General features: G+C 43.4%; 6 protein-coding genes and 1 long non-coding RNA gene across 13 annotated transcripts; 5 read left to right on the forward strand and 2 right to left on the reverse strand.

Annotated features, from left to right (window-relative positions):
* The first annotated feature begins 10313 nt into the window (after nucleotides 1-10313).
* LOC105920558 (rho GTPase-activating protein 15) lies at nucleotides 10314-43200 on the forward strand. Of its 5 annotated transcripts, none has more exons than XM_036148135.1 (22): nucleotides 10314-10438; nucleotides 16959-17078; nucleotides 18112-19103; nucleotides 31683-31886; nucleotides 32826-32963; nucleotides 33035-33190; nucleotides 33268-33333; nucleotides 33405-33485; nucleotides 33560-33637; nucleotides 33713-33790; nucleotides 34103-34168; nucleotides 35292-35362; nucleotides 35480-35567; nucleotides 36042-36143; nucleotides 36239-36394; nucleotides 37608-37674; nucleotides 37819-37935; nucleotides 38197-38295; nucleotides 39866-39943; nucleotides 40570-40704; nucleotides 40810-40915; nucleotides 40997-43200. In XM_036148135.1, exons 2-22 carry the CDS (start codon nucleotides 17048-17050, stop codon nucleotides 41172-41174), a joined length of 3087 nt encoding a protein of 1028 aa, XP_036004028.1. In that variant the 5' UTR covers nucleotides 10314-10438; nucleotides 16959-17047; the 3' UTR covers nucleotides 41175-43200. The 5 variants fall into 5 exon arrangements, with proteins under 5 accessions (XP_036004028.1, XP_036004031.1, XP_036004029.1 ...); XM_036148138.1 differs by having other exon boundaries at nucleotides 36239-36352; XM_036148136.1 differs by having other exon boundaries at nucleotides 33563-33637.
* Nucleotides 43201-44270: 1070 nt separating this feature from the next.
* ccdc103 (coiled-coil domain containing 103) lies at nucleotides 44271-47792 on the forward strand. Of its 2 annotated transcripts, none has more exons than XM_021312681.2 (3): nucleotides 44271-44495; nucleotides 45488-45635; nucleotides 47511-47792. In XM_021312681.2, exons 2-3 carry the CDS (start codon nucleotides 45496-45498, stop codon nucleotides 47611-47613), a joined length of 243 nt encoding a protein of 80 aa, XP_021168356.1. In that variant the 5' UTR covers nucleotides 44271-44495; nucleotides 45488-45495; the 3' UTR covers nucleotides 47614-47792. The 2 variants fall into 2 exon arrangements, with proteins under 2 accessions (XP_021168356.1, XP_012711620.1); XM_012856166.3 differs by having other exon boundaries at nucleotides 44278-44495; nucleotides 45408-45635; nucleotides 47511-47791.
* Nucleotides 47793-49671: 1879 nt separating this feature from the next.
* abi3a (ABI family, member 3a) lies at nucleotides 49672-60606 on the forward strand. 2 transcript variants are annotated; one of them, XM_021312670.2, is made up of 12 exons: nucleotides 49672-49777; nucleotides 50375-50521; nucleotides 52111-52281; nucleotides 53379-53555; nucleotides 56033-56091; nucleotides 56196-56249; nucleotides 56971-57347; nucleotides 58557-58673; nucleotides 59279-59413; nucleotides 59779-59919; nucleotides 60078-60206; nucleotides 60284-60606. In XM_021312670.2, the coding sequence occupies exons 2-12, from the start codon at nucleotides 50390-50392 to the stop codon at nucleotides 60445-60447; spliced, it is 1656 nt and encodes a 551-aa protein (XP_021168345.2). In that variant the 5' UTR covers nucleotides 49672-49777; nucleotides 50375-50389; the 3' UTR covers nucleotides 60448-60606. The 2 variants fall into 2 exon arrangements, with proteins under 2 accessions (XP_021168345.2, XP_021168346.2); XM_021312671.2 differs by lacking the exons at nucleotides 59279-59413; nucleotides 59779-59919 and having other exon boundaries at nucleotides 49673-49777.
* A 3173-nt stretch (nucleotides 60607-63779) lies between these two features.
* Nucleotides 63780-70298, forward strand: LOC105920557 (DELTA-stichotoxin-She4b). The gene is made up of 4 exons (XM_012856162.3): nucleotides 63780-64828; nucleotides 65662-65725; nucleotides 66560-66645; nucleotides 68496-70298. The coding sequence occupies exons 1-4, from the start codon at nucleotides 64761-64763 to the stop codon at nucleotides 68911-68913; spliced, it is 636 nt and encodes a 211-aa protein (XP_012711616.3). The 5' UTR covers nucleotides 63780-64760; the 3' UTR covers nucleotides 68914-70298.
* Nucleotides 70299-86820: 16522 nt separating this feature from the next.
* Nucleotides 86821-89521, reverse strand: LOC118566361. The gene is made up of 5 exons (XR_004932957.1): nucleotides 89189-89521; nucleotides 87810-87857; nucleotides 87571-87718; nucleotides 87440-87487; nucleotides 86821-87298 (listed from the first exon to the last, which is right to left on the reverse strand). It is a non-coding gene; the product is annotated as an uncharacterized LOC118566361 (long non-coding RNA).
* Nucleotides 89522-103130: 13609 nt separating this feature from the next.
* Nucleotides 103131-112289, forward strand: LOC105920556 (DELTA-sagatoxin-Srs1a-like). The gene is made up of 3 exons (XM_012856161.3): nucleotides 103131-103195; nucleotides 105381-105466; nucleotides 111169-112289. Exons 2-3 carry the CDS (start codon nucleotides 105390-105392, stop codon nucleotides 111584-111586), a joined length of 495 nt encoding a protein of 164 aa, XP_012711615.1. The 5' UTR covers nucleotides 103131-103195; nucleotides 105381-105389; the 3' UTR covers nucleotides 111587-112289.
* Nucleotides 112290-113181: 892 nt separating this feature from the next.
* On the reverse strand, nucleotides 113182-116643 carry ifnphi1 (interferon phi 1; the record flags this gene model as incomplete). The annotated part of the gene is given in 6 exon segments (XM_012856157.3): nucleotides 113182-113940; nucleotides 114490-114573; nucleotides 114661-114810; nucleotides 114948-115025; nucleotides 116456-116604; nucleotides 116607-116643. Coding segments are annotated over 6 exon segments (642 nt in total), but the record flags the coding sequence as incomplete, so codon positions are not given.
* Nucleotides 116644-118794: the final 2151 nt, after the last annotated feature.

Here is a 118794-nt window from a genome sequence, read left to right on the forward strand (position 1 = left end):
ATCTTCACCAAGTCAGCACCCAATAGTCATGGTCTGAATCGGACATTATTTCATCCACAGGCAGAAAGATGAACAATGGGTGTCAAAAATGTTGACTCCAGGAGGCCGCTACGTCAGAAAGGGCCACCAGAGAGCATGAGTGGTGGCACGGTGAGTGAAGCAGTGGTGTCACAGGCAGCTACCGGAGCGTCCAGCAGTCAGTCGGAGCAGCAGGTGAAGGTCAGTGAACACAGAGTCTGTCTCGCATGCTCCTTAGACTGCATCACCAGCACTTGATGGAGTTGGATAGGGTTTGTGTTGTAGGTTCATGTGAAGGTGGGTTGTAGAGATGCATTAACCTAGCTGATGGAGCATTCAGATGTCCTGGTGAACAATGATGGAACCAGACATCTGTAAGCCCCTCATGCTATGTATTTAGGCTGTTTGGGAGTTTTTCTGTTACCATTGGTGGATATGTGAGGTGTACAGATGATGATATTAACCCCACCACACACACACACACAAACACTATGGAGACTGGAACCTGGGCTGGACTATGGAGACTGGAACCTGGGCTGGACTATGGAGACTGGAACCTGGGCTGGACTATGGAGACTGGAACCTGGCCAGGACTATGGAGACTGGAACCAGGGCTGGACTATGGAGACTGGAATCTGGGCTGGACTATGAAGACTGGAACCTGGGCAGGACTATGAAGACTGGAATCTGGGCAGGACTATGGAGACTAGAACCTGGGCTGGACTATGGAGACTGGAATCTGGGCAGGACTATGGAGACTAGAACCTGGGCTGGACTATGGAGATTGGAACCTGGGCAGGACTATGAAGACTGGAATCTGGGCAGGACTATGGAGACTGGAACCTGGGCTGGACTATGGAGACTGGAATCTGGGCAGGACTATGGAGACTAGAACCTGGGCTGGACTATGGAGATTGGAACCTGGGCAGGACTATGAAGACTGGAATCTGGGCAGGACTATGGAGACTAGAACCTGGGCTGGACTATGGAGATTGGAACCTGGGCAGGACTATGAAGACTGGAATCTGGGCAGGACTATGGAGACTGGAACCTGGGCTGGACTATGGAGACTGGAATCTGGGCAGGACTATGGAGACTAGAACCTGGGCTGGACTATGGAGATTGGAACCTGGGCTAGACTATGGAGATTGGAACCTGGGCTGGACCATGAAGACTGGAACCTGGGCAGGACTATGGAGACTGGAACCTGGGCTAGACTATGGAGACTGGAACCTGGGCTAGACTATGGAGACTGGAACCTGGGCTAGACTATGGAGACTGGAACCTAGGCTGGACTATGGAGACTGGAACCTGGGCTGGACTATGAAGACTGGAACCTGGGCAGGACTATGAAGACTGGAACCTGGGCAGGACTATGGAGACTGGAACCTGGCCAGGACTATGGAGACTGGAACCAGGGCTGGACTATGGAGACTGGAATCTGGGCTGGACTATGAAGACTGGAACCTGGCCAGGACTATGGAGACTGGAACCAGGGCTGGACTATGGAGACTGGAATCTGGGCTGGACTATGAAGACTGGAACTTGGGCAGGACTATGAAGACTGGAATCTGGGCAGGACTATGGAGACTAGAACCTGGGCTGGACTATGGAGACTGGAATCTGGGCAGGACTATGGAGACTAGAACCTGGGCTGGACTATGGAGATTGGAACCTGGGCAGGACTATGAAGACTGGAATCTGGGCAGGACTATGGAGACTGGAACCTGGGCTGGACTATGGAGACTGGAATCTGGGCAGGACTATGGAGACTAGAACCTGGGCTGGACTATGGAGATTGGAACCTGGGCAAGACTATGAAGACTGGAATCTGGGCAGGACTATGGAGACTAGAACCTGGGCTGGACTATGGAGATTGGAACCTGGGCAGGACTATGAAGACTGGAATCTGGGCAGGACTATGGAGACTAGAACCTGGGCTGGACTATGGAGATTGGAACCTGGGCTGGACTATGGAGACTGGACCCTAGGCAGAACTATGGAGACTGCAACCTGGGCTGGACTATGGAGACTGGAACCTGGGCAGGACTATGAAGAATGGAATCTGGGACCAGAAGCTGGAACTTGTAGCTGGACTGTGGAGTACAGAATCCCAGGTTGGAGTGTGGAGCAGAGAGGAATTCTGGTCAACAGTGGCCGAACCGCTGGTACCCACGTGGTAGCTCTGGAGACCTGAGACCAAGGTGGAGCTCTGGAGAGCAATGTCGAGGCCTAATACATCACAGTTACCTCTCACTCTGCCCCATCTCCGTCCTGGTTGAATTTTCTTCAACATCTTGCCTTCAGATTGCCCGGTGCCTAGTCACTCATTGCTGATGTCAACTACTGCCCCCCTAAACCATGGACCTCATTTATTTCAGATTTCATAGATTTTGTCACACAGCTATCCTCTATCTCTCCATCTGTCCTGCTCCTTGCTGACTTTAACATCCACACCCCCCACAGCTATATTAACATGTGATTTCTTGGATACCTTAAACTATCTCCAGCTCACACAGCATGTCAATTCACCCACTCATACACATGGACACATATGGAACCTGGTTTGCTCAAGTCTCCATGTTGCCATTAATAATTTGTGACTTACTGATCATACAATTTCTGACCATCTGCCAATTACTTTGGACATTAGCAGCCACACTCGCCCCGCCAAACACACACAGACAATAACCTACCAGAACCTGAAGTCACTATCTCTCTCTGTGTCTGAAATGGATAGGTGGTGTCTATCCATCTCAGACACCACCAAACGTCTCGTAAACATGAAACTCAAGAAAGAGGTAGGTATGTCTGGAAGCAGAAGTTGGTGGCAGCTGTGTAGTTGCAATGTTCTTCCTTGCTGCTGAACGTTTGAGGGTGGACAGGCTGGCGATGGAGTACCTTGCACAGGGATTGTGATTACAGGTAATCACGGAGGAGGACAACAATGACCTGGAAGCGAGGATTGGAAGACAACAGTCGGGAGGGGGGGGGGGGATATTCCGTAGAGCCAAGGCTTGGATTTGCTATTTCTTGAGAGGAACCGCTCCTCTTTATCCAGTTTCTGATTGGCTCTCGACGAGTTGCATCTTTCAGCCTGCAGCACCTGTCACACCCTGCCTAAAGAGGGGAAACACACATACCCCACACACTGCATCTGAAGACACAACAGTCTGGGGTTTTGGGCTCTGAGGAGACAACGAGTGGACCCTGGAGTGACATTGAGCAGACTGACGTGACAATGAGGAGACTCTTTGGCGGTCAGGAGGGGACTCTGGGGTTGTGATGAGTTTAGTCTTGGGCTGTCAGGTGGTATGAAGTAGGGTCTTGGGCTCTCATGTAGTAGATCAATATGCTCTTATGGAAACCACAGAACAGAGCACAACATGGACAGCTTTGCTGCTATGGACATCCAGAAAGGAACCGTCCACCCCCTTGATTATCCTGAACGGGCTTGAAAGTCTTATGGCGTCGCTTCTTTTGAGATATGAGGATGAAGCAGCAGCAGGCAAACAGGAAGTGTCAGCTGGATCCCCGAAAGCAGAGACATTAGCCATACCCTTGGAAGCAGGGATAAAAGACCTGGACAAATTCTTGGCTGTGGGAACAAAAGCATCGCATTTCTCCACACAGCTCTTATAGTGTTTGCCACATCTAGTCTTTAAATGGTGAACTGGGGCCATTGAGGAGTCGCTCATACAGTAACTACCCATACTGATCTTAAACCTCTTGAAGCCCATGTCTACTTTATCCGAGTTTTGACTGGATTCTTATGTCATGATGCTGCTGCAAGGAGAACAGAACTTTTACAAAGGACCAGACAGAAACATGTGGAAACGGGTATTATTACAGTAGCATTGAGTGGGTAGTAAAACAAACTGCTACGCATATATAGTCTGAAGATATATGACAGGCAAACTGCAAGGGCTATTCAGTGAGAGAATGGAGAGCAGTCAGGTGAGATTTGAATTAGCTGAGACTTAAGCCAGCTTCACACTGACTATGTTCCTTGCGCGCTCCGTCTTTTCATTAAAACATGTGCCACACAGCACTCCAAACTAGATCCGTATCTACTTACTCCCTACCTGGTTGTGGTGCGCCTGAGTCGGTGAGGCACCTGGTCAAAGAGTGCAGTGCTGCCGTAGACCAGTGGGCGCAGCCTGGCTCCTTACAATTCCCGTACTTACCAGTAAGGGAGGTTGAGCTCTTAATGGAGTGAGCTGCAACACACAAGCAGCAAAGAATGATGTTGCCAATCATTAGCTCACCCTTGCACCCTTCAAAGACGCCATATAGGCCTCGAGGAACTTGCTGGTGAGGAAGCACAAGCAGATTCCCCCCGTGGTTGTGATCCAGATGGCAGAAGAAGAGCCTGCCAAAGCTGCAGGCTGCTGGCAGCAAAGAGAGGACACAGCCACAAAGAAGCATCGCCTCTGTGCCCATTCGGACGAAGGAGCCAGAGTCACACAGGGAAAGGTCAAAGCAGCAACGGTCTGGATCTTCAGGTGTGTCAGGTGGGAAGGAGCATCAGGGTGGGGATCCCCTCTGAGCATCAAGACTGTTTGGAAGAATGGAGAGGCTATTTTAAATTGTTAAGGATTCACCTCGCTCCATTACAAATTTTAAACATCCAGTGTCACTTTGAAAATTTTCTATTAAAACATCTAGATTATTTTACATGATCTGGGGTAGACATTTTGAGCAAAACGTGGGAAAAGCTTTGGTCCCAGCTCCTCCCTTCTATATCCCCCAGCATGCCAGTCAACAAGTCATGCTTTTAAACCATTTTTTTTTGTAATTTAATAGGGAGTTAGCAGTAGTCCTGTTTTCTGCTCTTTGAGTCCTACCAATTTAATTGGCAGGGAGATGGCCCAGATATAATCATCAGCTGGTTGGCTGGTCTGAGGCTTCTTCATTTAGTTTATTTTGGCCAAGGCTCCCAACTCTTTTTTTTATTGTTTCTTTAATACTAACTTCAACCACTGCTATTAGTCAGAACTTTAAATATTCTGTCTTGTGACACTCGTTAAAGTATGGAACAAAACAGATTGATTACAAAACCAAAATCCAGCCATAACCAATTACCTTCTTGCCTGAGGTCATTGAAAAAACAAAAAAACTAACACTCATGATTCCTAGAAAATGCTAATTACAGCTGTGGTGGACTGGTGACCTAACCAGCGTGTAAGCTAACCCATCACCTATTGAATACTGGATATTGACCCCTGCTCATGAAATCCTCTCAGACTGGAGGATTCTTTTACGTAGCCGCCCTATTCAGGGGTCAGTACAGCGAGCCAGTACAACTTTAATTTATACTTGACATATCTTACGTCATATGCCTTTCTTGACACATTTTAAGAATCACCAAACTGTTCCTCTGGAGACCCTTATGGTAGAAGTCCTCCTATATAATGCATAGTCAATCACCTCCCAGTGCACCCATCCAACCTTCTACCAATCCACAACTCCAACTTGGAAAAGATGGACAGAAGGAGACAATCACCAACTTCACCAAACACCAATCTTGTGCGGCCCTCAGCCTCTGTAGATATCATCGCCTCATCTGCAACAGTAAGACATCTTCACCACTCCTTTTACAACACATTCTCAAATCATTTCAGTTTCAGATACTAATCCCAGTACCTCTCCTCCAGGATACTGATAAGAATCATTCACTCCACCAATCTCCTGCCAACGTCATTCTCTAAGGATATCCTCCCCTCTTCTGCACCAGTAAGAAACCATCACCCCTTCTTGTACACCACATTCTCAACCCATTTCAGTTTCAGATACTAACCCACCTATGTCTCACCTTAAACAGGACCGGGTTTCCTGAGGGAGACTTAAGATTGTTCTACTCACACAAGTGGTAATCAAAATATCTTTTTCTGTGTAACTAAGATTCCTGGAGTTGTTACATTTCCATTTGCTGTATATCATTAATATAAATCTTTGTTTAGACATTGGACTCTAAAGTACTGTCGTCCATTCTTTGCGTTTGTTCTGAGAAATCTCCTTAAAAACCTCCACACCGCTTCTCTGACCACCCTCCTGCCTGTACATCCTCCATAGTTAGTTTCAGCAATCAAAAACTCAAGAAGGACAAAGGTAGACAATCACAAAGTTATAAAACACATTCTCCACCAATTTTACTTTCAGGTAGAAACTTACTTTCGTCTCCCATGAAATAGGACCAAGTTTCCGTAGGCAGATGCCAGATTGTTGTCCTCACACATGAGGTAATCAGGCTCTTTTCCTCTTTGTGTCTAAGATTCCTGGAGTCCTTACACTTATATTTGCACTCTCTCCTTACCAAAAATATGCTCCATTTGTCATTTTACAGTTATTGGACTCCAACTAATTGTTTCTTGTTTTCTTAGTCTGTTTGAAGAACTCTCCCTAAGACTCTCCACACCACTCCTCTGGCCACCCTCCTGGCACAAGGGCTAATCTGTAACTCATTGGTCACTCACCTCCTGGTGCACTCTCCATCGTCCCAACCTCCAACCTTGAAGAGAAGGACAGAAGGAGACAATAACTACTTCAACCAATCACCAATCTGCTGCCAATCTCAGCCTCTGCTGATAAGTTCACCACCTCTGCACCAGTAAGAAACCAACTCCATTCCTTTTACAACAAATTCTAGACCCATTTCAGTTTCAGACAGTAACACATTAACCTCTCCCCTAGTGCCGTCCTGGATTCTTGAACTAAAACAAGAAGAATCATCTCAGTGTGCAGATTTACCAATAAACCTTTCAAACTTTCCTTTGGTTTCCGTGATTATTACCTGCAGGAGATTTTAATTTTGTCAGAAACATGACATAAGCGGGTCGAGAAGATGGATGGATGGATGGCCTTTCTGAAATAATTAAACATAAAGTTAAAGTCAAGATAGCCAAAGAGCAGGCCAGATACAGAAAAATAAACCATTCAAATTCTGTTGCATTTTTAAAATTACAGAATAACAAAACATAGAAAAAATATTATAAACTTGTGTTTGACCTCTAAGAATAGTCTGTGATGCTCTGACCAGGTGAGGAGAGTCCTCTGGAGTCTCCTTCTGCCCTTTTTAATGGTGTAAAGTGCATCCGGGTCGGTCACTGCAGTGCAAAGCAGTGAGCTCAAACACATTTGATTTTCGAGGCCTTCGGTTTTCTCATGACTCCCTATTCAAAAGCATTGCTGGTGCTCATTAGGTACACTTTATGGCCTAATCAAATCAACCTTAGTCTCTAAGTCTTATTGTGGATTGGACCATCAGGACTTAGGTGGTCTTGTGTGACCGCCTGATCGGGCCCTTTCCGACAGTACCAAGCTTGTATAAAAAAAGGTTTCTTACGCTGAGCAAGACCCCCATACACACTCCTTTTCTGCCCACGTTCCCTTGTAATTACTATTATTACTAAATAGTGATTTTAAACTTTAAAATACCCCTTGGCCCCACAAGCAGCCAGAGACTCCAATTTCACAAGATACGATACTCTGGTAGACTAGAACATGAAATTCTTGGTAACTCTAGATTAAGTTGAATTTATTCAGATCTCATTTTTGCAGCAATGTGTCCAGTGGTGTCAAAATTAAATACAGCAATGTGGGGTTTTATTGTTTAGGATTCAACCTTTTATACAATACTCCAACAGAAACTGAAGAAGAAGAAACATTATTATCATTTTCAGGATTCAATTAAATTTCATTTTGCAGCTTCTTTTTTTGTTTGTGTCAACCCTATATAGTTAATGCATGTTGTTTGTTAAATAGTCTGTTTTAATGCAAGTTACAAAAAATAATTGTGCCATAGTTTGGTCATTTATTGGACTGGATGCGATAGCAGTAGGTATTAGTTTCCCAGTCATGGGTGAAAAGCTACGCTTATTGTGTTGGTGTGAGCTCGCATGACTCTGAGTCTGGCAGATTAACGGCTGCTGAATGGAGGCTCCTGGGTGGGTAAGGTCATCCCAGATCTTTGTGGTCTTTCAATGGAGATGGATCAAGCAGATCTCTAGGCGTGGGAGCCGAGGATCCACTGAGCAGTCTTGATGACCACTGCAGCTGTTTGTTCTTGGATGCAGTGCAGCTGGCGTACCACCCTGAACATCCACGGGTCAAGACGCTCTCTACTGTGCGGTGGTAAAAGTTTTGCAGCAGAGTTGGAGGAAGTTTGTTCCTCCTCAGCATTCTCTGGAAAAGAAAGACGCTTCTGGACCTTGTTGGGTAATAAAGTTTTTGTTGAGAACTGCAGAGAGGGTGTCTGGGACAACACTACCATCTAATATCAGTAATATCATCTTTATTGTCATTGAAACATGCAACGAAATGTGTTCACTGCTTTTAACCCATCACTCTTGGGGAGCAGTGGGCTGCCACTGTGCAGCGCCCGGGGAGCAATCTCGGGTTAAGGGTCTTGCTCAGGGACCCAGAGTGCTGGCACTGGGGATCGAACCGGGTACTTGCATCCTTCTCTGAGTGCAAGCGCACTGCTCTAACCACTCGGCCATTCACCATCTGTGAATGGAGGCTGAAGTAACAAGATGGCTAGCTGTATCGGGACGGCCTTCCTCCCACCCTGGATTTACCCTGGTCATCTGACACGAAGGAGACTTTGGACAAGGGGTGTTCAAACATTTTGGCTTGTAGGCCGAAATTCTCAAGTCAAAACCACTCGAGAATTTTATTTTTATTTTTTATGAAAAAAATTATTATTTTAAATAAATGATAATAAATAAATTCTTATCAGGTTTTACTGCACCAAAGTCTGCATTTTAGTAGAAGTCATTATATAGCTGAGGATCTATGTACTAGGTAATTAAAGAAAATTTAAAAAGTGTGGTTAATAAAAGAAACATGTTTTGTTTTTTACCTAACATTTATTTGTAAGATTTTAATTTAACTGCAATAATGTCACCCTAATTAAAGTTTCCATCTGCAAGAGCCACCAGAGCTGGTCGGCCAAATCTTTCTTAAAAAGCAGTTCAGGGGCCATACAAAGTCAGTAAAGGGACCGTAAATGGCCCCCGGGCCACACTTTGAACACACCTGCTTTAGACCATGAAAGGCAACAATAAACAGATCCATGGTCAGTTTTCTTCACCAGCAGTGAAATGTATATATATAATGAAACATTTGTTTGTATATTTACAACAGAATACAAGATTGTTATTTTTTTACCTTTAAATTCATAATCTTTTATGTTGAGTCCTCAGGCGCACGCAGTCCACTGGATTGGACATATCTGTAAATTTATCAAATAACGTTTTTTAAATAAAATAAAAAAGTTTAAATGTTTTTTTCATGTCCTAAGAAGAATAAAAACACTTGAGAAAAAAAAATCCTGACAAAGGCTTTCATAATTCATGCATCAGAGAGTTAATACAATTTTACTTTATATTTTTACTGAAACCTCTGTTACTTTGGTTTAGTTTATCTGAGCTGCACAGGCTTTCTGAAAGTTTTTTTTAACTTTATTCATATTCTAAAAGGTTGATACACTTTATAATGCAGAAAAAAAACTGGTGATGGAGCTAAAATCCTCTATTTTATGTTCCATCCTTATATTCTCTGAAACTATAGCAGCTGCTGTGATAGTTACACTTGTGAGGTAATCTCCTTATTTGACTATTTCTAAAACCAAAATTATTTAAATGGAGGTTGTAGTTGTTGAAAAAAATCTGATAAGAGTTAAGTCATTGTGTGATTTGGAGCAAACATTCAGAAACAAGACCTTGGAGGGCCTCTGGGTTTAATAGGTTATAGAACAACTTACTCACACGATCCAAACTTTAGAAGCATCAATAAAACAGATGAACTGATTAGCTCCATCTTCCTTTTTCAGGGTTTCTTTTAAAACATTTAAATAAAGGTCCGCGCCGTGTCTAACCTTAAAGCCAAACTGCTTTTCCTTTCAGTGGATCGAATCATTTATTCTAAATTTCCAAATTAGTTCTAGTACCTTTAACACAACGCTAACCTGTTTTTTCCAAATTACCCACTTTGCCTGCTTTATCCTTAATAACTGAAACCAGCAGGACAGTCAGCAGTGGAAGCAAATCATGGAGCGTGAAGCAGATAGATAGACTATCGACTATTGAGGTCTCCTCTGTAAAATGATCATTAAAGCTCCAGAGCAACTGCACCAAGCACCGACACACTCTGGGTCTGGTTCTGACGGTCAACAGTCAACGATGATGGCGCACTGCCCACTCGCTGCCAGAGGGTGGCGCCGTTGATCCATTCAGGCTGAGCTGCAGATCCATGTGTGGATTCCTTTGAAGAACAGGATGTCAAGTCAAGGAGGAGGAGGGCGTGCTGGGACAAGCAGGTCGGCCAGAGGTGGAGCCTCAGAGACAGGAACCTGTTTGAAGGTTTCAGAACCAGAGACAAACTGGATCAGGATGTTTGGATCTAACTTCTGCTGCAGGTAAAACCATCTCTCTCTCTCTGGGAATGAACTGTTTGATGATTCTGTGTGGCTGGATTGGCACCTGAAATATTAAGAAGTAGTTTTTTCCCCACATCAAACAGTTTAAAATAAAATAAGGTTCTGCTGAAGTGAGTCTGTGAAGGTCTGCTGTCTGGCCCGGTCCAACAGGGACTCAGCTGCTGAGCCTCAGGCTGGGTTCTGGTTTTCTGCGGGTGTGTTCAGCTCAGCGGGGGAAAAAAATGTCCCTGTACTGATTTCAGATCAGCTCTGAGCCTGAACATGTTCCAGTTTTCAGGACATAACCCTGGGTTCTCCAGAACCATGCTGGACTCAGATCAGGAGGGTTGTCTGTGTTCTGGAGGTGACATAAATGTTCTGGAGGTGTCGTTTACGTCTGAGTTCACCTGGGACACAGCGAGGAGAGAGACTGGGCAGAACACATTTTTCTGTTTCTAGTCCCACAAACACAGAAGGCAGCAGAACTTGAAATCAGGAGGTTCTGCTGTTCTGGGTTCAGACACGAGGAACTCGGACCAGTGACAATGACAGTTCTTACCGCAGACCTTAAAGCTCTCCTTTCCTTTTTAACCCGGACATTTTCACTGATTTTACCTGAGGAATGTTTCAGAACAGGACCTGGAGCTTGATCCAGAACCGTTCAGGTTAATGCAGCTGGTATCAGACAGAGGTTGGCTCTCTGATCCGGTCGTAGAGCACCTCCACCACAGCTGGTTCTTCTTGGCCCAGTAGAATCCCTGTAAAGCTGCTTGTTTTAACTGTGAGGACAAACAGCCCACTCTGGTACCAGATTAGACCAGGTTCTGCTGGTGGACCCAGTTCAGAGCCAGCTTAGCTTTGAAATTTTATAGAAGCTCTGTGACTGTCTACCACCACAGACCCACATTGTTAGGTTCTGGTTCCTCAGTGGAGAGACAGAACCTGACCATCTTCCTGCAAGCTGGTGAAACAAAAGCCCAGATTTCTACAACATGAGAAAAATTTGACAAATTTGTGTTTTCTTGTAAAATTTGGAACATTTGTTGAATTCTGTGGTATAACAAAAATGTGTTTTGGAACCAGCTATAGCCTTAAATAGGGAGGTTCTTATTATGCGATATTAGCAGAACTCCAACAATAGTCTTGACGAGGATTTAAGAAAACAGTAATTTTACCTGAATTTTATGGCTATGAACACATTTAATTCATAAATTTGAGGAAAGTATTGCATTTGATCCTGTTGGATCCAAACAGTCATCACTGCCACAGTTTCCTTCCTCCTAATGTGCTAGAAAAGTCAGACCTGGTCTGATTGTACCTGTTTGTGCTCCTGCGGCTTGGTTGAAGTTAAACTCTGGTTTAATGACAGCAGATCAACCTGTGAGCCGTTAACTACAGTCATCATGGTAACCGCTTGCTTTATTAGCCTCGAACTTTGGCCAACAGGCAGCTGATACACAACCAGCACTGCTCAGACTTAGTTATGTAAAGAGGAAAGTCTTCTTTAAGTTTCCTGGAGTGTTTGACGGGAGGTTTTTACTTCCCGCTAATGGGTGGTTTTTCTTTCCACTGTCGCTTCATGCTTGCTCAGTATGAGGGATTGCTGCAAAGCCATGTACAATGCAGATGACTCTCCCTGTGGCTCTACGCTTCTCCAGGAGTGAATGCTGCTTGGAGAGACTTTGAAGCAATCAACTGGTTTCCTTATATAGGAAATGTTTGACCAATCTGTATAATCTGACTGATTTTGACTTTTTAAAGTGCCTCGAGATGACATGTTTCATGAATTGGCGCTATATAAATAAAATTTAATTGAATTGAAATTGAATTGAACTGAATATAAATCTGACTAAATGGTCTTTGGTCAGATTCTCTGAGTTTTTTAGAAGATGGTTCAAACATCAGTCTATTGTCGTTTTACAACGTTCACGTTATACATCAATCATCACCCTTCACTTTTCCGGACAGTAGGTCTTAAAATATGTTGCACATTACCTTGTACTCAAAGTACAAGTCTTATGAGGCTGTTTCTGAGGTGGCTTGTCCTACTTTTTAAACTCTTTAACTTGTTTCAGAGCGCAGAAGGTCAAAAAGTCCCTGACCAGAGTGTAAGAGGTCAGACAGCATCTTCTTAGTCCTGTAGGGCAGCTGGTGACTTTCTGGGCTGTCTCTATCCCTCCCTGCAGGGTTTCTGGTGGTTAGGAGACTACAGCCACCTTCCACTGTCTTCTGTGTATCATAGAAGTACGAGGTCCAGGAGGGAAACCCAAACACCTCTTTCTTTACAGGAACTCTGCTGCTCTTTCTGGGAAAGCCTGAGCTATTCCCAGACCTGAAGCTCGGTAGATTAAAAAAAAAACAACTTAGTGTATTTTAAAATCTGGGCAACCTGGGAAATCTCCAAAGAGAGGTGCCATGGACTCATCCTGATTAGATGCCAGAACCATCTCCATCCTTTTGATACGGAGAAGCGTAACTCTGAGATCTTGCTGGATGATGGAGGTCCTCACCTCATCTCCAGAAGAAGCCTGGCTACCCTACAGAGGAAGTCCGTTTCAGCTCCTGGGATCCAGGATCTGGTTCCATCATTCCACAGTCCAGAAACACGACTGTTGGATTAACTTTGCTCTCTAAAAACATTTAGCATATGTTGTTTGTCCTGTGATAGACCAGGAGATGGATGATGGATGGATGGATAACAGATTTTTCACTAAGTAGATCATCGTCTTCTGCTTGGTGTGGAGGGTCAACAGGACGTTGTATAGAACAGGCTTAGTAGATGTTCAGCATCTTGGAGATGGAGCATCTGACCCAGGGTGGGAAAGGTTAAAGTACAGGCTGTAGATGTGGCTGAGCTTCTTAGGTAGTCCTGAAGTTTTGGATGTTCTTTGAAGTGGTTGATGCTCCACTGGATGCATAAGCAGGTCTTTGGAAGTACTTTGACTTCTTCAAAGGTGCTTCAACAGGTCTGTGGAGATCCAATAAGTCTCAGTGAAAGTGTTGATCCTGTTTCTAATTTTTAGCTTTTTGGTGAGATGTAGGAAGTCTGACATTTTGTTGTTTATTTAAAAAGTGTCAAAAAGAACTGAAGGACATCTTAAACAGAACTGTTCACGGTTCTGAAGTTCTAGCCATGGTGGAAACAACAAAGAAGGAGGTCTTGAGATTTTTTTAAAGCTTTTCTGAGTATGTTATGAAGGTCCTTACAGATGATTGTGTCACATAAGTCAGAACCACAAACAGGTTTTGGAGATAATTATACTTAACAGAGCCGAGGGTATTAAAAAATCTGAAAATTAAAAACAGAGAATACTGGAGGCCCTTCTGGGGCAACAATCTATGAAAAGGTCTTGAAAGATCTGCTGGTCGGTTCCAAATTCTAGGGGGTAGAAGAACTTTGGTTCCACTAAGAAAAGATTCTAAGCAAATTTCAGAGCTGAACAGGGGGACTGCCGTCTGACAGACACCTGAACAGCTCTGCCCAATGATCCACAGGGATTAACAGAGAAACCTTCATCTGTTTGTCTTTGAGCCGATGGTGTGTCAGATAGTAAACGTGTAACTCGGTGCCGCGTCAACGCCATGTGGCCGGACTTTCTCAACATTCCTGTTTGTTTTCCAGAGTTGTGTAGGAAGACTCAGCTGAAGGATTTATGAGTTCTACTCGGTTATTTCTGTGCTGAGCGGGACCACACCCACGCTCACCCACAGGGTAAAGGTTGGGTCTTCCTCAGATGTTCTCGGCTCTGATTGGCTGCTGGCCTCATGATGTCACATAACACACCGTCGGTCCGGATCCCACCATGTTGTTGGAGACGATACTCAGCAGGAATGTTTGCCCTGCTCTGATTGGTCGATGATCCAGCCACAAACCTCGACCTCGGTTTGATGATTGACAGCACAGATTGTTTTCAGCATGCAGAGTGTGTGTGTGTGTGTGTGTGGGGGGGGGGGGGGGGGGGGGGGGCAATTACACGGCAGTCTACGGAAGGGAGGGGCGAGTTACACAGTCAAACAGTGAGAGAGAAAGGAGGGAGGAGAGATAGCTGCATTCCAGCAAGGTGTCTGAAACACCTGACACGGTTCAGGTAGTCAGGAGGGTTCTGGTATATGTTAGTAATTCACCCCTGTATGGTTTAAAAGTGGTGAGTAAAAGATTCTAATCTTATGGATGGAGACATTATTCTTTACCATAATCTGCTGACTAGATAAAATCTGAGCAGATTCCTAAACTGAATCTTGGGGCCTGACATGCTGACTGTGGTCGGGTCTTATTACAGGCCCAGACTATAGAGAAGCACGGCCTCACTGCTGTAGCACCAACATGGCTCTGAGGCCCGCTTTCCTGAGCGCCGGTCATGAAAGTGGAGCGGATCAGGGTGTGATCGGATGTGAACGTAGTTTCAGGGACTACTGACTGAATCCGTCTTGTATTGTTGTTCCTCCACAAAGACAGGAAACACACACACGACGTGATGACCACAGAGCGATGTGGGCGGGGCTTAGAGCTGACGGGAAGAGCAGGACTTCCCTTTGTAAACAGAGCTGGCCTGGAATCAGCCTCCTGTCATTGTTCTGTGAGACAGAGTGCCTGGCTCGGAGGCTGCCGGGCAGGAAGACTCGGAGGGTAGCATTCCAGCAGTGGAGCCAGGGCTTCTCGCTTTTCTAACAGGATTCATGCCAAGCTTGGTCATCATGGTCAGCTGCTGCAGCTGTTCAGGGTCCTTCAGAGATCCAAACTTTGTCCAAAAAACGGAAGGATTGTTGGAAGCCAGGAGAGTCTGTCAGACAGAAAACAGCAGCTGGATTTTTATCTAAACATCCAGCAAAAGTTAAAAAGAATTGAATCTGTACAGATCAGAGCTGCACCTGCTGAGAGAGACGGACTGATTCTCCAGGATTCTTGTTTCTAACTCACCCTGAACTAAAAAGGAACCATCGATCGTGATTCCTGGTCAGGGAAATGGCCTTCAGCTGCAGGAAATCTGGACTTTAGATTTCTGGGAACATGCAAACTTCCTCAGAGTCTGTTGGATTTATTCCTTAAGGCACTTTTTAAGATAAAAGTCACAAAATGATTCATATTACAACACAAAAACTGAATAGTGTTAAAAGCAAGCATGAAACACATGTAAAATATGTAAAAATGTTTTAAGCTGCTTCCTAAGAAGGAATGATTGACTCCACAGATCTCCAGCCCAGGTGTGGAGAGTTCAGAGTCAGGGGATAAAAGCTGTCTTAGTTTATTATGATGAACATCCAGCAGACAACGATCACCGGACCTCAGCCGGACCTCAGCGACCCGTTTGAGTCCTGATGGTTCCTGGTGTTCACCAACATGATGCAGTTCAACCGTCTCGCCTGTCTGCACAACATTTAAGCTGCGCAGGCTCAGTTCCTGAGAACGTCACCACGTACCAGACCTCCTCAGCCCGTCCAACTGCAGCCGGGTCCGTGTTGGAGGCAGGCCGAGTCCGGTTCCCTCTCCGTCCGGAGCCGTTTGTCTGCAGCTGCTGTTGGGCTGGCACGGAGAGAGGTAGCAGGAAATACAGACAATATGCTTAACGACTCTACAAATGCCAACTAAAACAGGAATCACCTCTTAAGGGATTCATTTGATTCTCCGAACACGACAGTTCTAACAAGTTTGGTAATTCGACGGCAGCCGGAGAACCAGAACTCCCAGTTTGAGAGAGCCTAACTTCCAGCGAACCTCGGCTGAGCTGCGTGTCTGGAGTCACGTGGTGGTCGGCGTGTTCAGACGGGTTCTGACAAGAGGAACAGCTTATTGTTGTCATTCCTGACCGGTTCTGTGTGCAGCTGCTGTTACTCGAGGAATTCTGTGGAAAACAATCAACGTGGTTGTACATGTTCGGATTCTAGGATCTAATGTTCTGGTTCTGTTCCCCAGAGATCTGCTCTCAGAGGAACTGGGTGGATCAGGGTTCAAACTCTAATGTTGCCTGAAATGACACGATCCTTCCTTCTGGATCAGAAACTCGTCACTGAGTGAGCCCAAACATTGGTTCAGGGTCTGGGAATGTCTTAGAAGCAGCGGATCCACAGAGCACTGAAATCAAACCGATAAGAACACATTGAAACGGATTCAAAGCTGCGAGGAAATGACCCAGGCAAGGCAAGTTTGTTTTTAAAGCACTTTTCTGTAACAAAACGATTCAAAGTGCTGGCCTCAGACAGTTTAACACCTGTGATTTAAAGCAGAATATCTACCAATGGGAGGCCAGTTAGAGATGTTCTGGTTTGATCACGGGTCACAGTCTACAAAGAGGAAGATCAGAACCAAAACATCTAATGCTAAGTTTTCAGATAATGGTTTGCAGTTGAACTGAATCATTAGATTTCAGTTTTATTCATATTGTTTATCTTCAAGATCCCTGAACCTATTGACCTGCTAGGATAAGGGAACCTGAAGAATCGCAGTGCAAACAGGAAGTGAGAAAACCAATCTGGACCCGACCGAGAAAATGTTGTAACTGATTTCACGTTTTCTGTGTTTAAGGTCGCTGAGAATCAGGGGTGACCTTTGACCCCTCGTCATCAGAGTCATCTACCTGAGGGGGCGGGGCCAGAGGAGCTCGGGAGCTAAACATGGCAACCACTTCCTTGGTGCCAGGCAGGGGTAAGTTCTGCTTGTGTACAGAAACAAACTGGACCAGAAAGGCTCTGCTTCAGCAGGTTGAGTCTGGATCAATGAAGCACCATGTTCCAGGAACAGAACCTGGTTCTGATTCAGCAGGTTGAGTCTGGATCAATGAAGCACCATGTTCCAGGAACAGAACCTGGTTCTGATTTAGCAGGTTGAGTCTGGATCAATGAAGCACCATGTTCCAGGAACAGAACCTGGTTCTGATTCAGCAGGTTGAGTCTGGATCAATGAAGCACCATGTTCCAGGAACAGAACCTGGTTCTGATTCAGCAGGTTGAGTCTGGATAAATGAACCAACATGTTCCAGGAACAGAACCTGGTTCTGATTCAGCAGGTTGAATTTGGATCAATGAAGCACAATGTTTCAGGAACAGAACCTGGTTCTGCTTGAGAAGGTTGAGTCTGGATCAATGAAGCACCATGTTCCAGGAACAGAACCTGGTTCTGATTCAGCAGGTTGAGTCTGGATAAATGAACCAACATGTTCCAGGAACAGAACCTGGTTCTGATTCAGCAGGTTGAGTCTGGATAAATGAACCAACATGTTCCAGGAACAGAACCTGGTTCTGATTCAGCAGGTTGAGTCTGGATCAATGAAGCACCATGTTCCAGGAACAGAACCTGGTTCTGATTCAGCAGGTTGAGTCTGGATCAATGAAGCACCATGTTCCAGGAACAGAACCTGGTTCTGATTCAGCAGGTTGAGTCTGGATCAATGAAGCATCATGTTCCAGGAACAGAACCTGGTTCTGATTCAGCAGGTTGAGTCTGGATCAATGAAGCACCATGTTCCAGGAACAGAACCTGGTTCTGATTCAGCAGGTTGAGTCTGGATCACCTAGCCAACTTTCCGCTGTAAGAGCAGAACCTGAATCCGACTAGGCCAGTTGAATTTGAATTGATGAGCCAACCTGCTGCAGGAGCAGAACCTTTATCTGACCCAGTATCAGTGTGACGCTTTCTGTGATCACCTTGACCCGCTCAGTAATGCCCTGTGATTTTTCAGGTCTTGGTCTGGTCCTGGTGGAGTTCAAGTATGAGTATGAGGACCGGGATAGGGTCCTAGTCTCCATCAAACCCAATGAGCGCTACATCCTGTTGGCCAAGACCAACGACCACTGGTGGCACGTCCAGAAGGACAGCAGCTCCAGACCCTTCTACATCCCGGCCAAGTACGTCAAGGAGCTGCCCACAGAGCTACCGTCTCCACTGGACTTTGCTGACCCACCCGGGTCAGAGCCTGTCGCTCATCCGGTGGTGGCCCCTGTCCCTGTCCCTGTCCCGGTTCCTGTCCCTGTCCCGGTTCCTGTTCCTGTCCCGGTTCCTGTTCCAAAGAATCTGGAGGATCCCGGAGGGACGAGAACCAAACAAAATGATGAGGTGATGATCCGCCTCAGACCTGACTCTTCAAATCGGCACCACCGGAATGAGAACCGCATGTCCACATTCGGCGTACCCCTGGACTTACCCGACTCGACGCACGTGAAGTCATCACCCAGGGTCCACAGCAACCACCATCCTGACTCTGCTGAGACCAGAACCACGGCTTCCACTGAGACTACAAACATGGCTGACAATAAAAAGCAGCCCCACATTCAGAGTCTCCTGGATGACCAACTGAATTCTGGGAAAAACCGAGTTCCCAGCTTCAGTCCAGCAGACCCTCGGACCTCCAGCCGGCCCCAGAACCAGCCCATCCCGGTGGAGATGCCGGTGGTTCCCCCTCACAGCAAAACGTCTGAGGGTCACCATGACGGCAAGCAAGAGAAAGACGACCCGGAGGAGGAGGAAGAGGAGGAAGAGGAGGAGAAGGTCCCCGAGGAGGCGACAAGCTCAGAGAGCAGCGAGGAAGAGGAGGAGCCCCGAGGTCACCACATCTACGAGTCCATCCAGGACCTGAATCTGAACCTGGAGGCTCTGAGCAGAGAACCAAAGGGTCCATCAGCCGTGTCTGAGCCAGAACCAGAACCTCCAGCTGCAGCCCTGCCCTCCACACAGGTAAGATCCATCTTCAGCCCCCCCCCCAAACACTGTGATAGTGGTCCGTTAGTTTGGACTGGCTTGGTTTCAGGCTTTCATTCTGATCTGGTCAGGAAGGCGACACCTGAACATTTATTTCTTAGTCCATGTGTGAGGGACTAAGAAACACTTTAGATCTGCCTCCATGAACCTTCCTCACCAGCTGGACTTCTCGGTGGTGGAGGTTTGGGTTTTAAGCTCTGCAGCCGTAGACCTTCTCCAGGAGGAGCACTCAGAGGGAAGCGGTGTCAGTATTCAGACTCCAGGCAGCCGTAGCTTAGAAGTAAGATTTTACCTGCATGTTTGTGCTGATTGGACGTCAGATTGATGTTTTGTTGCAGCCCAGCCAGAGTCCTGATATGAATACGATAAAGAATCAGTGGTGCTAGCTAAAGGTTAGGGTGACAACGAGGAGGCATTCCAGCCTCGTCAAAGATAAATTGTTAAAATGCCAGAGGGAACGTGCAAAAAGCTGCTCAGCTTGCTTTCTGGGACACCAGATTTGTTTGATTACTAAGAATACTAGAAACAGTGTTCAAGATGGCATTTTAAACACAATTTAGATAAAGACACTAAACGTCTTTTTTAAAGTAGCTTCCTTTTCCATTTTGTTTTATTATCTTCTGAGTGATATTTGTCTTGTATGAATATTAACTAAATTATAATTAATCTCTTTGTATCAGATGCTCTCCTCAACGTCCAATCAGTGATAATTTTTCTTCTTCTTCCTCTTCTTCTTCTTCTTCTTATGTGTTTATTGTGACCTAAACTTTCAGGCTCTGGTCGTTTTAAATGCAGCAGCAAATTCTTAATTTCATATCTTCTGTTTATGTGAATTTACAAAAGTATTCTGGTACATATTTAAAAAATGGTAATAAATGAAATTTTGCAGCTATAAATGTATCAAAACAATGGAGAAGTTAATTTCTAACAAGCTTTTGGATCATGGCAGACTCGATGCTTTTGCTGCGTTCCATTGGTACTTGGAAGTGGAAATGTCCCACCTCCAAGTAGGACATTTCCACTGGAACATCCCCTAAAGTGGGAATTATGAGTTGGTGCAAAAGAACCACACTTGACTTCTACATTCAAGATGGCTACTACATTGAGTAAAACTTTACACTTTCACTGTTTTTAGCAGTTATCTATTATTTATATAATATTTAGTCAGTTGTACACGTGTAACCTTTCAGTTTTCATGAGACTGGATGTTTCAACTATGTTTATATGCAGAGAGTAAAGCTTAAAATAGTGTTATTGACATTATTTTAGCACTAGAGGCTGAATGAGCGATGCAGAATCGTCACCTATTGTGTAACGTTCATCCTGACTGGAAAAAAGACAAAGATTTATGAAATGTGACTTTAAATCACATTATGAGTCTCAGGTTGGCTGTATTTGTACATTTCAAATTGGCTTAGGTTTCCCTCAATATCAGACGAGCTGAAAACTGGAACGCCGTACTGTAAGTGACATAATCTCAGTTCCGATAAATGGAACGCACCATTAAGCTGTTTTATTGCACTCTTTGCAGTGTCTCCTCCAACCATGAGGTTGTGCTGTAGAGAAAAGTACAGAAAAAAAGGGTTTTACTACAAAACAAGCATGCAACCTGCAGCTCAGAGTAATGATGTGGATCCTCCGGTGCGCCATGTTACTGCCTAACCTTCACACGGGTGTTTATTGGCGTGTGAGCTGATGTCACATGACTCTGTCAGCCAATAGCTTTCTAAAATGTCTGTCTAGCTTTGATTGACTGTGTGGGAACACCGTGGCCCTTTTTTTTTTCTGCAGTGACCTACACTTGGTGTCGTACTTGAACACATCCTGCCGCAGATTGAGGTCCTTGAAAGCAACACACATGGCTAGTTTGAAGGTTTACTTCCTCTATGGGTTTCCTGCCTGGTCCGGACTTCCTGTTGGAGCGTGGAGGAAAAAATCCTCTGAACTCCTCAGCAGCAGCGATTAGAGGTGAAGTTCTGCAGGTTTGATCTGCTGCAGCATGAAGTTCAGTCCCAGTTCAGAGGCTGCTGCTCTGCCTACAAAATAAAAGCTCTGTGTAGCCGTGGCTGATTTCCTGCATCGTCGACACAGGAAGCCCGAATCACAAAAATCTGTTTCCTCTTTTTATTCTCCTCGGAGCAGAAACAAATGGCTGGACATTGGCAGTTTCACCCTAAACTGGTTTCATGTTGTTCTAGTTCTGCTGTGGATTTATGTAGCTGTTACCCGTCATCAGATTTAAGATGATCCATGTCCATAATGCCTGATGCTCAGTTTGTCTTCTATCTGTCCCTATTTATGGCTTCATGTCTGTTTTTTGTTCTCTGATCCAACCAGAACAGGATGTTATCAAAGTTAAGTTGAGGAGGTTTGGGATGATTGTGGTTCTGCTGCTGGCTCTGGACGAGTCCAGAGTCTCCATGGAGGACACCTGAGGTCAGAGCAGGATGTGATGAGGTCATGTGGAAGCAATGATGTCACAGCGGACAGGAAGAGGTCAGGGTCAGACAGGAAACTGTGAGGCGGTGCTGACGCTGCAGTGACACCTGCTGGGCAGAAGGGGAAAACTACTGTGTGTGTGTGTGTGTGTGGGGGGGGGGGGGTGACTGGTCTGACTGGTTTGTGACTGACTCTGAATCAGCTCTGAATCTTTTATGTCTGTGAGTATCTGTGTTAATCTGCAGCTTCACTGAGTGAAACTCTGACAGCAGCAGATCTGCTGCAGAGCCTGACGTCACGGCTTCATTCAGCCGCTCTCTCATTTTATCACTAAGCTGACTTTAATCGTGTTGCATTGTGGGAATACGCCCAGGAGGACGGGCCTCCATGTCCTTTAAAAGCAGCAGCGCTCCAACTGCAGGTTTCTCAGAGCGAGCCGCCAGAACTGACAATGACTCCTGGAAAAGTGTCAAAACGTTTTCAGAAAGAACTGAATGAAAGCCCGGTTAAGCCTGTTTGCTGTTGCATTGTGGGAAACTGAGTTAAAGGTGTCTCTGTGCTGCACACTTTATGAAATCAACCTGTGACGTCCAAGTCCAGTTTTCTTTTTATATCTAAAACCTTTACAGGAGTTCATAGCTCTGTAAATAAGAATGTGAGCTCAGCTTCATCACTGATTAACCACAGAGTGATACAGTAACCAGAAACCCAAAGGAAGTTATGTTATTTACCCTAAAATACCAAATACAATAGTTTAATGCAAAACATTGGATTTACAAATTACACATAATAAATGACACTGTTGTCATTAAGGAATTCTGCATCTTTATTTCTTGTCAAGCTGAGAAAAATATGAAGGAACCAGTCTGTAAAGAGCATTTTCTGAGTCAGAACTTAACGAGCTCATATTAACAAGCTGCTGTGACAGGAAATGCGACCCAGCCAGAGAGCTGTCAGCTGGAACCGTAGGAAATACCCGGCTGTTCCTGGACAGCTGGGTCCAAACATCCAGGATAACAACGAAGGTTCAGTGCAGAAAACCCAAAGAGACCTGGCTGAACACAGAAACCAGCGTAGCAAGAGGAGGAGAGCGATGGATGGAAACAGGAGTCAGTGTTTGGGAGCAGGCTGGGAGCTCAGCTGAAGGAGAAGAAGCCAGACTGGAACCGGAGCAGGACTCAGGAGCAGCCATGGATTATGGATGAACCCCGGAGATGATGTTGGACAATCCCAGTGAAGACCAGCAGCAGATTTGAGTCTGACGATCTTAAAGTGCAGCTCAGAGAGAGGAGCAGAGCGGGCGGAGGTCAGGACCTCTTCTTCTGATTGCATCAACACAAAGCAGCTTTTGGTGATGCTGAGAAACGTATTCAGCATGATGATGATGATGATGATGATGATGATGATGATGATGATGATGCACCTGTCCACAGAGCAAAGACAATTCAGACTTTTCAGGAAACCAACAGTCTGGATGTCAGTCCAACTGGGAACGAGCAGCAACAAAGTACTGACTGGGGAGGATTGTGAGTCCTTCACCTTCGCTCTGCTGGTTCTGGATGAAGATGGTTCATTCATCCATCCATGTGTTTTCTAGAGGTCAGGAGGTGAGAGGTCTGTTCACCACAGGCCAGCATAGCCACTGACACACATCCGCCTTAGTGAATTCTAAAGAAGCTGAGGAACGAGCATGCATGAGGTTTAGCTGTGGCTGAGGTTCTGCTAGTACCTGCTCAGCCGTCTGGTTCTGTTCCTTAGTTCCTGCTGGAGACGTGTAGCAACGCCCCCCCCCCCCCCCCCCCCCCACACACACACACACACACACACATGCAACCCTGCACAGACTAGCGTTTATAGACGTTGGTTGATGGATGGATGATCTTCTGTGATCTGAACCAACAGATTTAGGTTCTTCATCACATCTGCTGTTCTGGACTGCGAGGCGAAGAACAAAGTTCTGAGGCCTATCAGGGCACTGTAAGAAGATTCAGGCCAGCTTCAATAAAAACAGACATAATCTGACATAATCGGGTTCTAGTGTTGTTGATCAGAAGGAATACAGAATGAACTGTATCACTTTTGGATGGTCAGACTTTTATTTATTTGTTGCAGCTAAGATCAGAACATTCATACATAAAAACCCAGCAGGCCTTCTGTTTACCAGCACTGAACACCCGGTAGGCCCAAATTCTGTCCTGCAGCGCTGCAATCTGTCTCTGCTCCAACACATTAGTTCCCTCATCAGCAGTTATTCAGGCCTCGTCCCCACAAAGATGAACTTGGTAAGAGAAAAATGGCTTTTTTTCCTCTTACCAAGAAAAAAAGTCGGGCCACTGGTGGCTGCTAGTTCTGTCGGGTCTTTCCCAAACCTTTCTCCAAACTTCTTGCTCTTCCCTGAGGTAGAGCCAAAAGCATTTGTTTCCTGTACCATGAACACGCAAAAACAACAAAACTGGCTATTTACAATTTCTCCACTCTGGGACCCGGTTTCATCAACCATCAGATTTGGTCTCCCTAAACTGCAGATCCATGTGGACGCCTAAACAACAAAATAACTCTATGGTTACACCTGATCTCATCTCCATGGACGGGCCTCAGCTCTTTGGAGGCCTGGTGATGAGACTTTGAGGCGTGTTGGAGAAGTGATGCAGCTCTCCAGGACTGGACCTGGACTGCCCTGCTGCTCAGCGGTCCCTTCACGCTGACCTCATTGGAAAGAACACTTTTGCATCTCCTCCTCCTCCTCCTCCTCCTCCTCCTCCTCCTCCTCCTTGCGTGTTTCAGCTTTCTGCTCAGTCAAATCAGAAAGATAAGACGCTGAAAACTTCCAGACGATTATCAGTGAAGCATCTGAATGCTGCGAAAAAATGAAGCTGAAGGTTAAACACGACAGAGGAACATTTTAAACTCTGTCTGGTGACGTTCTGGTTCAGATAAAGACTTTGGTTCTCCAGCAGTTCTACTGGATTCTGAACCTGCATCATGTAGGCTGACCTCTGATTATCTCACTTCCTGTATTGATTATTGTGACGACCTCTGGACTCGGTCACTAGGTCACCTGAGTTCCTGCTCGTAGTTTTGTTCTCGGAGAACAGGCAGTAAATCAGGTGTTGCACAATAGATTCATCTAACAGCTCCACAAATCTTTAATTACCTTGACAGGTATATGTCGTCAACCATTCATGGATTTCCCTTCAGCAGCAGCAACAAACTCTTCCTGGTCAAAGGTCACGTCACTTCTGATTGGCTGATGCCCTGCTGCTCTTCCTGGTCAGCCTCTGCAGTATTCAGGTCAGAGAGGTTCAGATTGAGGATTGATTTGATCCGTTATTGTCCAGACCGGCTTTTGACTGGAACCAGCTAGTAACTGAAGCCACTAGTGACCGGAACCAGTTGTTGATTAAATACTTAATGGAACCATTGAAGTGACCTAGACTCACTGACTGGAGCAGTTATTGGGGGATGAGGATGGTACTTTGGATTAAGGTGATGGTGGTTCTGCTGGAAGGCTGAGATGAAGGTGAGTAAATGTTTCTGAACGTTGTCTGTCAGAAAACATTCAGGTGAAGAGTTTACAGACGGAAACACTGGATCATGGTCAGACGTTAGCTTCTCTGCAGCTTGTTCTGTGCGCTGGGTTGTAGGCCGATGGTGAAGAAAGATCTGCAGATCTTTACACAGTTTAATTCAGATTGTTGGTATATAAGGAAGATTGTATTTAGAGTGTGGTTGGATGTGAACAGATACAGAATTAAGTTATTTCTTTGTGTTTATTTAGTTTTTAGCCTGTCAAAGTGGATCAGTATCCTGATCTCTTTAGCTCTACCTGCAGTTTGATCTGTTGACTGTAGAGAAGTAATTCTGTTGGATCCTGAAGCTGTTTGTAGAAAAACTCAACGGCAGATTAAGAACAATCACTTGGAGAACCAGTGGAAGGAGTTTCTGGACCTCCTCTCCTATTTTTAGACCATTCTTAGCTAGATATGAACCAAATGATCGCGTATTTGGTTGAACCACATCCTGAGGGCTGTTTCACAAAACCAAGATAGCAGATTAAGCCGGTATATCCTGGCTGAATTAAACATCAACTCGGTTTTGTGGCAGCAGCATGTGATTCATGGTGATTTATTCTGTGCAGCTAGCCTGCTTCAGGCCAGGCTGACAGCCAGGCTGAGTTAATCCTGGTGCCTTTGTTCAGTCAGAAGTCACTCTGATCAGAAACCAATGAGCTTTATCAATGATTCTGTTTCCCTGTCTTTGAGTTTTGGTCATTTTCACCAGCCTGCATTAAAATACCACTGATGCATAAAGGCATTCAGTCAAACACCATTATTATTTTAAGATTATGAAGGAAGCCTAAACCATTATTATCTTTATGCCGGTATTGTTATGGTCCAGTTGTGTTTAATACACTAGTGCATGTTGAGGGGATTAGAGAAATGTCAACGGTCAATAAAGTCTGGCATAACACTGTTTTCCTTGACCTATCAGATCCTGTGACTCTAGGGGGCGCTGTTTCACTGACTCCTCCAGAACAAACATCGTGCCCCTCAAGTTCACAGACTCAATCTGCAACCTCATAGCCCCAAAAGGACAAACTATGCAAAGCATGAGGCTCAGTGACTTCTCAACTGCTAAGGGAAATAATGTTATTTGATGTATTTTATCATGAGCAGAAAATGTGGTTTCATATTTGGAATCCTAAATTATCTTATTTCTATTAATTAATGTTTCTAAACACAAGCAATCTTTGTATTAATCATTAATGTCACTATTAAAATCTGATATGAGGCGAACATTGTCTGCTGAAAAGGTTTCCTCCGCTGCTTTTCCTTCAGGAGTTATGTGTCCCATCAGGAAATGATCATCTGCTGGCACAACCAGTGACCTCACAGCCACTCCTTCTGCTCATTAACTGTGCAGATCAGGACCGATCTAAGATAAAAAGTTTCATCCCTCTACCGCTCTTCTGTCAGGGGTTATGGGGGGTCAGCAAAGCAGCGCCCTCCAGAGTCACAGAATCTGATGGGGCGTGGAGAATCTGGTAGCTAACACCTGTTTGCCGTATAAGTAGCTCCAAACACACCTGTCTTCCTTTAGCAGCAGTGTTTCCTCTCTAGAGTCTGATGTGCTTTGATTCCTCATAAGCCTCCATCAAAAGATGTGGCTCCTTTGGTTTAAAGTACGACGCAAGAGGCTCATCTGCTGTAGCATCAGTGGACCAGTCATTCATGGTCTCTAGAAGAAAGCTGCGCTTTTACCTGAGTTACTTAAGCCTGACTTGACATAGTCGGACCTCCTGAGCCTGGATTGGCCTTCAAGAAACGGGCAAAACCAGGATGTTCTGATGGTACTAGTTCAAGCCAGGTTTATCTCTGATCCTGGATTGCTAAGTTCTGCTTTTGTGAAACAGGCCTCTGCAGAGTTCCATGCAGACCTGCTGTTCTTCTCAGATGTAGCTGCTTGATTCTGTCTTTTAGACAACAGCAGGTGGCAGCAGGCTGAAGCTGAACCTCCACCAGAACATCAACCAGCGATATTCCAGCTGCTGTCATGTGTAAAAGCTCCAACAGTCAATAAGCAGCAGATTAGAGAGAGCAGCATCAGTGGGAACTTTCTGTACCCGTTGATGACTGATGACGACCGATGGAGGAACAGCAGAGGAATCCCCTCTGTGTGGATCTACAGCAGCGGGTTCTTCTCGTGTTTGTGGCGAGAGAGAGAGAGAGAGAGGCTTCCTGAAAGGAGTAAACACAAAGACCGCATCTCCCCGAGGAGCCGATCGGCGTGATACCACATGCTTGTGTTTATAAGATGATCCGATAGCTTCTACCATGAGATGGGAGGGAAACATGTCTTTAAATCAGGTCTGAAAACGTCTCTGACGCAACTCTGTGAAACCCTGAGAAGGAAAGGAGCGTTGTTGCATTTTTTTCACCATCATTCTCCGCCACTGTTCTCCCTCAGTTTTCAGATCCTCATGTTATTCATCTGCAAACATTACTGCCTCCACCCAGTCTAAGAGCCAGAGTATGGGTCTGGTTCTGCTGGCCAGCCTCAGCGGTCACCATCAGTGTTAGCAGCTCTATTACAGCAGCAGTTTTTTCAGGGCGCTGCCTCAGTTAGCAGGCTAATGGTCGCAGGTCATGACACTGAACCAGGACGGTTGAAGGGAAAATCTCTTTAAAATCAAGATGGCAGCAGGACTTGGGTTAGCAAAGCTGCGGGGACCATGTTCTTTACATAGATGAGACCAAAAAGCTCCATGTTGGGAGAACACCAGCACCGACACCTCCTACAGTCAAGCACGGCGGTAGAGAAATGATGATACGGGCTTATTTTGCAGATACAACACTGTAAATCCTACAGTTTTTAAGACTATGAATTCTTCTCTATATCAAAGTAATCCACAGAGCTAATACTGCTACCACACATTATATGTTGATAATTTTAGTCTGAATTTTTATCTTGATATGTTTTTCTTTTCATAAAGTGATTATAAAAAGGCATCTGTGGATTAAAGCTTTATCCCAAATGTCTCACAGGCACATTTTTCTAACAAAGAGCTGTAAATGAATATGAGAGACGGCTGAAAAATTACCTACTGGAAAACATAAGTATAATTATAACCAAACATGGACCATCTCTATATATAATTTCATTTTATAACTCTTTAAAAAAAATCTTGATATTTTTAAAATCTGGATATATTACCCAGCCCTACATGCATGCTTGGTATGAGGGATTGCTGCAAAGTCAACGACTCATTGCCAGCAACCGTCTGCTGTGGCTCTGCGTTCCTCCAGGAGGATTTAAAGCTGCAGGTCAACAACTGGATGCAACCTGCTGGGTTCCTTAGAGAGAAACTATGAACCAACATGTCTGAAGGATTTGATCAAATGTACTTTATAAAGTGAAGATGTGAAGTCATCTTTAGATGATGTTGGTAAATTTATAGACGTGTTGAATGAAATTAATCTGCTTTTAACAAAGCAGCTGACAGTTTGGAATGCCTTCTGTGTTTCTGTTCACTTAAGGTTTGATCTAAATGACCTTAAAACCCAGTAATAAGAAGATGATATCATAAACTGATGAGTAAAACCCTTGGATTTAAAGGAGGGTCTTTTCTTTTTCTTTTCACTATCCTGGAAACATCTACAGTTTCTTGAAGAGAAGCAGGAGTCGCTTATTAGCGTCTTCAGAAAGTTGTCTCCACCCACTTTTAAAAGCATCGTGTCCTCTGTGGCTGTTTACTGAAATGTTGAGGTTCTGCCAATGATTCGGACTGTGGATGGAACCTGTTGAGGAAGAGACACATCATTTTATGAGATATCTCCTTCCAAGGTTCCCTGAAGGTCCAAATCACCAAATGACCAAATATTTTAGCTTCTGTGATGTCAGCAGAGAAAGTGACACAGACGTCTGAAGATGTTCTGGTTCTCCAGAAGTTGTTTTATCCTCTGGAACGTTTTGGAGCAGTTTTCTGTTTCTATGAAGTTTATAAAGCAGATATGAGGATCCTGGAGGTTCTTGAAAACAATCCAGAATTTACCTTCCAGGAAGAGTTTGTACACTGCAATAAGGGAACTAAAAGTAAGTGAAATGCTCTTGAAATGAGTTTATATGTCCTTGATTTGAGCAGGTAAGTAAGATGATCTGCCAGTGGAATAAGATTTTTGCACTTAAAATAGTAACAACTAATTATCTTATTTTAGGGGTAAAAATACACATTCCATTGGCAGATCATCTTGTTTACCTGTCTACACTATATACTCTCATTCCAAGAGCATTTCACTTCCTTTTAGTTCCCTTGTTGCACAAGAGAGTCCAGTTCAGATAAATCCTGAAAATCTGAAGCCCCAAAAAAGTGAGCCAGGCAGCCAGTGAGGGGCGGGGCCAGTGGTCCTGGGGGCGGGGTCTAAGCCTGCGGGCAAACAAAGTGGGATGGGGGGGCAGCTGGTTCAGTCTGGCAGCAGGAACCAGCTCCACTCGGGATGAGATGTTTCCTAATGGAGGTAATGCAGCACAGACCTCAGCAACACTGAGACATGATGACGGGTGAGTCCACACGTCCTGCTGGACGCTCCACCTGCTGATGGTCTTCATGCTTCTGCTTTAATTCATCCTGTTTGATTCTGAGAGCCTTAAGCTGCAGCTGCAAACAAAACCTGCAGCACGTTTGGACTTTGGCCCTGTAGGATTTACTGTTAGTGCGTAAAAACTGAGAGAAACTGTGGTCACTTGTTGATGAGCTGCTCGTTGGTTTGCTTTATCCTCACATGACCCACAACAACAGTTCAGCAGCAGATCTCTGTAATGTCTATGGAGCCACTGGTGGAGACACTAATCGTCTCAGAAGGCCTTCAGCTGTCAGGGTTTGGGTTAGAGGTTCTGGTCAGGTTTGCATTAAAATGTGAAGTTCGGGTTCCTCGGAGTAAACCCTCACGGAGATGTTCAGCCAGCTCAGAGCAGGAATCATTCTCTGGTGAGTTTGTGTGTTTATACAACATGGGAGGAGCTCTTCCTGTTGGTCTGCAGCTCCGTCCACCCCGGCAGACCGATCCCTGTCAGAGCAGAGGCTTTCTGCAGCTCCATCAGCAGAACTTCCCTTTACACTAAGATTTTCTCTTCAAACATCCATAATATCATCCAGACTGAAACTACGCGATTAGAAGACGGTCCAACCAGAGACTCATGTTAGGCTCAGGAACAGCAGAACTCATTAGAAATCGACAAATTCACTCAATTTTCTGTTTGTGTAAATCTAGGAGATTAAATCTCAGCGTTTTAGAGCTAGAAGACCTTAAACCGACAGCCAGCACGTCACATTAACCAATATAACCCATTTAATCAGGTTCTGGTCCCAGACCTGGGAGCTTGGAGAGTCTCTGTGGAGCCAGTCAGGGTACATCAGTGGTGCTAGAGAGACCAGAGGAACCAGCATGGAGGGAACATGATTGAGAACAGACTGGACTCACCTGGCTTTGCAGGGATGGCAGAACCACCTGCACAAGGGACTGGACCCGGGTATCCACAGCCAGTGGCATAATAAACACGGTCTAACACCTTCTTGAGCTTCTTCAGGAGGTTCTGGAGGTGAACACTGGGAGAATGGGAAGGAAAGGGTGGACTCTGTCACTCTGTAGGGTAAAGTGAGTCTGGGGCGCAGACAGGACTGAGAGGCATGATGGGTGCAGAACTGATCATCAGTCCGGACGCTGGAGTTGACCTCGGAGCGATGAAGATATTTCTGTGGACATCATGGTTGGAGAATCATGGAGAGGTTCTGGAGAAAGTTTGGTTCCTTCACTGCTGTTTGAGGAATGTTCTGGTTCTGATGGGTTCAGCTAAGCAGATTAGGACAGACATCAAATCAATGACGAGTTTTAATTGAGTCTTTATGAGTAAGTCAGAGTTCAGGGTGCGGGAGGTCTTCATAAATTCCTAAAGCTGTTGGTTTGATTCCAGCTCCCTTCCCTCCATGCATCTATGTGCCCCTGGGCAAGGCATTTATAAGGCTCTGGTGCGAAGGTTCTCTGAGTGGTCAGTAGGACTTGGAAAGTTCTACAGAACTTCAGCCCATTTACAACTAAAACATTAAATTCAACCAAAGAGATTTCTTTACAACACACATGGTTTCACATTAATAACTGTGTAGACGAACGATAATTAAAACCTGCAGCAGCACAGTCGTTGTTAGATCCATGTTGTCCTCACAGAACCGGGAAGCTGCAGCTCTCCTGAACTGGGTTTCTCAGTGGGCTTTGTTGTTTGAGGGAGGCAGGTTCTTGTTAGGGTCCTCTAGAGAAAGCTGGTTCTGGTTGAGAGACCACACTACGGGTGAATAAAAAACCTTTAACATCTGATAGCCACACCTTCACGGATCAGACCCAGGTACCACCCAAGTTCACCAAATGAGACCAATAGACCCACCAGCTGTAGGGGACCGGTTGATTGGAGGACAGTTGGTGAAACTGAGACTTTTAGGTGCCTGTTTTTTTTTTTTTTTAAACAAAACACTTTCATGATGCATGTAGTAGGTCTCCTAAAACAGAATAAAGCGCACTGTGCCTTTAACTGAAAATATAAATGTTTTTTTCCCCTCTGTCTCTGTAGGACCAAAGCTCAACCAGCCCTAGCTCGCCCATATACGCCAACGTCTCTTCCCTGAAGAAAACGTCTCCTCCTCAGATCTCCATCTACTCCCCGCCCCCTGCAGACCCCGACCCATCAGAACCAGGACAAACACTCTTATCAACAAGCTCCTCCTCCAGCATGATGAGCCCCGCCTCCCCTGTCAGCCCACAGGACGAATGGCAGGTAAGGCTACCTCAGAATCCAGGTGTGTTTTCACTGTGTGATAAAGACAGATGTTTGAAGCTGAAGTGAACTAAACCATCAGCGCTCAATGCAACGGAATGATTCCAGAAATTAAACTCTGAGAATGAATGGAAATGCAGAAAAAATGATTGGAGGCTGTAATCGTGGGAGAATTTAAAGAGGAAATCTGATTGTTGTTCAAAGTTTTTAGGTCCGAACACACAGCTTGTGTTCAAAGTCTCCTCTGCTCCCAGTTCATGTTACCCAGGAGTAATTAAAGTTTGATCAGCTGTAACCTGACCTCCTCAGGATCAGGTGTTCCTGCAGGAACAGCTGAAGCTCTGCTGCTTGACACAAAGGCATCAAGCAATGACACCAGATCAGCGTCCTGGCTCTCCATCAATCTAAAGATCTGACCGACTGACATGAAACAGAGACAGGAGGGCTAAAATCACTTAGCATCGTCACTTAGCTTCCAAACCGCCTTAGATACGGGAACCTGCTGCTGAGAACATTACAGCTGAAAGAACAGTTGAGAGGTTCAGCTGCAGGGAATAAGCTCCAGGACTTCCAGGCGGGTCTCCAGCACCTTCTCATGTTGCCACCAGAGCAGAGCTTGAGTGCATCTGCTGCACATGGAGGAGAAGATATTTTTACAAAAGCCACTTCTGTCAGAGAAAACCACCAAGAATGACGTACTGCTGGAAAAACAAGGCCGGACACCAGGAGACTGATCTAGAGAAGAAAGCTGGGAGACACCAGGACTCCTGCGTCGTGCCAACGGTGAAACATCCTGGTCGGATCTGTGTCCTCCAAAAACACTGAAACCTCTAAACTGGTTTAGGTTTTTCTTCAGTAGAAATTGATCTCAAAGGTTGGAAGCCACAAACCAGATGTTTGTGCAGATGTTCTTAGCTCTGGTTGTGTCTGTCTGCTCAGGTACACACCGATAAGGAGAGTGGGAGGAGGTTTTTTTACCATCCTCTAACCAGACAGACCACCTGGTCCGACCACCGAGGCCATTCACCGGCTGGAGACATGGACCTGTCCAGTCCGCTCTCCCCGACCTCCTCTCAGGTACCATAGCTCCTACATGATCAGTAATCGCTGACGGTCCTCCTCTCTGACCTCGTCCTCCTCCTTCTCAGGACTCCTGTGAGTGGGAGAAGCTGCTGGACGAGGTCTCAGGGAGAGTCTACTACTACAACTCCAACACAGGAGCCACTTCCTGGGCTCTCCCTGACCAAACGCCCCCCTCCTCTCCTCCTGGGTCCACAGCCAGCAGAAAGCAATATGATGACCTGGTATGACACTGAAAATCAGATCAGGTGTAGATCATCTAGAATTTGCTCTAATGGGTCTTCTGTTTGATGGGTTTAAGCCTCCTCTACCAAAGGAAGACTATCCCGTGGACAGACACAGCAACGATGGAGACTCTGTCTTTACGGTATGAAGGAACATCTGCGTTTCTAGTATTCTCCACCTTCCCTTGGTTTAACCTCCAGTTTGTCTACCCAGAATCCTCAGCAGCAGCCTCCTCAGAGTCCCAGAGCTCAGCTGGACCCGAAGGACCCAAACAGCCAGCAGAGGCAGCAGGAGGTGAGCAGCCGCATCTCAGCAGAATGAAACCTATCGCCAGTAGAACTTACTCTGATCAGCTGGTTATGTTGCAGCAGAGGTTGGTGGGAAATGGAGTTCCTGTGGGTGGAGCTCTGCAGGTCAGGACCATAAGGCACAGCATCGCTGAAGACGTGAGTGACACGGGTCACTTTCATGATCCAGAGCTGTCCTGACAGCCGATTCCTAACATTCCTGCTGTGTTCCAGATGTTCTCCCCGGGACACAGAAGGATCTCCTCTGACATCACAGAAGCCTCCAGAAAGCATTCTCCAGATAGTCCACAGGTACAGACTCACCTGGCTCAGTGCTGTGTCACGTTCAGACCACCTCACCTGTTCCTCAGATCCTGAAAGGGTCATTCACAGACCCGTTCAGGAGTTTTTGACCCGTTGTTCATGATTCCTAGACTCATTTAGTAAAATAATAATTTGGTCATTAGTTCACCGACTCATCTATTTGCTCATTGACTCATTGATCCATTCACTGACACACCCATCAGTGTCCAGACTCGTTCAAGAACTTTTTCCTGACTCACTCATTCATTTGTTGAACCATTCATTCATTCATTGACTCATCCCATCATTTCCTTCCTCTAGTTCCCTAATAGGCTCAAGCTGAGGAGGAATCTATCCAACCAAAGCACAGGCACTCCCAAGCAACATGTAGGTTCTGATTGGCTGTTGGGAGTTAGAGCAACTTTGCAAAACTTACTAACATTTTGTTCTAACCACTCATTTGTTACCAGTAGGGAACTTTTTGGGCAGCTGAGACCACAGCGACTCCTGCTGTCTCAACTCAGCAGTACTTTCCTTTTCAAAACACTTTTTTTTTTTACCAAGTAAACACAGTTTGACATGATAAATTTAAATTTATCCTGAAAAGGTCCATCTCTGTTGCCCAGAAAGTTTCTGAGCGTGTGCTGACTAACCCCACTAACCTGTCCTCCGTGACCGTCATCCTGTCAACTAACAGCTCTGAGGTGCTGCTTCTGCTCTTATTGCTCCAAAGTGTTGTTTGGGTGTTTCCAGTCTGGATCCGTTTCATTCAGCAGTTTGGTCTAAACAGAACAACAGAAACTGTTTCAAGGTATTTCTGGGAGCTGTGAGCCAACGGGTCACCCTGAGGCGCTCCCAACAGGTCCAACGACATCCAGCCCGTCAAAGGCATCTCCAAATAAGATTCTTAGAGATCTATATACGACGATTTAACGATCCTAACTCCAACAGCTTTTACACATTCTAGGGAATAACTTTGTCTGTTGTGTAATCATGAATATGATAAATGAAAAAGGAGTTCCTTCCACTTGCATACTAATTTGCTTCACATCTAAATTTTGAGTAATTTCTACATCCGTCAGAGTTTGTTTTTCCTGTTCAGAGCTGCTTCACCCCCAGCAGCTACAAGGACCTGAAGTCTGACGCGTTAAAATCTGCACCAACTCCCCCAGAGAGGTTCTATAAAGGCTGAGCGTCTGACTCAGAAATCCTCTCTGTAATTCTGCTTTATCTTCCTTTACTTTATCTTTGCTTAAAACAATAACTTTTAGTCATGGAGGCTCTCAGAAACCTTCAGGGGTTCAGAGGAAGCTTTGATAAAGTAGATGTGAAATGGTTCCTGGTTCTGTGGGATAATGATCCGTGGGGGGGCAGACTGCTGAATGAAGTGTCTAAGATGGATAAAAGCCTCAGGTAGACTCTCATTCTCCACTCCCATGTTTACCAAGGAGTCACATTTCACAGCCGACCTGCAGAAACCTGAGAACTCACCTGTGCCTTTGTTCTTCAGCACTGCCACCTGCTGGACAAGGCAGGGATTGTCAACAAGACCAAAGTAGCCGATCATGGCAAAAAGACGAGGTGAGGCCCAGAAACTTCAGCCTCAGTGTGACTGAGCTGCAGGTGGAGGCGTGGGACTTTTACTGGCCTTTAAACTCTGAGATGATCGTTTCTGTGTTTGATGTTTCTGTGGAACAGGAAGAACTGGAGTCAGTCCTGGACCGTCCTCCATGGTGGGATTCTTACTTTTCACAAGGACCCCAAATCTTCTTCAGCCGGGAACACAGTAAGAACCGTTCTGCAGGGTTCTAATGTTGTTTATTGTAGGAGTCGACCAACAGCCCAGATCCTTTCACCATTACTTTGCACCTCTCTGTGGAGGACACGGTCTTCTCAATATGTTAGACCATCAGTTCTGGAGGCTTTATGAACGTCTTTTAGCGTTCTTTCTTTGGACTTTAGTCATTCTGAGTCCAATAAGTGACCATCTGATCTGTTAGCTGTAGGAAAAGTTTCCAGCTGAGAAACTTCACTCCAGCAGATTAGCAGAATCTGAAGGTTCTGCGTAAAGGGACCTCCAGAAACCTGCAGAACTGATCCAAACCAGTAGAAATGATGGAAAGTCGAGTTTCTGCCATCACAGTTTTAGTGCCAGCGACATGTAGATATTCCCACAGGCAGCTGACACCCACAGAAGGCCGGAGACAGTCAGAGAGGATGCTTTTAATGATGACAAGCAGAGTTTCTGCTCTTCTCTCAGAACAAAGCTTCACAGATTGTTCCCGAGTACACCGTGGAGCTGAGAGGGGCCTCGCTTCAATGGGCCCCCAAAGAAACGTCCTCCAAGAAGTTTGTCCTGGAGGTAAGGCGGCAGCGGCGTCTCTGTAGCCATGATGGCGCTCTGCTGGGCTGCCCGGGAGGCAGCGGTGTTCTAACTGCGCTGTGTGTCGCCTGCAGCTGAAGACCCGGCAGGGCTGCAAGTATCTGATGCAGCACGACACGGAGAGCATCATCACAGACTGGTACAAAGTCATGCAGGAGGCCATCCAGCAGCTGACGACGCACCAGCCGGTACGGCAACACGCCCTACAGCCAAACCCAGGCCGTCTGCAGGTGGACCGAGAACTTCCTACTTCTGATCAAACTCACCACGGGTCAACTGCAGTTTCTTAAATCAACCCTTTTAAATAATCCTCTTATTCCAACGTAATAGAGGCACTGGAACAAAACTGGTAAAACATGACATAAAATAGGACAACCTGGCTTCTAGTTATTGTTCTCTTGGGCCTCCTCTCATCAGTTATGCTGATGATACACCGATTTATTTCCCTGAAGCCTCACAAGTTTGGAAAGTATTATTATTACTCAGTATTATTTCATTTTGCCCAATTAAGTCAGAAAAGGACTTCCCTGATAATGTTCCAATCCTTCCAGGCTAGTGTTAGGAAGAGTCTGCAAGGTCCGCACAGTTTTCCCTGATTCTTCGCTCACACGGTGCAGATGTTAAAGGGTTTTCTCACTGATGCAGATCCGACCGACCAAAGCCAGGAACCAGCTTCCTGTTGAGTCTCTGAGGGAGATTCTTGCTTGTGGGATAAAATTTAAGACACGTTTAGCAAAAACATTCATGCTTATTTTTGACCAAGTAGAATAGATGAACAGAAACAATCTTTATTGGCTCAGAGTGGGGAAATTCAGGTCTACCAGCAGCAAAATGAAACGCTAAGAGAAGCATGCAGATAACCAGTAGTGTAAGAAATCTAAAACCAAAATAATAATAATAATAATAATAAGAGCAAAATTACAGCATAAAAATACTCTACAGTTATTGCTTGCAAATACTATAAAAATATAATACTCATAAAAACCAAAGAATGTCCAAATAGTGTATTTATTCTATTTTTGCTTGAAAAAAGAAACACCAACAGACTTTTTAAAACAGGGGAAAGATCACAAAGTAAGATCAGCTCTCCAGTAAAATATGGAAGGATGAGACGACGAGGATGAACAGCAGAAATAATGACTGGATTCTACACATTTTTTACAAATGCAATTACATATTTATGCATTTACAAGTATTTTAAATATTGTCTGTGAGATGCCTGCTTCTTAATTTTATTATAAGAAGAAAATATATTACTCATTTTGTCAGAATTTAATGTAATTTTTCTGTGTATTTGTCCAGCATGACTCAAAAAGTGTTATTGTTGCAGGTTATTTAGGATTATTAACAGTAATTAGGAGTTATTATTTCTGTTCCAGATATTATAGGTATTTTTTGTTGATTCATAAACTTCTATCAGAAGTTTATCTAACTATCTTTCAGGAACCGGAGCATCTGAGCGACGATGACGAAGACACGGGCTCAGACAGGGAGGACAGGAAGAGGACATGTGAGTCTTCCTCAAACCGTCTGATGTTCTCCACCAGCAGCTGCAGAGGAACATCCTGTGCTCAGCTCCTTCAAAATAAAAGCTTCTCTGTGTGCTGGCTTGTTGTGGCCCGGTGCGGTCTCATGATTTCTCCTCGGTTTTCAGCCACTAGGAGCACCTCAGGAGCAGACTCGGAGCAGAGCCGGATCCGGGGCAAACTGAGACGCTTCCTGCAGAGGAGGCCGACGCTGCAGAGCGTCAAGGAGAAGGGATACATCCGAGGTACGAGGCGGACCAGAACACTGACCCGGTTCTGCTCGGCTAAGACTGGAACTTCAGGGAATTTGACCTCTGGTGGAAACGTCAGGAGGTTTCTGGGTTCTTCCTGATGCCTCCTGTTTGATTCCTGGTGTCAGAAGTGACATCCAGATGTTTCTAATCGTGTTTGTGTTAATTTGACAGTAATTCCAGTGATAGTTCGTGTTTATGAGTTTGATCCATGGATGTTCCGGCACATGTTCACCTCATGTTTTCCTCCTGCAGACAACGTGTTCGGCTGCTACCTGGACGTCCTGTGCCACCGGGAGAACTCCACCATCCCCAAATTTGTGGAGAAATGCATCAAAACGGTGGAGAGGAGAGGTGATGCTCCACATCATACATCCATGTTCCTTCCCTCTCTGACTGCAGCGTTTCAGTTTAGGACGGTCAGAAAACCGGAATATTTCACAGTTTAAGTTAAAGTTTAAATCAGTTTCTGTTCATATTCAGAAATTATTTTTCATGAACAAAGTAAATTATTCTCCTTATTTGATCAGATGAAGGGATATTATTCTCACATCACAGTTTTAAGATGATAAATGAAATAAAATGAGGCAGGTCCTTTAAACACGTTTACAGAGCTGGGTTTCCAGATGATGCTCCTCTGATGTCCACCTGTGATGATGTCATCACCGGTAGATTTAATTTTATTGTCAGACTGACCGTCTTTCAGATTAATGCTTTATTGTGTCTCATGTTTTATGGGAGCCAGCTGGTCCTAAAAGGCATCAGAACCAGTGTGGAAACAATCTGCAGGAAAAATAATTTAAATTTAAAATGAACTGGTCTAACTTTTTGTAAATATTAGTTGGAAGTGGAATTTGTTGCTACCAAAAAATGTAATAACCAATAAAATTAGAGAGATCTTGTTCAACATTTTTCACAATTGTTATCCAGTTAAAGCGTTCTTGATGAGATAGAAATGGGACTTGGATCCTTTATGCACTTTTTAATCAAATTAATGTAGAAAGCATTCTTCATCTGTTTTGGGATTTTTGCTGAACTAGAATCATTTGGAAATATATGATAAACTTCCTTTGTCAAAGAAGCTTCACAAATAAGAAGGTTTCGTTTAGAATGGAAAAAAGTGACCTTGATAATACTGACCTTTTATATGTTCTTTATTATTATTATTATTATTATTGTTATTATTATTATGGTAAATATCATATTCACACCTCCAAATTCCAACGAAAAAAGCCCAATTTTCAGCTATTCTTATCTACAGGTAACATCTATATAAAGCCCTTATAATCAAGTACAAAAGGCAAAGCCCTTGAAAAATTACAACTCTTGAGCACCAGTTTGATTTTAATGTTATATTCGTTTTTATTGTCCATAGATAATGTATCTATGTATATAGTATGTTTTTTTTCTTATTGTTTCTGTGTTATGTTCTCTTTTTGTATGTTGTTGGTTTAAAATAAAGTAAAAAAAAAAAAAAGATAAATTAAAAACAACCTGGAGTTACAACAATAAACCAGCAGAGGGAGCCAAAGCCTTTCAGGCTGAAACATTTGAGGAGAAATTCTTTCATGGAACCGATGATTGTTCTGGTTTCAAAGTGAAAAGCTCACCAGAACCAGATCCAGTTCATCACAGCTGGTTCTGATAGTCTGGTTTATCTATTTCAAGATGGATCAAAATTAATCCCAAATGTAATCGCAATTTTATTTTCTAGTTTTGTTTTCCTGAAACAGAACCAATGATTCATGTTCTCTGTTATTCTGTCCTGCTGGAACCGTCCACCAGGAGAACCGTTTTCCTTCCTGTTGTATCTGGGATGGACCTTCGGCGGTCCAATCAGGAGGATTGTATAAAAGCAGAACATTTTTATGAGAAAATGGACCTCTGATTGTTCTCTGTCTCTGGAACGTTCCTGTTCCTTCAGGTCTGGATGTTGACGGGATCTACCGAGTGAGCGGGAACCTGGCTGTTATCCAGAGGCTCCGACATAAAGCGGATCACGGTAACCAGAACCCTGCTACTTCCTCCTGAGGGATCGGTCCGGCTCCCTTATGTACAGAACATTGGCCCATTCCAAACGGGGTTTTAGATCAGAACCGAGATGGAGAACCAATCTCCCAGAATTAAGGTTCCGCACCAACATGTTCAGCAAAGGAACCTTCCCTAAAATACCTGACCAGCGTGGGTGGAGTGTAGCCATACCATGGAACCAGAACCAGATGATAAGTTAGTTTATTAAGTCTACTGTAAAGGAGTGTGGTTCTGATCTGGTTCTGTTTGGTTGTAAACACTGAAACCAGATCATCCTCAGTGTCGGGTAGATGTTTCTGGACCACCGATGTGGACTGGAACCGCTGCTGCAGGTTGTTGACTGAATAGTTCTGGTGAACTCCTGCAGAAGCAGGTTGGTTCCAGCCTCAGACGGGTCGTCAGAGTTCTGGATCACAGTCAGAGAACAGAGCCTTTAGAACAGAGCAGATCAGAACCACACAGAGGTTATTCCCTTCGTACGCAGAAGGTTCTGTTAAAATCATTTCCTGTTGGTTTTCTGCTGAAGCATCAACAGGACCAGGAGTTAAAGTCCAGAAGAAGCTTCGTCCCTCTCACTCTGTGGTTCTGTCTCTGCAGAAGAACATTTGGACCTGGAGGACGGGCAGTGGGAGGAGATCCACGTGATCACCGGAGCGCTGAAGCTCTTCTTCAGAGAACTTCCAGAACCGCTGTTTCCCTTCAGCTGCTTCGAGAAGTTCATCGCCACCATCCGTTAGTCCACACACACGCACAGGTCCAGAACTTCCAGTCGGGTCGGACCGGAGACCCTGAATGATGTCCAAACGGACCTCTGGGTCCATGTTTGTGTCTGTGCAGAACTTCCAGAGTACAGCCAGAGGGTTTCCTACACCAAGGACCTGGTCCGCTCTCTGCCGCTGCCAAACTACGACACCATGAAGCTGCTCTTCACGCACCTGCGCAGGTGAGCCCACCATCGGACCGACACCAGCAGAACCCGGAGCAGAACTCCTCCAGGCTTCACCCGCGTCTCCGTGTGTTTCAGGGTGGTCGAGCACAAAGACTCCAACAGGATGTCGGTTCAGAGCGTGGCCATCGTGTTCGGACCCACGCTGCTGCGGCCGCAGGTCGAGTCCGCCAACATGACGGTCCACATGGTCTTCCAGAGCCAGATCGTGGAGCTCATGCTCAACCAGTTCAAGGACATCTTCTCTGAGATGTAGGAGGTCCGCTGCCACCTTCCAGAACCTTCTGAGACACATACACCGACCTGAACAGTCTCCCAACATTTGTAGAACCAGAAGAACCAATGGGACTAAAACCAACCCCTTTAACTTCAGAGACAACCATCAAAAAGCTCCAGCTTGGTTCTGAAACATCTGAAAGAACCAAATCAAACGGACCGGATGTCGCCTAATCAGCCAGAGAAATGTCAGAGTTCTACTGAAACCTTTTGGACCCAGATTCTGAGTCCTCTAAAGGAGGAGGTTCCAGCATAGAAATGGATCTTCTCGTAGAACCTGCTGGAACCGGCCCACCTGAATCCACCAGTGACCAACTGCACACCAGGGAAACCTCCAGAACTAAGGAACAGGTTCTGGAGATCATCTGTTGAACTGCGTCAAATCTCCTGACACCTGAAGAACTAAAGGTCCAACTAGGAGAACCTGGAACCTCCAGGACTAAAACCTTCTGGACCTTTATATGTTTGATTGTTTCCATCTCAGAAACGGCTCGTAGAACCTGCTGGGAACTTCCCTCCTGACTAGCACTGGAACCTTCTCTAAGAGAATTGAGATCCAGAACCCTTCAGAACCTCCATGGTGCATCAGTCCATATGTCAGGTTCTCTGTCCACCTCCCCTAGAACTCTGAGCCTCAGATAACATCGATGTCCTGTTCTAGTTCGGGTTAAGTTGTTCCATGGACGGTTCCTGGAGGTCCAGTTTGGCGCTTCCTTTCTTTCTTAGGAAAACAAGCCGGTGCTTTAGAACTCCTGCTGTTTGGGTTCTCTGTGTATTTATCTCCAGATTAGAACCGTGTAGAACTCTGGATACAGAGGGGATTTCTGCTGGTCGAGCTGTTCTTGTTTTTCCTGGACTGGTTCTGTTAGGTTCTGCTGCTTGTTTACTTTGCTTTTAAATCTACAGAACAACCCGACCCATCAGGACTCTGAGGAGAACTCAGCAGACCTGGTGGGTGGGAACCTTTCCAACGTTCCTGCGTTTGTTCCAGGAAGCTCATCCTTCCTTCCTCTGAGGGTCTCCTGACCAGAACCGGATCATCCCTGGGCAGGTTGATGGACCGGTTCCGGTCCGAATGTTCCTGTATGCTGTGAGCTGTCAGTTTATCCTTCAGGTGCAGAACTTCACTTTTCATTCTTCCAGGTCAAATTTAAAGGAACGCGTCTTTTCAGACATTATTCCTTATTTTTCAAAAGATAAAAACTCAAACTGACCTTCATCACCTGATCCCAGTTTTAGTTAAACTTCTTAAATTTGTAAGACTTTAAATCTGAATCCAGACCATGCTCGGTTCCTCAGGGTCTGCAGCTCAGTTCCTCCTCCAAAAGGTTTTCTATCCAAGGAATCCCAGCAGGTTCCATCGAGTCTTTGTTTCTTCAGGAGAAGATTCTCCACCTCAGCTTTTAAAGTGAATTCAATGCACTTGGAGGCCAATAATGGCCTGAAGATCCACAGCGAATCCCTGAAGTCTGGGAATGTGTGGAGAAGCAGGAAGTGTGAATACCAGCGGTTCTGACCAGTCCCTGATGTCAGTGCCGGGTTTAAGTTCATCAGAGCTCCACGTTATAATTTGGTATATTTCCCAAAGGACCGTCCTGGTCTGAGAGTCGAGGGAATCATCCGATCCTTCCCAACAGATCCCGGATCCCTGGGATGCTCTCAAAGAGTGAAAACTGGAATGTGTGACTCTTGAAAAGAGTCGTGGAAAGTTTAAATCCGGGGATGGTGCTGTGAAGGTCCAGCGGGCCCAGGATGGTTCCCTGAGGAACTCCCAGACGCCCAGAGAACAAAATCCTTCAAATGATTTTCATGGTGGAGTTTTCCTGGAACAGTTCTGCTGTAATGGACTTGGTTATGGATGGTCTGTACGTCAGCTCTTTGTTTTATACTGTTTAAATGTATTAGAGACACAGAACAAGTAAACATAGAATACACAGAGTTTCTGTAAATAAGAGGGAATTTTACTGAATTTTATTTAGAAATAAAGTAAACTGATAAACAATGAATTCTTGTTGTGTTCAATATTAAACAGATCTGAGTTTTATTTCAACCAAAACAAACCAAAAAAAAAAAAAAAAACAGTTTAATAAACCAGACTGGATTTGTTTTGGATCTGACTGGTGAGAAGAGGGAAGATCATCAGTCGGTCGATGCATCCAGTAAAACTCCAAGGATTACTTCAGTTCTGATAGAACCTGGATCTCCTGCAGAGGTTTGGGTTTTTGTGTCTTTTACTGGGAAACTGCAGATTCCTGTGGAATGAGTCAACCAACAGCATTTAATTAAAAAATACTTCCTTTTTCTCAACGGGGAAATTAAATGTCACTGATTATGCAGATTTTTCTGAAGATTTGCAGAGACATCTGAGTATTTCTGCAGAAGACAGGAGGGGTAGAGAGTAGAGCCTGTGGTGATCTCCATCCTGGGTCAAACTAAGGTTGAAGAGCTGCTGCAGAATCACACAGAACTGCACAGGCCTGATGGTGTCACCCTGGTGGTGACTCCATCAGGGGGTTCCAGTCTGGTTCTGGGTCAGTCTCTCCAGCTTCCTCTTCACCGGACTTCTGCAGACATACAGGTGGAAGGAGCATCAGCATCTCCTGATTTAGTTTAAGACAAACGCGTCTCTTATCTTTTCTTTAAGGAGCTTCTGTATACTCAGTAATCCACCGTCTGTCTTCTGAAGGCCTTTTTCTCTGGGGATGGACCAGATGTCTAACATTACCAGTCTGTTGTTTTCAGGACCAGATTAAATTATTCTAAAGAAATCCATGTCTGTTATAAATTTGCCTAAACAGTTTTACAGAGATCCAGTTTATTTATTTATTTATTTTTATAAAAGGTCCCTTTTTATTGTTCAAAAGTAAACCCAAAGATTAAATAATGGTGATTGTCAGAGAAATAAAACTCTGTACTATTAAACTTTATTTCTTCTCCACAAATTAAATCACAAAAAGTAAAAATCTGAGTCTTTTTATGGAAAAAAAACCCCGAAGAGTTTAAACTTCCCAAATACATTTCAGCAGCAGGAGGTGTTGGACTCACCTGCACAGGTGGGTCTCTGCCTCTCCCTGCTGTGCGCGGCGCTGCAGTTCTCCCTTTTAGCCGCCAGGTGGCGGCAAAGACCGCGGCAGCCGGACCACGCGGAGGGAAAACGCGTTACCATGGAGACGTCTGTTGATTGCTCTCCGGAACGCGGATGTGCCCCCGGACCGGTCCGAGGTTCTGCTTCAGAGAAAGCAGATCTTCTGACTCTGTGAAGTGGTTCTGATCCAGCTGACCCACCTGTGTAAACCAGCAGGTACTGATCCGATCCACGGTTCTGGTCAGAAAGCGGCAGGTAGACGAGCTGCAGGAGTTTTGGGTCTGCACATGCGCATTAGCATCCTCTTTAAACCAACAGTAAGGCCAGTTTTCAGCTTTCTTCTGTCTCTTCCACATCAAACCGCTGCTTTTCCTTTCATGGCTGTAAAGATAAAGTTAGATTATTCTCTAAACCACATCCTGTTCTCTGAAAGCGGACTTTTGCAGCCACATGTCTCCTAACTGATGCATTTTATAACATGCAGGACATAAAGATCTTATTTTACGTTGTGTGGAAAATGTTAAATGGGTAAAAGCTTTATGCCATTTGTAGATGTGAGTTTACGGTCATAAACTGTCATATTAAATCATCTCTAATCTGCCTTCTGATGAGGCTCCTTCGTCAGATTAAAAGTACCATTAAAACATTTCTTTTTTAGAAATATTTTTAATTGGTCTGATGTTTTGTATTCTTTAATGTTTTAATGGATTTGTTTTCATCAGTGGTAAGCAGAAAATCATAAGTAACAGACACAAATGCATAGATAATATACTAATATTCAAATAATGAACTATTTTATGAAATATAGCAGATAATATGTTTATTTAACCATTAATGTTTGAGCTACACTGATTTACATGGAGGGATAGAATATTAGAGATTTTCAACGTTTGTCCTGTTTCCATTTTAATTTTATTTTTAAACTCCTTTATTCAGTTTATTAAAGCATAATGAAGGATTTTCTCATGGCTATTATGAGTCCATGTAGGAGAAAAATGCATGTTGTGTTTAAGAACCAGCTGGGAAATTAAGAATGACTTGAAAAGACTATTTTATTGTTTTGTTTTAGTAAACAAGCAAAATAATGTCATTTTTCATTGATGTGTACCTCGTCTTCCTACCATCCAGGTGTGGTCGTCCCTCTGCTGAGAATCCGTCTGTTTTAGTGACGTTCCCACCTGAACCAATCAGAGCTCTGCCATCATCAGGTGTCACGATGTCGCAGCGTGACGTCATCGACTTCCCCGCGCTGGAGAAGGAGCTGCAGGCGGCGGTGGAGTCTGAGAGGAGATACCAGCGGGAGAACCAGGCCAAGCTGAGGGCCGTGAACCAGGGAGTGGACTACGATCAGTTCAGGTGGGCCCCATGGAGGCCCCGGGCCGGCTTCTCAGAGAAGGTCCAGGAGGGTCTGAGACGGCGGGTCAGGGCTAATATCAAGACTTACAGATTTTCTAAAGATTCACCGCTTTGGTTTGGACAGGAATTTTCTCAGGAATCAGTTTTACTCTGCAGGACGCTGATGGATTTCCAGGATCGTTGAGGTTTTTCTGAAAGGTTTTCTGAAAGAAATTTCTAAAGAGTTACATGAGCTTCAAAAGTCTTCAAAACATGCAAATAACTCATCTATAACTTCAGGAATCTCTTTAAAGGAAAGATTCGGGAATTCAAGGAATTTTATTCAGCATTCTTGCAAAAAATGACAATAATGAACTACAGCCATCCGTCCTCAGGTTGAACATTGAGAGGAAAAACTGAGTAACGGCGTCTTAAAAGATAATAAACAGCAAAGAAACAATGAGACCTGAACTGGATTTGTTTGCTTGGTTTGTTCCCTGGGTTCTTGAGATGATCCCAGAATGTTCTGTGGTTCCTTTCTGATCCCAAAAAGATTCTTTAAGGATTTCTTTAAATCAGTCTAACCGACCTCAGGTGTGTTGGACTGATTTTATCAGGAATAATAAGAAACATGTGGAGTGTTGGAACATCTTAATCTTAAGCATACGGGATGAATTTAAGATTATTTTACAATATGTTTGAAAAACACAGCGTCTAAATCTCCTACAAGGATCTCCTGGGATGTTTGGTAAATTTCTAGGATTGTCTGACAGGATTCCTGGTTGCTTTGGTATCTCTGGGTTCATGTCTTTCTGGGTCTTCTTCGGTCCATGGAAGTGATTCCAGGATGTTTTCCTGGTTTCCTTAAAGAAGTTCCCAGACGGAAGAATTCCCAGATTTTCTGCAAATGTTTTATAGATAATTCAACTTCCTTTATGACCATAAAGTCGTTTTTGAAAAGTTACTAAACTTACTTCAGCGTTAAAACAATCCAGGGAATTTTAGAGTAATTCCTGAAGAATTATTAGGATGGAATTGTAATTTATTTCTTAATGTCTAATATCTGTATTTCTGTCTTCTTGCAATGTTTTGAGACTAATGAGAAAGATGCTTTATGTCCTGGAGGTTTTTTCTTCTTGTGTCTTTGAAAGTAATGCTAGAGTGTTTGGAAACTTTCCTGATCTTTCCTGATCTTTCCAGTAACATTTCAGGATGACGTAGCTGTAGGAGTTTATACATTTTCTATTCTGGGGGATATATCTTAAAAATCCACCTTCTTAGCCCTTAAATAGACGTTGTATTAGTTGTGTTGGCGTCTCTGAAGCAGGAAAATTTAAATGTAGTCTCTCCAGGAGCTGCAGAGATCTCTTTATAATCTGTTTAGGTCACTTTTTTTATAACAATTATGTCACAGTATTTGCTGCAGAGCTGCTAAACAAGGTCATGGATATCTGGCTTAATAATTTTACAAATTTGCCATTTATTATTTATTTTGCTGCAATTTTGTTTTTCCAAGTTGACGGAAGGCGAAGCTACAAGTTAGACTTTTAATCCACACAATTCATCACGTCGTCCCCCAACAGACTACAAAAATGGCCGACTGGGTTGGAGTGGAACGCTATGCGACCTGAAAAGGGGGGGGGGGGAGTGCCTCCCTGACATTTAAAGAGACGGCACCAAAACGAGTTGCTCTCAGACGCACATCAGAACCGGGATAAAAGAGGAGCTGTGGGGATAGATTTATGAAGAATTGAGACCAAAGCGTTGTAGTTCTCCTTTCTATAGACCACAGCGGGATGATTTCTATGTGAGAAGGAAGGAATTAAAAAGCATGAGGTGTTCCATTTAAAGCGAGCTGGTGTTTCCAGCTTCATGACGTGTGTTTCTGTCCCTCAGAGGTCTGGTTCGGTCCTCTCACCTGAAGCCTCTGGACAAGAAGGACAAAGATGGAGGTCCACGGAAGCAACCATGGAACCCTGTAGCTCCAGGAAACCCGTGATGGACCATGTCTCAGTCTGCAGCCAGGATGACCAGCTTCTGGTTCTGTTCGCTTTGTGGAAAAGTTCAGATTCAGATGATATCAGATGTTGACCTTAATAACATTGTTTTGATTTTTATCTGTTCAATAAACAAGAAAAGCAAATGTAATAAAAACATTTTCTCCTCTGGTGTTTCTAATAAACAGTTGAACGTTCCTCAGACGGTCTTGGTGCTCATTCTTAAATCTCTGTAGTTCTTCTTGAGACCTTCCTGGTCCAGGTTCCCATTACTGACTCAAAAGCTGGGCGACACTGAATGGTACCTCTTAGATGATTGGGTATGTGAAGAGATTAAGGATTCTCCAAAGGGGGTTCAGGTGTCTATAGAGGGGCTTGGGGTCTTTGAGGGGTTTCAAAACTCTCTGAGGGAGTTTATCTCTTGCTTAGGTATCTTTTTAGGTATTACTAAGGAGGGTTTGGGTGTTTGCAATGGGAGCAGAGGCATCTCTGAAGGTGTTTCCTACTGGTGGAACAGTGGTTAGCTCCACAGCACGAAGGTCCTGGGTTTGAGTCCTGGGCTTGGCAGGTTTGCTGGGTCCATGTTCTCCCTGTTTCTGCGCAGGTTTCCTCTGGAAATGTATGTATAATGACAAATAAAAAAGCATCTTATCTCTGTTTGGCCTTCTCCAGCCCGCTGGTGACGGTGATCAGACAGTAATAATCGGTGAGAATGCCCCAGGCCAGCAGGCTGGTTGCTCACCCCTTGATTGTTTGCTGCTCTTTTACTACCCTCTTGTGGTCAGTTCTAAGTTTTTTTTTTCTTTTAAGCCGTTCATAATCAGGGTTGTATTACAGCAGCTACAGAGATCGTCATTGGCCGGTTTGGGGTTTGGGGTAAGCTGCATAATCCATGTTGAAATCCATGGTGGTAAGACTAAAATAAACATAAATATCTCTATTATTGTTCCTCTCAGAGCCGTCAGAAGGTAGATCCATGAAGTTGATGCAAACAGAAGTCATGGTGCAGAACCGTCTCCATCTAACTCCGCCCCTCCAGCAATAAACAGAAACGGGAACCGCAGGTTGACTGAAAAATAGTGAACAAGTGAAAAGTCCCTTGACAGCTTGATCCTAAGACTACAGGGTCTGTTGGGACCGGCCTTTGGGTCGCTGCACTCTTATCATGTTGTAACAGTTTTGAAGAGAAATATTAGAGCTTCCAATACCAGCAATGCTGTTTTTTCCAGAATCAGCTGCAGGTTTTCTGTCTCCCAGCTTTTCATCTAAATGGAAACAGCCTTGTGTGTTTCTGTCATTGTCTACCAGAAATAAGTAAAACTGTCGCATGTTTTGGCTGAAGTGACATGAAGTTCACACATTTTTCTTCATGCTTCCAAAGCCTGCAGCCATAAGATGTCCAGCATCTGCCTGATTTCATGTTCATCTTGGAGTATTTGTTCCTCAAAGGCCTGCCTGGAGCGCTCTGTTGTCCACCGCCAGGATTCCCAGCGGTCTCCATCACAGTCCTACCTGCATCCAGCCTTTGGATCATTGTTATTCAGAAACGCCTTTAATATCTCTGTCAGCCTGGGCCTGTTAGACATTTTGGGTCTTATTTCATTTAAAAGGCATCAGATCATTGTAATTGTTTTGTTTTTACTTTACATAAGGACTAATTGCTGGATGTCTGGCCCCTGAGCTGTTGGCATTAAGTAACTGTGGCTCTTAAGTAATTTAGTGGAACAGTCCCGTCTGAAGGGGTTTATGCATCTCTGGGGGGTGTTGGGTATGTCAGGATGTCTCTGAAAGGCTTCAGGTCTCTTTGAGGAGCTTTAGATGTTTCTGAGGGTGTTTTAGAGGAACTGAACAGAATGAAAATCACCCTGATGCTGTTTATGACTCAATTTCTGTCTTTAAGTTGATGAGGAACAGGAAGTGGTTTGAACTGAGCAGGTTCACATCTAAAGATAAAAACACAGACAGGAGCGCTCACTCCCACAGATTTCCGCAGACGCCCGCTGGGTGTTTGGGGTGTTTCTGGTTGCTGTGAGGAGTGAGTGGTCTGTCTAATAGAGAGGATCTCTGTCTGCAGCAGTAGAGGAAACTTGTAGCTGCAGAGTGAAGTTTGTCAGAAACAGGAGGATCATCATCACTTCATCACTCCGTGTTGCTCTGCAGCTTCTGGTGAGTCTCTGATCAATTACAGCTTCACCAATAACTGTCAGAGAGGAATATGAAGGTTCTGGTAGGGATCCAGACCGAACAGGGGGTTCTGCTGGATTCTGTAAAGCTGCAGGTAGTTGATAATTTAACTAAGAAGCAGTGATGAGGATATTGCTGACAGAACAGACCCATGCAGCAGAAAGGTTACCGGTAGTTCAGGAAAACACGGAACCCAGTTCAAACTAAGGTTCTGCTGAAGAACGTTCCCCCACTCAACTGGGTCACACCAGTTTTAGCGGTTTTAACTCGGATCTGCCTTCCTAAAAGCTGAATCAAGAGTCTTTAAATGGAGTAAGTGAGGCGGCAGGAGGTTGCAGACACACCGAGCTCTCTGCAGACTTCAGAGTGAATTAGTTCCTCAATACGGTCAAATTATTCTTCCTGAAACTGATGGAACCAGAGGTGAGCCAACACTGGTACCATAGAGGCCATCAGCCCAAAGAATCAGCAGCTTCTCTGGGTTATCATTCCTCTCAGGCTGGAGATGTGCTGGACAGAACAGACTCGGTCAGAGATCCATGGTTCTGACCGGGTTCATTGGTGTCTCCTTTGTTCTAGGACTACTCTTGGATCATGAAGGATCAGAACTTTAAGGAGGAGGTGGCGAAGATTCTGGAAGAAGCTCCAAATGCCAGAAAAGCTCTCCAAGAAAACTACGAAAACCTGCTGAATGTGGCTGACTACTGCTACAACACCTACACACAGGTAGGTAGCGCTACTGAAGCCCATTCCCAAAGATCCGACCTGCTGTTGCTACACGCTCAGGCTAACTTACACAGCATCAGCTGTAATTCTGCATGTTTTTAAGCTGATCCAAATTAAATCTGATCATAACCTCTTTGCACCATGGAGGAGGTTTTTACAAAAGTTGTAAAAGTTGGTAGATTATAAAGTCTAAGGTCATGTGCTATTAAGATAGATTTTTCTGAGCCGCATCACATTGCAAATTGAGCATGGATGATAATTTTCCAAAAAAAAGATGATCATCTTAAACCACAGATACAATACCTGAGCTTTGGTATGTGGTAACTCTGGTTTAGGGCCATTTTGGGTATAACCTCCTTTCACAAGATAATGGATGTAAAAAAATTCTGTCATCCTAAACAGAACTACCTTTACAGCTTTGATCCGTGAGGCAGACACCCCGTCTACTTTTAAGACTAATCTTAAAACTTTCCTTTGTGACAAAGCTTCTAGTCAGAGTGGCTCATGTTACCCTGAGCTATCTCTATAGTTATGCTGCTATAGGCTTAGGCTGCTGGAGGACATCAGGGTCTATTTCTCTCACTCTGCTGAGTTCTCCTACTGCTCTCCAATCTGCATTGTTTGTTGTTATTTCAGCTTTTTACTTTTTGTTCTCTGTCATTTTTCTCTTCATAGAAGGTACACCTGGTCTGGCGTTCTGTTAGCTGTGACATCATCAGGGGAGGCAGATCATCCTCTATTACCATCTAACATAGAAAGTACTCCTGGGTCAATGTGAGCTTCTGAGCTTTCTGTGTCTCTGCTCTGTCTTCTCTAAGCCCCAGTGGGTGGAGGCAGATGAGCGTTCACACTGAGCCTGGTTGTGGTTCTGCTGGAGGTTCTCCTCCCTGTTAAAGGGGAGTTTTCCTCTCCACTGTCGCTTCATGCATGCTCAGTATGAGGGATTGCTGCAAAGCCATCAACAATACAGACGACTGTCCACTGTGGCTCTACGGTCTTTCAGGAGGAGTGAATGCTGCTTGGAGAGACTTGATGCAACCTGCTGGGTTTCCTTAGAGAGGAAACTTTCTCACCAACCTGGAGGATCTGATGGAAGCTGACTTTGGAAAGAGCCTCGAGATGATATGTTGGGAATTGGTGCCATATAAATAAAATTAAATTGAATTAATCATCACAAACTCGGCCAGTGATCTTGATTTTACTGTACTGAATGCAGTCAGACGAGGGCTGACAAATGATACCGTATGAACGACTTAGAGACGCTGATCCGAACTTTAAAAGCTAAATAGCTGCAACCATCCTGTTTCTAAGAAAGACATTTGTCACAAATCACCAGAGGACACCTCTCCCTCAGCAAAATGTTTTACACAAAGATATAGTATTGATAATGTAGTTTGCTTATTGTGCATTTCTTTGATTAAAACTACTTTATATGTTTTCTTCACCACTACCAAACGTTTTACAGCAGTAAAATCTTGAGCCAGTCGTTCTTTTTAGGTTTTTATCTCTAGCCTAAACTAAGCTAATGTCCACTTTGTTCTTAGTGTTTGCACTAAGCGAGGCTAATGCTTATCTTGTGTTTCTAACAGTCGGGTGACAACACCTTGAAGGCGCTGGAGGAAACTAAAAAGTTTACCACCCAGTCGCTGGCCAGTGTTGCGTATCAGATCAGCACCCTGGCCAACAGCGTCCTCAGTCTGCTTGACGCCCAGACCAATCAGCTCCGTCAAATGGAGTCCTCCATTACTCTGATTGGTCAGGTGAGTATTGACTTCTCAATTAAATCAGCACTTTTACAGCAGATAACTAAAAAATAAAGATATTTTGAAGTTATCCACTGATTTAGGGAAGACTGCTGTGAACTACTCCCACTGCGCTCATAGGTAGTGTAATTATGCTCCTCTCGTTGGACTGATTGAGGTTAGATTGAGGTTCAGAGTCCTCCCAGTCATGAGGCTGTTTCCAGGGAGAGTTGGAGCCACCCGGGTCTGAATGGATGGATGAATGGAGCCTCTGTTTGCTGCCTCTCTATTGTTTTCTGATCTGCTCAGAGCTCTGTTGGGATTTAAGGAGCTATCCAGAATCATCGGCGATCCAGACCAGGATAGCGTGGAATCACTCTGTGAATGAAATTCAGTCAATTAAAAAAAACATTATGAGATGTTTTCCTCTCAGAAGTTCACAAAAATCTGATCGTCTTCTTCTTCCTGAGTTTTTGAACGGCAACTCATTGATGTCTGGTCAACTTCCAGATTTCATCTTAAGTTGAGGGTCTTTGCTCAGGATGTGGATGAAAATACTTCCTGCTGTCTGGTTAAAACCTGTCCAGTTTTTCATAACACATCTTCATCATTTTTTATTGACACGGTGACATGAAAACTCTTAATTGCACCTCCAGTCGTTATTACTGGATGATGTCATGAGTTGGGGGGAGCAGGCCACCCGTATACAGAGGCTTCCTGGTCTCAAGCCACTGAGAGGAGATCCCATATGAGATGGTCTGACCTTCTGACCTGGGAAACCTTGGAATATCTGGTTCCTCCTGGTCCCTCCAGGATCTGGCCTGGTATGGACCTATAGATGCTCATTAATAGCTGACCATGTTTAAACTGATCAAAGAGAAGGCATCTCCTGCTGTGTAGGACAGACTTTTTATTGCTACTGTTTTCTACATGGAACCCAGTCCCAGCAAACTTCCTGATAGACTGTCACCAGTTCAGCTTTTCGGTCTCATGTGTCTGCATTTAGTCAAACCTTGAACTAACAGCTGTATTTGCAGAAGTAACTCCTCTTCAGAGTTTTGATTGACCCGTCCTGCATCTATGGCTCTCGCTCAGAATTTCTTCCTCTTCCTCAGACTGTGGAAATGCACAAAGAGAAAGTTTCTCGGCGGGAGATCGGGGCCTTCACAACAGTCAGACGAGTTCCTCGCAACCATAAGATCATTCCTCCAACCGGCGTGCAGCCCCGCCCACCATACAGCCGCCAGCCAATCAACTACCAGCAGCTGGACCAGCTGGGCCATGGCATTAAGGTAGCACACAGCTTCATGGTATAATGAGCTTTCAGTGGAAAACAGACCATTTCTAATGTGTTTAACATCCCAGGAGCTTCAGCAGCTCTTTCAGAGGAGCTGGGCTGAAAGTTTTTACTTCTGATTGTCTCAGCTGAGTTACTGCAGGACAGGAGGGTTGGTCCAGCTCCAGGGTGTTCACGGGAATCAGCATTCTGACCATGAAAAGATGCACAGAGCAGCATTTACACTCAAACACAACATGCTGAAAGCAGAAGTGAAGCCCTGAGAGCAGCGAGCGCCAAACTAACAGGAAGTCTCGTCTGCACAGAACCACAGAAGCAGAAATGATGCTGCAGAAAAAGTCGCCTATTGACACTTCAGAGAACTTCATTTTTTCTGAACAGATTTAGCTCTTTCTCTCTGAAAAGTAACAACTCTGCAGCAGCTAAACAAATTTAGCTAAAACTGCTCATCAGCTTACTTCCTGTGATCCAAAGCTGTCCTGAAAGCTGTAAAGATCCTCTGTTTGGTCTTTAGTTCTGTTTAAAGTGTTTGTACACACAAAGTCTAAAGTGTGTACAAATCAGAGAAATAAAACAGTATTTCCTGATTGTTTCACATCGGTTACCTTCAGCAGGTAAACACGCCCACGGCAACACACCTTAGCTCCTGTCTGAATTCTTTGTAATGAACTGCAACCATCTGAATCACAATCAAAAGTACCACAGCTCTATAACGGAACATAGTTCAGTTAAAAATCGTAAAAATTGCGTCTGGCACTAATTTCTTCTAAATAAATAATTTTTCATGTGAATACTGTATCGTTCCGTTATGACACCCAAGCACCAGACCGAGGTTTTGCTGCTAACACTTTATTTTAGGACGAACAGAACAGGACGGCTTCACCCCGCCAGTCCCCTGAAACACCACTCCTTCTCCTGGAAGCCACACATTTCTTCCGGTATAAACCCAAAACAACCTAACTTAAAGAAACAGTAAGTGTACAACAGCACTGAGCAATAAAGTCTAATACGGATCAATACAATACATTTTTATTTATTAATTAAATTTACAGTTTTTGATTTTATTTTTTACAAAGGAAATGTTTATTTGCTCGTCTTTATTGTGTGGGGAAGAAAAACACGTTAAATGTTTCATCTCACACGCGCACCACACTTTGGGAATCCCTGATCTAGATAAACGGCGTCTGAAAGACCTGAACATGGACTTTTCTTGGCCTCGGCTGTCTTTCAGTGTCAGTTCAGTTCCAGAGAGTTATGGTTTTTAATTCTCACCTATGAATGATTCAGACGGAAAATGTAAAGGATGAGCTGGTGTTACGTCACCTCAGAACCAAACCTGTTCTCAGTTCTCTGCAGCCGGAGGCTTTGCTCCGTCATGGTACCTTCCTGTTAAAGTACACCTCACTAACTAACGCCAGCAGTTCTGCTGTGGTGACTTGCATCCTGCGGGATCAGGTCTGAAGGCCACAAGCCTTAAATCTCTTATTTTATTTAATCAGTTGCATATTATAATCTAAAAAGTTAATACAACACTTGATTCTCATTTATTTTGGTGACCTGATTTCGACCAATTGACTGGCAGAACCCAACCTCTGATCAAATCAAAAATAACGCTGGTTGACCTCCTTCTGGTTCATATTACTCTTCAGTTATAACTTTCCTTGCTATACACTTAGCAGAATATAAAAATATAAAAAATGTCCTAAACTCATCACTTGTGAAAGTGGGTGAAACCCCCCCCCCCCCCGGTGGGCACTAATTGATGCATTGAACACCCGCAGTTGACCAGCTTCATTTCGTACCTGGAAAAGTCTGGTATAAACCGACCAAAGTCTGCAAAAGTCCTAAATGACCAGCAGCTAGAGCAGTTTATTTAAAAGCCGGCTGACTTCCTCATCAAGGTTTCCTTCTTGATGAGCGTAAAGCGTTAAGTCTCTAAACGAGCTCGCTTGGCCCTCGGTCGTTGGTTTGTAGTTGGAGTTCAGGTCCTCAAAGAGATGCTGACATTTAAAACATTCAGGTCACAGCAAATAAAGAGATAAAAAAAATCTCACCACAACAACACCTACACACACACACACACACACACACACACACACACACACACACACACACACACACACACACACACACACGCAGGGCTGTGTGGCTCCGTGAGGACCCTCGTACATGTCTGCTTTGTCGGGTCATTGACCCAGACTTTAACCCTAACTAATTTAGCAGAAAAAACATACTCAGACGGCCTTTTTGACACCAGCGTCCACCTTCACGCCGTCCTTGTGATGTCTTCAGGGTTTCAGGTCTGAATGCGCTCCTGGACCTCACAGAGACAGCAGGACACACACCACACACACTGAGCCTGAAGGCCTTTGTTAGCCGTGGGAAAATGTTTGCAGAGACTAATTAGAGCTGCTGAAGGCTGAGGCGCTCCATTCAGGCTCACTCTGCTCTGTGTTTGCCCCCCCCCCCCAGGTCCCTGGGAAACAGCCAGAGAAAACGGGAACGATCCGGAAACACGGAGCCTCCGTCAGGTTTGGTTCTCCTCTGCCGAGCTTCTGTTCACAGCAGCCTCTTGTTTTCACAGAAGAGACTCACACAGGAAGTCTGCTTGTGGTTTTATGTGCATCTCTTTCAGGTCCAACAAAGCCCCAGAGCCGGTGCAGTGCCCAGTGGCGCCCCCTGCTGGAGGGTAAGACTAGGTTTATGTCTGTGATCTCAATATGGCTTAAAGGAACAATGTTAAGCCAAGCAGACAACGACCCTAACGACTCCTCGTTACAGAGGAGTGGACCAGTTTCGGTCCAATCTGCTGGTTTAATGGCTTTAACGACCGCCCATTACTAGGGCTGGACCTTTTTCGATTGAATTTGCATGTTATCTAAGCCATTAAAAGGCCTTTGTTAGGCAGTAGTATAAAGCTTGGTACTCCACATTACTCCAGACTTTTTGAATTGAGAAAGCTTCCTGGAGAGGAAGCGAAACATCTTCAACTACGGAAAATAAATCCAGTTGCTTTGTTTTTTACTCTTTTTTTTGGAATGACTCAGTCATAACTACATTGATACAATCCACATTACTGTGATTTGTGATTTCAATATTTGATGCACTGATGAGGTGATCCACCTGTTTGAGTTTGTTTAATTTGGATTAATGGTGGAGAGCCTCTATACATATCCTTAATAAACTAAAGTATTTTCTCATTCCATTTTATGAGAATAAAACCATCAGTTTACCATAGTCAAAGTTTTTCCAACAATCTCGGCCTCCTCAGGTCAGATTTCTCACCAGAGGAGCAAAAATCTGATCCTCCTGTCTGGACTGTTTCAGATCATCTTGGAAACACAATAAATCACCTGTTTACCCCAAATATGACATCATACATCTGACCAGGTGTGCTTCCTGTCTCTCAGGTCCAGCTTTGGCAAAGCTGTGGCTCCGCCCACCATCCCCACCACCTGGCAGGCCCCACCTGAGAGTGACATCATCACAACTTTGCTGGATGAAGCTCCTCCTCCTCCTCCAGCTGACGAGTCGTGGGCTCAGGAGGGCGGGGTCATCTCAGGCCTGCCCCCTCCTCCTCCTCCTCCTGGTTCCTCAGGAGTGATGGTGGCTCCAACAGCTCCTCCTCCTCCACCTCCTCCTCCTCCTCCTGCCTCCTCAGGGGCTGTGATCAATCAAAGTGCGCCTCCTGCTCCTCCTCCACCACCACCTCCTCCTTCTGCAGGGGCTGTGATCAACCACGGGGCTCCAGCTCCTCCTCCAATCCCAGGCCCTAGCCTAGAAACAGGTGATGACATCATTTTGATTAATCGTGGCAGGCACTGAGGGCGGCGAAGCTAAAAGTTATAATCAAGTTCAGGAATTACAGAGAATATAAGCAAAGTTTGCTGTGAAATAAAAAATAAATCAAGCTGTGAACCACATTTTCCCTAAACTTTATTAAGCTGGAGCAGTTAAAGTCAGGTTTTATCCTTGGATTTTAGCTTCACTTTAACTGTTGTTCACTTTAACATTACTCAGTTAAATCCAGTTTTAGTAATCTCAGCCTGTGGCGTCTCTGTATGTGGGGCCAGTGGAGCCCACCAGATGTCGCTGTGGAGCTCTATGATCACAATAATCAGTGGGACAGGATCGTTCTTTATAGAGTAATATTGTAAAAAGAGATTCCCTTAGCAATAAAACTCTGTTAGAAACATCTGTGTTTATATATCTAAGTCTGCCAGAAAACTAACGAGCTCAGAGGCTAAATCCTCCTAAGGGGCCTTGATATTGGGGCCTGTCCACCAGCATTTGTTTAAATAATGAACATCTGAAATCACAGTAAGCATGACCAACACGCTCTCTGTAGACATAGTGGGGCATAAATCCTACGGCCCCAAGCGTCCAATCAAAATGCTGGAAATGCAGACGTTACGTTTACATTCTGCTGGATAGAAAGACCATGTAGTGCTGGTAGGGCTTGCTGGATCATTGAAGGATTGATGTGAATCTGTTCAATAAATGAACAATTATGAGTGAGCCTTTATTTATAATTTTATGTATAAAAATTAAATTACCTTTAGCTTATATAGACTCTCATTTCTAGTGTGCCATCTGTTTAATTTAACATTGATCACAGTCAGGTTGTATGTGTCACAGAATAATTAGTTGTTGCTAATAGGTGTTGAGTTTTTGTCCCACTTAACTCATCGAGCCAGAGACGCCACTGATCTCAGACCACTTTGGATAAAATTTTATTTTTTCTCAGAATGAAATAAGACGGATGGGGTTTTCTTGTTATTAAATCACTTTTTTTTTAATAACATCAGATTAATTAAACACGGTATTGTCTTGATCCTGCTGATCCAGTGAGACATGAGAGCATCTTTGATGTGAGCTCATCTTCTTCAGGGATTAATGACAACCAGCTGGTCGTTGTCTCACTCTGTGGGTGGAGCATGGAGGAGAGTTGTTGAGGTTGCACCGTAATGACATCCTCTCTGATGCCTTTCCTCAGTGGTGGAGGAGAACAGCCTCCCACCTCCTCCTCTGGATGATAATGGCTTCCCACCATTACCCAACGACGGCTCAGATCTGCTGCCCCCACCACCTCCAACCCCCCAGGAAACAGACGGTAATGTCTCTTCTTGTTTTTCTGTTGTTTAAACTTTTTATACAATGTTTGGTGACCGTTATGAAAAGTAATGAAGCATAAAATGGGACCTTTACTGCATGCCCCCCCCCCCCCCTCTTCTGCCTCCTGGGAATTGAACCCAGGTCCAATCTGCTGCTGTACCAAAGCCGTCTTTGTTCTTTCAGGAATGTTTCATGTGAATAATATCCTCTGATTAACTTTAGAATGATCTATAATTTATTTACCAGCCATATCCAGACAGCAGGGGGTGCTGCAGGTTTTCAACACATTTTTCTCAAACATGTAAAGCTGCGTTTACATCAGCCAGACCAAACCCTTTATACTTATATTATGAGTTAAATGTTCCTATAAAATCTGGAGCTGTTAAAAAATTAACAGCAAAGCAGAGATACCAGTACATTGAGACCGGATGTTAACTAACAAAGTCTAAAGTTAATATAAATCATTATAAAATCTGGTTTGGCTCCAGACTGGTTTCAGCTTAAGCTCAGTGCTGAGGAATTAAACCACAGCCAATCCTCATCTTTCTGCTGCTTCTTCTCTGCTTCTTATTTGCAGTTTTTACTTCTTCTTTGTTTACTTAGTGACCCTCACATCCAGGAGGAGTCGCCGCCGCCGCTCGCCTCCAACCACTCGCTCTGTCTCTCTGAGGGTCCGCTCAGGCCCCGCCTCTCGCTGCCGCTACACTCGCTCCCTCTTCCTGCCTGCCGTCCAGCCATGTAAGCTGCTGAGAAGCTCAGAGCAGGATGATGATCACGCCCAGACCACTGAATAGTTTCAGGCTCTTCTGTTGGTTCGCTAAGAACCCGGTTGTACTTTAAAAGCTTTCAGGAGTGCCTGGAGTTGGAGAACCTTTCAGGAAAACATGCTGTGGTCCTTCAGGTTCATCCTGGGATCCCCAGAAATGTTCAGATGTTTATGGAGAGATAAAATGCTGATTAAAAGTTCAGAATTCAATGTTCAGATCTTCAGACATCGAGTCGTTTCAAATCGTTCAGGGATTGATGGACAGCGCAGAATATGACATTCAGGTCAGGTGTTTACTCCTTGTTCTCCTAATACTGACTCGGCTTCTGTTTGTCAGTCATGATCCCCCCTCCTCCTCCCTACCCTCCCCCCAACGCCCCCCAGGACCTCTCCATCTCCTCCTCCTCCTTCACCCTGCTCTCTCGCTCCTCCTCCTCTTCACCTCGGCTTTGCGTGCCTGCTCGACTCGAACACCTGGGTAAGACCACAGTGGTGGAGTTGCTGTAGATGTAGTGATGTGTGGAGGTCCTGCTCATCTCTGAGTAGAAATGGGGCCAGAGCAGCACAGCACTGCTCTGCTGAAGCTCCGCCCCCCTTACCTGCGGACGTCCAATCACTGTCCCTGCATTCTCACAGATCTTCAGGTCTTAGCCCCGCCCCCTCCTCTTCCATTGGATGATGTTGGATGTTTTGATGACATCATGCCACCCCTCCCTCCTCCGGTGGACTATGACACCAATGTTCCGGCAGACTACCTGGAGAAAGGTACCGCCGCCACCCAACACACCTGGATTCTGCTAGAGTAAGATGTGGTTCATGATGCGCTTCCTGTCTCTGTCCAGTGGTGGCGCTGTACTCTTACGAGGCCTCAAAACCTGACGACCTCCAGCTCACCGAGGGGGACGTCATCTACGTGAAACGTCGCCACGATGACGGCTGGTGTGAGGGCGTCTGCAATGGCCGCGAGGGCTTCTTCCCACAGAACTACGTCCAGTCATGTGACTAGATGAAGCCACGCCCCCTTTGTGTTGTTATGGAGACTTATATTCTTTCCATCCGTTTTATTGTTGCAGGTGATTTTTTTTATTCCAACTTTAAGCAAGTAGAGTTCAGAGATTATCTTCTGTCTGACTGTAAATAGAACAATAAAGTTTATTGCCTGAAAGTGTCTGCTAGTCTCTTTTATTAACAGCCCAACAGTTTCAATCACAGGAAAAACTGAGTTTCTCCATTTGAAATGAGTCTGACAGTCTGGGCTCAGTTACAGAAGATGAATTATGTTCATGCCGTCTAAGGCTCTTTATGAAGTCACTTCTATTAAATCAGACTAATTAGTTGAAAGGTTTTCTATCTAAGGAAGCTCAGCAGATTGCATCAAGTCATCAACTTTCTTTTTGTGGGAAGTTTTTGTTTTTTTTATCTTAATAGCTCGGCTCTATGAAATCCTGCCCCCTGTAGGCCTCTGACACAAACTGTAGCTGAAATGCCAATGCCTTTGTTGGCCACCCAGCTTCAGTGGAATGTTATTTTTTCCATTCTGCCAGCAGCAGTTTGACCTTCGGCAGCTTTTATGTTTCACTTTCTGGTTTTCACCACAAACACCCAGATTTCTACCTGAGAGGTGACTTCATCTGTTCCTCTGAATTCTCCAGCTTCCAGTGATCTGTATAAACTCATTCTTTTCTTTTCATTACTCAGGGGCTTTCTCATTTTTTCATCTTTTTGAATTTTTGTTCCGGTTTCCTGTGTTGGTTTCCTCCATGCGGCAGCGGCAGCATCAGCCCGTGAGGCGGCATTCACTGTCGACCCTTCAGCATTGTTTCACTTCTGCTAACTGAGGAAAGTGTGTTTGAGAGATCAGAGGGAGCTGGGTTTCATGTCACAATGGGTTCTAGTTGCATTTTGGACGTTTAATCAGTATTTATTGGTCAGACAGAACCTCCTCAGTGTGTTAATCCATGAAGCATTTAGTCATGCTAAACTCTTAACAAGTTAAAATCAGTCGGAGAAAACAAGGTCAGAACCCTATTTCTCAGTTAAACTCAGGGGTGGGTAGTAACTAGTTACATATACTCAGTTACATTTACTTATGTAACTTATTGAAGGAAATGTACTTTTAGTAGTACTTTTACTGCACTGTACTTTTCCTTTTATTGAGGCATATTATTACTCAAGTATCGTTTCTCTAACTTGAGTAAAACTGCTCTACCTGCTGTAAGAGACTTCATGAATAAAGAAGAAACAAATTTTAACCAAAATGCACCAGAGAGACAAAAACCTGCAGTTTATATTAAAGTGAGACTTCTCATTTGTACACAAGCTTTATTATTTTAATGTTATTTTTCTATGTTCTGAGATTATTGAGACATTTGGAGGTCCGATGAATGTACAGTACACAGTAGATAACGCCGTTAGCCTGGAGGGACTCGCTACTTTCCGCGCCGACAGACAGACAGAACTCTGCGGTAAGTCCAGAGGAGGCGGACTCTGCGTTTACACCAATAACACCTGGTGTAAAAATGCTAGATTAGTCACAAGTCTCTGCTCTCCGGACATTGAGTTTATGATTATTAGCTGCAGACCGTTTTATCTGCCTAGAGAGTTCACTGTTGTTATCATCGCAGCGGTTTATGTTCCTCCCAGCGCTAATACTAAAGATGCTATGAATGTTCTCTATCGGACTATCTCTGAGCTGCAATCTGCACACAGAGGGTGTTTTCATCATTGCTGGAGATTTTAACCAGGCAAATATGAAAACTGTTCTCCCTCATTTTTACCAACACGTGGATTTTGCAACTCGGGGAGAGAACACTCTAGACTTAGTCTACACAAACATAAAAGGTGCATTCAGAGCAGTCCCCCGCCCCCACCTGGGCTCTTCAGACCACCTTTCTGTGATGCTAATTCCTGCATACAGGCCCCTGCTGATCAGAGCAAAACCTACAGCGAGGCAGGTGAGGGTGTGGACTGAGGGAGCAATGGAGGCGCTCCAGGACTGTTTTGAGTGCTCTGACTGGAACATGTTCAAAGCTGCTGCAACTTATGAGGACAAGATCAACATTGATGAGTACGCCATGACCGTGTCAGCCTACATCAACAAATGCATTGAGGACGTCAGCACCACCAAGACCATCATCACCCGAGCCAACCAACGACCCTGGATTACTGCGGAGGTCCGTCAAGCGCTAAAAGCACGGAACTCAGCCTTCAAGTCTGGAGACAAGGAGGCACTGAGGACAGCGAGAGCCAACCTGAACCATGCCATCAGGCTAGCAAAGCGGAACCACAGTCAGAAAATCCAGGAGCTTTTCCATGACGCCAGCAACACCAGGAGCATGTGGAAAGGCATCCGGGCGATCACTGAATACAACACGCCCTCCCCCCCCGGTGGGTGAAGTTGATGCTGACTTCCTCAATGGACTAAATAACTTCTTTGGGAGGTTTGAGGCACTAAACAGCACTCCAGCAGTGAAAGCTGTTCCCCATCAGGAAGAGGAGATCCTCTGCCTTGACACTGCCGACGTGTGGAAGACTCTAAGGAGAGTCAACCCACGGAAGGCCCCAGGCCCCGACAACATACCTGGGCGGGTGATCAAGGAGTGTGCAGGTCAGCTAGCTGGTGTCCTCAAAGACATTTTTAACACCTCGCTGGACCAAGCCACAGTGCCAACATGCTTCAAGTCTGCCTCCATCATTCCGGTGCCAAAGAAACCTCAAGTCACCTGTTTCAACGACTACCGGCCTGTTGCACTGACTCCCATCATGATGAAGTGCTTTGAAAGGCTGGTAATGGAACACATCGTCTCCAGTCTTATCCTGTAAGTGACTGCGATTTATCACTGCACTTTTTATCCTGTACTGTAATTCACTGCAAGGTATCCTGTAGAGTTACTGCAATCTTTCTGAGCTGTGTGAAAACGAAATTTCGTTCTGTATGCACTCTGTGCATACAAAATGACAATAAAGAAAGTCTAAGTCTAAGTCTAAGATATTGTCATTGGAAGCACTTTGCATGTTCTAATATACTGCAACACACATATACATTAAATGTTGTAAGTATTGCTTTCAGGTCTAAGGATGAAAAAACGATTGATAAAAGTGTGTCTTCTGCCTGAATTTATTTTGTATTTATGTTATTCTTTGTATATTTTTTCATTTTTGTCTTGAAAATACCAGAATTTGCAGACAACCTTATATTTTTCTGTCTGATTACATAATTTTTAAATATTGAATCATCAGCTGTTATGATTAGTTACTCCTTGCTTGAGTTTCCTTCTTACTGAATACTTTTTTTTTTACATTGAAGTAGTGCTACTCTTACTTGAGTACAGTTTCTGGCTGCTCTACACACCTCGGGTTAAACCTGCTGCACTTCTGTCGTCTGGCTCACATTTCATGTTCACAAACAGACAATTAATCCAAGAAGGTCGCTAATCCGTCATATTTCAAATTCAAATGTGCTGATTTCATGGTTACCTCAAGTTTCTGTTTACTTTTATTCAGTCCCTGGAAAAAAAAGTATTTTCTGACTAACTAGAAAATGAAAGGAACAAAACCTAGAAAGTGACATTAAAGGGGACAGATCATGCTTTTCAGTTCTTCCTTTTCACAATGAAATCAATCAGCTGTGGTCATTGTAGAGTGGAACTGCTGTGCTTTAGTCTGAATTCCTTGTTAATTTATCGTTGCGTTCCTCCTTTTTGCCCCTGTTCTGAGGTATGTCTTGTTTTGGTGCTGTCTCTTTAAATCAGGAGGCACTTCACCCCCTTCAGGTCGCATAGCGTTCCAGTCGATCCATTTCTGTAGTCAGTTTAATAAACAACCTGTGACTTGTAGCTTCGCCTTTGTTCAGCTTAGACCACAAAATAACTCAGAGAAATAAAAATGGCGGATTTGCAAAATTATTCAGCCACACTTCTATGATCTTGTCTAGCAGCTCAGCAGCAAATACTGTAATGTATTTGTTTAAAAAAGTAACAAAGAACAGAGAAAACTGAATAGCTTAAAAAATATCACCCATAAAGAATCTAAAGATGTCTTTGCAGCTCTTGGAGAGACTACATTAAACTTTTCTGTGACTCCAAGGACACAGGAAGCATTTAAGGGCTAAAATGGTGGATTTTATTTTTAAACTAAAGGTTTGAAACTGGCCAGCAATGCATAACATTATGACCACTCACAAGTGAAGTTAGTAATACTGCTATTTTTTCATGAGGCCACCGGTTAGATGTACAAGATTAACAGTATTTAGGAGCATTTAGAGAACATTTCGTTCTTAAAGTGGATCCGTTGGAAGCAGGAAAATGAGACAGAGCAATTATGAGGAACAGTTTAAAACTAGGGCTAGATTGTGATGTGGGCCAGAGACTGTCCAGAACCGCAGCTCTGTGAGTATTCCCAGGGTGATGGGACCCAAAGTCCCAGTGATACAACAGCAAAGGACTTTTTTTTTTATCTGCTGCTTTGGTCGTTAATTTTGATGCTATTTAGTTGTTCAGTGGCAGAAACGTTTCTAAACTTCTGCTATAAATCAACCCATCGATCAAATGAATTTATAAAGCACTTTTAGTGCTTCAGCTCTACAGGCTGAAGTAAAAAACACTAACAAGAACCAGGTCAGAAAACTCAGATGGTTGAGCCTGCTCCTAAAAACCTTCACTTTCTCAGCGGCCCTCATGTGTTCCAGATGTTTGGAGCAACTGCAGGTGGGTTGCTTCTTTTCCCAGGGACACTTGAAAGCAGGACGACGTAATAATCTAACGGTTGGAAATGAAAGCATTGACTTTTGGGCCGAGAAAGAGGAGAACTGACTTTGTTTTATCAATCAATCAATCAATCAATCAATCAATCAATCAATCAATCAATCAATCAATCAATCAATCAATCAATCAATCAATCAATCAAACAATTTTATTTGTCAACTGCAATTTGCATTGCAATCAAAAAGTCACTTTATAAATGGTGAAACTTGTTTCCTCAGGTCCACACACTCATCCATGCCGACTGAAACCACATGAACACTTTAAACATCGCAGCAGATGTGAGCAGAAGTCAGACATTTCAGTTAAAACCTTTCTGCGGGTTTTAAGTTCTGTAATGATTGACTTTCTGTACAGTCCCACTCAGAATCAGTTCCTCCAGCGGTCTCTGGCTCTGAGTCAGCATCTCTTTAAGGGTCAGATTTTCTCAGGAACTAAACCTAACTTCCTACCCCATCTAGAAACCGGACCCAGTTCTCCGTGACAGAGCTCTGCAGACAGCTGGTGTTCAGAAGGTCCAAAGAAGTGAGTGACGTCTCTGTTTTAAAAGTCTGACCTGTGGTTCCGTAAGTTCTGGTCGTGTTTGGTGAATCCAGTTCTTAGTCAGAATTGATTCAGGACTCGGATAGATTGTGTATGATTAGAATCAGAACCGTTTCAGGTCCTTCAGTGTTTGAATTTGTCTGGTCTCCTAAAGCTGGAAGATCTTCTTTGTTGTGTAATCTGTGTTTTTCTGAGTGGCAGAACTCCAGATGTTGAATTTTCAGGACCCAAATTTCTACTCTGATTGCAAATGAGGGTCTGCCTCCTCTCTTTACTGTAAAAGATTGTGATGAGTTTTTTGATAGTGGCGCGCTCTTACTGACAAAAACAGGATGTTGTTGCATCAACATCTGACAAACAGGTAATGTGTTTCTGCTGTCACCATGGAAAAGTCAAGTGAAACACATCCTACTCTTTTATTTTAGGAACAATTTTGCCGTTGGGCGCCTTCTTTTTGGCCTGCGGTACAGGCACTAGAGGAGTGACCCGGTTGGTTTGGGTTGGCACAGAGTCCTTCAGGAAGACAAACAGTTGGACGGTTCAGGAAAACGTTGAGGATGATGTTGGTTTGGAACAACTGACAACATTTCAGTTCATGAAATGTCCAAGTCTGTTTGTTCCAATCAGCAAAGAGTAGGATCCGGATCACTGTGCAAAACCGGGTCACCTGGACAAATCTGTGAGGTTTTAGTTTGATTTTCTGTCTGATAACTAAACATCCAGGATATATTTCCTGTGAGGATGTATGAGCATGACGTAAAATCCCTGCAGAGTCTCCTGGTGCCTGAATATTTCCATGTTTGTTTCCCTGAACAGGTTCTGAAAATGTCTATTCCGACCCACCGTCAGTGCAAAGTGGAGATTCAGAACAAGACCTCCAGCTTTACGCTGTGTGAGCCGCTGTGAGTCTTAAAGCACACACACACACACACACACACACACACACACACACACACACACACACACACACACACACACACACACACACACACACACAAGAACCCAGTCAGGCCAACGGGTCAGCTGTTCCTGTTTCAGTGTGGTAGTTCTGAGTTGATCCTGTTCGGTACTGAAGTCTGAAAGCAAACACAGAACTCTCCTGAAATCACAACAGAACCAAATTAGCCTGACAGTGATTGCTGAGAAGTGAGAGTCCAGGTTTTCTTTAACAGTCCAAAAGATCGCTAGTTGACCTGCAGAACCCTAACTATGAGCAGCCTTCCCGACCAACAGAAACTAAACTGGACAGAGGGTTGAGTCAAACTCTGAATAGCAGAACCAACGCCTGTTAAAGGATAAATGCACTGATTACTGTTTTATCGTCCTAAGAGAGCATTTTAAACTTTAGCCAGTTATCTCAGCTGACAAAAACTGGATCTGACCAATAAACTGATCTGTCAAGTTTCATTTATTATCCATTTTCGTTTCAAGGTTGCTGACGATAGGTTTTATGTGCTGAGTCAGACGGCCACATTCTGCAGAGGACAACCCAGGACTAAAAAACAAAACCTCTCTCTTTGTGTCAGTAAAAGTAAGGACGTTAAGAGTCATCCAGGCTCCTGTATCTTCAAGGCACTCTGACAATAAATAATAATAGTTGAACTTTATTGATCTCACAATGGAGAAATTCACTTCTGCATCTTAACCCATCCCCTTGGGGAGCAGTGGGCTGCCACTGTGCGGCGCCTGGGGAGCAATTGGGGGTTAAGGGTCTTGCTCAGGGACCCAGAATGGCAGCTTGTGGGAGGTGAACTCAGAACCTCTGGGACCAAAGCTCTGTGCTCTAACCACTAGGCCACCACACCCCAGATTTCTCTACATTTAACCCGTCACCCTTGGGAAGCAGTGGGCTGCCACTGTAGGGCGCCCGGGGAGCAGTCTGGGATTAAGGGTCTTGCTCAGGGACCCAGAGTGCATCTATTCATTTAGATGCTATTTGTAACCCAATTGGAGTAGATGGGAAATTTTGTAAAGGTAGCACTTTACATTTTCTAACTAAGCAGTTCAATGTGTTGCACTGATAACAAGTTTTTAGTTATTGTAAGTTGGATCAAACAAATTGTGATTTTTTTTTTGTTCTCAGCTGCAGACTAATGCAAGGAGGTACTGGCTAAAAAAAACAAATGACCCAAAAGTAAAAAAGAAAAGAAAAAAAGATCCAAAAGTCTTTGTTCTATGATAGGTTCAAAGTTGAAAATGACTATTCTGGACCTTTTCTTCTGTGGGTATGTCCAGGTGTTCTCTGAGAGTTAACCGAATGCATCCAAACTGCCAAAATGGAGGCGCCAGCTTCAAAAGGCTGCAAATCATATTTGCTTCTCTCTAATGAAAGCTGCATGCGTCAGAATGAGCGTCTGCCCTGATAGGCCTGAGCAGCATGAGCTATTGTGACTAGGTTGGTCAAAAGAGCCATAAGTCAAGGGACAAGGGCCTAGACAGCCATTTTGAAACCAGAGTCTTGAAAATACAAGCCTCTGGTACAAACTGCAGCACTTTGAAGTAAACAACGTCCTGTGGGAATACTGCATGGTTTACCCGTGACTGTTAAGAGGTTTGGGGGGAAGCAACATGGCAGTAATTGGCATAAAAATAAAAATAAGCACAATTGTGCTTCCTAAAAATGGCCTCAAAGAAAAGTGCATACACCATAAGAAGTAGAGACCAATCAATAAGCCCTGTAGGACCCCACAAGAACAGGAAATCTCAGGCTGACACAGACAGTAAAGTTAAACCTCTTTGTGTTTCCGTCCAGAGTCCATCTCATCAGCGGGCACTGTGAGTCTCCTCTGCCTCCAACTCTCCGTCCAACTGAAACCGGCACCGCGCTTTTCGTCAAGACGCCCGACACGGCATGTGGCTCCGTGGCCGTCTTCACCTACAACATCCTGGAGGAGTCCAACAGGTATATCTTCAGACGGATGGCCGTCATGTTCTCCGTCCCATATGACTTCAACATCTACTCCAACTGGTACGCGGTGGGGGTGTTTAACAAGGACAAGCTGTGCGACGAGGATCTCTACAAGGAGATGTACTACGGCGAGGAGCACAGCTTCGTCCGAGGAAAGGCCAGCGGGCCCAGTCTGACCTACAAAGCGGGCTTCGACACCATCAGGGTCAGCATGTCTGACAGCTACCAGCCGGTCCTGAAGGTGGATCTCTCCGACTACTGAGACCTGTGGCTCCTCCTGGTCCAGTTCATCCTGGATCAGCTGGTTCCACTCAACCCATTTATCTTTATCCAGCAAAAGCTTCTTCTATTATAATGTAACCATCTGCATCTGCACTCATACCAATTTTCCTGCTTTCTTTCAGTTTAAAGAGTATTAACCAGCTAAAGCATGTGCTTTACCATCTTTAGCTTGTCCAGTTGAAAAAAGTTAATTTAGCATGAACTTAATCTGGATTTGGTCCAATTTGAATGCGTCATCCCAATTAAACAAGTCAAACTAATAGTAGATCACTGACCCCTGTCAAGATACCTCAGAATCGGTGGTGTGGTGAGCTCGCCCATCTTCCATGATTATTCACAAATTAATAAAATAATTGGGAAATAATGTTTATTTTCGTGTTGTAAATGTGTCAGACAGGCTAAGGAGAAAACAGATTTTAATATGTTCAGTTGAGAGAATGTGGGGTAAGAGTGGGAGTCAGTTAGATGATGGGTGGAAAGAGGTAGTAACGGTTGAAGAGAAAGCAGATGTTTACAGTAAATCTGCCAAGAAAAAAAAGAAGTGGGCCATCTGTGGCTCAGAAGAAGAGGAACAAGACCTTTTGACTCAACTGACCTGCTGCCTGGGGTAAAGGTGATGAGGTGATAAGGGACTTTGTGCAGCTGTTCAATAAAGGGGGATGGTTCAAAGTTTTGCAACCTCCTAACAGTTCTCAAAGCGCTTAAAAGAGACCTGTCAAATGTGTTCTGGGCTCAGTTCTCATCTCAGAAGACATGCAGCACGGAGCAGAAGAAAGAAGAACCAAGATGGAAAGAAGATCAACAAGCCAAAGGAAGAACACGGTGTCCCTGTCTCTGAGAACCACCAAGATGGAGTCAAATTATCAATTTTTCGTGTTGTTCCACCATTTGGGGCCAACAATCTGCAAATCCTGTCAAGAAGAATTGCTGTGGTTTTGAACTGGTTGATGAGAAGAACCTGGATGTTCCAGAAATGGGAGACATACCCATGAGATGTCAGTTCTGAAGCTGAAACAACTTGTCAATCAGAAGAGGTGGACCTTAGACAAGGGCATCAAAGCAGGGGCTCAAGGCGAGAGTCTTTGTGAATGAGACATTAATGGGACATCGGGGTTGCCAGAGGAGGGAAGTTTTTCGGCTGAACAACTCCTTCATCCTAAAATCAAAGACACTTTGGGATTCCATCTGTGGTTCTGGTCAGTCTGCTCCTCTAAATTGAAAAGACTCTCCTTAACACATTAGTAAGCAGCCTTGGATAAGAGTTAGGAAGTTGATTAAATTTTTATTTGTGATTTGTTAAATTGCTTAATGCTGTTGCTTATTCCCTGCTAAAGCATACTAATTAAAGAGGCATATACAATTTTATTAGAAGTTGTGGTCATTCCCTTTTTGAGTCAACATTTTTCAAGTTTTTCAAGTTCTTCTATGATTGTGAAACAGACATGGTGCATGGTTCTAAAGTTATTTAGGAGGTCTTTAAAGGTTGCCTGTAGCCCAAACTTTAAAACAACACCTTTAGGGAGTTTTGAGTTTCTAAAAATTTACTGATCCAGTCACAAGTGCCGTTGTATAAAAGTAGGAGCCACCGTTAACTAGGGCGGTGGTCGGGAAATAGGTGGCCTCAGGCTACTAGGTTGCCTAACCTGTCCACTGAAACAGTGTGTGGTCCTAGGACAAAGGTGGTTAGTAGATCGGTCGTGTCCTACTTATCTAGCTAAAAAGGTCTCACAGGAACTCTAAGCAGGGTAATACTCGTTAGATTCAGAGGTCTTTAGAACCCTAGCTAGTCTGAACTTTAACCCAAAATAGAAAAGGATAGAGGAGGGGGTTATTTCAAATCTGACTACTACAAGGTGGCGCCCAAACAGGGACCCTCAGATAGGGAAACCATAAAAGTAGTGGTAAGGAGTAGAAAGGCTGCTTCATAAACAATCTGAAAGCGAGTGGGATTGTTAGTGGCTGGCTCAGGCTGTCAGTCACAACCCTCGCAGTAACTACCATCAGAGTAGGTGAAGGGTGAGCTTTGACCTCGAGATTGGTCCAGCTCAGCTGGCAATCAGGCATCGTCCAATCCAGAATGAGGATGATGGCAGAAGGAAGTGGCTGAAGTTAAACGAGGAGGAGACTTCAGGAGGTTTGCAAGTTTCCACAGTGGCACTAGCTGGCAGGAAGATGCAACTAAAGCAACTATCCCTGCAAATATATTAGAAAGAAAAACAAAACATACAAAAGGCCACTGGCCGTAACATCGCACCCCACGGTTCCGCTGCGGTCTGGCTCGCTTTTCCGGCTCTCCCTAATACTGCACAGTGGCCTTGGCATGAGACAAAACATAGCCAGTCTATCCTAGACAATAATCATCCCCCACAGAATCTACGCAGCATTTGGCCTTGCAATCAGCGGGGCCATGCTCACATGTCTGAATGGCGTGAGGCCAAAGTGACTTCAGAATAATTCTCCATTAACACATCTCCCTTTTGATCGCAGAGAAAACACGTTTTCTGTGTGATCACATACAAAACAAGATGAGCCATCACATGAAAATGTGAACAAAACACAAAGGACCCATTTCTGTAAACTGCTAATGTGGAACCCAAAAGGTTGCTGTGTTGGAACCGGGCAGTGCTGGAACTTTTAGTACAGATCAACATGAAAGCTTCATAGAGTTTGAACACACAAGATCAAAGGTTTAGCTTTTATCTACAATTTGGGTTTCTATTAATAGAGATAGGCCTGTTTTAGGTTCCTACACGCACATTATTTTAATTTTACATTAGACTAGGTAAGCTAAACCTGTTCAGTAACCAAGGTCGAATCCGTCTACTCTATCCCCACCCTGTAAAACCCCTTACTTGGTCCTCCACTCTCCATTCCCATGTGTAACCAGGGTGTAAATCCCAGTGATCAAACCTGTGTAAAATTGAACTTTCATCCCCTCATTACTTCACAGCCAATCGCTGTCAAGGATCAAGGTCACATGTACCTGCACAGCCTATCAGCTAGGTATATTAGCTGGAGCAAGGAAGTAGGAAGGATTAGGACATGTTGGGTGAAGCAGAGCTGCAAGAGCCAATGGGGTACCGCGCGCGAGCTATTTTTAGAAACACAACGTCACGATGACGTCACATCACGTGGTACGCAGTGGGGCAAACTCCGGAAACCCGCCACTGTTTCGCTGTAAAAGAGACGTGCGTTACCCTTGGTTTTACTCGGTAAACGACTGCTTTTTCCAAATCTAAGACCATGGTTTTTAAACATTGTTGCTATGGAACGTGCAACAGCGACTCGAGTTACGCTGATCGGCCACATATGAAGGATGTTTTCTTCAAGACTGCCAAGGAGAAATTTGTGCTTGGAACACCGGGGCGGTCGGCCTACACAACAGTTCAACCCGGAAAAAGTTACCAAATTCAAGTACATATGTAGCAAGCATGTTGTCGGAGGAAAGGGCACAACCGAAGAACATCCTGACCCAATTCCAGCGACATCAAGTCAAGGTAAGAGTATTTTGGTGGCCGACATTTTAATAAAGTAGCGGCTGCTACCATGACAGCATATAGGCTATCATGGTAGCAGGCGCTAACATGATAGCCTGCTACCAGGATAGCTTACTCAAAAACATTTCAAATGAGACAAACATTAAACATATACCCATTCCTGGACGGTGATTGCAAACAACAACAAAAAAAAAAAACGGCCGACGCTGCCATGATCGCCGCGCAGGAAAAAAAAACAAAGCTTACCGTTCATCAACTTGGCCAGTTTTCCAGTCTTTTTAAGCCCTCTAACCTCAAGCCATCATTTGAGCTGAAGGTTGGTGTGTTCTTCGACAGTGCGACCAGTAATCCGTGTGCCTGGGACATCGTCTTGGGAAAGTTTAACGGCTGTAAAGTCGGTCATATCGCTGTTTCTGTTGCGCTTGTAATAGCTGGTTGCTACGGGCGTTCTCTCCTGTATGCCCTACCTAAGCGGCAAAAGGGGCGTTGCTCTTGAGACGGTGACGTCACGTGCGCGGTACCGCATTACTTAGCCATGATGAGATGGAAAAAAAACCCTGTTTGTGACATAAACTGTGGAATTGGTGAGTGTTTCTGTGTATAGCTTAGTGTTAGCTAGTGATAGTGAGATGAAGACTCATGAGGCATTGAACCACTTGAGCCAACTGGTTCGAGAAAAGATTCATTTCTTGGAGCTTCATGTGCACACGAAACCACCTACTGGCCAGGTGTATAATCACAGCCAGCTGTAGCTTAACACATGTGATGCATTGATTTTTTGTCTATTATGGCTCTTGGGAATGACTTCACAAAAGGTGTAAGATTCAATTAATTTCAATTAAATTTTATTTATATAGCGCCAAATCATGAAACATGTCATCTCAAGGCACTTTACAAAATCAAGTTCAATCATATTATACTGAGCAAGCATGAAGCAACAGTGGGAAGAAAAACTCCCCATTAACGGGAAGGAAAACCTCCGGCAGAACCGGGCTCAGTATGAACGGTCATCTGCCTCGACCAACTGGGGTTACAGAAGACAGAACAGAGACACAACAAGAGAGACAAAAAAGCACAGAAGCACACATTGATCCAGTAATCTGTTCTACGTTAGATGGTAATAGCGGGTGAGCCGTCTTCTCTGGATGATGTCACAGTTAACAGAACGCCAGACCAGGTGTACCTACTATGAAGAAAAAGAGAGAGAGCAAAAAGTTAAAAGCTGAAATGACGACAGTCATTTCAATGTAATACAATGCAATACTGGAGAACAGTAGACTGAAGAACAGTAGAAATCAGTAGAGTGAGAAAATTAGACCCTGATGTCCTCCAGCAGCCTAAGCCTATAGCAGCATAACTATAGAGGTAGCTCAGGGTAACATGAGCCACTCTAACTATAAGCTTTGTCAAAAAGGAAAGTTTTAAGATTAGTCTTAAAAATAGATAGAGTGTCTGCCTCACGGACCAAAACTGGGAGTTGGTTCCACAGGAGAGGAGCCTGATAGCTAAAGGATCTGCCTCCCATTCTACTTTTAGATACTCTAGGAACCACCAGCAGACCTGCAGTCTGAGAGCAAAGTGCTCTGTTTGGAACATACGGGATGATGAAATCATTTGTCTACATAAATTATGTATACACATGTGTGTATAATAAAATATTGTTTGAATGTATTCTCTGTGTGTAATTATTCCCAAAATAGTAGTGTCATGTGATATGGCATGGTGTGTAATAATCAGACCTTTTCAACTTTGATCAAAAGTTAAGAGTGAGATTATGCTAATTTTGGGGGCGGGGGGTTATGGTCAACAATTTCCCCTCAGCAGCAACACTGAAGCACACAGAGGTTCACGCTGCATCTTTACACATGATCCAGCTGCTGATGTGTCCCTCTTTTCAGCTCATTGCACTTCTAGACTGTTATAGTTTATAACATTCTCATCACCTTTCACAGCGACAGGTTTCTCAGTCAGTCGCCGCGCTGATCAGACAAATTTCTATTGCTCTCGTCAGTGCGGCGGTGCGGTGGGCTGATTTTACCCCCGTTGGTGCGCTGCAGGGAAAATGCATAACTAAAGACTGTAAAGGGCTCCTATAAAGGGAACAGGGGTATGGACAGGTCTGAGATGAAGCCCCTGATGTTACAAGTTCTTTAAAATGACCCTTAAAAGTGCGCACCTGAATTAAAGCGCGAGGCAGCAGCCCACTGAAGCGCCACTGATTCTATGTTGATAAAAACAAAAGAGCATGAAATACAGCTAGTAACTCTCCTATTGACTTTAACTGGCACACGTTGCTACCGATGTGAGAACATTAAACGTAGTGATTCATGTTTTGAATGGTGAACGGTGATAAAAGCACCTGCTCCGAGGGAAAGGGGGGAGAAAGAGGAGGAAGCGCTGAGGCACAGAAATTCTGTGCATGTAGTTGAAAAATGCAGAATTAATAAAAACGAAACTTCTAAACAGACCACGTGGCATTTTAAACTGCATCGGGTTAGCAGAACTGTTTTATGATCCAGCGTGTAGCCATGACTGGTTCTGAATGAACCGTCATCTGGCAAAATATGAGCCCCTTCCCGAAGCAGTCACGTGGTACAGCCGGGCAGCGAGGCTTCGGACGTCATCGTTTTCGGCTCCTCCCCTAAATGAAGCAAGCCTCGATACGCACTTTACAGAAACGCCCCCTCCATTACTCAACACGCCTCGAAGCCTCGGCACATCACGCAACATCATTAGTGTTAGCTCATTGATGTCACTGTTTGTTTGTATACTCAGTAATTCAGCAGCTAAACAGATGCTCATACTAGATTTTCATAACCCATATGTGAACAATAGGGTGCCTTAAATATTAATTTAATACTGTTTATTAGGTTTACTTTACATTTAATGCTAACTAATTTATATAGTGCATATTTATTGGATTTTCATGGGTGTAATTTATATTGAACTTTATATTTATTGAATATGCATATTGACTGAAACTTGTTTGGACTTATTTATAGTGCAAAGAGTGCCATTTATTGAATGTGTGTACACACTAGAATGTTTGCTTATATATTGAGAAACTGGTCCTGTTTTTGTTATTCAGGCCAGGTTTTGATGGTGAGCTGAAGGTCCAGGCCTAGAGCCCAAGAAAGATTGCACTTTTGGGTGCGTGACGACTTTTGATCTCCTGCCAGGCTGGTAGGAGGCTCCTTGCAGCCAACGAACAATTCTGTTCTACTCTGATCTGACTTGAGTCAGTCACGACCTGCACTGCACCAAGCACTTTAAAAAGAACTTGTTTGTGACCTTTAACCAACCCCAGCTTAGGGTGAATGAACTGAACTGAACTGGTTCATTAACTGTGGAATTGATTAATTTGTCTCTCTTGTTGTGTCTCTGCTCTGTCTTCTGTAACCCCAGTCGGTCAAGGCAGATGACCGTTCATACTGAGCCCGGTTCTGCCGGAGGTTTTCCTTCCCGTTAATGGGGAGTTTTTCTTCCCACTGTCGCTTCATGCTTGCTCAGTATGAGGGATTGCAGCAAAGCCATGTACAATGCAGATGACTCTCCCTGTGGCTCTACGGTTCCCCAGGAGTGAATGCTGCTTGTCGGGACTTTGATGCAATTAACTGGTTTCCTTATATAGGACATTTTTGACCAATCTGTATAATCTGACCCAATCTGTATAATATGATTGAACTAGATTTTGTAAAGTGCCTTGAGATGACATGTTTCATGATTTTGCGCTATATAAATAAAATTGAATTGAATTGAATTGAATTAATTCATTTTTTTTCCTGTTTATTTTGTTTTTCTCTTTTGCAAATTTTATATGGCCATTTGAATGTTTCACTGATGTTGTAAATATGTATATAATTTTCTTAACTATAAATAAAGGCACTCGCAACTGCAACCTTCTAGTCTGTCTGCCACTTCATGAGTTGTATCTATTTTCTGATCCAACTAGCCTATTCACCCGATTGGTCACTATCCATTTACATTGATTTAAAATGTACTATATTATCTTTACAATATGCTACACATGGATAAACATCCATCACTTTCATACCATACAAACCAAAGAGTACCAGTGTGGGGCATCACAGGGCAGGCTGGGCCTTTACTCCCAGAAAAACTCATTCTTTCTAAAAGATGATAAAAACTGATGTGACCACAGGTGAAATCCCGCTCTCGGCCAATCTAAGCATGAATCTGAAAAATTATAATTTTCAAGTATTTTTAAGGATCTGTGGTGTCAATCTAATCATGGTTATTCCTATATCAAAGCAAAACGTGCATAAACCGTAGATCTTTGTGTGTCCAAAGCTAACAGTTTCCATTCTCAATTATATAACCATACTGATCAACATAATGCAACATCACAGTGTAGATGTCATAACACAGAAAATCAAACATGTAAGTCAGTGGAACAGTTAAACAAACAGTAAGACAATATGAGAAAAGTCTGAAAAGTCAAGAACGCAAAGTTAAGAAAGCCTTCAGGGCACAAGGCAGAAATGTATCTAATTGCGCTTAGGGTTCTTCAGGCAACTCCTCCCATTGAAGAATAAGAAATCAGAAAATTGCAAGAAATTATCTTCTACCCAGAAACAGAATCAAATGTGTAATTAGTGTTCTTATCAAACTCCCTTTCCGTGTGTCATTTATGAAAAACAAACATTTTCACATTCAAGATATTCCCGTGCACAATTATTTAGCTCCCACAATTCTGTAATTTGATTAAAGAGTAATATTTAAGTTCAAATGTATTTGCATTAGTTTTTAACTTCAACTTGACTTGCAACAAACCTTTCTCCCTCTATTATTATTTTTTTAAAGGGAAGTGCTGCTTTAAAAACGAGGTGCTGTTCTGCACAGAGAAGACAAAATATTTATACCATCATGGTATCTGTTTAAGATTTGCCAAGGTTCATCACAACAAAGCAGCGAGCAGGAGAGGTAGAAAACAGGAGCTCTTTTGAAAACATTCAAACATTGTTGAACAAACAAAGCTACTTAGACACATTAGAATTAGTTCCCAATTTAATCCTAAAATAAAGTAAACACATGTGATTATTTGCCATTTTTTAACTGAGGATTCAGGACTTTGATTAAGAAGTTCTTGGATGAAAGCGTCTCTGTGTTCCTATTTGTCTAGGTCTCCGTAATCTGATCTGTTTTGAGTGCCTGGTCAGGAAAGTTTAAGATTTTCTCTGATGCTTTCTCTTTTCAGCAACCTTAAAAAAAAAAAAAAAAACCTTTACAGTCAGTGTTAGGTGTCAGGTAACCTGCGGGACCACCTCGTAGTCCCCCTGAGTCCAGCCTGGTTCCACCAGCTGTGACAAGTTTACAACAGCTCCAAACCACAGCAGCTTGACCTGGGTGCCGTGCCACAGAATCTCACCTTATGTCCCGTTCAAGATGTTCTTTGCACAACAGGAATTCCAATGTTGGGTGCCATTGCAGCTTTGATGTTCCTCAGAGAAAACCTTAATTCTTTGATATCACCTTCAAGCTGTTACCCTTTTATCATCACAGCCCCCCAGCAATCCTGACCAGATCCAAAATATCCCCATAATGTAATGTAATTAAATTAATTCTACTTCTTTTCTGTATGTAAGAGGATAACCATTAAATTATCCTGATCTAAAAGCCCTCTAGGTTAATAGTTAGCCAAACTCAGTTTTATGTGTTTTTCCCCTCAGGATGTTTTAACGTCTGGTTAAAAAGAACTATTGAGTTATTTGTGTTCTAGTCGAGAGATGTTAAATCTCAATAAATATTGTAGGTAAACATTTGTACATTGGTGCTTTAATCCCCAATTTACCCATGTTAGTTAGTGTTGAGATTTATAAATATTGTGCTGTCATTTAAATTTGATTTGTTTATTTTATTTTGGAACCAATCAATCATATTGCAGAATGTATGTCATGTGACGTACTTAGTGACTGAATGAATGTCCATGTGTCTATTTATATAAACTGTGCCAGTCCGAAAGAAACTGGTTGATGTGAAACAGTATCCCTGTTGTCTGTGTAAGTTACTCTGCTAACAGGTCATGGGCCCAGGATACGGGTGTTAAGTCTCTGGGTAAAAGTCGCAACGAAAAAAAAGCGTGTACCTGAGCATAAGTTTGTGAGACACGGAGCTACAAATATGAGCAGAAACACAAAAGCAGCGGTATCCACGAGCCGCAGGTCAAGGCTTGTTTTTGACGGAGATGAGAAGAATTATGAGCTCTGGGAGACGAATTTTTTAGGTCATCTTTGTTTGCAAGGAGTAAAAGGGAATATTTTTAAATGAACCTTCTGTTGAAGATGAGGATGACGAGACGAAAAACGCCAAAGCCTATGCTGAGCTGATACAGTTCCTGGATGACAAAAGCCTGTCGCTGGCCATGAGAGAAGCAGCAGATGACTGACATGCGGAACTGCAGATTATACGTGGATATTATGCTTGAAAGGGGAAGCTCCGAATAATACTTCACTGCAAAAATTGCCAAGTGAGAGTGTTACGGAATATGTCATCAGAGCTGAAACTACAGTCACTGCTTTAAGGAATGCAGGTGAGAATCTGAGTGACAAACCTTTGATCGCAATGATTTTGAAAGGACTTCCAGAGACATTTAAGCCATTTACTATCCATGTTACTCAGAGTGATGTTAAAATGACTTTTGCTGAGTTTAAAACAAGACTTCGAAGTTATGAGGATATTGAAAATATGTGGACAACTACTTCCGTGGATAACGTAATGAAGGCAAGAGCACAGCTGGGGAGTAAACCGAAAGTTACTTTTGATGATTGTGCGGCTGCAAGTACTGACATTATTTGTTACCGGTGTGGCACAAAAGGCCATAAAGCAAGCACATGCAGGCATAAACAATGGTGCAGTCAATGTAAAAGGACTACTCACCGCGATGCAACCTGCAGACGTAGAAAACCACAGGATAGCGCAAGAAAAGTGTCCGAGGAGCCGGGTGACAAGGAATATGTTTTTCGGGCAAGGGACGCTGAGATGTGGAAGCATAAGGATGCAAGAAGAGACCTAATGGTGGATGCAGGTGCAACTTCACATATCATCACAGACATCACAAAGTTTCAAGGGTTTGATAGTTTACAAGCGGACACACACTGTGTGGAATTGACTGACGGGACGAGGTGCAACGGAGTCGGTAAAAGCAGAGGAGAAGCTGCAGTGTGTTTAGTGGACAGCACTGGGCGAGGTTTCAAAGCAACGCTAAGGAACGCGCTATACATCCCTACATATCCACAGAACATCTTCTCTGTGAAGGCAACCACTTCGAACGGAGCAACCGTGATCTTCAGAGAGGGGGAGAACATTCTGCTACATAAAGACGGTACTGAATTTCCCATACACGTGCACAATAAACTGTACTATTTGCACACAATAGACAATGAATGTGATGACCAATGTGGGAAATGTTATGATTTGCAGACATGGCATGAGATACTAGGTCATTGCAACTATGGAGATGCAATTAAACTAGAGACTGTTGTTAATGGGATGCAAATTAAGAATAGAGAAGACAAACATACCCCGACGTGTGAGATTTACATAAAAGGCAAGTTTAATGAGAGTAGAAATCGAGAGCCTTATGCTAGCGCAAAAGCAGCTTTAGAAATGGTACACACTGATCGAGCAGGACCTATAGATCCACTGTCTAAAGACGGACATAAATATGCATTATCTTTCACAGATGATTATTTTAGTGCTATTAATGTATACTTCTTGAGAAACAAGAGTGACACAACTGCCACAAAGAAATTCCTTGTGAATATGGCACCATAGGGGACAGTTAAATGTATCAGATCTGATAATGGGACAGAGTTCACAGGGAAGGAGTACCAGGCATTATTGACAAGAAACTTCGTACCAGAACAGCACTGCGAAACGAAACTGGAGATCTTTATTTAACATGGCTAGATGCATGCTAATAGAAAGTGGGTTACTTTGAGCTAAAAATCAAAACTTTGTGGACCTATGCAGTCCAGACTGCGGCTGTAGTGAGAAACAGATGTTTTAATAACCAAACTAAACAGCTGGTGCAGGACATCACGGGAGTTTTATATGGTGGGTTTGCAGAATAGTTAACAGTTTTCAAAACTGGGTTTTAATTTTATCTTACTTAACTCCCAGGAACAGGCTAAGGCCATTACTTACAACTAACGGCTGAATTGTCAGGAAGCGCATATCTGGTTGAGACTGGATGTCTCCAGAGGGGGGTTAGCCCAACCCCCTCGGGAGTCCTTGTGTTGTTAAAAAGACTCCCGTACAGACCCATATTTTGGGTCTGTACGATGAGACAACAACTTGCAATCCGTGGAAGGCACATCGGGATACAATAGGCTATGCGCGTCGCTAATAAAGTTTGTAAGTTTGTTGTCTCCCAATTTTGGAATTCTGAATTGTAATAAATATATGTATGTTTTAAGTGTTTGGTCTCCGATAATTGTCTCTTTCCTTGCTGCCAAATCATCGAATGTGTGAGACGGGCTGTGGTAAAATGGAATAGGAACGGACCCGTAGTCTTAGCACTTTATAATTTTGTTTGTTTACCTTTCTACTGACTTGTATTAACATTTCTCTTTCTGCTTTTTCGTTGCAAAGAAACCTGGTCAAAATAACTGGAATGTCTTAAATTTGTCCTTGAATGTCCTAGATTTTAGTCTCTTTTTTAACATTCTCAGATGATGAGGGAATACAGAACTGTAAATGGATGACGTGAAAAGGCTGATCCTGGTGACAGAGAAAAAAAATGTCATTGCTTCTGCCTAATCTGGTTTTGATTAAAGTTTTGGACAAATATTAAGAATGTTTGCAAAGGCTGCATAAAGGTTTAAGCGAAACAAATCTGTTTTATTTTTTTATTGTGTTATATAAAGAGGATCTATTCACTGTAAGATATTTTGCTTATTTAAATTTTGAAGGTATTGTAAGTGCTGTTGAATTCATATTAAAATGAATCATTCATAATTTATGTTAAATAGTTTAGGTAAAAACTTTAAATGAGTAAACTCATGTGTGTGTTTTAAGATTAAACATGGGTTAATTTCATAATGTTTTTATAAGTTTGTTTTATCAGCGCTGTTATGTTTCAGCCAGGAACCAATGTTTGTACTTGTGTACCACTACGGTAAATGAATCGATGCTACACTCTGAAACTAGATTGCAAAGCCCGATCCAAGCGTGTCAAGAACCTCTCTTCATGACAAGCGGCTAATGAGGTATTATTATTTGTTTTAGTGATGCATTTGTACTTGTGCAGCGCAGCATTCTGCTCTTATTTGTACATGGACACTGTTGTTTGAGCTGATTTATATATTTGTGTCTGTACAGTTCTCACGGCATGAAAGTATAAACGCCATTAAGCGTGCAAATGGAGTGTCATGTTAAACGACATGAGAGAAAGGACAAAATAAATGCCAGTTAAAGAGAAACCGATCCGTGTCTGTCGTGATGAGAGCTATAGGTATCCACACCTGGGGGAAAGGTGAGGACTTTTTTCTTTTGACTATTTTGTTTTAGAGTGAACACTGGTCGAAATGTTTGCAACTGTTTTACTGTAATTTTTTTTCAAGTTATGGACACTACACTATGGATGGAGAAGATGGTCAATGTTTATATTAGACAGTGTGATTTGTTTTTTCCAAGAAATTTCTTTGTAAAGACTTTATTTCGCAAATTGCTGGCAGAATTCATTCTCCTTTCAGTCTCGAGAACTGGAGGATGGGCGTTCATGGATGAATGCTGCTGAAGGGAAGGAGAATGTTGTGCTGCTGAATTCAGACACGGGGACTGAAAATGAACAACTAATGGCAAGGACAATGACTGAGGCATCGGACAACCTTCGACAACAGGCACAAAGATGAGTTTTGGCCGACACGCCTTCATGCATTTCACTTCAGATTTTCTTGTACACAATTAAAAACAAAATGCACATTTGAAAACACATTGATGAATGTGTAAAGGTGAAACTTTTAAAGAGGCAACTTTAATATAACCTGTTTGCAAAACAAAAATAAATTAATTAATGAATTTTTCAATATAAGCAGAATAAACTCTGAAACTTTAGACTACAGCCTGATACAAAGGATAAATTGTGAACACCACATTTACTGGATATCTTGAAGTAGAGGCACAAATAAGAAACAATAATTAGGATGTGGCTAAAATCTGCAACTCCTGCAGACATCAATAGACGTTAAAGGTTAAAGGCTTAAATGGATGAAACTGCAGAATTAGCATAATAACTCGTTTTACTGACTAACAGTGGGTAAACTGAGGATTAAAGCAACAGCGAAAGATTGTTTTAGAATTACATGCAGTTATTTACAAGGTTTAAGGAGATTTAACATCTCTCTGCTCGAACGAGAATAACACAGTAGTTTTCCTTTTAACCAGATGTTAAAACATCCAAATGGTAGAATAGACGTATTATCGGGTTTAGCTAACTATTTGCCTAGGGGTCTTTTAAACCAGGATAATTTAAAGATTTTCCTCTTACCTACATCAAAGAAAAAAATAAGGCAAAGATTAGTTGGACATTTTTGAATCTGGTCAGGATAGTAGAGCAACTCCTGGACACAAGGTGATAATAAAGGATAACAGCTTGAAGATGGAATTGATGCATGGAGGATGACTCTGAGAAACATTAAAGCTGCAATGGCACCAGAAAGTGGAACTCCTGCTGTGCAAAGAACATATTGAACAGGACTGTGCATGACTGCTTTGCTTTACAGGTGATGGATTCCAACTGCGAGGTTTCATGAACATGACCTGGACAGGTTGGTATTCAGGGAACACACCTAGAACACACTAGGAACAAAATCAATGCTGAGGATTTAACCACAAGTGGTCAATATTTAAAGGGTTTGAAGGCACTACACAATTTATTCAATAATTATGATAGACAGCGATTGATAATGATTAATTATTGACATGATTAATTTTATGAGACAAGATGAAGTGCAAACATAAAATAAGGGTTTATAGATCAGAGTGATATAATTTAACAAACGCTGCGGCCTAAAGTTGAGGAAACTGTAGGAAATGCAATAGTAATAATAATGGATAAATGGAAATAAAGAAAATTACCCTAAGTTATGTTTGCTTAATGTTTTTCTCAAGTTTAGACTAAACACAGGAGAACTGGGAACATCATAATTAATAAAAGACAGAATTGTATGAGGTTAAAAGTGGGATTGTGTGTATTATCAATTAAACAAATGTTGGATGACTGAAACAGGTTTAAAGTATTTTACATTTGTTTACTCAGAGCTCTTTGGAGCAGTTAAATGAACAGGGGGAGATATTTTTAAAGAGAAACAATGGGTTACTGTTCACAGGAGGATATTACAGTTTAATGGTATGTTTCACAACCATTCAAACAGGGGGATATAGAATATAACCAGGGTTGAGTGGATAAACTGTTAAAGCCAACAGATTACTAACTTATGGAATTAAAGTCTACTGTTCTCTGGTTTTGCATTGTGTTGAAATGACTGTTGTCATTGTTCTCTCTTTTTTATCTTCATAGTAGGTGTCAGGGTGCTGTCTGACTGCTCTGGTTCTGAGTCTTTCTCACAGGTGGTGTTGGTGATTGTGGGGGCGTGCCCCACACCTGCGGCTCATCGGGAGCAGAATCTGCGGCCTTCTTAAGCAGAGCTGTGACTGATGGAAGACGCCGGAGCCTTAACCAGTCGTGGTACGACAAGGCCGACCAAGTCCTGGATACCTATTTGTGAGTCTGTTCTGGTTTTCTCGCTACATTGGATTTACTTCAGTTTTTTTCCTGTTTTTGCTACAGTTTTGCGTGCTTGGATGCACATACCTGTTCCGGAGATTTTTGTGAAGAGTGATCCGTGGATTCCTTTGCTCAGTGTTCTGCGCTGGCTCTCCTCCTCAAACTAGTTGGCAAATACCCAGGGTTGAGCTCGCCAGTCAACCCCGCCCAGACGTTCAGGCCTCGATCCCGGCGTCCAGTTATATTTGCTCTGTTCCTTTAATAAAAACTCTTAAACTGAGTGCTGGTCTCCCTAATACTTTCTGCATGTGGGCTAAAGCGCTAAAAAACATGACAGTAGGTACACCTGGTCTGACGTTCTGTTAACTGTGACATCATCCAGGGAAGACAGATCACCCGCTACTACCATCTAATGTAGAACAGATTACTGGATCAATGTGTGCTTCTGTGCTTTTTTGTCTCTCTTGTTGTGTCTCTGTTCTGTCTTCTCTAAGCCCAAGTCGGTCGAGGCAGATGACCGTTCATACTGAGCCTGGTTCTGGTTCTGCTGGAGGTTTTTCCTAATGGGGAGTTTTTCTCTCTACTGTCGCTTCATGCTTGCTCAGTGTGAGGGATTGCTGCAAAGCCATGGACAATGCAGACGACTCTTCCTGTGGCTCTACGCTTCTCCAGGAGTAAATGCTGCTTGTCGGGACTTTGAAGCAATCAACTGGTTCCCTTATATAGGAAGTTTTTGACCAATCTGTATAATCTGACCCAATCTGATTGATTTTGACTTTTTAAAGTGCCTTGAGATGGCATGTTTCATGAATTGGCGCTATATAAATAAAATTTAATTGAATTTTCCATAGTTTGTTATCTGTATTGAAAGTTAGGGTTGTGGTGCTCTTAGCCCTGATTAGTTAATGAATGTGTTATGTATGCACACTGTGGCTTGTGACAAAGCAAGTAGTGCCATTTATAGTCCCTCATCTTGCTTTGATAGAACACTTCAACAATACTTGTCAACCCCTTTAAATTACTTATAAAAGTACAAACTGGTAGAAACAATAGATTGTGAATTGTTTTTCAAACACTAATGTGGAATTAATTTCAAAGACTAAATGTCACATAAATTATGTTTAGCAATTGCACTATACTGCAAATGAAGAAGATTAATATAAATGATCACTTAACACTGTATGTTAGCAATAAATAAGTAAAAGGTATTTAGAAATGTATGTGTCATTAATTTAATCTTTGTTGTATACAAATACTGGCACCTAACCTAAAGTGAATTCACAGGTAAGGTACAATAAAGAACATGTTTATTAAATGGTACCTCAGTCAGCCAACATGAAAGTACGAAAGGTGAGAGCATTACATTTGAATTAATCTTGTAATGACTACCAACATGGCTCAACTTTACTGTGACTACTGTACATAGTATTTCAAAAACTGAATACATTAAATCTGTGACATATTTGCACAGTCAAAATAAAAGAATACATCATTTATTATATTTATTAATGGGGAGTGTTGGCCTAGTGGTTAGAGTAGCGCGCTTGCAATTAGAGGAGGATGCAAGTACCCGGTTCGATCCCCACTGCCTGCACTCTGGGTCCCTGAGCAAGACCCTTAACCCCAGATTGTTCCCCGGGCGCTGCACATGGCAGCCCACTGCTCCCCAAGAGTGATGGGTTAAAAGCAGAGAACACTTTTCATTGTACTGTATGTTTCAATGTATGTTTCAATGACAATAAAGATGAAATTACATTACATTATTACATTTTGATTGGGTAGGCCACCAAAATATTCATAAGAGCATTTCAAAACTTTGTCAACATTTATTTTGCTTATAAACTGACATAAAACTGGAGGGGTCACTGTGTTAAACTTTCATTTTGAGTTAAAAGTTAACAAGCTAAGCTAAAAAGGTAACTTAGCTCTCAAATGATAAGATGTTGGGGACAATTTCAATTGCCACAACAAATACATTTACTCTTTAAGAGAATAAACTTTAACACATTAATGTTTTCAGGAACTGAGTATCAAACTTCTTCTGATAAGTACACATGTAGACAGTTATGAATTAATATGACAGGCATTATACAATACACATTTACAAGCTCACCAAGACAACAATCTGACCATTTTCACAAAGCTATAATTAAGATCCTTCACCGGGAGAATTAGCCTCCAACGTAAGCAGGTTCTAACAACTCTGGTTCTCAAGCTGCAAACTGCTGGAGAGAAACCAGCGGAGAAAGAGTGTCAGTACTTACAGAGAAGTCATTTGTTCTCATCTCTCCATTCTTCTGGTAATCAACCATTAACAGTGTGTTCACAAAACCATCTACATCATTAATGACCTTCAGCATTGCTCCCATGATTGGTTTGTTACCCCTACCCTCTAAAGAAAGATATAGGAGTCTTTGTTCCAGATCCAGCAGGTTGCTGGCATCTTCCCCAAGCTTGATTAATGGACTACATTTTGCTCTCCTCACCTGGTCTGAGCATCACAGACTATTCTTTATAAATTTTTTCTGTTTTGTTATTCTGTAATTTTGAAATGCAACAGATTTTGAATTGTTTATTTTTCTGTATCTGGCCTGCTCTTTGGCTGTCTTGATTTTAACTTTATGCATAATTATTTCAGAAAGGCCATCCATCCATCCATCTTCTCGACCCGCTTATGTCATGTTTCTGACAAAATGAAAATCTCCTGCAGGTAATAATCACGGAAACCAAAGGAAAGTTTGAAAGGTTTATTGGTAAATCTGCACACTGAGATGATTCTTCTTGTTTTAGATCAAGAATCCAGGACGGCACTAGAGGAGAGGTTAATGTGTTACTGTCTGAAACTGAAATGGGTCTAGAATTTGTTGTAAAAGGAATGGAGATGATTTCTTACTGGTGCAGAGGTGGTGAACTCATCAGCAGAGGCTGAGGTTGGCAGCAGATTGGTGATTGGTTGAAGTAGTTATTGTCTCCTTCTGTCCTTCTCTTGAAGGTGGAGGTTGGGACGATGAAGAGTGCACCAGGAGGTGAGTGACCAATGAGTTACAGATGAGCCCTTGTGCCAGGAGGGTGGCCAGAGGAGTGGTGTGGAGAGTCTTAGGGAGAGTTCTTCAAACAGACTAAGAGAAAAAGAAACAATTAGTTGGAGTCCAATAACTGTTAAATGACAAAGGGAGCATATTTTTGGTAAGGAGAGAGTGCAAATATAAGTGTAAGGACTCCAGGAATCTTAGACACAAAGAGGAAAAGAGCCTGATTACCTCATGTGTGAGGACAACAATCTGGCATCTGCCTACGGAAACTTGGTCCTATTTCATGGGAGAGGAAAGTAATTTTCTACCTGAAAGTGAAATTGGTGGAGAATGTGTTTTATAACTTTGTGATTGTCTACCTTTGTCCTTCTTGAGTTTTTGATTGCTAAAACTAACTATGGAGGATGTACAGGCAGGAGGATGGTCAGAGAAGCGGTGTGGAGGTTCTTAAGGAGAATTCTCAGAACAGACGCAGAGAATGGACGACAGTACTTTAGAGTCCAATATCTAAACAAAGATTTATATTAATGAGATACAGCAAATGGAAATGTAACAACACCAGGAATCTTAGTTACACAGAAAAATATATTTTGATTACCACTTGTGTGAGTAGAACAATCTTAAGTCTCCCTCAGGAAACCCAGTCCTGTTTAAGGTGAGACATAGGTGGGTTAGTATCTGAAACTGAAATGGGTTGAGAATGTGGTGTACAAGAAGGGGTGATGGTTTCTTATTGGTGCAGAAGAGGGGAGGATATCCTTAGAGAATGACGTTGGCAGGAGATTGGTGGGGTGAATTATTCTTATCAGTATCCTGGAGGAGACGTAATGGGATTAGTAATGGGACTTGTGTGAGCAGGACAATATGGTGTCTGCCTCAGGAAACCTGCTCCTCTTTAAAAGGAAGCATTGGAGGGCTACTATCTGAAACTGAAATGGGTTGAGAACAGGTTGTAGAAGGATGGGAGACAGTGTCGTACTGGTGCAGAGGAGGTGAGGATATCCACTGAGGCTGAGGTTGGTCAGGAGATTGGTAGAATTAATTATTGTCTCCTTCGGTCCTTCTTTTCCTAGTGGAAGTTGTGGATCGGCAAAATGTTGGAGGGTGGACTGGCAGGTGAGAGAGTGAGGAATTATCGAGGAGCACTTGAGCCAGGAGAGCAGACAGAGGAGCGGTGTAGAGGTTCTTAAGGAGAGTTCTGAAAAAAGACACAGGGAGTGAATAACAATACATTGGAATCCAATGTCTGAGCATCGACAAAGAAAACAGATTTCTCTAAGGGAGGGACAGCAACACGAAATGTAAGAATTCAAGAAATCTATGATACACAGAAGAGGAGCGTCTGATTACCACTTGTTTGAGCAGAACAATGTGAAGTCTCCCTCAGGAAACCCGGTCCTATTTAAGGTGAGATATTGGTGGGTTAGTATCTGAAACTGAAATGGGTTTAGAATGTGGTGTACAAGAAGGGGTGATGGTTTCTTACTGGTGCAGAGGAGGAGAGGATATATGCAGAGGCTGAGGTTGGCTGCAGATCGGTGATAAGTGGAGTTACTGATTGTGTCCTTTTGTCCGTCTTTTCACGGTAAGAATTGTAGATCGGACAGGCAGGTGAATGAGCGATGAGTTATAATGGAGCACTTATGCCTGGAAGGCGGCCAGAGGAATGGTGTGTAGAGTCTTTTGGTGAGTTCTTAGAACAGACAGAAGGAATGAGAAACAGTACGTTGGAGTCCAATATCTGAGCATTTACAAATATAAATTTATGTCAAGGAGAAACACCAAAAGGAAATGTAAGAACTTCATCAATCTTAGCTACACAGAAGAAGAGATTTTGATTACCACTTGTGTGAGCAGAACATCTGAAGTCTCCCTCAGGAAACCCGGTCCTATTTAAGGTAAGACATAGGTGGGTTAGTACCTGGAACTGAAATGGGTTGAGAACAGGTTGTAGAAGGATGGGAGACAGTGTTGTACTGGTGCAGAGGAGGAGAGGATATCCTTAGAGAATGACGTTGGCAGGAGATTGGTGGAGTGAATGATTCTTATCAGTATCCTGGAGGAGAGGTACTGGGATTAGTATCTGAAACTGAAATGATTTGAGAATGTGTTGTAAAAGGAGTGGTGAAGATGTCTTACTGTTGCAGATGAGGCGATGATATCCACAGAGGCTGAGGGCGGCACAAGATTGGTGTGTGGTGAAGTTGGTGATTGTCTCCTTCTGTCCATCTTTTCCAAGTTGGAGTTGTGGATTGGTAGAAGGTTGGATGGGTGCACTGGGAGGTGATTGACTATGCATTATATAGGAGGACTTCTACCATAAGGGTCTCCAAAGGAACAGTTTGGTGATTCTTAAAATGTGTCAGACTTAGGTTTGAATTCCACTTGTAGCAGGAAAGGCATTTGGCGTAAGATATGTCAAGTATAAATTAAAGTTGTACTGGCTCGCTGTACTGACCCCTGAATAGGGGGGCTACGTAAAAGAATCCTCCAGTCTGAGAGGATTTCATGAGCAGGGGTCAATATCCAGAATTCAATAGGTGAGGGGTTAGCTTATACGCTGGTTAGGTCACCAGTCCACCACAGCTGTAATTAGCATTTTCTAGGAATCATAAGTGTTATTTTTTTTTGTTTTTTCAATGACCTCAGGCAAGAAGGTAATTGGTTATGGCTGGATTTTGGTTTTGTAATCAATCTGTTTTGTTCCATACTTTAACGAGTGTCACAAGACAGAAGATTTATAGTTCTGACTAATAGCAGTGGTTGAAGTTAGTAATAAAGAAACAATAAAAAAAGAGTTGGGAGCCTTGACCGAAATAAAGAAAATGAAGAAGCCTCAGACCAGCCAACCAGCTGATGATTACATCTGGGCCACCTCCCTGTCAATTCAAATTGGTAGAACTCAAAGAGCAAAAAACAGGACTACTGCTAACTCCCAATTCAATTACAAAAAAAATCGTTTAAAAGCACGACTTGTTGACTGGCATGCTGGGGGATATAGAAGGGAGGAGCTGGGACCAAAGCTTTTCCCACATTTTGCTCACAATGTCTACCTCAGATCATGTAAAATAATCAAGATGTTTTAATAGAAAATGTTCAAAGTGACACTGGATGTTTAAAACTTGTAAAGGAGCGAGGTGAATCCTTAACATTTTAAAATAGCCTCTCCATTCTTCCAAACAGTCTCGATGCTCAGAGGGGATCCCCACCCTGATGCTCCTTCCCACCTGCCACACCCGGAGAGCCAGACCGTTGCTGCTTTGACCTTTCCCTGTGTGACTCTGGCTCCTTCGTCCGAATGGGCACAGAGGCGATGCTTCTTTGTGGCTGTGTCCTCTCTTTGCTGCCAGCAGCCTGCAGCTTTGGCAGGCTCTTCTTCTGCCATCTGGATCACAACCACGGGGGGAATCTGCTTGTGCTTCCTCACCAGCAAGTTCCTGGAGGCCTATATGGCGTCTTTGAAGGGTGCAAGGGTGAGCTAATGATTGGCAACATCTTTCTTTGCTGCTTGTGTGTTGCAGCTCACCCCATTAAGAGCTCAACCTCCCTTACTGGTAAGTACGGGAATTGTAAGGAGCCAGGCTGCGCCCACTGGTCTACGGCAGCACTGCACTCTTTGACCAGGTGCCTCACCGACTCAGGCGCGCCACAACCAGGTAGGGAGTAAGTAGATACAGTTGACATGCCCTGGGAGTGCATGACGGTCCTGACTGGGAGAATCCCATGAGCCATCATTCATGATATGTCATGAAGACTGTTTTAAAGAATAGGATAGTTCATAGTTGGTCACACATTAAAAGAGACATCCAGCTGTTGTTGGGTGAGAGATGGGGTTTACCCTGGAGATATCACCAGTCCATCAAAGAGGTATCAGAGGTGATCAGCTTTTTTTCAATGCATCTCAGACATAGAGGTAATGGTAAGCTTTCAGACTGGTTTCCTATTAAATAACCTGTTCGGGTCCATATATTAAATTGGGTCCCAGGACACAGAACATGAATACATTTCTGACCAATAGCAATGGTTGGACTGAGGGTAAATAAAAATAAAAATAAAAATGAGTCCAGCGCCGAGTGAATCAGTTAGCAGTGTTTTAGCAAGGGTAGGTAGCGTGACTCATGTCCAGAGGCACCAATCCTCAACGCAGCTGTCCTGTGCTTGAGTCCTCAGGGAGAGACAGATCTTTGCATCATGTCTCTCTGTTCCATTTTATTTTCCACTTAATAAACACTAGTGCCTCAAACAAACTAGGGGTTTAACTTCAAGTGATCCCCAAAAGGTTTTAAGCTTTACCTGAAAACTTACTTCAACCACTTCTACCAGGGGCAAACAGTGACACAGGAGCTAGGAGTTGGCCCTGCAACCAGTGGGTTGTTGTGTCCTTGAGAAAGACACTTCACCTGCTTTGCCTGCTAATGGTGGTCAGAAAGCCCGATGGCGGCAGTTGTATTGTATGGAAGCCTGGCTTCTGTCAACCTGCCCCAGGGTTAGGGTTAGGCTGCAATGTAGTTTACCACCACCAGCGTGTAAATGAATGGGTGCATGACTGAAAGTAGTTTAAAGCGCTATGGGGTTGTTAGACTTGATAAAGCGCTATACAAGTACAGGCCATTTGCCATTTGATACAACGAGGCCCTGAAACACATGGGCACATGGAGGATACCAGCAATGGCAGTTTAAATCTATCACAGCTACATCCACTGACCAAAAAACAGAATCACCAAGTCAGCACCCAGTAGAAATGGTCCAGCTTGGTTTTATTCTCCTCCACAAGCAGACCACAGGCAGGTGTCAAAATGAATCATGCAGGAAGCCGCAAAGTCCATATAAGCCCTCAGGGGGCACAAGTGATGACAATATGAGTGAGGTGATGGTGTCACAGGTAGTTACCGGTGTGTCCGGGAGTCAGCTGGAACAGTGAGCAAAGGTCAGCAGACACAGAGAAAGACTCGTAGACGCATCAGACAGCACCACCAGCAGGTGGTGGAGTTGGACAGGGTTGTATTGCATGCGTTCATGGAGCTGTTTGTAGAAATCCATTAACCTGGCTAATGAGACATACAGATGTCACAGTGACCAAAGATGGGACCAGACATCTGCATGCCCCACATGCCAGGTAATGGCATGAAACACTGACCCAGGCTCATTACTTAACATGTGGGCTATAAAGATGTCATGGTAAACCATGTTGGAACCAGACATCTATATTCCCCACATGCAAGGTAATGGCAGAAAATGCCCACCAAGTCCCGTTCCTTGAGATGTAGGGAGTACAGATGTCTGGATCCAATATTGGACCACAATTAACATCCATTCTCCTCACATGCCAAGAAATGGCATATAACACCCACCTGGGCTCAATGTCCTGCAGGTGGGGCTTATAGATCTCTGATTCCAACATTGGTTACCATGACAACTATATGGTCCACATCACAGACAATGACACGACAGACCCATGAAACCTAATTAATTGACAATAAGATGTCATGGTAAACAATGTTTGAACCAGACATCTACATTTTCCACATGCCAAGCAATGGCACAGAATGCCCACCCAGTCCCAACCCCTGACATGTGGGGAGTACAGACATCTGGATCCAACATTAGTCCACGATAGCTATGTTTACATGCACAAAAATTTCAAAATTGGATTAAAATGTATTGGGATTATTCCATTCATATGGGTTAGCAATTAATTACCGTATTTTCCGGACTATAAGTCGCTCCGGAGTACAAGTCGCACCAGCCATTAAATGCATTATAAAGAAGGAAAAAACAAGTCGCACTGGAGTATAAGTCGCATTTTTGGGGGAAATTTATTTCATAATATACAACATCAAGAACAGACATGTCATCTTGAAAGGCAATTTTTAAATAAAAACAGAACGGAGGTATCAACAGGCTGAATAATTGTACCAGTGTTTCCCGCAGCGCTATCTTGGCGAGGCGGCCGCTTTGCCAAACTCACGCTACCGCCTTGCCAATATTCCAAAAAAAAAAAAAAAAAAACCTAAGTCGATATGCTTGCATGTTTATTTGACAGTAACAGGCGTTTTTTTGTTGTTGTTTCGCGCGTGCATATAGTGAAATAACAGGCGCTCCGCTCTGCTGGTCGTCCGCGCAAAGCTTGTCTTCATCATCCCACCCCCCGGCGCATAGCATGTCTTGTTCCCCCCGCTCCACGCAAAGCTTGTCATTAATCACATAATGTCGATAGGTAACTCGAGATTAATCGCAAATCAATTGTATGTTTTATCCTTTTATTTCTGAAAGTGTAATAGCCTGTTTGGGCATTTTAATGTGCAATTATGCAATAAATGACACTAATAAAATACATGCTTGTACAAAAAATATTTTTATTTTGTTATTTTTTAAGCACTTTTCAGAATTGGAATGAAGACATCCTAGTGCCAAATGTTAAACTCTGGACTAAAATGGCTAAATGACTAATCATGACACCCTGATGTTTACACAATGTGTAAATAAATTTGTAAATAAATACCATGCCGATATATTTTTTTGCCTCTTAAACAAAGATAGACATGGTATTAGGCATTAATAAAAATTTTACATTTCAATAAAGTCACAAGTTTTATTGTTCGTTTTTTCACTCTCTCTCACACACACATCTAATTCTGAGCTTTCACACCAACAATAACTTCTTTGAATATTTTTGCTTGCTGTTTATATCCATATTCATACAGTTTAAGCCTGGAAAAAGGTTTTAAATTTCCAGGTCCTTCCAGTCTTACACTTTGCTTGTAACTGGGCAGGAGCTTAATACCCTGAATGAGACGGTTTAGCAACTGTTTAGTAACTCCAGGTCCTTCGTTTGGCAACGTGATTCATCCTTAGTTTGTCAAATACAGAGAAAACAAATTAATAAGCATTAAAGTACGGTTTATGGGTTGGGTTTCTGCAATGTTAGCATGTTAAAAACTCATCTTCAGAACCAATGTCTGCTCAAAATGGTGATCTGCACCAAGTAATCAACTTTCAGCAGTTATCACCGGTTATTGCACCGTAAACTGCATAAAATACGTGCGGAGTTGCTCTGTCTGCCTTTTCTACCATCGGCTCCTATGGCGGAGGGATATTTCAGCTGGATACAAAGTGTCTAGTGCAGGCAGGTCTCTTAATAACCGCTGTTTCATCACTTATTTTAGAGCCCAAATAAGGGATTTCACTTTCAGAAACGTCCCAAAAAAACACAACCCGTGACTTATAAAATTTACAAGCGCCTTTAGAATAAAAGAAGCCCAAAGTCGCATGAAATGAACAGTCTGTGCAACAGTGAGCGCGGATGTTTTGCTACAGTCTCCAGCGCTCTTGAAACTACGGAAAGCGCCGAGGGTAAAAGAAACACAGTCCGGAGAGGGCGGTGGGGAAAAACATTAGGGAACGGTGTTTTGACGCGCGATTAACGGCGACAAAAAATTCGTTCCATTTTTAAATTCAGACCAGAGGGGGGGCGAGGAATGTATCCCCCCCAGGGATACTTATGCTTGCTGATCGGATGATCAATCAGCATAAACCACCCCTCTCATTTGGTAGACAATTTCTTTCCGACTGAGCTTAATCCGATTATCATTTTTTATTTGGCTTGTTTGTATGACGCTTTTTTATTCCGATCGGCCGTTTATTGACATTACTGTTGTACATGTAAACGTAGCTAATGACATCTGTATGCCCCACATACCAGAGAATGGCACTGTCGAACAGGGGTATAAAAATGTCATGATGACTAATGTTGGAACCAAACCTATGTATTCCCCACATGCCAAGGAATGGCATCCACTGAGTCTCATTCCATGACATTTGGGCCTTACATATGTCTGGATAAAGTACTGGAACACAATAAAATATTTTTGCCCCATGTGCCGGGCTATGGCACAAAACACCCACCCAGATCCATTGTCTGGTTAAAAACATTAGAACCCTTGAAAACTACTCCCCACATGCTGGGACATGGCAAAAATTTCCCACCCAGATTCCATGCCTGGCATGTGGGGTGTACAATACATCTGAGCCACAATAACATCTGTACACCCCACATGCCAGTCAATAGCATGAGTCGCCCACCCAGGCTCAATGTCTGTTATGAGGGGTGTACAAATATCTTGATAGAATATTGGGCAACAATAACATCTGTCTGCCCACACATACCAGACAAGAACACAAAACATTTGCTCAGGCTCATTGTTTGGCACATAGCACATATAGATGTCTGGTTCTAGCATTACTAACCATGACAACTGTAAGTCCTAAATGCCAGACAACAGCTTGAAATACCCACTCAGGCTCATTCCCTAGCATGTGAGCATAAAGATATCATGGTGGCAAATGGAGCAACCAGACATCTGTAAGCACCACTTGCCTGGCAAGAACATTGAAATGCTCACCCTGACTCATTGCCTGCCATGTGGGGCATACAGATCTTTGGTCCTAGCATAAAAAATCCATGATAACAGTAAGCTCCACATATCAGGCAATAGCAAAAAACACCAACCCAGACTCATTACCTAGTATGTGGGGTATACAGATATCTTGGTGGTCAATGGAGGAACCCCACATCTGTATGCCCCACATGCGCTGAACAGACACTAAATTCCAAACCATTCTCACTACCATGATAACAGAAAGCTCAACATATCAGGCAATAGCACAAAACACTACATTATTTACTTAGTATGTGGGGTATACAGATATCTTGGTGGTCAATGGAGGAACCCCACATCTGTATGCCCCACATGTGCTGAACAGACACTAAATTCCAAACTGTTCTCACTACCTGGGATGTATGGCTTACAGACATCTGATACTAAAATTGATCTCCATGACAGCTGTATGCCCCACACACCAAGCAAAGGTAAGAAAGGCCTTTCAGGCTTCTTGCTTCATATTTTTTTATTTTATTTTTATTTTTTTATTAGTTTATTTGTCAGGGACAATGCAGCGCACATTATTACATTCATAATTGTAATAGGCAGAGCCATAACAAAATGTGTAAATGTGTTGCATGAAAGGTTTCTAGCCTATTGGCTAATTTGCAACCCCAGTCCCCAGTCAGGCCTTTATAAAATACATTTTCCTAAAACGTAGCTCACATTGCACAATCGTATATAAAATACATTATAAAAGACAACCATTAACATTTTACACAATCCTAACAACATTACACAAAACAACACCTCACATCCAACATAATCATAATGACTCAATGTCCACATATTTGATTTTCTTTCAGCCAATGTTTCACCTTTCTATTAAATGTTTTCAGGTCAGTTTCTATTTTTATTTCCGTTGGTAAATCATTTCCTATCACTGAGAAACTTGACTGTCCAAAAGTGGTTTTGCGCCCCTCTGCTATACAGTTGCCACCCGCTGCTCTCCTAGTGTTAACTCTCCGTGTATTTATTTTTGTCACAAAAGGACAGAGTAGGGCTGGAGCTATATTGTTTGTGCATTTAAAAATCATCTTAAGAAAAGAAAACTTAATAAAACTATCAAAATCTAAAAGCTTATATTTCTGTACAATCAAACAGTGATGCCACCTAGTTGGTTTCTGATCCATAATTTTCAATGCTTGTTTGTATAGTGATAAAATAGGTTTAACTGTTGTCTGGGAGGCTTGACCCCATACAGTAACACAATAAGATAAATGAGAAAGTATCATGGCATGCAAGAACAGCAAAGCTGCTTTAACAGGTATATGCTGCCTCATCATTCTAAAACAGTTTAGATTTATCCGGACGGTCTTAAAGAGTTTATTAATGTGTTTATTAAATTTAAATTGGGAATCCAGAATAATGCCTAAAAATCTAAATTCCTTAACTTCCTCTATCGCTTCTTGATCTAATTTAATGGTACATTTTGCTTTCCCTCTTATTGAGAAGCACATAGATACCGTCTTTTTGACATTAAGCGTCAGATGATTGTGTTTAAGCCATATGGATACACTCTTCATTTCCTTGGTAAAGGTCTGTGCAACGATAGTTGGTGTCTTAGCCGATGCATAAATTACTGTGTCGTCAGCATACATTTGGCAGTTGGCTGACTGACAGCATGTAGGTAAATCATTTATGTATAAACTAAAGAGCAGAGGCCCCAGAATGGAGCCCTGTGGAACACCCATTGTAGATTGTAATGGTTTTGAGAGCTCTGTGTTTATTTTAACACGTTGCTCTCTATGCTCCAAATATGAAGCAAACCAACCAATGGTATGTTCTGATAGTTTGAAGGTTGAAAGTTTATTCAAGAGTATGTTGTGGTTCACAGTGTCAAAGGCCTTTTTTAGGTCTATGAACACTGCTCCCACAACACTACCCTTGTCCAGCTTGCTCTTAATGTTCACGGTAAGGTAACAATTAGCCATTTCTGTAGAATACCCTGCTCTAAATCCAAACTGCTTAAAATGTATATGTTTATTACTTTCAAGATGTTCTACTAACTGTTCTGTAATTACTTTCTCTAAAATTTTAGATAAAACCGGCAGTATTGAGATTGGCCTGTAATTGCTTGCTTGGCTCTTTGCACCAACCTTGAAAATCGGTGTAATAATAGCTTGTTTCCAACTTTGTGGGAATTTACCCACTCTGATGGAAAGATTTACAAGGTGGGTTATAGGTTTAATTAAGGCAGAGCAATAAGTTTTAACAAATGTAGTATCCAACCCAAATGCATCCTTTGTCTTTGATTTATTTAATTTATTAATAGTTGTACGTACTTTTTTCTCACTAACCTCTTTAAAATGAAAAAAATCTATTTGATCAAACTTTAAAGTCTGCGAGGTGGTTGCTGGTTCAAAAGTCTCAGCAAACTCCTCCACAGACTGAATAAAAAATCTGTTCAATTCATTTGCAATAGCTGAATTGTCAGTACTAATAACTCCGTCCACTTCCAACTCAGCTATTGTTTTTTGTGGAATATGCTTAAGTTTTGTTAGGCTATTGAGATGCTTCCAAAGAGAGGCACTATTTCCTTCCGATTCTTCAATCAATTGCATAAAATAAGCTGTCTTTGCTTTACGCAATTCTCTGACCACTGTATTTCTCAATCCTTTAAAGTTTAACAAGTCAATATTAGTTTTAGAGAGCAAAGATTTTTTCAATGCAAAGTCTCTTTTTTTCATTAACTGACGAATATTGTTGTTCAGCCAAGGTAAGGAGGCTTTACGTTGCATATCCTTAAATGTCTTACTGTATTTCTCAATCAGATTTGTTAGGGTTTTCATCTCATATATCAAGATATATGAGATGTACAGATATCTGATTCCACTATTAGTGTCATGATTTATTGGTGTTTCATTTGTGAAACACCAATAAATCATTTTCTACTTAGGTCTTGCCTAATCTAGTTCTTTTACCTGTTTGTTGTGGTTATTAAAGTGTTGCCAAATTAATTCCTTTCCTTAGGCTATTTATTGATTGGTGTATTGCTTTAGTTGATTTTTGTGTTGTATTTGTAGTCATTTTAAGTTTATATTGTTTCTTGTTAAATGTCTGTTTATAAACGGATCCAGTTTAGGGTGCTCTTTGGCACATTTTTAATGAAAAGAGGGAGCGCACAAGGAACGTTGTCAGTATGAATATGGCTTAAGTCTCAGCTAATTCAAATCTCACCTGATTGCTCTCCATTCTCTCTCCTTTAGCTGCAACTCATCTTCACTGAATAGCCCTTCTGCTTTGCCTGTCATTTCTCTGCAGACTATATATACTCACCAGTTTGTTTCTCTACCCACTCGATCCCCCTGTAATAATAACCGTTTCCACATTTTTCTGTCTGGTCCTTTGTTAAAGCTCTGTTCTCCTTGCAGCAGCATCATGACATAAGAATCCAGTCAAAACTCGGATCAAGTAGACATGGGCTTCAAGAGGTTTAAGATCAGTATGGGTAGTTACTGCATGAGCGACTCCTCAAAGGCCCCAGTTCACCATTTGAAGACTAGATGTGGCAAACACTTCAAGAGCTGAGCGGAGGAATGTGATGCTTTTGTTCCCACAGCCAAGAATTTGTCCAGCTCTTCTGTCCCTGCTTCCAAGAGTATGGCTAATGTCTCTGCTTTTGGGCATCCAGCTGACACTTCCTGTTTGCCTGCTGCTGCTTCATCCTCATATCTCAAAAGAAGTGACGCCATAAGACCTTCAAGCCTGTTCAGGATAATCAAGGGGGCTGGACGGTTCCTTTCTGGATGTCCATAGCAACAAAGCTGTCCATGTTGTGCTCTGTTCTGTGGTTTCCATAAGAGCATATTGATCTACTACATGAGAGCCCAAGACCCTACTTCATACCACCTGACAGCCCAAGACTAAACTCATCACAACCCCAGACTCCCCTCCTGACCGCCAAAGAGTCTCCTCATTGTCACCTCAGTCTGCTCAATGTCTCTTCAGGGTCCACCCTAAAACCCCAGACTGTTGTGTCTTCAGATGCAGTGTGTGGGGTATGTCTGTTTCCTTTCCTCAGGCAGGGTGTGACAGGTGCTGAAGGCTGACAGGTGCAACTCGTCAAGGGCCAATCAGGAACTGGATAAAAGGAGTGGTTCCTGACAACAAATGCCAATTCCAAGCCTTGGTGCTTTGGAATTTTCTTCGCTGTTGTATTCTGGTTCCAATCCTCGCTTCCAGGTCATCGTTGTTCTCCTCCGTGATTACCTGTGATCACAATCCCTGTGCAAGGTACTCCATCTCCAGCCTGCCCACCCTGAAAAGTTCAGCAGCAAGGAAGAACATTGCAACTACACAGCAGCCACCAACTTCTGTTTTGAGACATACCTACCTCTTCCTTGAGTTTAATGTTTAGGAGACGTTTGGTAGTTTCTGAGATGGATAGGGGAGAGAAAGAAGTGAAGGTGAGGGTTTAGGAGGGAAGACTGTAGGTACCAGTGTAGAAGGGGAGGGGTGGTTGTGAATGAGCTGTTCATGGTTTGCTTTTTTGTATTAAAAATGTCATGAAGTTATTGCTCTTTTCTATTGTAAATGTTGTTATCTTGTGGTTTGGTGTTTTGGAAATGTAGAAAATAGAGTGCTGGGGTTTGAGGAATTAGAATGAATAATGTCTGAGTAGAATTTGGAGTAGGCAGATTTGAGTGCCAAGTTGTGAGTGTTGACAGAATATTTAAAAGCTTTGACATGGACAGTGAGACCAGTTTTTTCTATAAAGATGCTCAAATGTTCTGTGATTCTTTTCAGGTCCGGGGAGTTCAGAAGTGTACCATTGGACTGAGGTGGAAAATGAGACTGTAGCTGTTTTAAGAGGGGCTAACTGATTAAGGACAGAGGAGAGAGAGTGGTTGCAAAAATTTACCAGATCAGTGATAGTGGGATCAGAGGGAAGAGTGGAGATAGAGATTACAGTGGATGAAGAGGAACAAAGTGTGTTGGGAGAGAGTGACTTCAGGTTCCAGTAGGTTTTTGTCTGTGTGTGTTTGGCGGGGCGAGTGTGGATGCTAATGTCCAATGTAATTGGCAGATGGTCAGAAATTGTGAGGTCAGTAAGTCACAAATTAATAATGGCAACATGGAGACTTGAGCAAACCAGGTTCCATATGTGTCCATGTGTATGAGTGGGTGAATTGACATGCTGTGTGAGCTGGAGATAGTTTAAGGTAAGATGTTAAAGAAAATTCAACCAGGACGGAGATGGGGGCAGAGTGAGAGGTCACTGTGATGTATTACAGTGATGCCTCCTACTCGTCGTTCCAAACGGGGGTTATAAAAACTAGAGTATCCAGCTATCCAGTATCTTTATCACCACCATCAACAGCTCCAGATCCATCACTACCATTAGTACCTCATGTTAAATCTTCATCCCAGCCTTCTTTTCCTGATCCCAGTTCTCCAAAGGTTTCAGAACAAGCTGCTTTGTGTTATTCATCTCAATTCTCTGACATGGTTGTCCAGGTGAACCTACCTCTGCCGTCATTGCCAGAGCTCCATGGAGACACAAACCGGCTTCCTGCTCTCCAGGGCTGCGTCAGTGGATCTCCAGGCCTCGACATTGCTCTCCAGAGCTCCACCTTGGTCTCAGGTCTCCAGAGCTACCTCGTGGGTACCAGCGGTTCGGCCACTGTTGACCAGAATTCCTCTCTGCTCCACACTCCAACCTGGTGTTATATAATCCAAAGTCCAGCTACAAGTTCCAGCTTCTGGTCCCAGGTTCCAGTCTCCATAGTCCAGCCCAGGTTTCAGTCTTCATAGTCCTGCCCAGGTTCCAGTCTCCATAGTCCAGCCCAGATTCCAGTCTCCATAGTCCAGCCCTGGTTCCAGTCTCCATAGTCCTGCCCTGGTTCCAGTCTCCATAGTCCTGCCCTGGTTCCAGTCTCCATAGTCCAGCCCAGATTCCAGTCTTCATAGTCCAGCCCAGGTTCCAGTCTCCATAGTCCTGCCCTGGTTCCAGTCTCCATAGTCCAGCCCAGGTTCCAGTCTTCATAGTCCAGCCCAGGTTCCAGTCTTCATAGTCCTGCCCAGGTTCCAGTCTCCATAGTCGTGCCCAGGTTCCATTCTTCATAGTCCTGCCCAGGTTCCAGTCTCCATAGTCCAGCCCAGGTTCTAGTCTCCATAGTCCTGCCCAGGTTCCAGTCTCCATAGTCCAGCCCAGGTTCCAGTCTCCATAGTCCTGCCCAGGTTCCATTCTTCATAGTCCAGCCCAGGTTCCAGTCTCCATAGTCCTGCCCAGGTTCCAGTCTTTATAGTCCTGCCCAGGTTCCAGTCTTCATAGTCCTGCCGAGGTTCCAGTCTCCTTTCTCCTTACAAGTCCCCCTCCAATGGCCCATTTTTTTAATCTATACACATATATATATACATACATATATACATATATATATATATATATATATATATATATATATATATATATATATATATATATATAGGAAAAACAGGTTTTGATATAGGAAAAACAGATTGACATCACAGATCCTTAAAAATACTTCAAAATGATAATTTTCAGATTCAATACGACGTCTTCTTACTCAGATTGTCCGAGAGCAGGATTTCACCTGGGGTCACATCAGTTTTTATCACCTTTTAGAAAGGATGAGCTGTAAGAGATTATGAGATTACAAAGACTAAACTGCAAAGTTGGTTGCCTTGGGAATTACAGATAAACTGACTCTGAAGAGTCTGACATACTCAGACTGGACAGAATCACTGTTATGGGTTATGTGTCAACAAGGACATCTGAATTGCAGATCTTCTCCTCCAATGGGATAAATGGAATGCTGATATCCTACTGGGAACACCCTGAATGGGTAGGCACATGTTTGGTATTTAATGTAACTAATGAGGTTCTCAGGGACCGGGGGCATTGCGTTGTTATTTGAACATAGTTCTGTCTGTAAACATTTCTCTGTCTTTTAGATTAAATATGGAAAAACTTAGTTACGGTTTGAAGAGTCTTTTTATTACTACAGAAGTCTACAAAGCAAACACCACATTATCAGATAAAAGAACCAGGGGAGGCCGAGAACAGACAGATAATTCCAACAAAGAACCTCCACCCAGCGGCCCTCATGTGTTCCAGATGTTTGGAGCAACTGCAGGTGGGTCACTTCTTTTCCCACCGACACTTGAAAGCAGGACGTTGTAATAATCTAACGGCAGGAAATAAAAGCATCGTTATTTGGGCCAAGAAAGAGAAAAAACGACTTTGTGTTTTATAAATGGTGAAACTTGTTTCCTCAGGTCCACACACTCATCCACGCCGACTGAAACCACATGAACACTTTAAACATTGCGCCAGATGTGAGCAGAAGTCAGACATTTCAGTTAAAACCTTCCTGTGGGTTTTGAGTCCTGTAATGATTGACTTTCTGCACAGTCCCACTCAGAATCAGCCTGTTTCCTCCACCGGTCTGTGTCTGTGTCTCTTTAAGGCTCAGATTTCCTCAGGAACTACGCCTACACCCCCCCATCAAGAATTCAGACCCAGTTCTCCGTGACAGAGCTCTGCAGACGGCTGTTGTTCCTCAGGAGGTCCAAAGAAGTGAGTGACTTCTCTGTTTTAAAAGTCTCACCTTTGGGTCCGTAAGTTCTGGTCGTGTTTGGTGAATCCAGTTCTGAGTCAGAATTCATCCAGGACTCGGATAGATTGTGTATGAAGAGAATCAAAACCGTTTCAGGTCCTTCAGTGTTAAAGTGTTTGATTTTATCTGGTAATCTTGGTTTTTCTGAGTGGCAGAACTCCAGATGTTGAATTTTCAGGACCCAAATTTCTACTTTGATTGCAAATGAGGGTCTACTTCCTCTCTTTACTGTGAACGATTGTGATGAGTTTTTTGATAGCGCCGCGCTCTTACTGACAAAAACAGGATGTTGTTGCTGGCAGTGACTGAGTGATTTCCAGAAATCAAGCACTTTGTGGTTGTGACTCGACTCAAATATCTGCAATTAGAATATTAACTGTAAAGACAGAGAAGTTTAATTATTGTCTTACTGGCAAGAAACCTAACATAATGTTTTTGATGGAAAAAGTCAGATTTCCTCTTTAGAACATTGTCAGTTGGACCTGACTGGACAGAAACAGAACATCTCTGAGAAGACGTTACACCAGGCATAGATCAAGCACCTGTCCTTTTACCCTGAAGGAGAAAACTCTACTTCTACTAGAACCTTCTTCATTCATCAGTATTTTAAAATATGAACGTCTGTTCGTCACCCATTCTCCCCAAAGGGATTTTGATATCTGCTGGACATTTGTTTGAGTTCTCATGAGAATTTTGCTCAGTCCTGATCCGTAATTGACGTAAGCCGCCACCTTTCCCCTTCCTCCTCCTCCTCTTCCTCATTTGCATTCCTGTGTCCTGTCTGGCAGTGTGGCATCAATAATTGTAGCCTTAATGCCAAAGAGAGCCCAACAGATTTAGTGGAGCCTTACTGCTTTTGCCATAGTTCTCCGCTTGATTTATATGTGCAAGAAGCTTTATTAGATTTTATTCTGGGACTATTTCAAGTTCAATGGACACAGAAACGCAAAGATAAAAGAGAAAGAAAGGAAGAGAAAAAGATGAGGCAAAAATAGAGTAGAAGAAAAAAAGAGAGCAATATAACATCCTCAGTCTGCTTCTACACCTGCAAAGACAGATATAAAAAGAACAGCAAATGCAAATGCTCATAACCACACACATCGATGTACACACCCTTCCATTCTCAACACACATCGTATACTCCCAGGTCCAGATACCGACACCCCAGAGGGGCTTCCTGCCCCCAGACCCAGGAGGTGATCCCCATCAGCAGGAGCAGACCCCTGGAAACACAAGCTGAGACCAGGGCCGAACACTGCCCCAAATAAAGCAAACCTGGTCCATGCGCTAACCCCCCGCCTCGCTCCCAGCCCCCGCAACCCCCAAACCCATCCACCCAGAAACAGGGTCAACCAGAGCCCACGCAATGAAACCGGTGATGCCTCCCTGACACTGTACACCCCTGCCATGAAGGCCGCATCATGCCAGTCTGCCGGCCCCCACCAAGGCTGCATGCCACCCAACCCAGTCCTCCACACCAGAACCCAAGCCCCCATTCCCTGGGAGAGCAGAAGGCCCAGACCAGACTCCGACCCGCTCTTCCTTCAGGCCTTCAATGTCCAGATAGCAAACAGAGAACAAGGGTGTGAAAACACCCCAAGCTTACCTCTGCCAGCTTAAATGTTGGGTTGCTGTAAGTATTGCTGAACGCCAGGCCAAACTCCTCTGACCTGCAACATCTGACAAACAGGTAATGTGTTTCTGCTGTCACCATGGAAAAGTCAAGTGAAACACATCCTACTCTTTTATTTTAGGAACAATTTTGCCGTTGGGCGCCTTCTTTTTGGCCTGCGGTACAGGCACTAGAGGAGTGACCCGGTTGGTTTGGGTTGGCACAGAGTCCTTCAGGAAGACAAACAGTTGGACGGTTCAGGAAAACGTTGAGGATGATGTTGGTCTGGAACAACTGGCAATATTTCAGCTCATGAAATGTCCAAGTCTCTTTGTTCCAATCAGCAAAGAGTAGGATCCGGATCACTGTGCAAAACCGGGTCACCTGGACAAATCTGTGAGGTTTTAGTTTGATTTTCTGTCTGATAACTAAACATCCAGGATATATTTCCTGTGAGGATGTATGAGCATGACGTAAAATCCCTGCAGAGTCTCCTGGTGCCTGAATATTTCCATGTTTGTTTCCCCGAACAGGTTCTGAAAATGTCTATTCCGACCCACCGTCAGTGCAAAGTGGAGATTCAGAACAAAACCTCCAGCTTTACGCTGCGTGAGCCGCTGTGAGTCTTAAAGCACACACACACACACACACACACACACACACAAGAACCCAGACAGGCCAACGGGTCAGCTGTTCCTGTTTCAGTGTGGTAGTTCTGAGTTGATCCTGTTTGGTACTGAAGTCTGAAAGCAAACACAGAACTCTCCTGAAATCACAACAGAACCAAATTAGCCTGACAGTGATTGCTGAGAAGTGAGAGTCCAGGTTTTCTTTAACAGTCCAAAAGATCGCTAGTTGACCTGCAGAACCCTGACTCTGAGCAGCCTTCCCGACCAACAGAAACTAAACTGGACAGAGGGTTGAGTCAGAATCTGAATAGCAGAACCAACGCCTGTTAAAGGAAGTTCAGCTGCATTCTGGACCAGCTGGAGGCAAGACAGGGACGTCTGGGAGACGCCATCGTATCGGGAGATAGAAATAATCCAGACGTGTTGTGATAAATGCACTGATTACTGTTTTATCGTCCTAAGAGAGCATTTTAAACTTTAGCCAGTTATCTCAGTTGACACAAACTGGATCTGACCAATAAACTGATCTATCAAGTTTCATTTATTGTCCATTTTCCTGTTTTCATTTATTGTCCATTTTCCTGAACGAGCTGAATGACTTTTATGCTCGCTTTGAAAGAGACAACAGTGAAACTGCCACCAAGCTCAAATCCTCAGCCGACCACCCGCCAATCACACTCTCCTCCACAGATGTCTGAAATGCACTGAGCAGGATCAGCACGCACAAGGCAGCTGGACCAGATAACATCCCTGGACGTGTGCTAAGGGCATGTGCGGAGCAGCTTGCTGTGGTTTTTACAGAGATTTTCAACCTGTCTCTTACCCAAGCAGCTGTACCACCATGCTTCATATGCACTTCCATTGTGCCAGTGCCAAAACACTCCAGCCCAAAGTGCCTTAACGACTACCGCCCTGTAGCACTCACACCAATCGTAATGAAGTGCTTTGAGTGGCTGGTCCTGGCACGCCTAAAAGACTCGCTACTATCCACATTGGACTCACACCAGTTTGCATACCGCAGCAATAGGAGCACAGAGGATGCAGTTTCCATAATAAGAATACTTATGCACGCATGCTGTTTGTTGACTTTAGCTCAGCATTCAACACTCGGTCATCCCGGCTAAGTTAATAGCCAAACCTCGACACCTGGGCTTCAACACCTCCATGTGCAACTGGGTTTTGGACTTTCTGACCAACAGACCCCAGAACGTCCGATCAGACTCCATCTGCTCCACGTCCATCACACTCAACACTGGTGTACCACAGGGCTGTGTGCTAAGCCTGTTTCTCTACTCCCTCTTCACCCACGACTGCAAGCCTGTGTACGCATCCAACTCCATCATCAAGTTTGCAGACGACACTACGGTGATTGGTCTCATCAGCAACAATGATGAGAAAAAAATGGACTCTGAACTGCTGAAGGCACAAAATGGACACTGTATCCCATTCGTATATTTGCACATTTACAAATTTGCACATATGCTTCAGACTGTTAAACTGCTGAAGCCAAAAAATGGACTCTGTACCACATTCGGAAATTACACAGTTCTTAATAATACTCACCTGTACACTGTGAATCGCACACTGTCTATTTCCCCTGCATGCGTTTACATTTCAATTGTTTACATAAATCACCACTGCACCTTATCCTGTAATTTACTGTAATTATTGCAATTTACTGTGATTTTTCAAGCTGTATGCAAACAAAATTTTGTTCTGTACGCACTCTGTGCATACAAAATGACAATAACGTTGTCTAAGTCTAAGTCTAAGTCTAAGACAGCCTACAGGGAGGAGATCAAGCACCTGGCCACATTGTGCACTGAAAATAACCAGCTCCTCAACACAGCCAAAACGAAGGAGCGCATTGTGGACTTCAAAAAAGATTCAACAGGCACGCACGACACCATCCACATCAATGAAATGGCTTTTGAGTGTGTCTCCAGTTTGAAGTTTCTGGGGACCCACATCTCAGCGGACATGTCCTGGTCAACCAACACCTCCTGCCTGGTCATCCTGAGGACACTGAGGAAAAATCAGCTATCCTCGACTATCCTGGTGAACTTCTATCGCCTTGCAATAGAAAGCATCCTGACCACCTGAGCAGCAGTGTGGTATGGGAGCTGTACTGTTGCAGAGCGCAAGGCACTGCAGCGGGTGGTGAAAGCCGCCCAGCACATCACTAGGACTCTACTACCCACCATTGAGCACACCCAGAAGAAACGCTGCCTACATCGAGCTCCCAGCATCCTTAAGGACTCATCTCACCCAGCCCACAGACTGTTTTCTCTCCTGCCCTCCGGCAGGCGTTAAAGGTTCCTCTGGACCAGAACCAGCAGACTAAAGAACATCTTTTTCCCCAGAGCTGTCTCTTTATTAAACTCTAACCCTCACTGATAGACTCTCCTCTCCCTCCTCACACCTACCTCCATTTTGTTATTCTGGTATTTACAAGACTGTAATGTTCACCTGCACTCCTGACTCTATTGTAACAAATGTTTATTCACAGTACCAATTGTTTACATATACATTTGCAATACCGTACTTTAACTGTAATATGCAATTACCTTCCACTGCACTTTAATTTAAATAGCTTCTGTCCAAACTTTATTTATTCATTTTATAGCAATAGCTACCTGTACATCATGCTCACATTTCTGCCTACAGTAATAGCCACATCAATCAATCAATCAATCAATCAATCAATCAATCAATCAATCAATCAATCAATCAAATTTATTGTCAATTACAATTTGCATTGCAATAGAAAAATCAGTTCCAGTACAACCGTTCATCACATACACTTAAACAAACAAACATTTGGGGGAACGATTGACTGAGGCCTTGCATTGCCAAGGAACGCAGCCAGTCGGCCACTGCTATTTCAGCGCAGCCGTCAAGGCTGCATTCCTCCAAACAGCTCCGAACCCCATCTACATGGAGTTCACGAGGCGCTGCCCTTGAATCTGTCGAAGGAAGAACAACAACATGGGGGAAAGAGGGGGGGAGAAAAAAAAGAGACAGATGTTTGTCTATTTATGCTCTCACCAATAAAGAGACAAACAACCAACACAAAAAAACCTCATAGCACAAAAAGCACACATAACACAAGACAACATGTATGCAGAAGGTAAACATTTAAGACCTGTCGCGTGTACATTCATCAGTTTTATGAGTATCAGTTATGCGTGTGTGTATGGGTGAAAGTGTTTTATCTCCATGAACACTCTCCAGAGGCCATTGTCCTTAATGTTATCAGCCGGCCAACAGTTCAGAAAGCATCCAGGTGTCAGCGGGGGAGGAGGGAGCGGGGGCTTTTCTGAGCACTCTCCGCCATAACAATCCAGGAGTTGAGATAGGGAGGGAATCCAATTATGTTATTTGTTATGAGACAAGCTGCACTGCCTTTCCTGTCAGCTTTTAAGTCTTTTGCTGGCTCCACATAATAATAATCCAAATTATTGGGCTTTTTCGCGCTTCACTTCCAGATTTCATCCTGTCTCCCCTTGAGTTCAACCACCAAAGCTAGTCTGCGTTCCAGCACAGCCAGCTTTTCGGCTTCGCTCCATTCACCTGCCAGGTTTGTCCGTTCACAGCCATAGTGAGCGCTTCATGCAGCTGGCAGCCTGATCAAGGCCAAATGGCTCCGACATCCGCTGTATTTGCCGATACTTCAAAAATCCACAAAAACCAATAAGTAGAGATCCCAGTATCCTTAATCCAAATGTGAAAGTTTCTGACGTCCAGGAATAACAAGGTCGAAAGACACATCGTTTTCCTCCTGGAATTTAGGGTGTATCTCACAAATAAGTCAAATCAGGACCGGACGGGTCCCCCTTCCGTTGCCTACCCGTCGAAAAAAATGTATCAATAGTATTGAGAGACCAGCTTACCAGATCCATGTTTTACAGAGTTCAGTTGATATTAAGAAAGTGCTCAGAAGACAAGACATAGCAGCAGAAGCAGGAGAAGGGGAGGGGGGGGGGGGGGGTAAAAGCTGCAGAGAGAGAAAACACACGACTGACCTCGGAGAGAGACAGAGACATATCACCTGTACTTATATTCATAGTACGTGTAAACTGTTATAATAACAATCACCTGTATATTATGCTATTGTATATATCTGTAAAACTCTATTCATAGTAATATCCACCTGTATATTATATTCGGTACATATCCAGCTGTAAATTTAGTTCACATTACTAGTTACCTATAAATTATTCTCATAGGACAAATCTATCAGTAAAATTCTGTTTATAATAGTATCCATCTCTATATTTATTCAGTACATATCCATGTCCTGTACTTATGGAACCATTGTTTATCCTGCACTTGCTGCTATTGCACTTCTGGTTAGACCTAAACTGCATTTCGTTGCCTTGTACCTGTACCTGTGTAATGACAATAAAGTTGAATCTAATCTAATCTAATTTTCACTCCAACGTTGCTGACGGTAGGTTTTATGTGCTGAGCCAGACGGCCACATTCTGCAGAGGAAAACCAAGGTCTAAAAAGTACGAAAAATTAAGACCCAAGACGAGTCTTTGTTCTATGATAGGTTCAAATTTGATGTCTATAACATGAAAAAAGACTATTCTGGACCTTTTCCTCTGTGGGTTTGTCCAGGTGTTCTCTGAGAGTTAACCGAATGCATCCAAACTGCCAAAATGGAGGCGCAAGCTTCAAAAGGCTGCAAATCATATTTGCTTCTCTCTAATGAAAGCTGCATGCGTCAGAATGAGCGTCTGCCCTGATAGGCCTGAGCAGCATGAGCTATTGTAACTAGGTTGGTCAAAAGAGCAATGAGTCAAGGGACAAGGGCCTAGACAACCATTTTGAAACCAGAGTCTTGAAAATACAAGCCTCTGGTACAAACTGCAGCACTTTGAAGTAAACAACGTCCTGTGGGAATACTGCATGGTTTACCCGTGACTGTTAAGAGGTTTGGGGGGAAGCAACATGGCAGTAATTGGCATAAAAATACAAAAATAAAGCATATTTGTGCTTCCTAAAAATTACCCCAAGGGGAGCACATACACATTAAGAAGTAGGCTACGTTTACACTGCAGACTGAAGTGACCCCATTCTGATTATTTTGCCCATGTGCAACCTGGATCTGATCTTTTCACGACAGTCTGAACAACACAGATCGGATTTTTTAAAATGCCACCCAAGCCACTTGGATATGTGGTCCTGAATCCGTTACGTATCTGATCTTTTAAGACCGCATTAAGGGTCGCATTAATCCCACCTGTATGTCATTGATACTCGACAGACGCCACTATTCTGCATCTTGCTATGCAGAAGCGGGAAGAAAAACGACAACAACGAGGACAGCAGTCAATGGAGAGAAAGCTCCGGTTAGAAAAGAAATTAAATATCGCAAGATGCGCAGCAGCATTATAATCCACGTTTATTTCTGCAAACACTGAGCATGCTAGCTAAATGTGACGTCATCGCGTCTACTGGGCATGCGGGACACTTAGGTTGTATGAATTCAGTCCACACAGGAGATCACATATAAGTCGCATATATTTGGAAATGTGAACGGACACGGTAAAAAAAAATCAGATTTCACAAAAAAATCGGAATTGGGCATTAAGGCCTGCAGTGTGAACGTAGCCGTAGAGACCAATCACTAAACCCTGCTGACACAGACAGTAAAGTTAAACCTCTTTGTGTTTCCGTCCAGAGTCCATCTCTTCAGCGGGAACTGTGAGTCTCCTCTGCCTCCAACTCTCCGTCCAACTGAAACCGGCACCGCGCTTTTCGTCAAGACGCCCCACACGGCATGTGGCTCCGTGGCCGTCTTCACCTACGACATCCTGCAGGAGTCCAACAGGCAGGACCGCGGCCGGCTGGCCGTCATGTTCTCCGTCCCGTACGACTTCAACATCTACTCCAACTGGTACGCGGTGGGGGCGTTCAGCAAGGACAAGCTGTGCGACGAGGATCTCTACAGGGAGATGTACTACGCCTCGCAGCGTGGCTTCGTCCGAGGAAAAGCCAAAGGGCCCAGTCTGACCCACAAAGCGGGCCACGTGACCATCAGGGCCAGCATGTCTGACAGCTACCAGCCGGTCCTGAAGGTGGAGCTCTCTGACTACTGAGACCTGTGGCTCCTCCTGGTCCAGTTCATCCTGGATCAGCTGGTTCCACTCAACCCATTTATCTTTATCCAGCAAAAGCTTCTATTATAATGTAACCATCTGCATCTGCACTCATACCAGTTATCCTGCTTTCCCTCAGTTTAAAGAGTATTATCCAGCTAAAGCATGTGCTTTTCCATCTTCAGCTTGTCCAGTTGAAAAAAGTTAACTTAGCATGAATTTAATCTGGATTTGGTTCCATCATCCCAGTTAAACAAGTCAAACTAATAGATCACTGACCCCAGATCTCATGGTGCTCTCGGTAGTAGTTGGTTCAGTTTTCTACAATTTACTTTTCAATGATCTGTTATCTCTAAAATCTGGAAACTGAAAATTATTCTTTAAAACACCATGGAAGCCAAATGACTAACTAATATGCATTTAAAATATTGGACAAAGTTGGAATAGTTGATCTTCCTGCTGACCTGGATAGGAGAACACGTGACGGTGGAACAGAGTGGCATCTGACAGTTCATAGAAACCAGCTACTGAGGTTTTTGGGTGAATTGGACAGTTACTGTCTCCAAATCCCATGTGTTACATTGTGTTTATACTGACCATCAAACTGCACAAATGGTGATTACCTAAATTAATTTGCTTAATGGGAACATGTCAATCTTGAAAGAAAACGCACATTTTTCAATAAAATGTTTTTGCACTATAATGAGGTGGTGTTTTGGTCGTATCAGAATTTCACAAACCTGCAATAAGATAAAATAAGAAAAGATAAGAAAAGATAGACTTTATTGATCTCACAGTGGAGAAATTCACCTGTCACATCGGCTCAGTAATCAAAAGAAGGTGCCAAAAGGAGGGAAAGGTGCATAAGGTATATACAGTGTGTCCACATATATAAAGTGAATCGAAAAAAAAAAAAAAAAGGAAATAAAGCACAGATTTAAGACATTTAAGGTGACTTACATACATATGGATTTGACGTTGTACATTAAAGTGGTACCAGGTAAAGAACAACAGTCAGGTAGTGAGATAACTAACAGCTGAAGTCACTTATTTAACAGGATTATAGCACAGTGTATTAAATAAATTGCACATTAGTTATTACAGTTATGGTCACAGTTACAGTGCAGCATTGTATAATCTGGTAGCAGCAGGAATGAATGACCTGCGGTAGCGCTCCTTTTTACAGACAGGAAGTCTAAGTCTGACACTAAAGTAGCTGCTCAGCTCCTCTACAGTCTGGTGCAGCGGGTGGAAGGTGTTGTCCATGATGGATGTGAGCTTGGACAACACCCTCCTCTCAGCTACTTCCTCCACAGAGTCCAGAGTGCAGTGTGGGATTCTTTAATACTTCTTAGCGCCGGTAAGGGATGTCATGAGGTTCCTTGGCTAAACTAGCTGCAGGAGGAAGCTTACAGGCTCCTTCCTCACTGACTGCACTATTCGGACAGCTCTGATCACGGAGGCCGCTGACTCTTCTGCTTTGGCTGAAGAGTCCTGACTCAAAAGATGTGTTTGGTTGGAGCCAAAGAAGATAGCAGGATGTAGGAGGAGGATGGCTCAGCATGTTTGGATTCATGAGGAGACGGGGCATGTGACCTAATAGGCTGTGGTTTCTTCCCACTGTCAAAAAGTTTTTGTTAAATATTTACTCTTATCTAACTTTAAATTAGAGCGGTTTACTCCACACTGCCTGTGTCTTTGCCACTGTCACCCGAGATGATAAAGGATTTACTTTTTCCATTTATATTGTGACGAGGGTAATTCCAACAACAAAGCAGCAAAGAATACATCACACGTGTACATCTGTTTTTTTAAAGAGTTGTCACATTATTAATGGAAACGCAGCCACTGTTTCATGATGTTATACTGGTTAAACAGTCTCAGTGTGTTACAAGACTGGATGGAGGTGATAGATCCTGGATTTTATTCAAAGCTTGGATGAAATAAACAATCCGTTCATTCACGGTGAATATCAGGATAGATTTATCCTCCCTTGTCTTGCTTTGACTGATCATGTCATTCTACTGCTTTCCAGGTTTAGATTTCCAAAAACACAAACTGCTCGACAAATGAGATGTTTCAAAATGTATTACAATAAAAATATAAAAAAGTACAAAAAATACTGTTCCACTTTCAACAATAAATATTTCAATAAATAACACATTGTTCATAAATAGCTTAATAAATAAGTTAATGAAATAAATGTTCCATTAATTCGCTCCAGTGGAATCTCGGAGATGCGCCGCGGGGCGCCCCCTGCTGGCGGCCTGGAGCAGGTTCCCCAGCAGATCCAGTCTCAGCAGGTGATTTTTGGTCTCATTCCGGAGAAGCTCCCAGCCATCTTTGCTGTTGCCCTGCAGAAAAAAAAAATACCTCCGTTAGTCAGAACCGTTCATGTGTCCCACTCTGGAGAATCATCCCCACTGCTTGAACTTTGTCACACTTTTCACGTCCAAACCACAAAATTCTATGTAACTCTCTTTGGTTTCGTGTAACAGTGTAATCAGTACATGGTGGAGATGTCAAGGGATAGTTGAGTGATGTGTGTATTTTGTTTTGAAAGCTTTACAAATAAAAACCTTAAAAAAGTGTGGCATTTTATATTACACACAGTTGGGCTAAATGTACACATTTCTGGAGGCAATCGGTTGTACAGGATTTCATTTCAGGGTATCAAAGTGAAAGGGGTTGAATGCAAATGTGTGCCACACTTTTCAGATATATTATTTATAAGGAATGTTTAAACCACGTGTGGTTTTCCTTCCACTTCCCAGTGGGGCTCTGCTCTGGCCTGTCAGCTATGAACCAGGTGAAGGTTTTAAGGCTGCAGTGGGACTAACTGCAGGAGCCCAGCAGGTGAGACCCACACCTTAAACAGTTCTGTGTTCAGTGTTTGTACTCACGTATTGGTTCTGAATCCGGTTCTTCAGCAGTTTGTAGTAACGTTTCAGCTTCTTGTTTAGTTTCTCTTTGTGCCCTGACTCCACCTGGAAAGAAACCAGAGCAGGTTGAGTTTGTGCTGCAGATGCTGAGCTTCAGAGGATGTGTGGCGGCTTCAGCTGCAGAACACTCACACATTGGTCGAGCTCCACGATCTGCCTGTTGATGCTCTCCAGGAAGTCCTTGGTCTTCACGGCATCCCAGTCAGCCGGCAACGCGTTGTAGCGATACAGATCATAAATGTGCCTCAGGCTGTCTCTGATGAAGAGCAGCTGGGAGTTCACCTGGAGACGCACAGAGAGGTGTGAGCTGCAGCTCTCTGATTGGCTGGCGGAAACAGTGACGTCAGCACATCCAGAGAGGAATTAACATTAAACTAAAACATGCAACACACTGACAGATTGATTCATTGACTGATTACCTCTCTCCTCTCCGTCCTCTTGTACAGATTGTATGGAAATGACGTCGGACTCGTCTGGCTGTCACTGAACGGACCTCCCTGAAACATAAAGAGAGAGCCTTTGATTTCCCACAGTCACTTTAAACAACGGTTAGGTGAAGTTTAGCTGGTCAATGAGCAGAAAACATTACGCTTTTAGTTTGTTTTTCTTTTCAACCATGATATGATAAAATGTCATCTGATCCGAGTTTAGACTCAACATTAGTGTCTAAATCCTCACCATTAGGTCGCCATTACAGTTATAGAGTTCTAAAAAACAAATGTTCTGAGGGGAAAGCAGCTCTAGTCCATCGAACCCTTGAAACACATTTATGGCTCATGACACACTTTAAAACACATAATTTAGTAGAACTGATCACTGCAACGGTGCTTTCACAGGTCTGCCTAAAAAGTGGATCAGAACGCTGCAGCTGATCCAGAACGCTGCTGCCCGCGTCCTCACTAAGACTAAGAACGTAGAGAACATGGACCCGGTTCTGAAGTCCTCACTAAGACTAAGAACGTAGAGAACATGGACCTGGTTCTGAAGTCCTCACTAAGACTAAGAACATAGAGAACATGGACCCGGTTCTGAAGTCCTCACTAAGACTAAGAACGTAGAGAACATGGACCCGGTTCTGAAGTCCTCACTAAGACTAAGAACGTAGAGAACATGGACCCGGTTCTGAAGTCCTCACTAAGACTAAGAACGTAGAGAACATGGACCCGGTTCTGAAGTCCTTCCACTAAGACTAAGAACGTAGAGAACATGGACCCGGTTCTGAAGTCCTTCCACTAAGACTAAGAACGTAGAGAACATGGACCCGGTTCTGAAGTCCTTCCACTAAGACTAAGAACGTAGAGAACATGGACCCGGTTCTGAAGTCCTTCCACTAAGACTAAGAACGTAGAGAACAGGTCTTCTGGCTCCAGCCTGCTCTGCAGAACCAGAACCAGAACCAGACATGGAGAAGCAGCATTTAGTTCCTATGCTCCACTGATCTGGAACAAACTCCCAGAAAACTGTAAAAGTGCTGAAAGCCTGAGTTCCTTTAAATCAAGATTATTTGTTGCCTTTTAAATGTTAAAGCTCATTTTAAACTGTTTTAGTTCACTTAAACATCCTTAGAATAAGTTTGTCCTGCTGCTATTTTTCACTGCAATGTACTTTCCTCTGTAATTTCTTATGTTCTGTTGATGTTCAGCACTTTGAGTTGTCTTGTTACTGAAATGTGCTGCAGATAAACTCCTAAATGACTTAGCTAAGCCCATCCAGGATCCCTAGGGAACCCTGTTGAACCTCTGTGAGTCCTTTGGTTCCTGTGAAACCATCTAAACATCCAAGCAGTCTAAAAACATGTTACCTGCTGCAGAAGCATTAATGAACCTGACTAAAAGCCAATCAAAGAACCACATTTAGACCAAGAAGCTGCTGTGAACCCGTTATACCCCTTGAAAGAATCCCCTCATGGACCCATGTGGGTACTCACCATTTCCTTGATGAGAACCATGGAGGTGTTCCTCAGGTGGCTGTGGTGGCTGAGCCAATCACAGCAGAGTGCAGACGTCAGGACGCTGCAGAGGAAGAAGATGGATGCCATAATCCTGAACATGATGAGAGCTGTGATGGTGAGCATGGGTGACTGACATTATGCTGATCTGACAGCAGACCTTCATTTTATTCCTGGAGTTTAGAAAAGGAAAACAGAAAGGAGGAAATTCCCACTTTCCTTTGCACATTCTCCTCTGTGAAGCTACCTGTGCTGGAGGCTGAATTAACTTTATAATGCACACATTCACTTTATTTCTTTAAATGTATTTATTTGTTTCTTTCTTTTTTATTTATTATTTTATTTACAGTTTTTATGGGGGGGGGGGTGTCTGTAATCTGAGTCGTGCAGGTTGGCTCAGATTACATGTGGATGTTTTCCAGTGATTTGTTACTCTGCAGTCAGACTGGTCAGTAGCCAATAATTAGAATCTGGCCCGGTACCGGTGCCGGTTCGCTGCTCCACACCGGGAAAGCTTCAGCAGCTTTCTCTGGAACTTCCTCCTCACCATCCAGTTTCCAAACCTCACCGGAAGTGGCCGCCTCTTCACAATAAAGGCGGCTTCTTGGTTTGCGAACAAACTCTTTGACAGAACAGCAACAGACGCTTAAAAATCAGAGAACGAAACAGAACGAGGCGAAGATCGGTGGTTCCGGGATCAATCTGGACTCTGGGAACGAGCCGAACTTTTATTCTGTTTAGCTGAGCAAACAGAAAGGCTTTTATTTTGAAGGCCAGCCCGCAGCCTGCGCTCAGCGATCGTTTTCTGTTTCACTAAATACGTCCCTTCACTTTCTGCTGGTGACGCAACTACGTGACGTCATCTAGAAAACATGACATCGTGAGAAAACCGACCGGCAGCTGATTTCATCATTGGATCAGCGCATCAAAGAGTTTACTTTATTAGCATTTTCAATGTGTTACAAAATGAGCAGAATCTCAATGAAAGAAGCAGAAGAAAAAAAATGTATGTTATAAAAAAACGAAATTGTTATAAAACATTAAATTGGTGAATATATTGAAAGTTTGGGGATAATCTAAACCCTTAGTGACCCACACCTACCAACACACACTGGTCTGTGATCAGTTACAGACACTTTTTAATAAAGCTATTATTATATATTTTAGATTAAAAAAAAACAAAATAAATGAAACAAAAACTAAAACAAACAATAAAATAAAATATAAAACGTAGACTGCTGCTCTGTAAATAAGACCATTAGAAAAGAGATTTGTGATTAGTGAAGGGGCTAGAGAACCGAGCCAGAATCACTAGAACTCCAACCAGACGAAGCTTTTGAGTCTGTAGCTTTTTAGCGAGAGTAGTTTTTCCTGCAGCTTCTGGATCGTCTTCCTTTAAGTTTGTGTTTCTTTACAGAGAACACCCTCTTTGTCCCCTACGGGGTCCTGCGGTGTGACTCTGGGACGGAGCTAAAACTAATTCACCCTAAAATCTCAGCATGTGCCTTTATTTTGTTACCTGGTCAAGAACCAAAAACTTTATTAAATGATGGGAAGACACTTACCCAGACGAAAACTCCAAGAGACGATACCTTTGAGTAGATAAAACATGATCAAAAAAGGACAAACTTTATTAAAGAAAAAAAAAAACAGATACAAAAATCAGAAGGTTATATACATATAAAAATTTACAAAGTTTCAAAAAAGCTTCTTCTTCAGATGCTTCTAAAAAGCGGAGATGAAAACTTTCTTAAAACACCTCAGTCTCACTCTGCAGAGGGGGGTGGGCCCCCCGAAACTTCTCACCCCCCTAAAAACGTCAAGCAGTGCATTGTATGTGAAACACTCCAAAGAGCTGTTTTCTAACAGTGCTTGAAGCATTTGTGAGTAACAACGTTCAATAGTTTTAATACACAAATTAAACTGTGAAGAGAAGAAGCAGCGTCTCCAAGGCCAGGAGCCCATATATGGACTTCCTCTCCTCTCTCCTCCTCCATCTTCTTGGATCAAGGTTGCAGGAAGTTCCAGTTTGACTCCCCCACATGGATGGCCTCTTGCCCCCCCAGCCCCCCCCCCCCCCCCTTGAGTGGCATCAGGTGGAAAGTAAGCCTCTACAGAACAGATAGAGAGCTCGACCCCGTGCCTCCCCTCCACAGCACTATCATTTCTTATGACTCTTGCCTTTCATCACTGAAACATCCAGCAGAATGCTGTCATGAGATGCTTCTTTTGAATTTGCACATGTTGGATTTCATAAACGTGTGCATGAAGCAGCGCTGTTTATCTGGAAGAAATGAGCTGCAGACATCTAAGGTTCA

The sequence above is a fragment of the Fundulus heteroclitus genome, chromosome 16 (genome assembly GCF_011125445.2).
Source record: "Fundulus heteroclitus isolate FHET01 chromosome 16, MU-UCD_Fhet_4.1, whole genome shotgun sequence".
Taxonomy (NCBI): Eukaryota; Metazoa; Chordata; class Actinopteri; order Cyprinodontiformes; family Fundulidae; genus Fundulus; species Fundulus heteroclitus.

Excerpts from the sequence above, each read along its gene's own strand:
- LOC105920558 (XM_036148135.1), top strand. The coding sequence starts at position 17,048 with ATGGCAACCACTTCCTTGGTGCCAGGCAGGG. Across the intron at positions 19,104-31,682 it reads CAGCCCTGCCCTCCACACAG|GACCAAAGCTCAACCAGCCC; the intron begins GTAAGATCCATC and ends CTGTCTCTGTAG. Across the intron at positions 31,887-32,825 it reads GCCCACAGGACGAATGGCAG|GTACACACCGATAAGGAGAG; the intron begins GTAAGGCTACCT and ends CTGTCTGCTCAG.
- ccdc103 (XM_021312681.2), top strand. The coding sequence starts at position 45,496 with ATGTCGCAGCGTGACGTCATCGACTTCCCCGCGCTGGAGAAGGAGCTG. Across the intron at positions 45,636-47,510 it reads GTGGACTACGATCAGTTCAG|AGGTCTGGTTCGGTCCTCTC; the intron begins GTGGGCCCCATG and ends TCTGTCCCTCAG.
- abi3a (XM_021312670.2), top strand. The coding sequence starts at position 50,390 with ATGAAGGATCAGAACTTTAAGGAGGAGGTGGCGAAGATTCTGGAAGAA. Across the intron at positions 59,414-59,778 it reads CCTGCCTGCCGTCCAGCCAT|TCATGATCCCCCCTCCTCCT; the intron begins GTAAGCTGCTGA and ends TCTGTTTGTCAG. Across the intron at positions 59,920-60,077 it reads TGCTCGACTCGAACACCTGG|ATCTTCAGGTCTTAGCCCCG; the intron begins GTAAGACCACAG and ends GCATTCTCACAG.
- LOC105920557 (XM_012856162.3), top strand. The coding sequence starts at position 64,761 with ATGAGGAACAGTTTAAAACTAGGGCTAGATTGTGATGTGGGCCAGAGA. Across the intron at positions 65,726-66,559 it reads TGTTCAGAAGGTCCAAAGAA|GTTCTGAAAATGTCTATTCC; the intron begins GTGAGTGACGTC and ends TTCCCTGAACAG. Across the intron at positions 66,646-68,495 it reads TTTACGCTGTGTGAGCCGCT|AGTCCATCTCATCAGCGGGC; the intron begins GTGAGTCTTAAA and ends GTTTCCGTCCAG.
- LOC105920556 (XM_012856161.3), top strand. The coding sequence starts at position 105,390 with ATGTCTATTCCGACCCACCGTCAGTGCAAAGTGGAGATTCAGAACAAA. Across the intron at positions 105,467-111,168 it reads TTTACGCTGCGTGAGCCGCT|AGTCCATCTCTTCAGCGGGA; the intron begins GTGAGTCTTAAA and ends GTTTCCGTCCAG.